The sequence below is a fragment of the Ranitomeya variabilis genome, chromosome 5 (assembly GCF_051348905.1).
Source record: "Ranitomeya variabilis isolate aRanVar5 chromosome 5, aRanVar5.hap1, whole genome shotgun sequence".
Taxonomy (NCBI): Eukaryota; Metazoa; Chordata; class Amphibia; order Anura; family Dendrobatidae; genus Ranitomeya; species Ranitomeya variabilis.
This window is the reverse complement of record NC_135236.1, coordinates 88942511-89086689: the sequence shown is the minus strand read 5'-3', so window position 1 is coordinate 89086689 and position 144179 is coordinate 88942511. Positions and strand designations below refer to the sequence as shown.

At 45.7% G+C, this 144179-nt stretch overlaps 3 protein-coding genes across 4 annotated transcripts; 2 read left to right on the top strand and 1 right to left on the bottom strand.

Moving 5' to 3' along the window:
* Positions 1-41672: 41672 nt before the first annotated feature.
* Positions 41673-82913, top strand: CNNM4 (cyclin and CBS domain divalent metal cation transport mediator 4). Its single transcript, XM_077262886.1, has 8 exons — positions 41673-42786; positions 54801-55164; positions 58259-58402; positions 66317-66454; positions 66939-67108; positions 72152-72251; positions 74448-74620; positions 76379-82913. Exons 1-8 carry the CDS (start codon positions 41770-41772, stop codon positions 76565-76567), a joined length of 2295 nt encoding a protein of 764 aa, XP_077119001.1. The 5' UTR covers positions 41673-41769; the 3' UTR covers positions 76568-82913.
* A 27439-nt stretch (positions 82914-110352) lies between these two features.
* CNNM3 (cyclin and CBS domain divalent metal cation transport mediator 3) lies at positions 110353-128203 on the top strand. Of its 2 annotated transcripts, XM_077262884.1 has the most exons (9): positions 110353-111857; positions 114124-114267; positions 115630-115782; positions 118481-118650; positions 118728-118824; positions 118923-119029; positions 120044-120179; positions 122118-122184; positions 127748-128203. In XM_077262884.1, exons 1-8 carry the CDS (start codon positions 110453-110455, stop codon positions 122165-122167), a joined length of 2262 nt encoding a protein of 753 aa, XP_077118999.1. In that variant the 5' UTR covers positions 110353-110452; the 3' UTR covers positions 122168-122184; positions 127748-128203. The 2 variants fall into 2 exon arrangements, with proteins under 2 accessions (XP_077118999.1, XP_077118998.1); XM_077262883.1 differs by lacking the exon at positions 122118-122184.
* A 972-nt stretch (positions 128204-129175) lies between these two features.
* On the bottom strand, positions 129176-134562 carry ANKRD39 (ankyrin repeat domain 39). Its single transcript, XM_077262885.1, has 4 exons — positions 134288-134562; positions 132791-132894; positions 132127-132330; positions 129176-131176 (listed from the first exon to the last, which is right to left on the bottom strand). Exons 1-4 carry the CDS (start codon positions 134412-134414, stop codon positions 131039-131041), a joined length of 573 nt encoding a protein of 190 aa, XP_077119000.1. The 5' UTR covers positions 134415-134562; the 3' UTR covers positions 129176-131038.
* Between the last annotated feature and the right edge of the window lie 9617 nt (positions 134563-144179).

Genomic DNA, 144179 nt, shown 5'->3' with positions numbered 1-144179 from the left:
TTGTGATCCTATTTCTAGGTGACTCCCCTGCATATAGAGATATATTGTGGTTTGGAGGGAAAGTTAGTCAGATAGTGCTGGAGAGCAGACTGGAGCAGTCTGAGGCAGGAAGAACGTATGAGGAGCCGTGCAACCACGAGAAAGTGCTGCAGCTCCTGGACAGAGATAACACCGAAAGAAAGCCGAACAAATTGTAGTGAGCGTGTGTGAGAGCGAAGCACAGGAGAAGGGACACCAGTGGAGCAGAGCAGTGAATTAGCTACCTCCTTGGCTGGCGCAGATTACCGGTAGCCAGAACACCGAGGTTGTGAGGGACTCTAAGACTGACAGCAGAAACCGGCAGGACGGCTGGATTACACATCACCTGTCCTCCCTAATACCCAGGAGGCAAAGTGACACATAGAGCCCGGGTCATGATAGAGATTCTGTAAAAAGGCTCGAGTCACTTGCCATACGGGTTTATGTCCCACCTTTCTGGAGGACAGAGAGAACTGTGAGGACCTTATCAGAAGCCATAGGCAGTAAGGGACTAAAACACCACCGAGTTTTGAGGAAGGCTTTTAATTCCACCTGGTAAAGGGGACTCTGAATTCGCTTCCATGCCGGCCGGACCCTGCCTGTCCTGTGATCTGGTACTCTGCACTGCTGTTGCCTGAAGCTACAGTAAACCAGGTAAAAGACTGCAAACCTTTGTCCTCGTTCTTCACTGCACCTCTAACCATCTTCCATCTGCACACCGGGAGCCCTGGGGATATACTTCACCTGTGGGAAGTTATACCATCTAGCTGCCATAACATCACCTCAGAGGACCCCTTAAAGCAGTGTCGGTCCCCACTGACCAAATACCACAGGTGGTGTCACGAACATAAACTTTATTCAATTTCCCTTTTACATGGGTGCCCAGGGCCACAGACCGGGTCGCCACCGTGACATCCCCCTGTGAATACCGGACCCGGTACCGGGTACCCCACGGCCCTGGTGGATGACTCAATAATACCACAGATCAGGCCACAGAAAAGGTGGGCTTAGGAAATTTAGCAATTTGGGTGTGCTCCTGGGTGTTTGCGGGTGTGTTTCTAGATAATATCAGGGGTTTGGGCTTAAATCACAAATTTGAAGTCGTAAATGTTGGTAAGTATGAAATAGTTAGCAATCACACAAGCATTTAAAGGGAATATATCACTAAGTTTTTGCTTCCCATCTGAGCTGTCCAGGGTATCCTGGGCTCCGCATCCTTCCTCTGTGTCCTCTGCCCTCTGTTGTACTCCACATTGGGTTTTGCAAGTTGCCCGGCATTAATCAATTACATAATCTCCCTAGACCTATTTATGGCCCACTGACACACACAGCTGTGTCATGCAATTAAGACTCTAGTCCTATGTTAGGTGTTCGCCATCATCTATGCTGTTTGTGTTTTGTGCTTGCATTCATTCCTATTTTCCCACTGCACTCACGCTGATATCAGAAAGATGAAGTGAGTTAATTGGTGGTGAACTCCCAGGACCAGTCTGATGGCACCGTGAGCAGGAGAACTTTCTCATGCTCGCGGTGCCCTCAGACAGGGAATGTGAGTTCACAGGGAGACACTGCGCACGCGGTGCTCAGTGTCTACTGGATGACAGGCTGTATGGTCGCATCATGCAACCATGCAGTCTGCCATCTAGATGTAGCAGAGCTAAACCCGTTGTGGGGCAAATGGATTAGCAGCATCACTGCGGAAAGGTGAGGAATATTGTTTATTTTTAACTCTTTGAAGATGACAAGGGCGTCGGTGGAATGGGTGAGCTCATAATTATAGTTTAATTAAGAGTTATTAAAGGAGTCTGTGTCATTCTTTCAATTAAGGGACTTTATTCTGGGTGCCCGTGTTTTCATACAATGTGACTATGGGGTTAGTAATGGGGGGGTCTTATTGACGCCTCTCCATTACTAACCTCGGAGCTTGATGTCACCTGACAATACAAAGGTGACATCAATCCCCCCCAACTATCACCCCACTTGCCACCGCTACAGGGCAAGTGGGAAGAGCGAGGCTAAGTGCCAGAATTGGTGCATCTTAGAGATGTGCCTTTTCTGGGGTGGCTGAGAGCTGATTTTTTAGCTTGGAGGGGGCAGTATCCGTGGCCCCTTCATAAGTTATTAATGTCAGCCCACAGCTGTCTGCATAGCTTTTGCTGGTTATTAATTATAGAGAGACCCTACGTTATTTTTTTAGGGTCCCCCATTTTAATAGCTAGTAAAGGCCAATTATACAGTTGTGAGCTGATATTAATAGCCTGGGAAGCTTAATGGGTATTACACCTTCCCAGGCTATAAACATCAGCCCCCAGCCGTCGGCTTTCCTTCTGCTGGCTACAAAAATTACAGGGGAGCCCATGCCATTTTTTTCAGAAAAATGATCTTTTATTAATTAAATACATGTACAGTAAGCTGCATACACACTGTACTAATTGTATTTGACACTGACATTTATATATCTGTCTATTCTATGTGTTTTTACTGTATGTAATCCATCTCTTCTATCCTGTCGGCTCCTCCACTGATTTTCCATTACGTGGCTGCTGAATTGCCGGCTTTTCTTCTATCTATGTAATATATGTACATATATATATGTGTGTCACTGACATCTACATATCTATGTATTCTATGTGTATATATCTATTCTATTATAACCTGTCAATGTGATTTTACTGTATGCGGCACATGAATTGCCGGCTTTTCAAAGGACACTGGTGCATAAAAATCGGACAGCACTCGCATGGTCCGAGTGCTGTGCGATTATTTTTTTTCTAGCACCCATAGGCTTGCATTGCCAAGTCTCAGTGACAATCACAGCATGCTGCGATTTTACAAGCATGCCGAATTTGGCTGAGAAAATAAACGCTGATTTGAGCTGCCCTATAGATTAACACTGGGCCGAGTGCTATGCGATGTTTTCTCGCATAGCACTCGGCAGTATTCTACGGTAGTGTGACTCCAGCCTTAAAGTTTTATACTGATGAAAAGAAGTTATCATCACCTATCTGCGCAATAGTTGAAAACTAATTATTACCAGAATACTGCTTTATAGGACTTCTACATTGATGACCTAGCCTTCAGATACAGCATCAGTATGAGATCAGTGCCTATCTCTATGTCTATGGGACAGCAATGCTAATGTGTGCAAACTGTAAAGCGCTGCGGAATATGTTAGCGCTATATAAAAATAAAGATTATTATTACCAACATGGATCAGCTGTTTGCACCTTCCTGCATGTATACAGTACAATGTACAGAGGTGGCATAGCTCCGCTCCGTGGACTGTGTAGTGGCCGTTCCCAGGTACTGTAGATCAACTCACGTTCACTTCAACGATCTAGGCTATTGATTCTCAAATTGTGAGGAACCCCCTAGTAGTTGGTGAGGGGCAGATGGGGAGGCAGTATTTACATAAGCTGTACTTCCACTACACATGTGATGAGGGTCACATGTCAGCGTGAACTTAGAAAAAGTTTGAGAAGACCAGTTCTAGGCAACATGACAACACTACCATTGTATACCTAAACTTCCCAAGGCGGTTACTGTAGTAATGAATAGTTGAGATTTACTAAGGAAAATTCTCCAGAATTCTGACTCAAATAACAGTAAACAGAATGGCCTACATGCCATGTAACACAATTATTACAAGTCCGATTTATAATTGCATTTGCCCCTTTTTTTTCTAACTTTTGGTATTTTTAGCCTGTTATTGGTTTATGCTAAATTCTTCTTTTAATATGTGCCTTTTTTATATCTATTTTATGTGTTTTATTGTTGTTGTTTTTTTTTGGGGGGGGGGGGTTATGTTCACCAATTTGGGCACAGGTTTTGTTTTCCAGATGTTTGCTGTTGATTCATCAACTGCGACTTTTTAAAATGTTTTTCCCCTTGGAGCAGGAGTACGTAAAACCAGATGCTGCGGTCTTCTGGCTCCTCTCTGTCGCAGTATCCCTGTGAGAAGTACCCCCTCTTCTAAGAGGGACCTCTGGAACGGCAATTGATTCCAAGGGGGCTTAGGATACAATTAGCTCCATCATTCCCTATTAATGATGAGGAATTTGTCAAGGATTGGGAAAAAGTGTGTAACATAGCCTCCAGACAGCTCATGGAACTTTTAGTGAAATATAATTCACAAATATTGATCGAGATTGACAAATCCCTAGATGAATTATTTATCAAAGCTAAGGAGTGCTTATCTCCAGAGCAACTTGGATCCATTGATAACCAATTGGAAAAGCAGATTGAACAATGGATAAAGGATATTAGAATCAATCAGACTAACAAGCTGTCAAGAGACCAGAAGGACTTTATTAATGGAAGGGTATACAGATGGCGTAAGCATAACCCTACGGATACTTCAAGAAATAGAACTGATTCGACCTCATCAAACCTTGGACTGGGGGATGTCTCTGGTGCCTCTTCCTCTGCCTCTACCTCGATCTCTACTATATCTACACCTAAACGTAAGCGTGAACCACGCTATGTGCCGGTTAAACGTGGTTTTACGAACTTCTCTGAAGAATCCAGAACAAATTTAAAGGTGATTAATTTAAGTACACATAGTTTATCTGATATTGAGGTTGATGTCTTAAAAAGGGGATTTATGTTTTGTCCTACAGCCCAATTTGACAAATTTGAGGCGGTAAAGGACTTACACCTTTTTGCAAGAAAGTTATTGTTTAAACGACACTTTCATAACGAAACTACATTACAATTATTCCCTACAGAGGCGGAGCAGGAGGCACTAGGTATATTGGATGAACTGGCCCAAGAGCATAATGACCCAATAGGAGGTAAGATCCCTGAATGCATTCGACCAAAATCAAAGAAATTTCCCCCTTTGTCAGGCTGTTCAACTATTGATGTCTTTGTTAAGACTGTGAGTAGGGAATTTGATAGAATTCCTCGGTTCTCTGATTGTGAAAATCTAAACAAACATGAAAAATTGGCACTTGAAAGGCTCAAAAATTTACCTGATGTGATATTTAAACCAGCTGACAAAGGGGGAAATGTAGTTATTTGGCCCAAAAAACTCTATGAAAGTGAAGTATTCCGTCAGTTAAAAGATGAGGTTTACTACAAAAAAATGACATTTAACCCCTTGATTAAATTTAAATCAGAATTACTTGGCCTTCTTCGGGAAGCGTTGGATTCAGATGTCATTAATAAAGATTTATTTACTGCTCTTCAAGTATCCGAACCAATAATTTCTACACTTTATTTACTCCCTAAAGTGCATAAAAATCCAACAACGCCACCAGGCAGACCTATAATTTCAGGATGTGGGAACTTTCTGGAAAATGTCAATAAATTTATAGACTCTAGATTAAAACCACTAGTTGAGGAACTACCGTCCTATATTAAAGATACTAATGAGTTCCTCAAAAGGATTGATGGATTACATATAGGGAATGACACACTTCTAGTGTCTTGTGACGTGGAAAGTCTATATACAAATATCCGCCATAGTGATGGGGTCCGAGCAGTTACACACTTTATGGGGTCTTCAATTATGCCTAGCCCAATGAGACAATTTACCATACGTTTACTTGAGTTCTCATTATCGCATAATTTTTTTCTTTTTAAGGGGTCCCTCTACCTACAGCTCCAGGGCACAGCAATGGGGGCTGCATTTGCGCCCGCTTATGCCAACCTATTCCTGGGGCTGTGGGAGAGGGACCTTTTTATGTCTGAGACATGGATGAATCGTATCTTATTATGGGTACGATTCATTGATGATGTATTTTTTATCTGGCAGGGATCGGAGGATTCGTTACAGTCTTTTATGATCGATTTGAACCACAATAACTCCAATATACATCTTACATATAAATGCAATTCTAAATCCTTGGACTTCCTTGACGTATGTGTTTCTAAGGGAGAAGATGACTGCTTATATACCAATATTTATAGGAAATCTACAGCAGTCAACGCATTATTACATGCTACTTCCTCACACCCCCCTGCGATGGTATGCTCTATCCCAATAGGACAATTCCTCAGATTAAGGAGAATTTGCTCCAGTGATATCGATTTCGAAAAACAAGCCCAGGATCTTAGGGAAAGATTTCTTGAAAGAGGATACAGTAAACGCTCTATTAAGAAGGGATATAATCGTGCCAAAAATATTACCAGACATCAAGCGCTGTATGGTCAAAAGACTCCTAAATCTAATCAAGTAGTTAGGTATATCACCAGATATCATGGACAAAATGATCTAATGAGATCATGTTTAGCTAAGGCATGGGGAATTCTTAAGGCCGACCCCATTTTAGCTCGATATATTGGTAAAGAACCAAACATCACCTATAGAAGATCCTTGAACCTAAAAGACTATTTGGTGAAGAGCCACTATGCCTATAATCCAGTTTTACCATCATTTTTAACTAATAGTAAACAGGCCACTGGTTGCAAGTCATGTGGTAAATGTGTGGCGTGTCCCAATATTGATAAAGCACAGACTTTTTGCAATTTTGATGGGACAATAAATTATGATATTAAACAGGCTATAACATGTACAACTACAGCCGTTATTTACTACGCCACATGTCCATGCTCGCTAATCTACGTGGGTATGACTACGCGCCAACTGAAAATAAGGGTTCGCGAGCATGTCTTGGGGATAGAAGCAGCAAAGGAGGTTGAAGATATATCCTCATTAAAAACCATCCCCAAGCATTTTAAATTGAAACATAACTGTGAGGCATCGTTGTTGAGGGTCAAAGGTATTGATAAGATAACACTTAATGAGAGAGGAGGAAAAATAAGTACTATACTCGCACAGATAGAAACCAAATGGATATGGACTTTGAATTCTGTGTCCCCATATGGATTGAATGAAAATCTTAGTTTTGCCCCGTTTTTATAATATATTTTATCTCATTTTATTTTTATGTCTTTTACTCCACCTTTTAGTTATATATGCTATGTAGTTTTTAAATATTTATGGCTTTTTATGAATAATCATTATTTATGTATTTTTTAGTCTATTATACTCACATATTGTGGCCGGCCTCTTCTTTCTGTTGAAAATGTCGAGTTGGACTGGTTGCCTTTTGGTGGAGAACAACTGGGATGGAGTGCCGTATTTCTCGCCATTCCTGAAGGATATGATCTCTGAAAAATTGAACTGATGTTATTATGGATACATATATAATAAGTTTTATTATTTGTCAGCAGTAGTATTATTTATTATTTATGATTTTTTATTTATTTTTTTGTAATTTTCTTGTATTTGTTTATTTTATTTCTAATTCTCCATCATTAGTCCTGTTTGGTACATTTAATAAGTAATATATTTATATATATATATATTTTTTAATTAATATATTCTTCTTTTTTCTACTATATCTATCAGCAATTTGCGTTATCCATATAGATTTTGAGATTTAGCCCATATTATGGCTTAGATAAGTATTAATTTAGTGTACATTTATTTTTTTCCTTATTTTCCAGTCTTACTTATAGACATTATGTGATTTTAGGGTTTCCGGCATGTAATCCTGTTTCCCTTGCGGTGTTCCTGGGAGTGCGCCTGCGCTGCCTGTGTCCTGGAGCCCTGGCGTCCGAGTCTCTGTGTCTTAGCAACGCCGGGTACTCCGTCCCTGTGCGGGCTGGCACGTGACTCGGGCGCTCGGACTTCCGGGTCCTCCTGGTGGCGCATGCGCCGGTCCCACCCAGGTCACAACAATGGAAATTGATACGATATATAAAGCCCTTTTTGTGTACTTACTGACACCCCCTGACGAAGGAAAGTGATTTCCGAAACGCGCGTCGGGGTGCGCGGTGTCAGGACTTGGTGATTCTCCCGAGAGGTAATTTACAGACAGTGATTTTATTTTATTTACTTATTTGCACCTTGCACTTTGCCGGTGTGCTCACTTTGTTCATAGCTGCGCACTGCCTTCACTTGTGGCTTTGCATTTATTGAGAAAATACTCATGGCACATTATATATTATGGCTGTGTGTTTTTTATGTGTCTGCACATTAATATATGTGGCACGTGGATAGATTTTTCTTTTCTTTGCACTATATTTCAATACATTGGTTGTGTGCTGCTATATTTTTGTGGATATTTTGTTCACCTCCTGCATTTTTTTATATATTTTTTTGTTTGCACGTATGCACTTTATCCAGTGCCTTTGAGCCGATAATTTGACTCTTATTTATGTAGTACATATATTTTTACACAGGGTATATTGTATTTTATAAACATCACTATTTAGTGGGCCTCTTCGGATAAATAATATATTTTTTGCTGTTTGACGTAATTATTTTTTCAATTTTGCACATTTTGCTTCAATACACAGATATTATTATATATTTTTTTTTGGGATTTCTTATTTTTTATTTTTTTACACATTTTTTAACTTTTTAGTGTCCTGTCTGTCCTGTCTGGACGTTCCAGGTCTTGGTTGTAGTGTTTGTTTTCACATTTCAGTGTTCATTCACTATTTCTTCACAGAGCACCGATATTATTGATCTTAGATGTATATTATTATCTATTTATATATTATTTTATTTTATATTGGTGTGTCCGTCTGTGTGTTTTTTAACATTTATATATCTGTCTATTCTATGTGTTTTTACTGTATGTAATCCATCTCTTCTATCCTGTCGGCTCCTGCACTGATTTTACATTACGTGGCTGCTGAATTGCCGGCTTTTCTTCTATCTATCTATGTAATATATGTACATATATATATGTGTGTCACTGACATCTACATATCTATGTATTCTATGTGTATATATCTATTCTATTATAACCTGTCAATGTGATTTTACTGTATGCGGCACATGAATTGCCGGCTTTTCAAAGGACACTGGTGCGTAAAACTTGGACAGCACTCGCATGGTCCGAGTGCTGTGCAATTATTTTTTTTTCTAGCACCCATAGGCTTGCATTGCCAAGTCTCGGTGACAATCACAGCATGCTGCGATTTTACAAGCATGCCGAATTTGGCTGAGAAAATAAACGCTGATTTGAGCTGCCCCATAGATTAACACTGGGCCGAGTGCTATGCGATGTTTTCTCGCATAGCACTCGGCCGTATTCTATGGTAGTGTGACTCCAGCCTTAAAGTTTTATACTGATGAAAATAAGTTATCATCACCTATCTGCGCAATAGTTGAAAACTAATTATTACCAGAATACTGCTTTATAGGACTTCTACATTGATGACCTAGCCTTCAGATACAGCATCAGTATGAGATCAGTGCCTAATATCTATGGGACAGCAATGCTAATGTGTGCAAACTGTAAAGCGCTGCGGAATATGTTAGCGCTATATAAAAATAAAGATTATTATTACCAACATGGATCAGCTGTTTGCACTTCCTGCATGTATACAGTACAATGTACAGAGGTGGCATAGCTCCGCTCCGTGGACTGTGTAGTGGCCGTTCCCAGGTACTGCAGATCAACTCACGTTCACTTCAACGATCTAGGCTATTGATTCTCAAATTGTGAGGAACCCCCTAGTAGTTGGTGAGGGGCAGATGGGGAGGCAGTATTTACAGAAGGGGACATAAGCTGTACTTCCACTACACATGTGATGAGGGTCACATGTCAGCGTGAACTTAGAAAAAGTTTGAGAAGACCAGTTCTAGGCAACATGACAACACTACCATTGTATACCTAAACTTCCCAAGGCGGTTACTGTAGTAATGAATAGTTGAGATTTAGTAAGGAAAATTCTCCAGAATTCTGACTCAAATAACAGTAAACAGAATGGCCTACATGCCATGTAACACAATTATTACAAGTCCGATTTATAATTGCATTTGCCCCTTTTTTTTCTAACTTTTGGTATTTTTAGCCTGTTATTGGTTTATGCTAAATTCTTCTTTTAATATGTGCCTTTTTTATATCTATTTTATGTGTTTTATTGTTGTTGTTTTTTTGGGGGGGGGGGTTATGTTCACCAATTTGGGCACAGGTTTTGTTTTCCAGATGTTTGCTGTTGATTCATCAACTGCGACTTTTTAAAATGTTTTTCCCCTTGGAGCAGGAGTACGTAAAACCAGATGCTGCGGTCTTCTGGCTCCTCTCTGTCGCAGTATCCCTGTGAGAAGTACCCCCTCTTCTAAGAGGGACCTCTGGAACCTCAGGACTGCGTTTATCAGGGTGTGCTGCGTGAAAGACCGGAACCAACCTGACAGCATGGACGTCAGATGCTGGTACCCACATTGTCTCTTCAGGACATTAACCCTCCCCGTGTACCAGATACTGAAGATATAAACTAACCAATGGATAATCAGTAATCTTCAGTATCTGAACTTCCAGATTCCCATTAACAATGACCAGGGAAGGAGGTGGCGGGATGGTTCAGAGGACGCAATGTATTTTCTGAGTAGAGATCAGTGAAACACGTTATGAATCCTAAAAGTGGGTGGCAAAGTAAGGCGAAATGCTACAGGATTGATGACATAGAGACCGATGAACCTGGGTCCCAATTTCCTAGAAGGATTCTTCAACTTAATGTTCCTCGAGGACAACCACATCAACACACAGGTCTGGACCCACCAAACATCTGCGATCAGCCACACTGTTATATTTGGACCTCATCTTTTTCAAATTATCAAGAACACCTTGCCATACTGATATAATAGATAACCAAAATTGTTCCCCTTCATCTTGCTGAATCTGTCCACCACCACCAATACTACTGTACTACCTGGAGATACAGGTAGATCCATGATGAAATCTACCGACAAATAAGTCCAAGGTCTACTGGGAATCGCCAATGGTTGGAGAGACCAAGACGAAGAGTATGAGGGGTCTTAGAATGAACACAAACACTGCAGGCATCTTCATACTCCCAAACATCCTGGTGCTCCCCAGACCACCAAAAATACTGAGTAAGGAGATCTTTGGTGGCTTTACTACCAGGATGCCTAGCCAAGACCGAATCATGATGTTCTCTTAAAACTTTAAGACGTAGATTCACAGGAACAGACAGGCAGCAGCAGTGTCCCCCTGCTCCTCTACAACTTACCTCTCCAGATCAGAACATATAGATGCAATAACTACTTCTTTCTGTAATATAGGTACCGGTTCACAATTATTTCCACCCCCAGGAAAACAACAAAATAAGGCATCCGCCTTAATGTTCATATACCCCATAATGTTAAATCTGGTTAAGAACAATGACAATTTTGCCTGTCTAGGTGTCAGGCACTTAGCAGATTCCAAATACAAAATATTTTTATGATCGGTGATTGCCATGACTGGATGTACTGCCCCCTCCAAAAATTGCCGCCACTTTCCAAAAGCCCACTTGATTGCCAAGAGTCCCCTGTTACCAGTGTCATAATTTTTCTCATCGGATGCCAGTTTCTTTGAAAAGTATGCATACAGATGCCATTTACTTTGAGATGCGCAATGCATACAGCCCCTACCCCCACTTCAGACGGTTCAACCACTACAATGAATGGCTGAGTGATGTCAGGCTCTATAAGAATTGGCACAGAAGCAAAACATTTATTTAAGGTATCAAATGCTTTACTGGCCAGACTGGACCACTTAGAAACATCCGTCCCTTTCCTGGTCATAGCCATCAAAGCTTTGGCCACTATCGAAAAGTGTTTGATGAACTTACGGTAGTAGTTGGCACAACCTACAAACCTATGCAAAGTTTTTAAATCTTCAGGACGATCCCAATCCAGTACCGCCCGGACTTTTGCCGGATCAATGCAAATGCAAAAATCTCCTGAACAGAGAACATACATTTCTCTGGTTTGACAAATAATTTATTGTCTCCGAGTATCTGTAAGAACTGCCTGACATGTACCTGATGTGACTTGTCAGGAGAATAAATCAACATGTCGTTAAGATAGACCACCACAAATGTACCTGCTAGGTGACTAAAAATGTTATTTACAAAGTGCTGAAAGATGGCATTAGTCAACCCAAATGGCATCACAAGGTTTTCATAGTGTCCCTCAGGTGTATTAAAGGCAGTCTTCTTCTCATCCCCCCTCCTTAATTCGAATGAGATTATATACCCCCCTGAGGTCCAGTTTAGAAAACCATTTTGCCCCGACGATCTGTTTAAAGATAAGAGAGAGAGGATATGGATTCCGGACTGTGATCTGATTAAGTTTGCAGAAATCTAGGCAAGAGTGTAAAGGTACCTTCACACTAAACGACTTTGCAGCGATAACGATAGCGATCCGTGACGTTGCAGCGTCCTGGATAGCGATATCGTTGTGTTTGACACGCAGCAGCGATCTGGATCCTGCTGTGATATCGCTGGTCGTTGCTGAAAGTTCAGAACTTTATTTGGTCGTCAGATCGGCGTGTATCGTTGTGTTTGACAGCAAAAGCAACGATGCCAGCGATGTTTTACAATGGTAACCAGGGTAAATATCGGGTTACTAAGCGCAGGGCCGCGCTTAGTAACCCGATATTTACCCTGGTACCATTGTAAAAGTTAAAAAAAAAAACAGTACATACTCACCCTCTGATGTCTGTCACGTCCCCCGGCGTCCGCGCTGCTGCTCAGAGCTTCCTGCACTGAATGTGTCAGTTCCGGCCGGAAAGCAAAGCACAGCGGTGACGTCACCGCTGTGCCCTGCTACTGCCGGCGCTTACACAGTGCAGGGAAGCGGACGCCGGGGGACGCGAATGTAAGTATATAGTGTTTGGTTTTTTACATTTACACTGGTAACCAGGGTAAACATCGGGTTACTAAGCGCAGCCCTGCGCTTAGTAACCCGATGTTTACCCTGGTTACCCGGGGACCTCGGCATCGTTGGTCGCTGGAGAGCTGTCTGTGTGACAGCTCTCCAGCGACCACACAACGACGCTGCAGCGATCGGCATCGTTGTCGATATCGCTGCAGCGTCGCTTAGTGTGAAGGTACCTTAACCCCCAATCTTTTTCCTTAACAAAAAAAACCTCCTGCAATGGAAGATAAGGAAGGTCTGACATGACCTTTTGCCAGACTCTCTGCGATATAGTCCTTTGTGGCCTGCCTCTCCGGACCAGAAATATTGTATATCCTGATCTTAGGCAGCTTGTCCCCAGCAATAAGATTAACGGCGCAATCATAAGGAAAATGAGCAGGGAGTTCTTGACACCCCTGTTCTGAAAACACATCCACAAAGTCAGTCAGGTACTCAAGCAGAGACTAGGTATCCACCCTAGCTAGCCGGGTGCCCAAGCAGTGTTCATCACAGTATTCGCTCCATCGTAGCACTTCCCGAGTCTGCCAGTCCACTATGGGATTGTGCCATGTAAACGAAGGTAATCCAAGAACCACAGGAGAGGGCAAGTCCTCTAGCACAGTGCAATCAATTAATTCAGAGTGCATGGCCCTTACCTGCAGATGCATCATTGAAATGAGCTAAGTAAGGTACTACTGGCTCAAGGGTGCAGAGTCAATGGTGATTATAGGTATAGGTCTAGATAGTTTATGTGGCTTGAGAACCTGGTCCTGGACAAACCGGGGAACAACAAGATTAAACCCCGCCCCACTGTCCAGAAAGGTTGAAATAACTACCTTACTTTTGCCAAGATGGATCTCGGACGGCAAAATAATTGAGAACTACCCAATAAATCGATTTGTCCCTCCCAACTGCATGGGTTCCTCGGTTCACTCAATCCTAGGTTCCCTTAATCCTGGCCTTCCCCCCCCCCCCCCTCGAAATTTGAGGTGTCTCTTTCTGTCTCTGGTGAAGACAGCAGTCCACATGGATACACAAAGACCTGGCCGCCTCCAGAGAAACCAGGGTCTCATGCAAGGCAAAATCATCCTTTATCCTCACAGAAACCCACTAACAGAACTGACTACGGAGCGCAGGGTCATGCCTCTTAGTATCTGTGGACCACCTACAGAACTCTGAACAATATTCTTCCTCCGGCCAGTCTCCCTGCCAAAGCTGATATAGTGTAGATTCAGCCAGAGAGGTGAGGTCGGGGATCATTATATATGTGACATAGTCTGAAAAAATGGGGAATAAAATGCCCAAGCTTGGGGGTCACCCTGTAGGAGAGAACTTACGATCCCCACCCATTGCTCCTCGGTACCTGAGGAGTGAGGAGATAATTTAAATAGAGTTTACTGGCCTCCTGGAAAACAGCAAACTTATCCCGACCCCCCAAAAAACAATCCGGTAGAGGGATCTTGGGCTCCACTAGGGGTTACCCGAGAACTGCTGGCTCCAAACCTGAGGTGTTTGGGTGCTGCAAAACAATGGGCGTAAGTCTGCCATCTCCAACTGAGTTGCTGCAGATGCCCTGCCAAAGCAGCCACCAGATCCATAATGGATCAAAAAGGTATTAGCCATATTAATGTCACGCTGCTATTGGGACTTTGGGTGCTAACCAGGTCCCTAGAACTAGGGGCGCCCTAGTCTGTGTCCCCCAGATTACTCCTGAAGGTGGAGACACCGGTTTCTTGTGTCTTGCTATGGTCCTATATCTACCCTGATTTGTCCTCTCCACCACCCAGGGTAGTGGGAAGCTGAAGTGTATAGAAATACACTAACCAGACAAATAAGGGAAGACGTCCAGGGATAAATGAAAATAACAACCATACAAAATATTCACACCAAACAGAGTGGGAAACAAAGGAGTTAATGGAAGAAGAAAACAAATAGAGGATTAGGATGTGCACACAGATAAAACTCCAAGCAACAATCTGCAAATGCCACCTTCAACCATGAACTACACCTGCAACTCCAAACCAGGCAGTAAGAACTAACACTGGCAATCCCGAGGTGTCAGAGGCGAGCATATATAGCAGAGGAGAGTGGCCAACACTGAACAGCTGATACAATCCAAGAAGGAAAGCTCCAGGAGCTTCAATTGAACAGATTAACCCTTGCACTGCTAGCAGGGAAACAACCTGCACTGTTTAATACGATGGTAAAGTACTTCTAACCGGTGCAAGAGTGCCTGAAACCAGTCACTGCTGTTTTCTGGCTCCTCACTGTCGCGATATCCCCGTGACAATAACAGTGATTCTTCAGCTCTAATGAAATGATTGGCCATCCTTCTTTAGGATGGGGCTTTGTACAGAAGGCTGGGAGGAGAGACATACTGCAGAATGGGTCTCTTTATAGAGGTGCTTAAAGGAAAGATATACTAAAGGATGGGGATCTGTATAGAAGTGCTGAAAGGAAAGTTATGCTGCAGGATATGGTTGGGTACAGGGTCCTGAAAGGAGAGATGTTCTGCAGAATGGGGCTCTGTATAGAAGGGCTTTAAGGAGAGATATACTGCAGGATGGGGCTGTACACAGGGGACCGAGAGGAAAGATATCCTGCAGGGTGGGAACAAAAATGCAATATATACTGCAGGATGAGGCTGTATTCAGGGTCCTGAGAAGTGAGATATACAGCAGGATGGGCCTATATACAGAAGGGCTGAAAGGAGAGATATATTGCAGGATGGGGTTTTATACAGGGGCTGAGATTAGTTACTTAAACTGTAAAGCGCTGCGGAATATGTTGGCGCTATATAAATAAAGATTATTATTATTATTATATTTGTACAGTAGCAGATAATGCAAGGTGAATACTACACTTAGATTAACTTAATAATAATTCTGAGAAGTGGGTCTGTACTGGAGCACACAGGAGACGGGGAGGGGTCTGCAGCACTGAGAAGAAAGTGGGGAATGCTGGGAAATTTACTTTTAGATGATGAAGACTAGGATCTTCCATTCAGTAATGTGAAGCTGGGCAGCCAGAGTAGATGAAAAAGGACACAAAGGTACAAATAAAAAACTTTATGTTGTGCCTAGTCTGTATGCATCTACTGTGCGTTGTGAAAAATAAGGTGATTGTGAGAATACCCTTTATGATAGGTCATCAATCGGTGGTGATCAGAAACCATCAGATGTAATCAGGGAACAGAGGCGAACACCACAGCGCCATACTCTGTGTTGTGGCCGTGCCAAAAACAGCAGCTCAGATCATATACAAGAACATGAACTGCAGTTCTCAACAGCGGCCACTAATGCCAAAAGATTTGGGAAAAGGTATGCACTCTATTAATATGCAACTGTAAAAACAGTGGTGTAAAAAAGTGATTGACCCCTTCCTGATCAGGGAGGAGGCGGCAAACACTTTTTTACACACCTGTATAATCCATGGTAGAGACTCTAAAACTCTCAGCTGCTTATCACCACAGGTAGGGGGCAGCCACCAATTTACCTGAATGGAGATACGGACAGATCCGCCCCCTAGTGGTCACACATTTACCTGTGGGTCCAGAAAGGTGCAATAAATTCTGTAGTTTTGACTTGACAGGAATTGTTGTGTGTCTGTGGCCGTGTAATCGTTGTCGTACCTGTCACGGTGTTGAAATGATCCTCGGATGTCACCTAGGTGCTTCTTCCTGAAAGAATAGACTGTCTATCCCATGAATAATTGAAGACAGAGCAGGAGGTGTCGCTCACTGAGTACAATGGCTTTGGGTTCCAACAAAAATTACTGGTTTCCGTTAACCCTTGTCATATCAGAAGGAACAGAAATGTGATATCCTCCACTGCCATGGGGGTAATGGACACCTGTAAATGTGTGTGTATATATCTATGTATGTATGTGTAAAATATATATATATATATATATATATATATATATATATATATATATATATATATACATACACGCACATGCTTGATAAAGGTTGCAGATCAGAAGCTGAAGTAGGGTGAAATAAATCACTATTTTTCACCAGAATTATTTTATTATTTTGGAGTGCTGCCCCTGCTTTCTGACTTTCATACTTGAGAGGAACTTTACAAATCATCTGGTCGTATTTTTTGCTTCCTGTACTGAAGTCAGTGCTGTTATGTTTTGATCTTTGTGTAGATATTGTATAGCATATATATAAAACTTAATCCCAATTTCTATTTCATTAACTACCCCAAACTATGAACACGACCTGACTACAAGTCTCACGTGATGTTGTATTTTTCATCCCATAGAAGTCAATTGAAATGTGACTCTGCTATTGCTTAGCAGCGTAACTTGCGTCAGACGTTTAACCCCTTCATGACCTTGGGATTTTCCGTTTTTCCGTGTTCGTTTTTCGCTCCCCTCCTTCCCAGAGCCATAACTTTTTTATTTTTCCGTCCATATGGCCATGTGAGGGCTTATTTTTTGCGGGACGAGTTGTACTTTTGAACAACATCATTGGTTTTACCATGTTGTGTACTAGAAAGCGGGAAAAAAATTCCAAGTGCGGTGAAATTGCAAAAAAAGTGCAATCGCACACTTGTTTTTTGTTTGGCTTTTTTGCTAGGTTCACTAAATGCTGAAACTGACCATTATGATTCTCCAGGTCATTACAAGTTCATAGACACCTAACATGTCTAGGTTATTTTTTATCTAAGTGGTGAAAAAAAATTCCAAACTGCTAAAAAAAAAAAAAAATTGCGCCATTTTCCGATACCTGTAGCGTCTCCATTTTTCATGATCTGGGGTCGCTTGAGGGCTTATTTTTTGCGTGCCGAGCTGGCATTTTTAATGATACCATTTCGGTGCAGATACGTTCTTTCGATCGCCCGTTATTGCATTTTAATGCAATGTCGCGGCGACCAAAAAAAGTAATTCTGGCGTTTCGAATTTTTTTCTCGCTACGCTGTTTAGCGATCAGGTTAATGCTTTTTTTTTATTGATAGATCGGGCGATTCTGAACGCGGCGATACCAAATATGTGTAGGTTAGATTTTTTTTTTTATTGATTTATTTTGAATGGGACGAAAGGGGGGTGATTTAAACTTTTATATTTTTTTTATTTTTTTCACATTTTTTTAACTTTTTTTTTTACTTTTGCCATGCTTCAATAGCCTCCATAGGAGGCTAGAAGCTGGCACAACGCGATCGGCTCTGCTACATACCAGCAATCATCAGATCGCTGCTATGCAGCAGAAATGCAGGTGTGCTATGAGCGCCGACCACAGGGTGGCGCTCACAGCTACCGGGGATCAGTAACCATAGAGGTCTCAAGGACCTCTATGATTACTATACAGAAGCATCGCTGACCCCCGATCATGTGACGGGGGTCAGCAATGCGCTCATTTCCGGCCGCCCGGCCAGAAGCGCCGGCTAAATACCGCTGTCTGCATTTGACAGCGGCATTTAACTAGTTAATAGCGGCGGGTGAAATCGCGATTTCACCCGCCGCTATTGCGGGCACATGTCAGCTGTTCAAAACAGCTGACATGTCCCGGCTTTGATGAGGGCTCACCGCCGGAGCCCGCATCAAAGCGGGGCTTCTGACCTCGGACGTACTATCCTGTCCGAGGTCAGAAAGGGGTTAAAGAGTTGTCCAGGAGGTCAGTGTTCCCCAACTCCGGTCCTGAAGGTCCACCAACTGGTCACGTTCTCAAGAACTCCTTACCATTGCACAGGAGATGGATTATCATCTTTGCAATACTAAGGAAATCCTGATAACATGATCTGCTGGTGGGCCTTCAGGACTGGAGTTATTATTATTATAGCGCCATTTATTCCATGGCGCTTTACATGTGAGGAGGGGTATACATAATAAAAACAAGTACAATAATCTTAAACAATACAAGTCACAATGGTACAAGAGGAGAGAGGACTCTGCCAACGAGGGCTCACAATCTACAAGGGATGGGTGAGGATACAGTAGGTGAGGGTAGAGTTGGTCGTGCAGTGGCTTAGTCCAGTGTTTTTCAACCAGTGTGCCGCGGCACACTAGTGTGCCGCGACACATGGTCGGGTGTGCCGCGGGGAACGGGAGTCAGCTGTTCTCTGTGCCGACTGTCAAGCTGACAGCCGGCACAGAGAAGCTGCAGCGCGCCGGCTCCCGGAGATCAATTGTACTCGCAGACATCTACCAGCTGCGAGTACAATTGAGGCTCTGACTGCCGGGTCAGAGCGACGCCAGCAGCGTGATCAAGTCATGTGATCACGCTGCTGACGTCACTATCCGGCGCGCAGGAGAAAGAAGAGACTTGGTGGTAAGTGCTCCTGTGCTGTGGAGCTGAAGACACCGAAGATTCAGCGTGGGGTGGGTTTATGGGGAGTATGTGGGGGGATTTATTAAGTGTGTGGGGGGATTTATTCAGTGTGTGGGGGGATTTATTCAGTGTGTGTGGGGGATTTATTCAGTGTGTGTGGGGGATTTATTCAGTGTGTACGTGGGGGGGGGGGCTGGAATTTATTTAGCATGTGTGGGGCAGGGTGCATTTATTCTGTGGAAGGGGATGGATTTATTCTATCGGAAGGGCAGTGGATATATTCTGTGGGGGTGAGTGGGGAGATGGGGGTGGACACAGTAGCGAGGGGAAAAATGTGTGCTGACAGTACTGGGAGCAACGGTGATGGGATGTGTGAGGACAGTATGGGGAGTCGGGGGAATGTGTGAGGGGGGAATGTGTGAGGAGGAAATATGGAGAGAGCAAAGGGGTATGTTAGCAGGGGGGGGATGTACAGGAGGAGGCTATTAGAAATGTGTGCAGACAGTATGGGGGGATGAAAGTGTGAGTGGACACATAATAGATACTGAGTAGTATGAGGGTAACAGCCAGGAGGAGACAGTATGCCAAGTAGGAGGAGTGTAATGAAGGGGCACAGTAGAGAGACTGGGCTCTCTATGAGGGACACCGTATGAGAAGGCAGTGTGAAGTATGGAAAAGAGAGAGAGGGTAGTGTGGATGGCATGTACCATAAGAGGGACAGTGAGGGTCATATTATGTGCTGGGAATAAAGTGAGGGGCAATTATTTACTCAGAGGCTCAGCCTAGGGCAGATATTGTTATTCCGGAGCATTATAATAACACTGCTATCTTTAAGGGTGTTGTGTCGGGATGTGCTGCAGAAGACAGGAGAAGATGGAAGTCTGCAGAAACGAGCTCTGCCGGTGGATGAGAAGAGTCATCATGGCATCTGGACAAGGTGAAGATGAAAAGAAAGAGGCGACTCCACAAACAACGTCATCTATCAGGTACCTGGATGTAAATGTGTTTTTTTTGTGATACTAATTCTCATTTTTATTTGTTAGGAACATTAAAGGGGATGTCCAAGGTTGTGATGAGTCTGCAGTCATACTATGTGACTGCAGACTTCTGAATTCTCACAGTGCACACTGCTATCATAATTCTCTGATGTTGGTGATTTACATACATGCGGTCACGTGCTGACTAGACATGTGTGGCCTCATTCAATGAAAATGAATTGACTGAGGCCGGACACGTCTAGTTAGAATGTGACCAGAAGTATCCAAATCACATACTTGTGCTGTCATGACCGTCCACTCTGGCCACCGGCAAGGGAGAATCCTGAAAGTGTGCAGTGCTTGCGCTGTGAGAATTCAAAAGCCTGCAGTCACATAGAATGACTGCAGACTTTCATCTCAAACCTGGACGCACCATTTTGTGCCATTTTGGTTGGTGGTGTGCCTCGGGATTTTTTAAGTATAAAAAATGTGCCGCGGCTCAAAAAAGGTTGAAAATCACTGGCTTAGTCGATCGGTGGTTACTGCAGGTTGTAGGTTTGTCAGAAGAGGTAGGTCTTCAGGTTCCTTTTGAAGCTTTCCATGATAGGCGAGAGTCTGATGTGTTGGGGAAGAGTTCCAGAGTTTGGGGGATGCGCAGAGAGAAATCTTGTATGCGATTGTGGGAAGAGGAGATAACAGGTGAGTAGAGAAGGAGATCTTGTGAGGATCGGAGGTTGCGTGCTGGTAGGTACCGGGAGACGAGGTCACAGATGTATGGAGGAGACAGGTTGTGGATGGCTTTGTATGCCATGGTTAGGGTTTTGAACTGGAGTCTTTGGGTAATGGGGAGCCGGTGCAGGGATTGATAGAAGGGAGAGGCTGGGAAGTTTAGAATAGATTGGAGGGGTGCGAGAGTGTTAGAGGGGAGGCAACAGAGCAGGAGGTTGCAGTAGTCAAAACGGGAGATAATGAGGGCATGTACTAGGGTTTTTGCAGATTCTTGGTTTAGGAATGTACGGATCCATGAAATATTTTTGAGTTGACGTCAGCAGGAGTTGGAGAGGGCTTGGATATGTGGTTTGAAGGAGAAATCAGTGTCAAGGATTACCCCAAGGTAGCGAGCTTGTGGGAGTGGGGAGAGTGGGCAGCCATTTACTTTAATGGATAGGTCCATTGGGGGGGTCGAGTGACATGGAGGAAAGATTATGAATTCTGTTTTGTCCATATTAAGTTTTAGAAATCTAGCGGAAAAGAAGGATGAAATAGTGGACAGACATTGTGTGATTCTGGTTAGTAGGGAGGTGATACCGGAGCCAGAGAGGTACAGTGCCTTGCGAAAGTATTTGGCTCCCTGGAACTTCCATTTCAATATGATCGCTTGCACAGTGCTCCTTGGAATGTTTAAAGTTTTGGAAATCATTTTGTATCCAAGTCCGGCTTCAAACTTCTCTACAACAGTATCACTGACCTGCCTGTTGTGTTCCTTGGTCTTCATGATGCTCTCTGTGCTTCAAACAGAACCCTAAGACTATCACAGAGCAGGTGCATTTATACGGAGACTTGATTACACACAGGTGGATTATATTTATAATCATTAGGCATTTAGGACAACACTGGATCATTCAGAGATCCACAATGAACTTCTGGAGTGAGTTTGCTGCACTGAAAGTAAAGGGGCCGAATAATATTGCACGCCCCACGTTTCAGTTTTTGATTTTCCACAAAAATGTAAAATAACCAATAAATTTCGTTCAACTTCACAATTGTGTTCCACTTGTTTCTGATTCATCACCAAAAATTTACATTTGGTATCTTTATGTTTGAAGCATGACATGTGGGAATAGGTTGAAAAGTTCCAGGGAGTCGAATACTTTCGCAAGGCACTGTAGATCTGTGTGTCATCAGCATAGAGGTGATACTGAAAGCTGTGAGATTCTATGAGCTGTCCGAGGCCGAAGGTGTAAATGGAGAAGAGCAGGGGCCCTAGGACTGAACCTTGCGGGACTCCGACAGATGGGGGGCTGTTGTGAATTCCGTTCTTGGGCTCCATCCTGTGGTTGCGAATGGTATTTTTGGGAGTTCTGCTCTTGGGCTCCCTCTGGTGGTTTCAAGTGGAACTTAGCAGCTGCGTTCACTAATCGGTTTCCTGGCCTTGTTATTTAACTGGGCTTTTGGCTTTAGTGGATGCCAGCTGTCAATGTATTTCCTGTGGATTCAGTCCTTTCCTGGAAGTTCTCTGTTGGCCAGTCCATTTTCAGCTTAAGATAAGTCTGCTACTTTTTGGGTGTTTCCCTGCTTATGACCTTCTGTTCAGTTCAATTTATGTCTCTTTTGTCCAGCTTGTCATTATGAAATATTCCGGCTAGTTGGAAGCTCTGGGGTCGCAGATTTGCCCCTCCACACCATGAGTCGGTGTGGTGGTTATTTTTGTAAACTCTGCGTGGACTTTTAGTTTTTATACTGACCGCACAGCAACCTATCCTATCTCTGTCTATTTAGATAGTATTGGCCTCCTTTGCTAAAAAATCTAGTTTCATTTCTGAGTTTGTCATTTCCCTCTCCACTCACCGTCAATATTTGTGGGGGGCTATCTTCCTTTGGGGGTTTCTCTGAGGCGAGATAGCTTTCCGTTTCCATCTTTAGGGGTAGCTAGTTCTTAGGCTGTGCAGAGGCGTCTAGGCAGAGTTAGGTACGCTCCACGGCTATTTCTAGTGTTGGTGTTAGGAGTAGGGATTGCGGTCAGTAAAGTTACCACCTCCTCAGAGTTAGTCCTATTTTTGTTTTACCCACCAGGTCATTTCAGTGCTGCTCCGTAGTGAGTCCATTATTGGTTTTGCCTACCAGGTCATCTCAGTACCGCTCCGTACCCACCAGGTCATAACAGTACAGCTGGCCCACAATGTGTTAAATGCATCTCAAAAGAGGGAAGAGAAAGTTCTGAGTCATTTTTTTTTTTTTTTGTGTTGCTTGTTTTGTCCTTTTTTTTCCCCTTGATTTTTGGATGGTGCAGGAGCTTGGTGCTGATATGGAGGTTCAGGGTCTGTCTGCGTGTGTTGATCATCTCGCTGCAAGGGTACAGAGTATCCAAGACTATGTTGTTCAAACTCCTGTTTCTGAGCCTAGAATTCCTATTCCTGATTTGTTTTCTGGGGATAGATCTAGGTTTTTGAATTTTAAAAATAATTGCAGATTATTTTTTGCTCTGAGACCCCGTTCCTCTGGTGACCCCATTCAGCAGGTGAAGATTGTTATTTCTCTGTTGCGTGGCGACCCGCAGGACTGGGCATTCTCTCTTGAGCCAGGGAATCCTGCATTGCTCAATATAGATTCGTTTTTTCAAGCACTTGGACTGCTTTATGACGAACCCAATTCTGTGGATCAGGCAGAAAAAATTTTGCTGGCTCTGTGTCAGGGTCAGGAAGCAGTAGAGATATATTGTCAGAAATTTAGAAAGTGGTCTGTGCTTACAAAATGGAATGAGGATGCCCTGGTGGCTATTTTCAGAAAGGGTCTTTCTGAAGCTCTTAAAGATGTTATGGTGGGGTTTCCCACGCCTGCTGGTTTGAACGAATCAATGTCTCTGGCCATTCAGATTGATCGGCGCTTACGTGAACGTAAGGAAGTGCACCATATGGCGGTGTCCTCTGGGCAGAGTTCTGAGCCTATGCAATGCGATAGAGTTTTGACGAGAGCAGAACGGCAGGAGTTCAGACGTCAGAATGGGCTGTGTTTTTACTGTGGTGACGCTACTCATGCTATCTCTGACTGCCCAAAGCGAACTAAGAGGGTTGCTAAGTCGGTTACCATCAGTACTTTACAGCCTAAATTTCTCTTGTCTATTACCCTGATTTGCTCATTGTCGTCCTTTTCTGTAATGGCATTTGTGGATTCTGGCGCTGCCCTGAACTTAGTGGACCTGGAATTTGCCAAGCGCTGTGGTTTTTCCTTGGAGCCGTTGCAGAGTCCTATTCCCTTGAGGGGGATTGATGCTACGCCATTGGCCAAGAATAAACCTCAGTACTGGACACAGTTAGTCATGAACATGGCTCCAGCACATCAGGAAAATATTCGCTTTTTGGTGTTGCATAATTTGCATGATGTGGTTGTGCTGGGGTTTCCATGGTTACAGGTACATAATCCAGTGCTGGATTGGAAATCTATGTCCGTGACTAGTTGGGGTTGTCAGGGGATACATAGTGACATTCCTCTGATGTCAATTTCCTCGTCCCCTTCTTCTGAAGTTCCTGAGTTTTTGTCAGATTTCCAGGATATATTTGAGGAGCCTAAATCCAGTCCTTTGCCTCCTCATAGGGACTGTGATTGCGCTATTAATTTGATTCCTGGCTGTAAGTTCCCTAAGGGTCGACTTTTCAATCTGTCTGTGCCAGAGCATACCGCTATGCGGACTTATGTAAAAGAGTCCTTGGAGAAGGGGCATATTCGCCCATCTTCGTCACCGTTGGGAGCGGGGTTCTTTTTTGTTGCCAAGAAGGATGGCTCCTTGAGGCCCTGTATAGATTATCGCCTTCTCAATAAGACCACGGTCAAATTCCAGTACCCTTTGCCTTTGCTCTCTGATTTGTTTGCTCGGATCAAGGGGGCTAGCTGGTTTACCAAGATTGACCTTTGAGGGGCGTATAATCTGGTCCGCATCAAACAGGGTGATGAATGGAAAACAGCATTTAATACGCCCGAAGGCCATTTTGAATATCTTGTGATGCCTTTCGGGCTCTCTAATGCTCCATCTGTGTTTCAGTCCTTTATGCATGATATTTTCCGGGAGTATTTGGATAAATTTATGATTGTATATTTGGATGATATTTTGTTTTTTTCCGATGATTGGGAGACTCATGTGAAGCAGGTCAGGATGGTATTTCAGATTCTTCATGCTAATACACTGTTTGTGAAGGGGTCTAAGTGCCTTTTTGGAGTTCAGAAGGTTTCTTTTCTGGGGTTCATTTTTTCTCCCTCGGCTATTGAAATGGACCCTGTTAAGGTCCAGGCTATTTATGATTGGACTCAGCCCACATCTGTGAAGAGTCTTCAGAAATTTTAGGGCTTTGCTAATTTTTATCGCCGCTTCATTGCTAATTTTTCTACTGTGGTTAAACCTCTGGCCGATTTGACCAAGAAAGGTGCAGATGTGGTGAATTGGTCCTCTGTGGCTGTGGAGGCCTTTCAGGAGCTTAAGCGTCGTTTTACTTCTGCCCCTGTGTTGCGTCAGCCAGATGTTTCTCTCCCTTTTCAGGTTGAGGTTGACGCTTCTGAGATTGGGGCAGGAGCTGTTCTGTCTCAGAGAAGCTCTGATGGCTCTGTGTTGAAGCCGTGTGCTTTCTTCTCCAGAAAGTTTTCGCCTGCTGAGCGTAATTATGATGTCGGCAATCGGGAGTTGTTGGCTATGAAGTGGGCATTCGAGGAGTGGCGACATTGGCTTGAGGGAGCCAAGCATCGTGTTGTGGTCTTGACCGACCATAAGAATCTGATTTACCTTGAGTCGGCCAAGCGCTTGAATTCTAGACAGGCTCAGTGGTCTTTGTTTTTCTCCCGTTTTGATTTTGTGGTCTCGTATCTTCCGGGATCTAAGAATGTGAAAGCTGATGCCTTGTCTAGGAGTTTTTTGCCTGATTCTCCTGGAGTCCGTGAGCCGGCTGGTATTCTCAAAGAGGGGGTGATTCTTTCTGCTATCTCCCCTGATTTGCGGCGGGTGCTTCAGGAGTTTCAGGCTGATAGACCCGACCGCTGTCCTGTGGGGAAATTGTTTGTTCCTGATAGATGGACTAATGAGGTGATTTCTGAGATCCATTGTTCGGTGTTGGCTGGTCATCCTGGGATCTTTGGAACCAGAGATTTGGTTGCCAGGTCCTTTTGGTGGCCTTCTTTGTCACGGGATGTGCATTCCTTCGTGCAGTCCTGTGGAATTTGTGCCCGGGCTAAGCCCTGCTGTCCTCGTGCTAGTGGGTTGCTTTTGCCCTTGCCTATCCCTGAGAGGCCCTGGATGCATATTTCCATGGATTTTATTTCCGATCTTCCTGTGTCTCAGAAGATGTCTGTCATCTGGGTGGTTTGTGACCGGTTTTCTAAAATGGTCCATTTGGTACCTTTGCCTAAGTTGCCTTCCTCCTCTGATTTGGTTCCTTTGTTTTTCCAGCATGTGGTTCGTTTGCATGGTATTCCGGAGAATATTGTGTCTGACAGAGGTTTTGGCGGTCCTTTTGTGGTAGAATGGGCATTAATTTGTCTTTTTCTTCTGCATTTCACCCTCAGACAAATGGACAGACGGAGCGAACCAATCAGACCTTGGAAACCTACTTGAGATGCTTTGTGTCTGCTGATCAGGATGATTGGGTTACCTTCTTGCCGTTGGCCGAGTTTGCCCTTAATAATCGGGCTAGTTCGGCTACTTTGGTTTCGCCTTTTTTTGGCAATTTTGGTTTTCATCCTCGTTTTTCTTCAGGGCAGGTTGAGTCTTCGGACTGTCCTGGGGTGGATTCTGTGGTGGACAGGTTGCAGCGGATTTGGACTCATGTGGTGGACAATTTAACATTGTCTCAGGAAAAGGCTGAACGTTTTGCTAACCGCCGTCGGTGCATTGGTCCCCTGCTTCGGGTTGGGGATTTGGTCTGGTTGTCTTCTCGTCATGTTCCTATGAAGGTTTCTTCCCCTAATTCAAACCTCGTTTTATTGGTCCTTATAGGATTTCGGAAATTATCAATCCGGTGTCTTTTCGTTTGGCCTTTCCAGCTTCGTTTTCCATTCATAATGTGTTCCATAGATCTTTGTTGCGGAGATATGTGGTGCCCATGGTTCCCTCCATTGACCCTCCTGCTCCGGTGTTGGTTGAGGGGGAGCTGGAATATGTGGTGGAGAAGATTTTGGATTCTCGTCTTTCAAGGCGGAAACTTCAGTATTTGGTCAAGTGGAAGGGTTATGGCCAGGAGGATAACTCTTGGGTTTTTGCCTCCGATGTCCATGCTGCCGATTTGGTACGTGCTTTTCATTTGGCTCGTCCCGATCGGCCTGGGGGCTCTGGTGAGGGTTCGGTGACCCCTCCTCAAGGGGGGGTACTGTTGTGAATTCCGTTCTTGGGCTCCATCCTGTGGTTGCGAATGGTATTTTTGGGAGTTCTGCTCTTGGGCTCCCTCTGGTGGTTTCAAGTGGAACTTAGCAGCTGCGTCCACTAATCGGTTTCCTGGCCTTGTTATTTAACTGGGCTTTTGGCTTTAGTGGATGCCAGCTGTCATTGTATTTCCTGTGGATTCAGTCCTTTCCTGGAAGTTCTCTGTTGGCCAGTCCATTTTCAGCTTAAGATAAGTCTGCTACTTTTTGGGTGTTTCCCTGCTTATGACCTTCTGTTCAGTTCAATTTATGTCTCTTTTGTCCAGCTTGTCATTATGAAATATTCCGGCTAGTTGGAAGCTCTGGGGTCGCAGATTTGCCCCTCCACACCGTGAGTCGGTGTGGTGGTTATTTTTGTAAACTCTGCGTGGACTTTTAGTTTTTATACTGACCGCACAGTAACCTATCCTATCTCTGTCTATTTAGATAGTATTGGCCTCCTTTGCTAAAAAATCTAGTTTCATTTCTGAGTTTGTCATTTCCCTCTCCACTCACCGTCAATATTTGTGGGGGGCTATCTTCCTTTGGGGGTTTCTCTGAGGCGAGATAGCTTTCCGTTTCCATCTTTAGGGGTAGCTAGTTCTTAGGCTGTGCAGAGGCGTCTAGGCAGAGTTAGGTACGCTCCACGGCTATTTCTAGTGTTGGTGTTAGGAGTAGGGATTGCGGTCAGTAAAGTTACCACCTCCTCAGAGCTAGTCCTATTTTTGTTTTACCCACCAGGTCATTTCAGTGCTGCTCCGTAGTGAGTCCATTATTGGTTTTGCCCACCAGGTCATCTCAGTACCGCTCCGTACCCACCAGGTCATAACAGGGGGCGAGGTGAGGAGGTAGTGTGCGAGTGGGAGACTCTGAATGTCCGGTCTGTTAGGTATGAAAAGATCCAAGATAGGGCCAAGTCAGTGATGCCAAGAGATGAGAGGGTCTGTAATAATAGGGAATGATCCACTGTGTCAAAGGAGAGGACAGGTCTAGGAGGAGGACAGAGTAGTGTCGCTTGCTCTTGGCGGTTAATAGGTCATTGGTGACCTTAGTTAGGGCAGTTTCAGTGTAGTGGTATGACCGGAAGCCAGATTGTAAGCGGTCAAAGAGGGAGTAAGAAGAGAGGTGGGAGGACAGTTCAAGATGGGCATGTTGTTCCAGTAGTTTTGAGGCACAGCAGACAAGTGATATAGGGTGATAGCTACAGAGGATGGGTCGAGGGAGGGCTTTTTGAGGATAGGTGTGATTGAGGCATGTTTAAAGATTGAGGGGAAAACACTAGTTGTTAGTGACATGTTGAAGAGATGGTTTAGGGTTGGGATGAAGACTGTGGTGAGGTTTGGGATGAAGTGGGATGGGAGTGGGTCAAGTGCAGAGGTGGTGAGATGCGATCTTGAAAGTAGAGTGGAGAGTAAATCTTCTGTAATGGTGCAGACGTTGATCTTGTAGGAGGAGGGCTGAACAGTTAGGAGGAAGGGCTCTGGGGGTGCCAACCAAAACTGTCTCTGATGTTATCAATCTTCTGCTTGAAAAATGAGACAAAGTGTTCGGCTGAGATGAGTGAGGAGGGAGGAGGTGCTGGGGGACGGCGAAAAGAATTGAAAGTGTTGAACAGCTGTTTAGGGTTGTGAGACAGGGAGGATATGAGAAATGAGAAGTATGTTTGTTTTGCTGCAGTGAGTGTGGCCTTTAAAGTAGTGAGGGACTGTTTGAATGCGACGAAGTCCTCGTTGGAGTGGGATCTTTTCCATCTCCGCTCAGCAACTCTGGAAGCCCGTCTCAGTTCTTTGGTCAGGCTGGTGTGCTAGGGCTGTCTGTTGATTTAGGGGCACTACACAATGGTACACCCCTTTCTTTCTTAACAGCTAAACCGTCCATCATACAATAACAAAACCAAATACTTAACTATTGTATCATGTAACCGCTGCAGCCAATCAGCAGCCACTGACTGGCTCCAGTGGTCATATGACACAACAGAGTCACTTGACCCCACTAATAGCTGTGCCAAAATTGCTGTAAAGGCACTGGTACAAGAGGTGAGTTTATATTCTGTATGGAACTCTGAAGTGAAGTGATTAAAGAAGCACTCCTCCTCCCATCAGAATCTTAATCCTCTTAATATATTGCAATCATAATATTATATAGCACTGTGTACTTACAATTGCTCATTTTCCTTTCTACCAAGCTTATTCTTCTCTTTTCCATTAGGTCTATAACATCACGTTATTAATAACTGACTAGATGATTCCTTCTAAGCTCTATGTAGAAACAGGAGGTCAATTTTGCCTGCATAGGTCATGAGTCACTGCAAAAGTCCCTGGCAGGGTGGAGAATGAGCAGCTGGGTCAGGAGTTGAAGAGGGAATGATTTCTGCAAGGGCAAGAGACTTCCTGTTCCTACATAGAGCAAATAAAAGAGAAGAATTAACTATGTAGAAAGGCAAAATATGCAATTGTAAGTACACAGTGCTGTATAATATGATGACTGCAATATATTAAGAGGCTAAAAACTTTGATGGGAGGAGGAGGGCTTCTTTAAGCTGGGGTTTTCCATTAGTGAACAACCCTTTTAACAACTATGTGTTACCACTGTCCTTAATGAAGGGTTGTGTCAGTTATGATTGGACAGTGTTAGTGTGCAGTCACACAGCCGTATAAATCGGACTGAGATCAGAACGCAATGCTTGCACTGGTAGCGGCTCTCCAGACCCGAGTGTGACAGTTGCGTAGAAACATATGAAGGTGTCACGCTTGGGTGGGGAGAGCCTCCGGTCTGCCCAAGCATTGCGTTCCGATCTCAGCCTGATTTATACAACCCTCTGACTGCTGCGCACTTAATTTGTGCAACTGAAAACACCCAGGTGTAAACTTATTCAAAAGTTTCCATGCGGAACGACAGAGGAACAACACAACCTGCAGTTATAAGAAAAGAAGTTTTGGAATTATTATGTCTTGGGGAATATAAGAATGAGCTAGATATTGGTGACATGTGGTTGTTAGTGATGAGCGAATGTGCTGGATAAGGTGTTATTAGAGCATGGTCGTGTGCTAACGGAGTGTCTTCAGCGTGCTCGTAAAATATGTTGGGGTCCCTGCGGCTGCTCGACAGCCACAACATCCGCAAGGATTGGCTGTTTGTTAGGTAATCAATGCATGTGTTGTGGCTGTTGAACAGCCGAGAGACATGCAGGCGCGGGGACTTGAACACATTATTCGAGCACGCCGAAGACACTCGGTTAGCACCAGAGCATGCTCTATAACTCCTTATCCAAGCATGTTCGCGCACCACTACTAGTGATCCGTGATGACCAATATTTACCTCATCATTAGTTCTGAGTGACTTTGCCGTCTCCCATGGACTAGTTACAGAAGGAACGCTCCATTCCTGAATTTGCCCTTGAACGTTGTTCCTTTTCGCGGTGACTTCCTGTCGTCCCGCTCTGCTGTGGCTTCTCCTTTGTGCAGATGATCTGACACATGAAGGATCTCACCGCCCTTTGGTTGCTGAAGACTTATGCTTCTGTTTACATTCCAACAGCTCATTTTACTGTCAGCGAGTCAGGAGCCATAACTCACTGAGAAGTAAAGGCCGGTGGAGCCTGATGATGGGCAGATGTCACCTGTGCTTATCCTAGAGAGAGAGGAATTGTGCTGATTCTAGTGGGCAATGGTGGACTGAGCACCCGGGCTTTAGAGCAGACTCAGGGTCCATGCACAGGCAGCCCCCAGTACCTCGGTCAGAAACTGGTCATAGTGCCGGCTCTGCAAAAGAACCAACAATAAATGCTGTGCAAAGATATTGGGGGGAACAGATCAAAGCAGGAGGAAGATCTTGTGAAGGAAAGGTGTATGGCCCACACCTAGGTCACCTCTGGATCCTCAGGTGAGGGCCACTGTACAGGATCAGTAGTCACTAAATACTAGTAGTAGAAATATGCGCCATGGGCACCCTGCAGTGCCACGGCGACCGGACCACCAAGACGTCAGTGTCCTGGCAGAGGCAGCATGATGACTTCACGGTATCAGCCGTCTGAACTTGGACTTTCAGGCGTCGTTCACATGTTCAGTATTTGACATCAGTATTTGTAATTAAAAACCAGGAGTGGGTGATAAATGCAGAAGTGGTGACGGGTTTCTATTATACTTTTTTCTGATTGTTCCACCCCTGATCTTGACTTACAAATACTGAGGTAAAAAAATATCCAAATACTGAAAATGTGAACCTGGCCTTAAAGAAAGAGAAAACTCTGGGGTGAGTCTCATTTTTTGGGGTTATCACTTTAAAAAAGACACTCAGGGGTCAATTTTACATTTTGCTGAACACTATATTGTTAAGGGGTTACGTAGGGGAAGTATTAATTGCTAAGGGGATAATTAGGGGGCATTATTGTTAAGGGAATACTTAGAGGGCATTATTAATTGTTAAGAGGCTACTTAGGGGGCATTATTAATCAAGAGGATACTTAGGGGGCATTATTAATGGTTAAGATGCTACGTAGGGTCATTATTAATGGTTAAGAGGCTAAGTGGCGGGAATTATTAATGGTTAAGAGGCTACTTAGGGGGCATTATTAATCAAGAGGATACTTAGGGGGCATTATTAATGGTTAAGATGCTACGTAGGGTCATTATTAATGGTTAAGAGGCTAAGTGGCGGGAATTATTAATGGTTAAGAGGATACTTAGGGGTTTTATTAATGGTTAAGGGGCTACATAGGGGGAATTATTAATGGTTAAGAGGCTACTTAGGGGGCATTATTAATTGTTAAGAAGATACTTATGGGGCATTAATTGTTAATAGGCTATTTAGGGGGCATTATTAATGGTTAAGAGGCTACTTAGGGGAATTGTTAATGGTTAAGAGGCTACTTAGGGGTCATTATTAATGGTTAAGAGGCTACGTAGGGGGCATTATTAATGGTTAAGAGGCTACTTAGGGGAATTGTTAATGGTTAAGAGGCTACTTAGGGGAATTGTTAATGGTTAAGAGGCTACGTAGGGGGCATTATTAATGGTTAAGAGGATACATGGGGGCATTATTAATTGTTAAGAGGTTACTTAGGGGGCATTATTGTTAAGAGGCTACGTAGGGGGCATTATTAATTGTTAAGAGGCTACTTAGGGGAATTGTTAATGGTTAAGAGGCTACTTAGGGGTCATTATTAATGGTTAACAGGCTACGTAGGGGCATTATTAATGGTTAAGAGGATACATAGGGAGCATTATTAATTGTCAAGAGGTTTCTTAGGGGGCATTAATGGTTAAGAGGCTACTTAGGAGGCATTATTAATGTTTAAGAGACTACATAGGGGGCATTATTAATGGTTAAGAGGCTACTTAGGGGCATTATTAATGGTTAAGGTGCTACGTAGGAGGCATTATTAATGGTTAAGAGGATACTTGGGCATTATTAATGGTTAAGAGGCTACTTAGGGGGCATTATTAATGGTTAAGAGGATACTTAGGGGGCATTATTAATTGTTAATAGGATACTTAGGGGGGCATTATTAATTAAGAGGCTACTTAGGGGGCATTATTAATGGTTAAGAGGCTACTTAGGGGCATTATTAATGATTAAGATGCTACGTAGGGGCATTATTAATTGTTAATAGGATACTTAGGGGGGCATTATTAATTTAGAGGCTACTTAGGGGGCATTATTAATGGTTAAGAGGCTACTTAGGGGCATTATTAATGATTAAGATGCTATGTAGGAGGCATTATTAATGGTTAAGAGGATACTTAGGGGGCATTATTAATTGTTAATAGGATACTTAGGGGGCATTATTAATTGTTAAAAGGATACTTAAGGGGCATTTTTGTTTATAAGAGCGAAGTATGTTATTATGGGACAATATTACGTAAAGGGGTAATATGGGGCATTTTTACTTTTTAGTGGTCTTTAAAGTGGCATTAATATCTTAGAAGGGGGGTTCTCACAGCATTATTACTTCATATAGGGTATTCAGGGACTTATAGCTTACAAAAGGGGCAGATGTGTTTCACCCCCTGTGATGACCCTCTGGCTTTATCCCTGTACTGAGGATTGTTTTTTGCAGCAATGTTATGATTTGCAGAACAGACGCAAACTACGTGCACATTACAGTCGCACGGTGATTTGTGACTCTTTCTTTACATTTCTCATTATTTTCAAAAGTTGAGAAAAAAAATTCAAATAAATGATGAAAACTTGTAGTGTGCCTCCTCCACACTGGTGACATGTAGGGATGAGCGAGTATTCGCAAGTATTCTGTACTTGGCAAGTAATGTGGTACTCGCGGTACTCGGAACATAGCTAGTATTTCACTACTCGCCTCGCAATATTTGGCTCTCCCGCCCAGAATGTTAACCAATCACAGTAATGCTGCAGCCATCTTGGTTGTTGGGCGGCATTACTATGATCGGCTGGCCACGCAGAGTCATAAATCAGTCATAGCCTATCACTCATAGGCTCTATATAAGCTCTGCCTCCGCCATTTTCGGCATATTGCATCCAGAACACAGCTAGTGCTAGCGTAGGGAGTGAGCAGCTGCTAGGGAGAGTCAATAAGCTCTTGTGAGAGCTACCTGGAGTATTTTAGTAGTAGGTGACTGTAGTGCAGGGAGACAGTACATTCATAGTACCTTAATATCTCATCTCTTCTGAGAGCTGAAAGTACTGTATAAGGTCAGGGAGTAGTGACAGTTTTCCCAGCTATTTTTGGGGTCACATTTACCCCTGCAGGTCAATATTTTGCCTTTGCGGTGCTGTTTGCACACCGAATAGCACACGTTACTGCACATCTGTGACGCAGCCAGCACCGCTCTCTTCTGTGGTGACTGGCGAGCTAAATCTTTGGCTTTAACCTCTGGCCAATTTTTTTGCCCTTGTGGTGCTATTTGTAAAACATAAAGCAGCACTAGGCTGTAGTGCTACCTTCCACAAAGCACGAACTGCTCCTTGTTCCCCAATATCTGCATCTGAACATCTGCAACTATGTCACAAAAAAACAAATTCCCAAAAAGCCTGTTGTGAAGGGACAGGGACATGGATGTGGGTGTGGGGTTGTTACTGGTGCCCGACAAGGCACTGAGTCTGGGAGACAGAAGAAGGTTGATGCATCTATGTTCCTTGCGAAAATTCCTGGTCTGGAACGTAAATGTGTCTGGAAGCCAGAAGAGCAAGAGCAGATACTGTCTTGGATGGCAGATAAGGGCTCAACGAAATTTTCTAGCAGCACCCAATCTTCCACGACCACACAGTCTACTGTCAATACACAGAACGCTGGGTCATCCAATCCTCAACCTGTTCCTACTTTCCCCCCCCCCCCTCAGCAGTCACAGGAAACATTTGACCCCAAATGATCCTCTGGCCTCTCAACGCACAACATTGAAGAGGAACGTGAGGAGGTCTCGCCCGTTCATGGCCAAGTATTTGAAAACCCACGGCCAGAAGAAAGCCACTTTCAGCCACGTGATATACCGGCTCAGGAGGTGGAGGCTGATGATGAGACAGTTGCCATCTGGCCAGCTGACAATATCAACATGGAAGGAGGATGACACGGACGACGAGGTGGTCGATGATAAGTCCACTGATCAGACCTGGACCGTTGGTACGCATAGCCAGCACAGCAGCACAGAGGAAGAAGGTGGATACGTAGCACCAACAAAGGCACCAAGGGCTACTGGTTTGAGCAGAGTGCGAAGTGTGTCAACTGTTGCCAAGAGCAATCCCTCTGTGCCCCAAGTAAAGGCAAGGGGGCGTTCATCCTCTGTCTGGAATGTTTTTTATGATAGTCCTTGTGAGCCAAACATTGTCATCTGTAGCATCTGCCATACGAAGCTGAGCAGAGGCCAGGGCAAAGGCAACGAAAGCACCAGTATGCGGAAACACATGGCAGCCAAGCACCCTAGTCAGTGGGCGGATAAACAGGGTACCAAATCATTGTCTGCGGGTCAAACCACTGCCATGTCGCCTGTGATCCATCCTTCCTAATCTGCTGGCCAGGAAGCAGTTCCTCATACCTCCTGCTCACAAGCTGCGGTTGCAGAGACACAGGACTCAACAATCCCATTCACTTGTTTGTCCCAGCCAAGCGTCCAGTTGTCCCAGATCTATGAAAGGAAGCGTAAATACCAACCCACGCACCCACAAGCACAAATACTAAACACGCACATTACCAAGTTGCCATTTAGGCTTGTGGGGACACAGTCTTTACGTGATATCTTGGCTGTGGCTGCCCCACGATACTGTTCCCAGCCGGCACTATTTTTCCCGGTGTGCAATCCCCGCATTACACCACCACGTGTTAAACAATCTAAAGCATGCTCTCACCAATGCCGTAACTGGAAAGGTCCACCTAACAACTGACAGGTGGACAAGTAGTTATGGACAGGGGCGATACATTTCTGTCACGGCACACTGGCTGAACCTGGTGGAGAGTGGGACAAAGTCTCAATCTGGACCATCGCTTATCCTACCCACACCACGAATAGCGGGCCCAACCTCAATCATGGTTTCCCCATCATCGTATACATCCTGTCTCCCCTCTTCCTCCTCATCCTATGCTGGTTTACCCTCCACATCACTCCCAAGTTGAGAGCTGTGCAGCAGCGCATAGGCAAAGCTGCAACACGCTCTGCTGAAGCTGATCTGTTTAGGTCAAACACTACACAGTGCAGCAGAGCTGTGGCAAGGAATAAAACAACAGACTGATCAGTGGCTCTCCCCATTGTAACTCAAACCCGAACTGGTTGTCTGCGATAATGGGCGTAACCTGGTGGCGGCATTAACCCCTTCACCCCCAAGGGTGGTTTGCACGTTAATGACCGGGCCAATTTTTACAATTCTGACCACTGTCCCTTTATGAGGTTATAACTCTGGAACGCTTCAACGGATCTTGGCGATTCAGACATTGTTTTCTCGAGACATATTGTACTTCATGATAGTGGTAAAATTTCTTCGATATAACTTGCGTTTATTTGTGAAAAAACGAATATTTGGCGAAAATTTTGAAAATTTCGCAATTTTCCAACTTTGAATTTTTATGCCCTTAAATCACAGACATATGTCACGCAAAATACTTAATAAGTAACATTTCCCACATGTCTACTTTACATCAGCACAATTTTGGAACCAAAATTTTTTTTTGTGACGGAGTTATAAGGGTTAAAAGTTGACCAGCAATTTCTCATTTTTACAACACCATTTTTTTTCAGGGACCACATCTCATTTGAAGTAATTTTGAGGGGTCTATATGATAGAAAATACCCAAGTGTGACACCATTCTAAAAACTGCACCCCTCAAGGAACTCAAAAACACTTTCAAAAAGTTTATTAACCCTTCAGGTGTTTCACAGGAATTTTTGGAATGTTTAAATAAAAATGAACATTTAACTTTTTTTCACACAAAATTTATTTCAGCTCCAATTTGTTTTATTTTACCAAGGGTAACAGGAGAAAATAGACCCCAAAATTTGTTGTACAATTTGTCCTGAGTACGCTGATACCCCATATGTGGGGGTAAACCACTGTTTGGGCGCATGGCAGAGCTCGGAAGGAAAGGAGCGCCATTTGACTTTTCAATGCAAAATTGACTGGAATTGAGATGGGACGCCATGTTGCATTTGGAGAGCCCCTGATGTGCCTAAACATTAAAAACCCCCACAAGTGACACCATTTTGGAAAGTAGACCCCCTAAGGAACTTATCTAGATGTGTTTTGAGAGCTTTGAACCCCCAAGTGTTTCACTACAGTTTATAACGCAGAGCCGTGAAAATAAAAATTCTTTTTTTTTTCACAAAAATTATTTTTAGCCCCCAGTTTTGTATTTTCACAAGGGTATCAGGATAAATTGGACCCCAAAAGTTGTTGTCCAGTTTGTCCTGAGTACGCTGATACCCCATATGTGGGGGGGAACCACTGTTTGGGCGCATGACAGAGCTCGGAAGGGAAGGAGCGCCATTTGGAATGCAGACTTAAATGGATTGGTCTGCAGGCATCACGTTGCATTTGCAGAGCCCCTGATGTACCCAAACAGTACAAACCCCCCACAAGTGACCCCATATCGGAAACTAGACCCCCCAAGGAACTTATCTAGATGTGTTGTGAGAACTTTGAACACCCAAGTGTTTCACTACAGTTTACAACGCAGAGCCGTGAAAATAAAAAATCTTTTTTTTCCCACAAAACTTATTTTTTGGCCCCCAGTTTTGTATTTTCCCAAGGGTAGCAGGAGAACTTGGACCCCAAAAGATGATGTCCAATTTGTCCAGAGTACACTGATACCCCATATGTTGGGGTAAACCCCTGTTTGGGCACACGGGAGAGCTCTGAAGGGAAGGAGCACTGTTTTCCTTTTTCAACGCAGAATTGGCTGGAATTCAGATCGGATGCCATGTCCCGTTTGGAGAGCCCCTGATGTGCCTAAACAGAGGAAACCCCCCAATTATAACTGAAACCCTAATCCAAACACACCCCTTACCCTAATCCCAACAGTAACCCTAACCACTCCTCTAACCCAGACACACCTAACCCTATTCCCAACCGTAAATGTAATCCAAACCCTAACCCTATCTTTAGCCCCAACCCTAACTGTAGCCCCAACCCTAGCCCCAACCCTAGCCCTAACCCTAGCCCGAGCAATAACACTAGCCCTATCACTAGCCCTAACACTAGCCGTAACACTAGCCGTAACACTAGCCCTAACCCTAGCCCTAACCCTAGCCCCAACCCTAGCCCCAACCCTAACCCCAGCCCTAACCCTAGCCCAACCCTAGCCCCAACCCTAGCCCCAACCCTAGCCCCAACCCTAACCCTAACCCTAGCCCTAACCCTAACCCTAGCCCTAACCCTAGCTCTAACCCTAGCCCTAACTCTAGCCCTAACCCTAACCCTAATGGGAAAATGGAAATAAATACATTTTTTAATTTTTCCCTAACTAAGGGGGTGATGAAGGGGGGTTTGATTTACTTTTATAGCGGGTTATTTAGCGGATTTTTATGATTGGCAGCCGTCACACACTGAAAGACGCTTTTCATTGCAAAAAATATTTTTTGCGTTACCACATTTTGAGAGCTGTAATTTTTCCATATTTGAGTCCACAGAGTCATGTGAGATCTTGTTTTTTGCGGGACGAGTTGACGTTTTTATTGGTAACATTTTTGGACACGTGACATTTTTTGATCGCTTTTTATTCCGATTTTTGTGAGGCAGAGTGATCAAAAACCAGCTATTCATGAATTTCTTTTGGGGGAGGCGTTTATACCGTTCCGCGTTTGGTAAAATTGATAAAGCAGTTTTATTTGTCGGGTCAGTACGATTACAGCGATATCTCATTTATATCATTTTTTTTATGTTTTGGCGCTTTTATACGATAAAAACTATTTTATAGAAAAAATAATTATTTTGGTATCGCTTTATTCTCAGGACTATAACTTTTTTATTTTTTTGCTGATGATGCTGTATGGCGGCTCGTTTTTTGCGGGACAAGATGACGTTTTCAGCGGTACCATGGTTATTTATATCAGTCTTTTTGATCGCGTGTTATTCCACTTTTTGTTAGGCGGTATGATAATAAAGTGTTTTTTGCCTCGTTTTTTTTTTTTTTTCCTTACGGTGTTTACTGAAGGGGTTAACTAGTGGGGCAGTTTTATAGGTTGAGTCGTTACGGACGCGGCGATACTAAATATGTGTACTTTTATTGTTTTTTTTATTTTATTTAGCAAAAGAAATGTATTTATGGGAATAATTTTTTTTTTTTTTTCTTTATTTAGGATATTTTTTTTATTTATTTTTTTACACATGTGGGGAATTTTTTTTTTACTTTTTTACTTTGTCCCAGGGGGGGACATCACAGATCATTGATCTGGCAGTGTGCACAGCACTCTGCCAGATCTGCGATCTGCTGTGCAGGGCTGCAGGCTTACCAAGTGTCTGCTCTGAGCAGACACTCGGTAAGCCACCTCCCTCCCTGCAGGACCCGGATGCCGCGGCCATCTTGGATCCGGGACCTGCGGTGAGGAGGGAGGTAGGAGACCCTCGGAGCAACGCGATCACATCGCGTTGCTCCGGGGGTCTCAGGGAAGCCCGCAGGGAGCCCCCTCCCTGCGCGATGCTTCCCTATACCGCCGGTACACCGCGATCATGTTTGATCGCGGTGTGCCGGGGGTTAATGTGCCGGGGGCGGTCCGTGACCGCTCCTGGCACATAGTGCCGGATGTCAGCTGCGATATGCAGCTGACACCCGGCCGCGATCGGCCGCGCTCCCCCCGTGAGCGCGGCCGATCGCGTATGACGTACTATCCCGTCGGTGGTCATACGGGCCCACCCCACCTCGACGGGATAGTACGTCAGATGTCAGGAAGGGGTTAAAGCTCGGGAAGCTGGTACACGTGCCATGCATAGCTCACATGTTGAACCTAGTGGTTGAGAAATTTATAAAAACATACCCTGACTTGTCGCACCTACTTGAGACAGTGCGCCATATTTGAGCCCATTTCTGACATTCCTCTACCGCTGTTGCCGATCTTGCAGCACTTCAAAAGCAATTTAATTTGCCAAATCACTGACTCATTTGCGACCTGCCAACACAGTGGAACTCAACATATCATATGTTGGCAAGAATTAGTGAGCGGCAGAGGGCACTTGCTGAATACCAGCTTAAACATGCCCGTCACACTGAGACTCAGCCAAGACACATAACAACTGTCGAGTGGGTGTGGATCGCTGACATTTGTCAGGTGCTTGATAACTTTGAGTACTGCACCAACCTCGTGAGCAGTGATCAGGCTATTATCAGCATTACCATCCCGATGCTATGTACGTTGAAAGAATTGCTGCGTAATCTAAACATGGAATCTTTGAGTGCCCATCAGCAGGGTGTGGAGCAAGATTTCACACTGGGTGATCCTACCCAGCCCAGCCAATATCATCAGGCAAGATTGGGGGATGAAGATAAAGAGGAAGACAAGGAGGGAGAGGACTTCTATTTCTGTGGTACCAAGGGGACCCCTGATGCTACAGAGGGGACTCTCCCAACCTCAACTTCAGTTCTATCCAGCATGGGTGGGCTGGAGAGGAAGAGGTGGAGGGTCAGTGTGAGAAGAGGATGGGTATTGTTCTGGGGCCACAGAACATTTGCCTCCGTGCAGCTTGGCACACATGGGACAGTTCATGTCTCTGTCCCAAGACCCTTGCGTGATCCACAGTTTCAACAGCAACCTATACTGGTTGGCTGCCTTTCTCGACCCACAGTACAAGGACAAATTTCCTTCGCTACTGTTGCAGTCACCAAGGGGTTTCACAATTGAATCCTTCAAGGGGGCCGTTGTCGATCATTTGATGACATCACAAACACACTGCTGGTAGCAGAGGTACCAGCTCTTTGGAACAGCATGCATTAATGGGGAGAGACATGCCCAGCAGGTCAAAGAGGTGGTGGTAAAATGTCCACAAACTGGGCCATCTTCAATAAACCGGCTCATCAGCAAGGGCTATCTGGACAGGTAACAATGTCAAGGAGGCAGAAGTTGAACAACATGATCAACGAGTATCTAAGTGACCATACCTGCATCCTTCCTGACGCTTCTGGGCCATTTATTTACTGGGTAGCCAAGCTGCACAGTTGGGCAGACCTCTCCTTATATGCCTTGGAGGTGCTGGTCTGCCCTGCTGCTAGTGTGGTGTCAGAGCGTGTTTTCAGTGCCGCTGGGGCGATCATCACAGATACACGCACACGGCTGACTACAGAGAATGCCGACAGGCTGACTCTGATAAAATTTAACAAGGACTGGATTTCGCCACATTTTTTAAGCTCCCCAGATGGCATCATCCCAACCTAAAGTCACCCAAACCGTTCTGTTATGCTACTGGTGATCACGTCCATCCCTTCCCACACAAACGCCTTTCCTGCTTACATGTGTATCCTACTCCTGCCACATGTACCTCATGGTCAACAAGCTAGAAACAACGCTCCATTCATTAATATTTCCCATAGTGGTGACGAGGCCTCCTTCCTGCGTCAACCATGATGCAGTCCCTGGGGCTAATTTTGTGGAGACGCCATGTCTGCACATTGTGCAGTGGAACAACAAGGACAGTAGTCCATTGTAATTGTGATGTCTCTTCCTGCGTTAACCAATTTCACCGCCTGCTTTTAAACAATCATGCACCCAGTTCAGCCTTTTCCTCAGGCCCCCAGACCACTTTGGGCAGCCGATAATTACTCGCATTTCCCATTCACTTGCATTGGACTCGCTGCTCGTTATGAATACCCGAGTATTAGGGCCTACTCGTTAGCAGTATAGCCAGTCCGAATATTTCACTACTCGCTCATCCCTGGTGACAGGACGGGAGTCATCCTCCCTCTCCCAGGACCAGCCCTCAGTGACTGACTGCGGACTGCTGCTCCTCCTAACTACCCAGCAGTTACGGCCCCGCCCACAGTTTATTGCCATGCCCAGCTCCGGATCATAGCTTTGCCCCGCCCATAGCCCTGTTTACAGCTTTGGCCCCGCCCACCTCACGGGCGCCAACAGTTACGATCCCGCCCACCTCCCCCAGTGCGGGACCTGTCACATTAGAGGGGCGTGTGCTGTCAGAGTCTGGGGCGTGTCTACGCTAGGAAAACTCGTGGTAGGATAGCAGGTCAGTGGGCGGTGTCATATGCAGATAAGGGGCGTGGTTTATCCCAGGCGGGGCGTGGTTGGACCCGCGCACCACCCGGCGGCGGTTCCCGGACAGTCACCCGAGCTATGGCCGGCCTGGCGGTCTCTACAGCCGGCTTCTTGACGTTCCTGTTGCTGCTGCCGGCGCTGGGCGCCTCTCAGGAGAACTCTTCCTCTCCGCAGGACTTGCCGCTCATCCTGGGCTTCCGGCTGGAGGGCAGTGACCGCGAGTCTGAGCTGTCGGCGGCCGGAGAGCTGGAGGTGCGGGAGGGCAGTCGGCTTCAGCTCCGCTTCTACGGACTGTACCTGCGGGCCGACAGCGACCAGCTCATCGCCTTCACCGAGGCGTCCGAAGGCCTGCAGGACAACCGGAGCTGCCTGCAGGACACCCGGGACCTGGTGCGGGACCCCGCCGGCTCCAACGTGACGGACGAGGCTGACGGCAGGGCGGCGCTGCTGCTGCGCCTGGAGGTCCTGCCGCTGCGGAAGAGCCAGAGCTCCCGCCTGTACGCGCTGTGCACCCGCCGGGGCCGCGGCTTACCGTGGACGCTGCACCCGGGGCCGGACGGCCGGCTGCGGGTGCTGGAGGAGCACAAGCCGCTGCTGCCGGTGTGGCTGCAGGCGATCATCATCGTGGTGCTGCTGTCGCTGTCCGGGATCTTCAGCGGCCTGAACCTGGGGCTGATGGCGCTGGACCCCATGGAGCTGCGGGTGGTGCAGCGCTGCGGATCCGAGCGGGAGCGGAGGTACGCGGCCAAGATCGAGCCGGTGCGGCGCAAGGGCAACTACCTGCTGTGCTCGCTGCTGCTCGGCAACGTGCTGGTCAACACCACCCTCACCACCCTGCTGGACGAGCTGATCGGCTCCGGCCTCTGGGCTGTGGCCGCCTCCACCATGGGCATCGTGGTGCTGGGCGAGATCGTGCCCCAGTCCCTGTGCTCCCGGCACGGCCTGGCCGTGGGCGCCAACACGCTGTGGCTCACCCGCTTCTTCATGGTGGTCACCTTCCCCCTGGCCTACCCGGTCAGCCGCCTGCTGGACTGCATCCTGGGCCAGGAGATCGGCACCGTGTACAACCGGGAGAAGCTGCTGGAGATGCTGAAGGTGGGTCGGTGCTGGTGACGAGGGTCCGGAGGGGGTCAGTAGTGTCACTTAGAGGGGTCAGACAGGTTCTGCAACATCCGGAGTTACTGGTGATGAGTGACTGGCCAGCAGGGACTACCTGTCTGGGGGGACCGTGTCCCGGAGACCTTCACTGACGCCCCCAACATTGTGCCGCACCTGTGTATGTTCTAGTGGGGCAACGTCTGGTGGTGGGCGATCATGTAGTCTGAGACCACCACACGTCCGTGCCAACATCTGTGTATGGAAGCAGAGGCCCCCGCTCATTGTTAGGAGTTCGCTTGGTGTCTGATCTATATACTGGATCAGAACAGTCCGGCATGTAGAGCTTTCCCCTCCATCCTACACAAAGTAATGGGAAGAGGAGTGCGGTGGCTCCTGGGTGCTGCCGCTCACACGGGGATCCGGGTGGTATCAAAAACTTCCAAATTATTGCCATGAGTAGAACCTTCTTCCTCAGGCATGCACAACCTGATCAGGGGAGCGAGCAGCCCTCGAGCCCGACCCGAGTCGTCGTTCAGACTCACTCCCTGACCCGAGTTGCCCTTCGAGCTCGCTCCCCCCGACCCGAGCCACCCTTTGAGCTCGCTCCCACCTGTTGATCCCAATGTTACAGGGAGCGCCTTTTTGTTTTTTATCACCCTACATAAGACACCCAGATGGGTGCCATAAGAGTCAGTGGGGTCCTTCCACTTCTGTCCAGGTGACTGACGCAGCGGCTCGCTCACCGCCATACATAGTGTCAGTGACCGGTCGTACCTTTGCACTCGTTTCCTATAACTGTCAAGAGTTTATGAAATAAAACTAGCTGCAGGGAATGAGATTTAGGAAGGAATTGCCGTTACTCACCTGACTCACGTCATTCATGTCCTGCAACGAGGACTTGGAGGCCTATTTATTTCCAATTGTGAGGTTCCACTGAGAAATTCTTGCATTTTCAGACAACTGGTTTTTACTGTCTCTTTTGTCAAAGGGGTGTGTCCCCAGTCTGATGCTGCTGTATCAGTGTCTGGGGACATGTCCCTGACTGGTAACGTCCTATTGTCAATTTAATCATGTTACCAGCAGGACTAAAATAGAGGAACAACAATAAAAAGTTCTAGGTCAAGATTCTCCTTGGCCTGTATTTAAAGGGACTCTGTCACCTGAATTTGGAGGGAACAATTTTCAGCCATATGGGTGGGGTTTTCGGGTGTTTGATTCACCCTTTCCTTACCCGCTGGCTGCATGCTGGCTGCAATATTGGATTGAAGTTCATTCTCTGTCCTCCGGAGTACATGCCAGTGCAAGGTAATCTTGCCTTGTGCAGGCGTGTACTATGGAGGACAGAGAATGAACTTCAATCCAATATTGCAGCCAGCGGGTAAGGAAAGGGTGAATCAAACACCCGAAAACCCTGCCCCTATGGCTGAAAATTGTTCCCTCCAAATTCAGGTGACAGAGTCCCTTTAAAAAAAGAAGAAAAAAAAAATTCCACCTCCATTAAAAAAAAGGATTTATTAGATCTCCACTAACAACCCTACAAAAAGAGTAAGAGCAGGAGACGTATGACTCCAATATCAGACGTATAAGTAGGGAGGGATCTTGTGACCCCCGTCGTGGACTGTTTGTAGGCCAGGTTGAATCTCCTGAAGAACTTCCTAAGAAGGAGAAACGCGTTGACCTGAGTATTAATCTGAGCAGGTGTGTACTGTGATTGGGGTCACCCTGTGCTCCAGTATGGGGTCGTGTCTCTTCCGTACATGCTTGTTATATGCCGGATCTGTGGTGCCCACGATGTCGGTGATATAAATGTGGCGTTGGGGATATTATCTATGAAGGGCCAGCATAGGGCCCGATATGGCCAGCCAACCAGCAGGGGCGCTATTTGCTGCTCATATTTGGGTGCCATCTTCTGGCAAGATCAGGGTACAGTGGGATGTGTGAGGACGTGTATAGTTCTGACCTAGTGATAACGCTCAGCCTATGTAGCCGGGATACAGAAGACTGACCATTCGGATCTGTGTCTCCACAGTGAGACGGATGTGTGTGACTGACGTATATTCTGTCTGTACAGTTCAGGGCTTAGACGCCTCCCATGAGGTCCCTCACCCCCTAAACCTGTGCATGTAGTATGTGTAGAAATATACTGCCCTACTGCCGTCCTCTCCAGTGTCCAGCGCTGGTCTTCTTCTCTTCTCAGTGACGACGTCGCCGCTCTTCAGACTGTCTGGGTTACACTGTGGTCTGCGTGACCTGGAAGTGACTTTTACAATGTAAGTCTATGGAGCTGTAAAAGAGACTTCAGTATCTCACACCGTGATCCTGAGGATCGGTGACATCGCTGAGAAAAGGAGCAGAACGGCGCTGTTAATTGTATACATGGTTGGTGACCCCTGATGGTGTCACAAGGCCTCCTATTTTGCTGACTCGATCCTCTATTGTAAGGAGCCTATTATATGCATGATGGTTATATTTATCATGGTTTCGCATTTTTTTTTAATTTTTTTTTATTGGTTATCTAGGACTCTTTTTTTCATATGGGTTTAGAACTAACAAGGAGGTAGTTGATAACTACTTGCCTCTTATACCCGGTGGCGATCTTTGCCGGCTCATAGCGGTCATAGTTCGCTCCTGCCGGTCATTCTCTTGCTTTTGCTGAAATCACATGAACAGAACAGCGTCTTCTCCTCCGCTCTGCTCTGACGGGCCTTGACTGCCGATGTCGTGCTGATTGACAGCTGTCTTTCCAATGCCTGACTGCAGGAAAGCCGTCTGACAATCGGCATGCCGTCGGCAGAGCTGCTGTACTGGTGAGAGGTGAAATGAAGCGGGAAAATCGCCAACTGTGCTATCGGAGATCGTTCCCATGTAGAACAGGAAGGTAGTTGGCAACTGACTGCCTGTTGGTCCTTGGCCCATATGCCAAAATGATAAAGGTCCCAGACTCCCTTGTCTTTTTGTGTGGTTGGACCACTCAGTGTTCCCTTTTATAAAGCAAATATCTAATGCATACTATGTTGCCTATTCATCAAAGTTTTTACCTCAGAATACTGACATAAAGCGCTTTGAAAGGTCACAATTTTAGCAGGAGATGATCACTGCCTGACTAGGTCTCATGTGCACAGCAGTCCTGCTGACCTGTGTAACGCCGCATGTTTGGGGATCGGTGCTCGTTTCATGGCGGATACTAATGATATGGGGACAGACCAATCGTTCTGCCACATACAGTATGCATACCTCCCAATTTTCGAGGAAGGGAAAGAGGGACAAAGTCAGCGGCACGCGCAGCGCGTCGCGGCAAATTTTAGGCCACACCTCTGACCACACCCATTTCACAACTAGTCACGCCCCAACCACACCCATTTAGCACTTCTGATCACAATGTTTCGTAAACAATAATTATAAACAAAAAAAATATGGCCACACATGACGCTCCATACTGTATAATGGCCACACATGACGCTCCATACTGTATAATGGCCACACATGACGCTCCATACTGTATAATGGCCACACATGACGCTCCATACTGTATAATGGCCACACATGACGCTCCATACTGTATAATGGCCACACATGACGCTCCATACTGTATAATGGCCCCACATGACGCTCCATACTGTATAATGGCCATTGGCCACATTATGCTCCATACTGTATAATAGCCCCACATGATGCTTTGTACAGTATAATGGCCCCACATGATGCTGGGTACTGTATAATGGCCACACATAATGCTGGGTACAGTATAATGACCACACATGGTTACCCCACCCCCATCATTGCCTTCTCCATCACTACACACACACACACACCTTTCACCGCACTCCTCGCAGCAGCCGGCAGCTTCCACTCCCACGGCGCTGAATGGTGTCATCCAGCTGCGCCGCTGGCGCTCACGTCGCTGCAGCTGAGATACGCCACTGATAAAGACCTCCGTGTCTCCTGTGCCAGTCAGTGTCAGAGCGAGGAGCAATATCTGCTCTGATCCGACACAGCCAGCATCCGCTCCGTACACCCTGTACACACACGGCTCCGCTCCATACACCTTGTACACACACGGCTCCGCTCCATACACCTCGCACACACACGGCTCCACTCCGTACACCTCATACACACACGGCTCCGCTCCGTACACATTGCACACGCTGCTCCGCTCCGTATACCTTGCACACACTGCTCCGCACACCTCATACACACACGGCTCCGCTCCATACACCTTATACACACACGGCTCCGCTCCATACACATTGCACACGCTGCTCCACTCCGTATACCTTGTACATGTGGCTCCGCTCCATACACGTTTCACACGCTGCTCAGCTCCGCACACCTCGTACACACGTGGCTCCGCTCCGTACACGTCTTACACACACGACTCTGCTCCATACACCTTTCACACGCTGCTTCGATCCATACACCTCGTACACACACGGCTCTGCTACATCCACACTGTAAACACCTCCTGACCTCACACATACTTACCTTCCTCCAGCGCCATGACAACCAGCAGAGTTCTGTACGCGGAGGTCCTCCCGATCATGTGACCCCCTGGCTCCTCCCATCCTGTGACTTCATCACAGGTCCTGTGTGCACAGAGCAGCCAATATGCTGCTCTGCGGGTGCAGGGGCTCAGGGAGCTGACCGGGTGATATACACACCTCCCAACCAGTGCGGGACAATTAATGTCCCGCCCAGGATCGCGGGGCTGACTGTCAAAATCGGGACAGTCCCGCTGGATCCGGGATGGTTGGGAGGTATGAGTATGGACTCTGCTTCCATGAGGAGGTGATTGTGCCGGCAGCACAAGTCAATTAGCTGACGTAGGAGCATTTTGCTTGGTCAGCTTCATACAGCTGTTGGTCGAAGTATTGTTCTGCTGACTGCCATATCCCCCAATACACAGGATCGATCTACCTCAATAATTAAGGTGCATTTTCTGTGGCTGATTATTGGGTAAGGGAGCTCTTGTGCACGCCTGATCAGTCAGACAAACACTCAGGCTGCTTTCACACATCAGGTTTTCAGTGTCAGGCTAAATCCGGAGAGTGTTGGAAAAACAGGATCCGGTGCAGATTGTGAAAAACTGATGCGACGTATCCGTTTTTTTGACGGATCCAGCTAGCCTATCTAGAGTATTGGCTAAAAAAAAAATTTGGCACATGCTCAGTTTAAAAAAACGGATCAGGCCGCCGGATCCGCCTTTTTCCGGATCCAGCACCTTCCGGCTCCCATAGGCTTTCATTGTAGCAAACAGCCGGCCCTTCAGGCTTTTTCGCCAGAGACAAAAAAACGTTGCAGTAGACATTTTTTTTCAGAAGCCGGAATCGGAATTTTAGCCGGATCCTGAAAAAAATGGAAGGAACGCTGGGCCATGCTGCGCGATCCGGCGCTAATACAAGTCAGTGGGGGAAAAACCGGTTACGGTTTTTATTTTTTCCGGTTCCGGTTTTTCTCTAAAGAGCCGGATTTAGCCTGAAACAAAAAACCTGATGTGTGAAAGCAGCCTTATTCGTAGAGTGAAATGATTTTCAGACTGCCTTAAAAAAAATCTTCTCTCAGCAGCACATCGTCCTGTGTAAGCGTGTGCTGCCGAGAACAATGTTATTCTGTGTGCATAAAACGTCTCTAACCAGCCATGGGTCGGCCGGTCGGAATGCAGTCCTGGTCCTTCATTACTTGCCTGTCTGGATATTGATATAACAGACGCTGATTATCTTCGTGAGGATCAGATAATCTGCGAGAGACCCTTTTTCCTCCTCACTTAAAGGGGTTGTCCAGGCTTGACGTTAATGTCTGTAATCGCTCTGTGACTGAATCATTACATTGCACACACTGCATGCTGCGCCGGCTCCAGGAGATGTGACCGCCAGTACATGATAAGCATACTCCTAGACACATTAAGACTAGACGTGCCTTCGTCGCTCAGTTCACTTGTATTGTGCGAGGCCTCATTCGTCTAGTCAGTGCATCCTTGCCGTCATGTATGTATGCGGAGCCCTCCTGATGAGGGGAGTAGAAAGAGTCTCCATTTACAGCAGGCGTTCTATGTTTTGTGGGAAACAAGTCACTGCCAGAGGAGTCGGAGCGCAGCGCTTACAGAAAATACTGGAGCTGAGGTGATTACACCTGTGTATGGGGAGTCGGGGGAGAGACCTGTTAGCCATTAGCTGAACGATCATGGACCTCCAGTGTGTGAGGGGCTATAAATAACAACATCACGCCACCATCTCCTGAAGGGTGCTCGGGGTACGGACAGTGAGATCTCTGACACTATATTTTACCTCTTTGCTGTCTAGTCAACCAATAGAAATAATAAAAAAAAAAAAATATATATATATATATATATATATATATATATATATATATATATATATATATATATATATATATATATATATATATAATATTTCACAGGACGTTGGTCCAGCGACCATATTGGTGAACTTTGTAGGCCCGGTGGGACTCATTTGTAACAACACTCTATTAATCAGAAGAGGTGCCGGGGGCAGGTAGGTCTGAGATCTGCCAGGCTGTAGGTCGGGGGCTATGGGCTACCCACGAGGCCCCATCCAGCCACTGAACTCCAGCTTTGCAAGCCTCAGACCTACATGCCCTGGCACCTCTTCTGATTAATATATAGCTATAATGAAAACCGTGGATAGTTAAAATTGCAACCATTCAGATTATCCAACACTCACCAAATCGCTTTGTTTCCGATTATATTCCATATAAATATGCTGGCAGTCATCAAAATTGGTCCATCTTAAGGCCGGTTTCACAAGTCCTGATATTTCTGGTACTGTAAAAACTGTACCGGAGATATCGGTGTCCATGTGTGTAATACTTGCGGCACACGTGTGGAACCGCGTCAGTGCCACACGTACCGGCACCTGGGAAGCAGCAGCACAGTTAGTGCTGAAGACGGCTCTCATCATTCTCCCCTGCTCTGCCGGCCATCAGTGTGATCAGGGGAGCGTATTGAATTACAGGTGCTTCTCACAAAATTAGAATATCATCAAAAAGTGAATTTACTTCAGTTCTTCAATACAAAAAGTGAAACCTATATTATATAGTCATTACAAACAATGATCTATTTCAAGTGTTTATTTCGGTTAATGTTGATGATTGACTTACAGCCAAAAAAAAACCCCAAAGGAGATTAGAATACTTTATAACACCCACTGTAGCTACACCCCTGTTGATGACTGGCCGTTGTCTCTGGTCATACAGTAGGAAGTTCAGTTTATAAACTGTACTGGAAACATGGAGTCTGGTTGTTTTGGGCACCCGGAGTGATTTTTGTGAGGGGACACAATTATGAATAGTCACTGAGTGGGGAGCAAAATTTTGTGAATTTCATCTTATGCAGCGTCCAGATGTTACAGCATAGTTTCAAGAAATCCCATGTCCACTGAGCGCGCACTGACGCCCGCAGATCACCCGCGGAGACGGACATGCGGCGTTTCTCCAGACCGCAGTATTTTTTTTTTTTTCTCTTGCGGAGACGTGAGCCTCCACAAGATAAATTTCACCCATAGTATTATTGGACGCAGTGAATCCGCACTATTCAGTGAACACATGCGGATTTACCTGCGTTCAATAGATGGCAGCGCTTTGGATGCAGCGGTCCATTATTTTGCTCCTAAACGGACCCGGTCCAGAAAAAAATTGTGACTTTTTCTATTTGTTACCATGTCCTTTACTACTTCTTTATCTCATACAATTTTTTTTCTATTTTTTATGATGGACCTACGGTACTTTTTTTTTGTTTGTTTTGAATATCCCTATTTTTGTTGCATTGAGGTCTGTTTTTCTATTATTGTAGGCATTCATAGTCTTGGCTCCCAGCGGCGGTCTCTCGGCTGTACCTCTGGGTTATCTGCTCTCTGCACAGTCATGGCTCTGCCCTTTGTGTTGTGATGACTGATTGTTCGTAAGTGATACAAAGAAAACCTATATAAAAAACTTTTAGATAAACCCTGGGCAGGACGGCGGAGCATTGTGCACATGACTGACTGCAGCGCTGATGGCGCCTGCCCCGGACAGGACATACTGGAGGGATTCACATTCTCTGCTCTTGTATTGTGCATGTGGTACAGTAGTTATGCCCAAATCTGCCCTTGAAATGATGACCACGCATGCAAGGTGATGTACATGTGAGCGGAGGGGCGCATGGTCTTCTCATTCATTTGTCTCTGTGGGGGTGTATGGCCAAATTGTAATTCTCCAAAATTCCAGGTATTCACCATTCACCACTGTAGGGTGATGAAGATAAGGTTATATAATGTGCATTTAAAGTCTACACACCCCTAGGAAAATAAAATCCTTTCTAGAAGAATCTTTTCAGAACTTTTCGCCCATAATCTGTGCACATCCATCCATTTATGAACAAGCTGAAGTCCTTCCAAGAGAGAAATTGTGGTTGCTTAAGTGTTGACACCATCTTATAATTGGGATATATTTGGGATCACAATTGTGCAATCACATTTAAACTCCTGTTACAAAGTCATCGATTCCAAGCTGCCATCATGTACAGTTATTCTGATTAAAGTTTAGCTGTTATAACAGGATTTTCCTGACTCTTAGTTGCATTTTAGAGCAAAACCCATAATTTGTAAACTACTTACAACACAGCAAAGGGATCTCATTGGTGCAAGTTCAGGCAGCAGGAGGGTACCAAACATTTTTCCAAAGCACGGAACCACTAAATTTTGCAGAACTGTGACATTACCTAGAACTGGACGTCCCTCAAAAATTGATAAAGGGACGAGAAGAAAATTGGTTTGGGATGCTGTCAATATGCCTACAACATGTTTTTAAGCAGCTGCAGGACTTTGTGGCAAGTGCTGGTTGTTTTCTGCATGTGACAACAATCTCCTGTATTCTTCATGTGTGAGGTAAAGTGGCAAGACTGAAACCTTTCCTTACAAAGAAAAACATCCAACCCTGGTTATGTTTTTCTAAAACCTACATTTAGTTTTTCAAAAAACATGTGGTAAAATGTGTTATGGTTGGAGTCTAAGGTTGAACTTTTTGTCAGAACATCAAAAGGTATATTTGGTGCAAAGCCAACACTGCGCATCGCCAAAATAAACACCAAGCCCACAGTGCAGCATAGTGGAGGCAGCATTATGGTTTTGTGCTGTGGAATGAATTATGAGCAGTTCCAAATATCAGTCAATTTTGCAGCAAAACCTTCAGACCTCTGCTAAACTAAAGATGAAAAGAAATGTCACTTTTTTTTTTTTTTTTTTTTTAATATTTTTTTTTTAGCACTACTTTGACCTTAACCTCTTTCCGACATTGGGTGTAATAGTACGCCGATGCCGGTCTCCCCCTGTTTGGTGTTGGCACTGGCGCTGATCACGAATCTTTCCAGCACATGTTAGCTGATATATACAGTTGATATGTGCCTGCAACAGCCATGGGTGGAATGGTGATCCACTCCACCAGCAGCAGTTAACCCATTAAATGCCAATGTCCGTCTCTGACAGCGGCATTTAACTTGTCCATCAGGTGAGCGCGCCGGGAATCCCGCCCATCGGTGAACTCGTCACATGTTCATGGATCACCTATGGGTTGACATGACAACCAGAGGTCTCCAGCGCCGGTGTTGGGCGCTCATAGCAATTGAGTATTTCTGTTACATACAGGTGATCTGATCATCGCCTGTATGTAGCTGAGCTCATCGGACAAATGCAGCTTCTAGTCTCCCATGGAGACTATTAAAGCATGCAAAAAGTCCAAAAAAAATGTTTTTAAAAATATGAAAAAAATATAAAAGTTCAAATCATCCCCCTTTCGCCCCATTCAAAATAAAACAAATCAAATGTACACCTATTTGGTATCGCTGCATTCAGAATCGCTCGATCTATCAATATACAAAAAAGCGATTTGCTAAACGGTGTAGCGGGGAAAAAAAAGTCAAAACACCTAAATTTTTTTTTTTTTTTTATTTGGTCACCGCAACATTGCATTAAAATGCAATAACGGGCGATCAAAAGATCATATCGGCACCAAAATGGTATCAATAAAAATGTCAGTCTGGCGCGCAAAAAATAAGCACTCACCCAACCCGAGATCACAAAAAATGGAGACGCTACGGGTATCGGAAAATGGTGCAATTTTTTTTTTTTTTTTTTTTTTTTTAACTTTAGAAAATTTTCTTCACCACTTAGATAAAAAAAGAAGCCTAGATATGTTTGGTGTCTATGAACTCGTAATGACCTGGAAAATCATAATGGTGGGTCAGTTTTAGCATTTAGTGAACATGGTAAAAAAAAAAAAAAAAAAGCCGCGGGATTGCAATTTTTTTTGCAATTTCACCGCATTTGAATGTATTTCCCCATATTCCAGTACACGATATGTTTAAAACCAATGATGTTGTTCAAAAGTACAACTCGTCCTGCAAAAAAACAAGCCTCTACACGGCCATATTGACCCAAAAATAAACTTATGGCCCTGGGAAGGAGGGGAACGAAAAAATGAAAATGCAAAAACAAAAATACCTCTGGTTTTTAAGGGATTAAACATACCTCCAAATCGGCGAAAGAATGACTTTGCCAGAAGGTCAAAGGTTTGGAATGGCCCAGACCAGAATCCAATTGAAAATCTATGGTTCACCTGAATCATAGAATCCTAGAATGTTAGAGTTGGAAGGGACCTCCTGGGTCACGTGTCCAACCCCCTGCTCAATGCAGGACTCCCTAAACCATCTCAGACAGATGTCTGTCCAGCCTGTGTTTGAAGACTTCCATTGAAGGAGAACTCACCACCTCTCGTGGCCGCCTGTTCCACTCATTGATCACCCTCACTGTCAAAAAGTTTTTTTCTAATCTATCTTCTCCCTTTCAGTTTCCTTCCATTGCTTCTCGTGTTTCCATATATAAATGAGAATAAGGATGATCCCTCTACACTGTGACAGCCTTTGAGATATTTGTAGACATCTACTGTCTCCTCTTAGCCTTCTTTTTTGCAAGCTAGGGCGCTGAAGAGGACACTGTTCACAGGAGATTCCCTCGCAATGTGACAGATTTGGAGCCACTGTAAGAAAGGGTGGGCAAAGATTGCCAATTCTAGATGTGCCAGGCTGGTAGACTCATACTCAAAAATACTGAATTCTGTCAGAAATTCTAAGGGAACTTCAACAAAGTATTAGAAGAGCTAAAATAATGTGATTGCTTATATCTGCACACCTATAAACTTTTATTTTTTTCCCTCCAGAAAACATTTTTTTTTTTATTTGGATTTCTACAAATTATGGGTGACCATAACAGTGGGATAAGTTCTGAAATTATTTTTTTTAAATACAAAAGAATTACATTTATCAGGGGTGTGTGGACTTTTTATATCCACTGTATCTGTTGTATTTCAAATAATGTAGCTATGACATTGTTGTTTTTATTTGTCTATTTCTGGACCAGAGATGCAGGACAGAATTTGTAGACCTTGGTTAGGCCTATAGTTGATTTATAAACTGTGATATTTGTGTTTTGAAGGGGTTGGTGACTATCTTTTAATTGATGGGCTATCAATATCTGATCGGTGGTGGCATGCCCGCTGATTATCTTTCTCCTGCCGGGTTGAGGGTCTTGGATGATGCCAAAACTGTGCTTGGATGATGCCAAAAAATGGTCGGGTACAGCAGATTCATCCCGTTATTGTGCATATTGGAATAAAACTGCATCAGTGAGGTCTGTTGCATACATGCGAACACTGCAGACAATCATGGGTTTTATGCTGGACATTAGTGTCACTACCTAGGCCTGTGATTGGCTGCAGCGGTCACATGGATGAATGTGATGACATTGCAGAAGGCCTAATAAACAGACTGGTAGGGACCATTGGCGCGATGGTGACATATAACAGTTGAGTTGTTTCTCCCCTCCCGACCCCCCAGGTACCAGTCGGTGAGATACGTCTGGCAGTGTTATGAACCACGTGGCTCATTTTTGGCAAATTAGTTTTGAAATGAATTCGACTTAATCCAAATCTACTCAATCTGGTTTCAGGTGACAGAACCATATAGTGGCCTTGTCCGGGAAGAGATGAACATCATTCAGGGGGCTCTAGAACTGCGCACAAAGACGGTGGAGGATGTGATGACCAAGGTGGAGGACTGCTTTATGCTGCGCAGTGATGCCGTTTTAGACTTCAACACCATGTCCAGCATCATGGAGAGCGGCTACACCCGTATTCCCGTGTATGAGAACGAGCGATTCAACATTGTGGACATCCTCTACGTCAAAGACTTGGCCTTTGTCGACCCTGACGATTGCACCCCTCTGAGCACCATTACACGTTTCTACAGTCACCCGGTCCACTTTGTCTTCAGTGACACCAAGCTGGACGCCGTGCTGGAGGAGTTCAAGAAGGGTAGGCGTCTGTTCAGTGAAGGGAATGTGTATTTGGGACCAGATTGGAGGTCTGCGTTCACGATGCTGCTGCCTGCACCAGCTCTCGTCCCCCTAACATCATCATTCATGAATTGTTCTACAGGTCTTTGTCCTGATACAGCCACTGCGTGATTCGCGTGATTCCCTTTTCCCCGATGTAATGCAGAGGACTGTATAAGATCTCTGATTCTGCTTGTGGGATCTACCCCTTCCTGTGTCTGTAGTGGCTTTCTCTCTCCAGAGCTTGTGTGATCTCTCACATGCAGATTACAGGTGTTTTCTTTTTCCTAAAGCACTATCCTGTTGAAATCTATGTCAGCAGAACGGACGGCTATGTGAAGGAGTTGCACAGACTCTACAACAGAAAAGTGGCCTATATAGAAAGTTGTGTAAAAAGGTTAATCGCTTTTCTAGTGATATGAAATCAGTGTAGTTATGTGATCTTAAAGACTCAGTTGTTAAGTCTTGGCTGACACCTTAAATTTTATATATAGGAATCGAGTGAAAAATACAAAACCTCAGTTCAAAAGTGACATCACTTGAAAAATAAGACCTACAGATGAAAAAGTTCTTGTTGACAGTTATAGAAAACTTGATCTTCAGGTTTCTGAAGTTTTCACTAGCTGCCCTGATATTTGGACTGTTAAGAGCAGTTTTTGCTTATGATGGGGGAGGGGGATTTATCAATAGGATAGGTGATATATAATAGATTGCGGGGGGCATCATCATGAGTACAGTGTGTGCTCTGTCCTATTTTAATCCTTGTGGCATAGACTTTACCGTATATTTGTACTACAGACCGGGCCCCCCACCCAAGAGATCCATCATTTATCACATCTATGTTCATAGGAAAAAAATAATTATTATGTAAATAAATCTTTATTTTTGTGGGAAAACTTCTTTTAAATTCACCAAAAGCAAATTTCCAATGGATTTACCCAGTGTATGTTGTTGGCAGGCTAGTCGCAATGCAAATGTGAAATTACAATTGGGACAAAATTTGCTAATCTACGAATTACTGAGGTTCTCTACAGATGCTTTTTTTGGTAATCTGTTTACTTGCTGCAGAGTAACCCCCCTCCCAACATATGTGGGGCAAAATATCTCCATTGATGGTGGGTAGCGGAATAAAAAAAAAAAATACATGTCTCAAAAACTATTGACTCAAAGCAAATATATAATTTTTTTTTTTCAAAGTTCTGAGGTTTTTTACTATTAAAATATAAAAGTAGGTAATTTAAAAAAAAAAAAATATAGAGGTGGTGGTCACACATGCTCACTATCGCTCCATTCACATGAGGAACTTTCGACCCCTCGTTTCACTGTTCGGATGGGATCTCGCTAATCGAACGTCAAGCTCATCAACAGGATGGATGATAAAATGTATGTTTATGGGCAACCCCTTTAACCATTGGAAGGTAGAAATCAAACACGCATAATGGGCCCTGTTCTTCAAAGCTTTCACTCAAGAATTCTATTGTAAAAGCTTTGAAAAGTCCTGGAATCTAGGTGCAACTTGTGATGCCACAGCTCGTCTAATTCACGACCGGCTATGGAGTTCCATACGCCAGCAATCTCTCTCCAGTCCCTGACTAGAGTAGGATTTCTGGCCTAGCACACAGAGGCACCCACCAATTGTCAGACTCTCCTGATTTATGACGAGGCGTGCACCCCTTCTTGAATCAGGAACATCTGACTCCAGCACATCTCCTCAAGACCGGCGTGAACAACACCAGTCTAGATGAATTGGGACCAAAGTTTGTATTCAAACATAGAGGGTTACGGTATATGTAAATTTACCAAGATTGGCACTGCTCCCACCAGTAGGAGGCTCCCACAACAATTGCATAGTCTCCCTCACATGGCCATATGATGACCATTGCGATCAGGGATTGTTAAGGTCCTTTTATACGGAGTGATCTCCCCGAGAATCTGCCTGCAGAGATTATTTTAAATGAAAGGTGGTGTCACCAGTGTGAGACACGTAGATCTGGAGAGCAGACTGTCAGTCATTATGTGTCTCATACTGGCAACGCCCCCTTTCATTTAAAATGATTCTCGGGGAGATCTATGTCTGGCCCATAGATCTTAACAGTTCATTTTACATATTAAGAAAAACACGGATTTCTCTGGAATAAGAAATCAGGTCACAAATATCAAGGTATTATGTTACTCTTCTTCCTATGACTTTCATGCCAACATAGACTGCTTAAGAGGAGGGTTCATCCTTCTCACGGATGCCCTTTAATGACCTTTTTACACAGGCAGACTCTGCTTAAAAATTTACCTTGTATGACCTGTATGCCTAGTGTAGCATTTTACTCGGCAGCATAGGTCCTGTTTACACAGGACGATGTGCTGCCGAGAGCATTGATCTTTTGTACAGCACAGAAGATTATTTCACCTGATGAATGATCCTTTTGCTCGTTCATCTGATGCCCTACAGCTTGTTAACACTGCAGGATTATTGTGAAATGCGCGTGCCTACTTCACGATAACCTTTCATTGTTAAAGCCCCTTTATTCTGGTGCCAGTATAGCTCATCCAAACACATGTCGGCTACCAAGGTCGCCATAGACTTTTAGTCTTTGTGCAAGTAGCAGGTTGCTGGCATCTGCAGTAATAATAATAAATCACGTTTGTGTTTAGTCTGATGCAGAAGATTGACCTTGAGCACACACAGATCCACCTCAGTCCAAAAGTCGAGTGTTCTCAGTGAAGGGCTCTTCAGAGCTGTCCATGCCTTATTACCAGTCATGGTGTAATTACCTGCCTGGCACTGGCAGCCGAGGTTACATCCCGTGTACACTGTGCCCATTGTATAGGAGCTGGGAACATTGCACAATCATCATCGTAATTATCTCTCGGAAGAACTGGATATTGCGAGATGTTTATGGCAGAAGCTCCTCATTCTTTCCATGTGGTTTGTGTAGATGTGGCAGGGGTGGGGTGTGAGCGGCGATCTCCTGTAAGGCTTGGGTGGTCCATGGTTAGGCTTAGAGGTGGTACGTTAGCATCACACCAGCTTGGTGAACACCTATTCATTATGATTTTCTTCTGTTGATTACGTGAAGGAAAGTCTCACTTGGCCATCGTGCAGAAGGTGAACAACGACGGAGAAGGAGACCCGTTTTACGAGGTGATGGGGCTGGTTACCCTGGAAGATGTCATAGAAGAAATCATCAAATCCGAGATCCTGGATGAATCGGATCTTTATAGTAAGTTGTTTCCTGTCATCTATGAACCCTATAACCCCCCCCCCCAAAGTGTTCTTATGGGCAATATCCTTACATCCGTTTTATGTACAGTACATGTTGGTAAGGTTCTTACAGACCTATTAAAGATGACACAGGCTCTGGGCCTAGGAACTGGGGGTCCTAGCATTCAGTAAATGCCTGGGGCTATTTGGTTGTGATACCAGATCTCCGATCATGAAAAGCCACTCATTTCAATAAGTTGCGGTGGATTATTATATGAAAATCATAACAAAATGAGTTTTGCCAATTTTTGTGTCCTCGGACCCCCTTAATTGAGTGTTCATGGCCTAACTTTGAAAGGGTTTCTTAGACTAAAGTCGAAAAGCGTGCCAATATTAGCGGGGGTGAGCAGATGGTCTAAAGTGTATGGGGGGGGGGGGGGGTCTCCTGACTCCTTGGCAGATACCAGGAAAAGGAACCAGCACATCAGACTTCTGATGGCCAATCCATTTGCAGTCCGGCAGATAGACCGCAGTATCAGCTCTGACATGAGCGCGCTAAGGTCGGGCAGATGGCCCTCAGCTATCCATTGTGTATGGTGGGCTTAACACCTTCATGGCTTAGCCTTATTATAAGCTATCAATGTTTGACGCAGACTCAGGGCCTCCATACATGTTACGATACTTCTGATCTTTCGCTCAATTGTTTGGCTGTCTGGTATCTCGCCCAACTTTTTCCATACACGCAAGCGTTTGTTCTGCTGTGCTCTGTGAGAGCAGCCGTCAGACTCCTCTAGCCGTGGCCTATCTCGCCAAGAACAAAAGGATTGGCAGTCGTGAAGAGCGTAAGTGCTCATTACTAGAGTTTGCTTAGGGTGCTCGGATATGCACAGAGTATCGCGGGTGCTCGAGTGACATGCTCAAATCCCTTCCTGCACTCCTTCGCATCTTCCTGTTCTGATGCCCGTAGCTCATTTATGCTTGTAAGCAGTGCAACGTCATGTGCTGCTTATAAACCAAGGACCGCTGCCGGAACACTCACTGCTATGCATGCCGGGACTATAGGCGTGGAGTGCAGTGAATATTCATTGCACTTTAATAGCAGGCACAGTGTTAGCCGCAGCCACCGGCTTCCTGCAGCTGCTTGGCTTTCACGTGTACCAGCTATGGGAGTGGAGGACAGTAAATACTCATTCCCTTAAGTGGTGGGCACACGCGAACGCCCGGCAGCTGCCGGAAGCCGGCTGCTGCGGTCAACGGCGTGTCCGCTATTAAAGTTAAATGTATATTCACTGCCCTCCACGCCCATGTGCAGTGAATATTAATTTCTCTTCAGCATCGGGCACAGGAGTTAGCCACAGGCTCATGCCTCATGTGACCTGCTACTTTTTTTAAAGATTTTTACATAATTTGCATTTTATGGCATGAAATAAGTATTTGATACAATAGAAAAATAAAACTTCTTGGTCATTGGTGAACTTCATACGGGCCTGGACATGTGCTGGCGTAAGCAGGGGGACCTCGAGTGCCCTGCAGGATTTTAATCCAAGACTGCATAGTGTGTTACTCTTGGTAATGTTTGAGACTGTGGTCCCAGCTCTCTTCAGGTCATTGACCAGGTCCTCCAGTGTAGTTCTGGGCATATCCTCGACCTTCCTCAGAATCATACTTACTCCACCAGGTGAGATCTTTAATGGAGCCCCAGACCAGGAAAGATTGATAGTCTTGTGTTTACTTCCCTTTTTCTAATAATTGTGCCAACAGTTGTTGTCTTCTAACTAGTGATGAGCGAGTGTACTCGTTGCTCGGGTGGTCTGAGTATTTGACCACTCAGAGATTTAGTTTTCCTTGACGTAGTTGGATGATTTACGGCTACTAGCCAGCTTGATTACATATGGGGGTTGCCTGGTTGCTAGGGAATTCCCACCTGTACTCAGCCTGGCTAGTAGCCGCAAATCATCGAGCTGCGGCAAGGAAAACTAAATCTCCGAGCAGTCATAAATACTTGGAGAACACCCGAGCTTGCTTTGGAAAACCCGAGCAACAAGCATACTCGCTCATCACTACTTCTCACCAAGCTGCTTACCTGTTGTCCTATACCCCATCTCAGCCTCATGCAGGACTACAATATTGTCTCTGGTTTTCTTGGACAGCTCTTTGGTCCTGGCCATGGTGGAGAGGTTAGAGTGTGATTGAGTGTGTGGAGAGGTGTCTTTTATACAGGTAACGAGTTCAAACAGGTGTAATTAATACAGAGAATGAGTGCAGAGTAGGAGGGTTTCTTAAAGAAAAACGAACAGGTCTGTGAGAGCCAGAATTCTTGCTGGTTGGTAGGTGATCAGATACTCATTTCATGCGATAAAATGCAATTTAATAATTTAAAAATCATACAATGTGATTTTTCTGTTTTTCATTTTTAGATTGTCATGTAGTGCAGCGACTCCTGCAGCTCTAGGCAACTTGCCATCCTGTAATTCTGAAACATCTGGATGGACGCCATGGTGTGGGTGGGGTTTTTATGGGTTGTCCCACCAATTTCCAGAAAGCTACGGGCTCCTGAATATGTAATATATCTTACAGGACATAGCAAAAATTGTCATCAGCATAGAAGTGGTGCTGGAAGTCCTCTGGTTCTGTGAGGGGTCCCAGGACCACCTTGGTTAAGGACAAGCTCTGGATGGAGGAGAGTGAGAGTCCCAGGACAGAGGGGGAGATGAGACGGTGGTGGGACCATGGGAATGCTGCATCCATAGGTTGTGTATGACCAGGACAATGATGACTAGGCTAACACGGCATGTGAGGCTGATGTGATGGGAGGAGAGACATTGTCAGGTTTCTGAATGTTAACAGATCTGTTTTAGTCGAGACTCATCATGACATAGCAAATATGTCAGACTGGCGAGACTCTCTGCAGTGCATGTAATATATGGGAAATCCCTGGAGATCACGCCAGGCTGGGCATTGCGGTAATTATGCTGGCAAAGAGCATAGATGGCCGATAGCTGAACAGCTCCCTGCTGGCCCTGCATGCCTGGCTGACTTGGCCTGGGGTGGGAAAGATACGTTTCACCAAGTCTTCATTGTGAACTTATGTTGGAGCTGTGACTTTAAAGTCTACCTGTCCTTTTGCACAAACACTGTGGGAAAGCATGGTCTGTAGCCATCATGCTCCTGAAGAAGGTGAAACTGATAATAGTGTGCACCTACCAGTCCAATATGTCCAGGAACTGCCCGGATTCTAAGGCCGGGTGCCCACGATCCGGCATTTACTGGCGCTTTGGATGGCAGTGTACAAAGCGCTGCCGTCTATTGAATGCAGGTAAATCTGCATGTGTTCACTGAACCGTGCGGACTATCGTTTTCAGTGGGTTCTGTTGGTGAAATTGATGTGCTGCGGTTTTGAAAGACGCGCCGCATGTCAGTGTCAGCAAGTGATCTGCAGGTGACTATGGACGCATAGTGGACATGGGATTTCTGGAAATCTCATCCACTATGCTGTAACATCTGCCCGGATGCTCTGTAACAAGCCATCTGCTCTTTTTTTTTTTTTTTTGTGAACTGATCTTCAGCAACATGCTGCCTGCACTATAGGCACTGGAACTTTCTTTCCCTCATGTATTGCTCCTGTGATGGTCCAATAACTTGCCTGACCCAAACTCTCCCTCTGTTATGCCTGTATGCAGTTGTACAGACAGGGAAGCAAGAGAGAAGAGATGACTACCTGCCCTCACTTCTTGTAACCCTCTTCTCTGCCGCAAGAGACAGATTACACTTTACAACAGGCAGGGGCCAGCACTTCAGGTAGAAGGGAGACACCTAGTGGCCGGCACTTTGGACTGATACTTTTTTTTTTTTTGTGGGGATGTAATACATTATTTAGGAATAAAGCAATTATTTTCAGATTCTCTATTCCTGACATTATCCATTAACTCTTAAGAGGATGTACTAGCACATTCTAAATTGGTTTGCTGGCTCAGAAGCTGAGTCCACACCTTACCCGGCAGGTGGCGGCTGTGTTATACAGCCAGCACCGGCCTCTAGTCGCATTGATCAGAGCTGGCCTCTGGTCACTGCTGGTTAACCACTTAAATACCCTTCAGTTGCTGTGCTTCATAGGAGAGTGGGATTTTTATTTTTTGTTTTTCTTTTCCATTTCCAGTACGTTTTATAGTAAAGTGAATAGTGTCATTCAAGCTACGACCCGTCACGCAATAAAGATTCCTTTTATACCGTTGCGTAGATGCTAAAGTAAAAAATTATGACTCAGAAGTAAAAAAAAAACCAAACACCTGAAGTTCAAAAATGAAAATTTGCCCCATCGGAGAGGGCTTAGAAAAAATCAAGTTGTTTGAAAATCCAATGGCCAAAGTGAGGTACAAGGAGATGCCGGCGGTGGTTCAGTTCCTGGGTGATCTTTGTGTTTGTTAGATCTGAGGAGCACGTGTCGGAGTCTGCGGTTTATCGGCTCCCATGTTCGGAGTTCTTTCTGATATCAGTCGGAGTATTTTATTTGCTCAGTCTTTCCGAAGCCAAACCGATCTATTGCACAAGATAAAACGACAACCTGCTATGTAAATACCCAGTTGTCTGCAATGATTAATAAGCCCGGTAATCGCTCGCAACAGGCAAGCTATTCAGGACACACAAACCTTTTCAGCTAAGTATTAGATAATATTACTGAGCGATGCTTACCTGTCCGTTTTCATTCATCACTTGTTAGCATACCGGAGGCAGGTACCATTATGTGCAATGGGGCACAACTATGTCCTCCTTTTATAGTACAAATTTAAAATCCTATCTATCACTGAAGCCTAAGATATTTAGATCAACTGGCTCCTCAACTTCTTAAAGTACGGAATTCCTCACGGGTAGAAAGTTTTATACTAGAAACTTTCTACAATGCCAATATCGTGGTGATACTTAGACTGGATAAGCCTCCCGAAGATTGTGCATGATATAAACCCATAGCCTTATTAAATTTACTTACTAAAATATTGACCAAAGTTCCAGCAAATAGGCTAATAAAATAATTCAGGAAATTATTAACCCAGACCAGTGCAAATTTATTCAGGGTCGGTCTACATTATATGATCTAATGAGAACGCAGGTAATTGCACCGTTGGGTTGGAAAGATCCGAACGATTGGGCTTTGTCATCTCTGGATGCTGCTAAGGCCTTTGATTGGATTGAGTGGACCTACCTTGAAAAGACCCTTCTACATTTGACCAAGCTTCAGAAGGTGCATTGCAGTCTTGGCCAACTTTGCTTTCTACAACACTGGATAGCAGATAATTTCCCTAATTCTGAACACCAACTTGTGCCCTGTTTGAGTCTTCAGAGTCTATGGGCGATCTTAGTCACCAGAACAATACTCGAGCTCCTTCTTGCCAATTCAAAGACTTTCGGTTCGAGTGTGCACAGAGACCAAAAAGAGTTTTCAATTCAAGGACACCCTAGCTGAGTACCCTGTATGGCATAATAGTGCTCTTCACCAATTGCTACATTCCCAAGATCCTCAGCTTTGGTTGAATTTAGGGGTCAACAAACTGGCACAAATATATATCCAGGGTGTTCTTGTTTCCTTTGATCAATGTCAACAACTCTATCAACTCTCCAGACACTTTCTTTAGGTATCTGCAACTTAGGAATGCCTTTAGTACCCAGTTCCCAGACATTGAAAATTCTCTCATATCCTCATACCCCCCTGATAAAGATTCTAAGGAGCCAGGGACCCAAAGGTTTGATCTTTTTCATACTCCGTTACTAAGCAGGAGACGCTTCTCATCACCATTGTTAGTTGAGGTCAACTAGGGAGGGTATTACTGTTCTCCGTCTGAGGAGGATTGGAGCAAGGCTTTGACCTCCCCACAATATGGAAAGATGTCATGGCTATCCTCATAGAGATCATACAATCGCTTGTACCACTTTGCCCTAAGGTGTGTTTATTAGGAATTCTTGAGGAGACCAGGCCTCACTACCTTTTCATACTTCTTAGGAAGTTTTTGGCCCACAAGGCTATCACCATGAGATGAATGGACCCTAACAAATTTCTCGCTAGGTCAATATGGTAAATACTGCAGCTTCCTATTAGAGGGTGGTATATAAAAATACAGTCAAAAATCTGATAAGTTATGGAAACCTTGGTTTGATTCCCTTTTGACTCACACTAGTTCCCAGGCAATGAGGAGGAGTCTATCATAATAAAGTATGTGGTATTTGGTGCCCAACATGGGTATCTTAAGGTTTTGGTTGTTATATTAGACCCATGGTATGTAAAAGGCAGGGTTACCTTTGCCAGACAGCATTATTGAGCAATGAGAAATACTGTTTGTTCCGATGTAACCTTGTTAAATTGTACAATGTTCAAAAAAAAAGTTAGAAAAAAATGTTTAACTTGTTTAATTGAATAGTGTAAATCAAAACTACATTTTAGCATACAATGCATTGCGTAGTTGGGAGGGTATGAAGTGTTAAATGCAAGTCCATCATAGCTCTATGGGTTTTGTTTTTACGGCGTTCATTGTGACCCTGCTACATGATTCTCCAGGTCACTAAGATCATAGAATGTTGGGCATATTTTTAAAGCCCTGAAAACAGGATAGACGTGGAACCCGCAATGGCCCCGTCAGAGGTTCATAGAATCGTAGAATGTTAGAGTTAGAAGGAACCTCCATGGTCATCATGTCCAACCCCCGGCTCAATGCAGATGTCTGTCCAGCCTCTGTTTGAAGACTTCCATTGAAGGAGAACTCACCACCTCTCGTGGCAGCCTGTTCCACTCATTGATCACCCTCACCGTCAAAAAGGTTGTCTAATATCTAATCTGTATCTTCTTTTTCAGTTTCTTTCCATTGCTTCTCATGTTTCCATGTGCAAATGAGAATGATGATCCCTCTACACTGTGACATCCCTTCAGCTATTAAGTCTCCTCTTAGCCTTCTTTTTTGCAAGCTAAATATTCCCAGATCCTTTAACAGTTCCTCTTAGGACATACTTTGCAGTCCGCTCTCAATCCTGATAGCTCCTCTCTGAACTTGCTCTAGACTCTATGCTTCTCTTAATACATCCTTGAACTGTTTGTCTTTTTGCTGCTGCGTCACACTGTTGACTCATGTGCAGTCTGATCAATTAGTATACCCAAGTCTTTTTCACACGTTCTGTTGCTTAGTTCTGTTCCTTCTATTCTATAGATGTAATTTTCGTTTTTCTTGCCCAGATGTAGAATATTGCATTATCCCCTGTTAAATACCATTTTATTAGCTTCTGCCCATTGTTCAAGCTCATCTAGATCCTTCTGAATCCTTTCTGTCTTCTCTAGTGTTAGTTAGGCCTCCTAGCTTTGCATTGTCCGCAAATCTGATTAGTTTACCTTCAGTTCCCTTATTTAGATCATTTATAAAAATGTTGAACAATACTGGGGCCAGGACAAAGCTTTGTGGTACCCCACTTGAAACACTTTTCCAATTGGATGTGCAACCATTTATTCCCACTCTTCTGAGTACGATCACTGATCCAGTTATGAATCCACCTAACCGTAGCCTTGTCAGTCCCATACTTGGTCATTTTTTCAATAATGATAGTATGAGATACTTGATCAAATGCTTTGCTGAAGTTGAGATAGACTATTTCTACCGCATTTCCCTGATCCACCCAGTCAGTGATTCTCATAGAAGGGAATTAGATTAGTCTGGCTCTATTTAATTACTGTATTCTTATCCAACTACTTACATATATGCTGCTTAATAATTTGTTCAAATATATTTTCTGGTATATAAGAAAGGATCCATATTTGTCAGTCTCCATTTTATTTTTACGAACAGATCTGCTTTAAAGCTAATATTCAATTTTTTTTCTACTGTGCCGGTTGTGTTTACTTTGATTGTATATTTGCTGTGTAATTATTTTTCTCATTGATTATTCTTTCTCTCCTCACCAGCCGACAATCGAAGTAAGAAACGTGTTGGTCGTCGTCAGGACAAAAAGGATTTTTCAGTTTTCAAAGATCCAGATAATGAACTGAGAGTCAAAATCTCCCCACAGCTTCTCCTCGCTGCCCACCGATTCTTGTCCACGGGTAAATAACCTATATGTACCTTTTTATGTAAATCTAACAGTCCAGAATGTCTTGACAATCTAACATTTCCAATTTGTACAAATTTGATCTGTCATTCAATGGAAGGGTTGACACGGAGGTGAACAGAGCCTTAGGGCCCCCATATACATTAGACTGAAGTTGGCAGAACACAACCATATCGACGGCTTCAGCTGACACTGTGCATGGTAGCGCCGCCGGCTGATGGTCGCAATAGATGTCGATCACACAAGTCTGAAATCGGACTGTTGATCGCATTGTTCTCGCTGAGGTAAGTCTCCTGGCGACTTATCAGTCAATGGCTTTCTCATTATGAGCATAGGACCGCTCAGTCAAACGAGCACTCCTGTGCATGAAGAGTCAACCGATATGACGATCAGCCAAAGCATTGTTCAGCCAACAGCCTTCTCATGTGTATGGGTGACATTAGGTTTTCCCATCATTATAACCCCTCTTGCTCTTGCAGAGGTGGCCTTGTTTGCGCCTTCATTGGTGTCAGAGAAGACACTTCTGCGTCTCCTGAAGTATCCGGATGTGGTGCAAGACCTGCATTTCAATGACGATGAGAAGAAAGCATCTGAGCATTACTTGTATCAGCGCAACAAGATGGCTGACTACTTCATCCTGATCTTACAGGTATAAGGGTGTACTCAAATGATCTATAGATAGAGGGACCTCTGATAAGGTTGACTGTGGGGGGGGGAAAAATGAAATGTATATATATCTCTCTCTCAATATCTCGCGATATCTCCATATCTACACAGACAAATAATATATAATGAAAAAGATATTTTTCATCTTAATATGGACATTTGTATATAACTTCATATTTTTTTCCTTAATATAATATTCCCTTTATTTTTTTGAGTCCTGCGTGTGTGTGTGTGTGTACTTGGTATCACTGTGTTCAGAAACGCCTGATCTATAAAAATATAACAAAAATTAATCCGATCAGTAGAAGACAGAACGAGAAAAAAATTAATAACTCCAGAAATACGTTTTTGGTTGCCGTAACATTGCAATAACACACGATCAGAATCTACCTTAGAATGTTATCGATTAACCCCTTCATGTCACGCGCCGTACTAGTACTGCACATGTTGATGTGGGCTCCGGCACTGAGCCCACATCTTTTCCGGCATATGTCAGATGTTTTAAATAGCCGACATGTGCCTGTGACAGCTGCGGGTGGAATCAAACCACCCATGGCTGTTAACTCATTAAATGCTGCTGTCAAACTCTGACAGCGGCATTTCAATCGCGCTTCAGGCAAGTGTGCCGGAATTCCCGCCCATCGGTGACCCCGTCACGTGATCATGGGTCGGCATGACACCCAGAGGTCTCCAGTAGAGCTCTATGGTTGTCACTGCCGGATTGCGGATTGAGTGTTCCGCGCTCATAGCAAGTCAGCAATTCTGCTACATACAGGCGATCTGATCATCATTGCCTGTATGTAGCGGAGCTGATCGGGTTATGGCAGCCTCTAGTCTCCCACGAAAACTATTGAAGCATGCTAAAAGTGGAAAAAAAAAAAAAAGTTCTAAAATGATCAGTCCATGTGACCTGGGCCAATTTGATCATGGACGGATCATTGTGTCATCGCAATCACGGTGCTAGTGGGGATCTCACCGCTGCTCAGCCCTGCTGAGAACGGGGCCCAGTGACTGGAGGTACCCTCTATGACGTAACCCCCGGTCACTGACCCAGCAGCTTATTCACCAGTGGTTCTCAGCTTGAACAGTCGCATCTTGGCATCGTCCAGGTTGAAAACTAATTATCCTCCAGATATGGATTACGGCGTGGGACAGAACGACACAGGTATGTTATATTGCTGTTTAATTTTACTTTTATTACAGGAGAACGAGGGCTTCGGTGGAATAGGCGTTTGCTGAGTATAACTGTTTGTTATTTTTAAATAAAAAAGTAAAACTGTGTTTTGTTATAGAATATTCATCTTTATTTTTATATAGTGCTAAAAAATTCCACAGCTCTTTATAGTTTTGCACACATTATCATCGCTGTCCCCGTTGGGGCTCACAGTCTAAATTCCCTATCAGTATGTCTTTGGAATGTGGGAGGAAACCGGAGAACCAGGAGGAAACCCACGCAAACAGTGTGAGAACATACAAACTCCTTGCAGATGTTGTCCTTGGTGGGACTTGAACCCAGGACTCCAGTGCTGCAAGGCTGCAGTGCTAACCACTAAGCCACTGTGCTGCCCTATTTTATTTCTAATAAAAGACTGTATTCTGGCTGTGTCTTTATTTACCATATAACTATAGGATTAGTAATGGATAGGTGTCTTATAGATGTTTCTCCATTACTAAGCTGTGGGCTTGATGTCACCTAACAATATAAAGGTGACATCAACCCCACACATATGAACCCCACTTGCCACCGCTACAGGGCAAGTGGGAAGAGCCGGGCAAAGCGCCAGAATTGGTGCATCTAATAGATAAGCTTTTTCTGGGCAGCTGCGGGCTGCTGTTTTTAGGCTGGGGGGTCAATATCCATGGCCCCTTACCAGCCTGAGAACACCAGCCCCCCAGCTGTGAGCTTTAGCAAGGCTGGTTTTCAAAAATAAGGGGGACCCCACGCCATTTTTTTTTTTTCTTTTTTATTATTTACATTTCTTTTTTAAAAACAGCATGGGGACCCCTCTATTCTTGATAATCAACCTTGCTGAAGATGACAGCTGAGGTTTTCCCCCAGCTGTGAGTTTTGCCTGGCTGGTTATAGAAAATATCGTTTTTTTCATTAATTTATTTATAGCGCAGGTGGCGGCTGAATACCCCCATCAGCTGCTGCCTGCTGTCTCTTTTATCACTTAATTGTAACTCTCCTCATTCTCCCCTGCTCGCGCCGATCGCCGGCAGAGCAGGGGAAAATGATGTGTTCAGCACCCGGCGCCGGGGAACAGCGCTTACTGTAATGCTTCTTCCCCAGCGCTGATGCGTGTCACATGGATGACATTCATGTGTGTTATGCGTATGCTCTTGTGCTGGATGTTTTTTTGGCCTGTGCTGAGATTAAAAAAAACGGACATGTCAGCTTGTTTTGCCCACGGGGACACACACGGTCCGTGGAAACACACTGACATGCACAGACCCATTCACTTGAGTAGGCAAATAGCGCTCTGTTCCTCACGAGTCTCTCCGTATGGCTAGGTAGTACTGTACTTCTTAAATGTGGTTTTGATAACCTCGAGGGGTGCAGTTTTTAGAATGGTGTCACTTTTGGGTATTTTCTATCATATAGACCCCTCAAAGTGACTTCAAATGTGATGTGGTCCCTAAAAAAAAAATGAGAAATTGCTGGTCAACTTTTAACCCTTATAACGTCCTAACAAAAAAAAAAAAAAATTTTGGTTACAAAATTGTGCTGATGTAAAGTAGACATGTGGGAAATTTTAATTTAATTAAGTGTTTTATGTGACACATCTCTCTGATTTGGCCAAATTTCCTTTTTTTTTTTTTTTCACAAATAAACGCAAGTCACATCAAAGAAATTTTACCACTATCATGAAGTACATGATGTCACAAGAAAAAAATCTTAGAATCACCAGGATCCATGGAAGCATTCCAGAGTTATTAGTTCATAAAGGGACAGTGGTCAGAATTGTAAAAATTGGCCTGGTCATTAACCATGCAAACCACCCTCGGGGGTAAAGGGGTTAAAAAAGGGGTTAAAAAAAATATAAAAGTTCAAATCACCCCCCTTTTGCCCCATTCAAAATAAACAAAAAACAAACACACATATTTGGTATCGCCGCGTTCAGAATCGCCCGATCAATAAAAAAATAAAAAAAGAATTAACCTGATCGCTAAAATGCGTAACAATAAAGTCAAAACGCCAGAATTAAATTTTTTTGGTTGCCGCAACATTGCATTAAAATGCAATAACGGGCGATCAAAAGAACGTATCTGCACCAAAATAGTATCATTAAAAATGTCAGCTCGGCACGCAAAAAATAAGCACTCACCCGACCCCAGATCCCGAAATGTGGAGACGCTACGGGTATCTGAAAATGATGCAATTTTTTTTTTTACCACTTAAATAATAAAGAACCTAGACATGTTTGGTGTCTATGAACTCGTAATGACCTGGAGAATCCTAATGGCAGGTCAGGTTTAGCATTTGGTGAACATGGTTAAAAAAAAAAAATACAAAAAACAGTTGTGGGATTGCACTTTATTTGCAATTTCACCGCACTTGGAGTTTTTTTTTTCCCTTTTCCAGTGCACAGTATGGTAAAACCAATGGTGTCGTTCAAAAGTATAACTCGTCCCGCAAATAACAAACCTTCACACGGCCATATTGACCGAAAAATAAAGTTATGGCTCTCGGAAGAAGGAGAGCAAAAAAAACAGAAACTGAAAATGGCCCCGGGGTGAAGGGGTTACACTAGTACAATGTTCGACAGGACTCTGTCTTTTTGGGTCGGAGTCGATCCGCATGAGACATCTAGAATTGGGATGTCCACTCTTCCTTGTAGTAAGGCTCCAATCTGTCAGACTGCGGGGGAATCTCCTGTGTACAGCGCCCTCTTCAGGTCACCCATAGATATTCCATTGGATTCCGCTCTGGGCTGTGGCTGGGTCATTCCTACACTGTGATCTTCTGTAGACCTGTATCCGCTGTACATGAAATCACTCCAAGCAAATTGGGGGTGACTGGAGTACATTTTCACAAAAGTCTTGCTTCTTTAGAAAGTCACAATTATCAGAACATCCTAACCGCCCCCACAGGCAAACCTCAAGAAAATAAGCAAATCAATGAACACTGATAATATGAAAGTTGCAAATGGAAAAACACAAATGGACAAAAATGGTGTGAATGCAATAATGGATTGGACTCATATTGGACTCTGACCATTCAGTCATCATCTGCTGGAAACCTAGGCAGCAAGTGTTCAGCTTGCCTGCAGCACCTCCGCAGGAGAAATGGAGCATTGCAGAGCGCCCATTGAAATTGCAGCATTCTGTATTGCGATACCGACCGGTCCTCCAGAATGAGAAGTGATTCTTATATGAAGGGATGGTACTGTATACCTGAGAGCGGCCATCAGTCAGAGCTGTAGTGGTCTCTGTGCCTCCAGATGTCCACTGATCGTTGGTGGTGCTGACTGCGAGCCCCCACCATTCTGATATTGAAGACTTATCCTAAGGATGGCTTGATCGCTGTCGTGGATAACTGTCGTCTTACCCCCCAGAAAAAACCTCCAAAATCCGGTGCTGTCCTGTTGTCTAGTGTAATCTGTCTCCAGCAACAGAGGAGCTGAGACACTGCAGAAACTAGGATCTTGGCCTTTCTGCTCTCTCTTGTCTAACTGCATACAGGCAGGTATAAGAGTCTTTCGCTATTGGGCAGGCAAACCATTGGATAATGGCAGGAACAATGCGTGCTGGAAATTGAGGGAAGGAAAATGCCAGCACCTAGAGTGCTGGTAGAATGCTAATTAAGATTGGGTAGTTTAATCGGAGTGAATTGTAAGTTACAAGGTACGAGAATTGGAACAATTCCTGGACATATTAGTCTGGTTTGACTTGTTAGGGGAGGTGAGATCAGTAAGGGTCACGCTTTTCTACAGGCTTGGTATGAAAGGATAGCTGCGCTCCAGGACCCAACTTTATTTAGAGATTTTATCCTGTTTTTCTTTTTCCCTCTTTTTTTTTCCAGGGGAAGGTTGAAGTTGAGGCGGGAAAGGAGAACATGAAGTTTGAGTCTGGAGCCTTCTCTTACTACGGGGTGATGGCCATGAGCACTCCGTCAGCTAGTGGTGAGTAGTGCGCTCCTCGCCTTCCAGGTGTTGGTCTCCTCTGAACACACCTCTCATCTCCTGGTCTGGACATTGCCTTATTCTTTTGTTTCCTCCTCATAGTCCCATCTTTTTTTTTTTTTTTTTTCTTACCTCCATCTCCCAGCTCCTGTCCGTCATTCCATTAAAAGGGGGTCTCTGTTTTCGAGGTTAGCAGGTAAAGGAGACTGCATGCTGCGTGTATAGCGCGTGCTCCCACCTCTGCACCGCTTATATGGCCGCGGTGTAATGCCGCCATAGACATTGCACTGTATAACCGTATCCAGCTGCATGGTATTAGTGACCCGTTGTAACGTACCGAGGTGATTAACCCTGGGAGTCCTGCATGACGTCCGTTCATATTTGTTCCTTAACCCCTTCGGGATCGGCCAATCCCTTTTTTGGGGACTTTTTTTTTTTTTCACCCCTTCTTGCAAGTGCTGTAACTTTTTTTTTTTTTTTTTTTTTTCCCATTTCTTATCTTTCTGGTGATAGACCTAGCGATGCCAAATATGTTCATTAACCCGGCTGTCAATCAGCATGACTACAACAGTAATGCCCCGCCTACAGTACGGATAATTGGGAGCTGCTCTGTCAGCGTGAGGTCAAAGGGAGCGGGAATTGCCGTCTGGGCAGCACAGAGCAGTCAGGGCGTTACTTAGCAACTGCCTTCTGATCAGCGCTTCACCCCACGGCGGGAAGGGGAGGTGGGAATAACCCCAAAGTCCCAGTGATCCTTGTAACTTACAATTTTGGCACAAGCTCAGTAAGGTGTGTCTCTGCTCTTTTTTTAAGAAAAGTGATTAAAAATATACAGGGAAGCAACTTTTACCGTCAAGCGACTGTTATTCTCGATGTATACTGCCCTCATTTGGTAGAAAAGGGAATCTTTTTTTTTTTTTTTTTTTTTTTTTTTTTTCTTTTCATGAATTTATTATGGATCAACCCTTTAAGTGCCCGATTTTAGTTAGGGTGAGGGTGGGGTGGCTGTATCCTGTTTCTTATTCCTCACATTCTGAAGGCCATTTTCATTTTTTTCCATCAATTCAAGTGTATAAGGTGTTTTTTTTTTTTGTTGTTGTTTTTTTTTTTTAGCGATTCTATCAACGTTTAAAGGGAACCTGTCACCCCCAAAATCGATGGTGAGGTAAGCTCACCGTCATCAGGGGCTTATCTACAGCATTCTGTAATGCTGTAGATAAGCCCCCGATGTTACTTGAAAGATGAGAAAAAGAGGTTAGATTATACTCACCCAGGGGCGTTCCCGCTGTGGTCTGGTCAAATGGGCATCTCAGGTCCGCTCCGGCGCCTCCTATCTTCATTCCATGACGTCCTCTTCTGGTCTCCGCGCCACGGCTCCAGCGCAGGCGTACTTTGTCGGCCCTGTTGAGGGCAGAGCAAAGTACTGCAGTGCGCAGGCGCCTGACCAGTACCGCGGCGTGAAGACAAGAAGAGGACATCATGGAATGAAGGTAGGAGGCGCTGTACCGGGCCTGAGACGCCCATCGTACCGGGACTGCCCCTGGGTGAGTATAATCTAACGTCTTTTTCTCCTCTTTCAGGATACATCGGGGGCTTATCTACAGCATTACAGAATGCTGTAGATAAGCCCCTGATGCCGGTGAGCTTACCTCACCATCGATTTTGGGGGTGACAGGTTCGCTTTAACAATTTGCACACTTTACGGGCAGTGTGCACATCAATCTGAGTCAGTATAGTAGGGACGATAACACATGTATGTTTTGGGGGAGTTTTGATTTGTTTTCCATGTTGACATATCTGTGTGAGTGAGAGCTTGATTTTTGTGAAATGAAAGGTCATTTTCATTGATCCCATTTTGGGGTCTTTTTGGTTTAAAAAATAAAAATAAATAAATAACCCTGTCTGTTTATGAAGATCGGTTCATTTATCTATTTTGTGTGGGTGGAGGATGAGGGGGAATCCACATTAACGGCTATTTTTGTACCATTTATCGTAAAGGATCAAAAATTATATTAGTTGCATAGTTTTGATTTTGGGAAAAAAAATTTCCCCCTCAGAATATTTAGTCTTTATCGGGGTCGTGAACATATGGTTCCCATATAACAGACTGCTGCACTTATGATTCCTGTCAGTTGTGATCACAGGCCCCATGTATGACCCTGTTACCGATGTCCATCTCCTCTCTCCGTGTGACAGAGCTCCGCTCCCCATCTCATATGGGCAGCCTGAACCGCTCCACGTCGCTTAGCCATGACCGTTCGGACTCCATGTCCTCCACCATCAGTGGCAGTAACACGCAGCTCAGCACCCAGGCGCAGTACACGGCAGACTTCAGCGTGCGAGCCCTCGCCGACCTGCAGTATGTAAAGGTGGGTGTCATCATGTGCCAGGAGACCACCGTTCTGTTCTCAGGTGGGTGCAGGACGACGAGTCCCCTACAAGGTAAAGGCGTTGGCCACCAATTTTCACGTTCTGATTGTGGATATAAAGAAATATGGATTCTCACATAAGGCAACAATGCCTCTTCACACGCTGTAGTGTGTCCTCCAGTGAGGGACCGCTGCAACAGAATTATAACAAAACAGAAAAGGCGAGAAGAGATCCTAAGGGGAGAGGAAGAGATCCTAAGGGGAGAGGAAGAGATCCTAAGGGGAGAGGAAGAGATCCTAAGGGGAGAGGAAGAGATCAGCAAGGTTGTCATGTGGATTTTAATGCATCTTAACCATGTACTGGTATTTTTTTTTTTATTTTTTTTTTTAGATATTGACCAGTGGTGAAAACGTTTTTAGAAATGTTTGCATGTCCGTTTCTATTATGACTGTGGATTGCATCCTTTTCAATGTAGTGGAAGAGCATTGCACAGCCTATAAGTCTCCTTACACTGGCAAGTCACTCGCCACAAGGAGAAACGTTACCGCTTACAAACCATTCAGAAGCCTCTCGTACAGCCAAATCAGATTTCATGCTTTGCACTGAGAGGCAACACCCCGAAATTCGTGCAAATATAGATACTGGTTTGGCTTTTATCAGAAGTCATATGGCAAGGCTCGATAAAGGGTCGATATTGACTTTTAGGATTGTTACTTCCAATAAGTGGCACTACAGTTCATGTCCACTTTCTCCCAGAAGCGGCAATTTGCATATTTAATTTCCCAGAGGAGCATTGCATGGCCTGTAAGTCTCCTTACACTGGCATTTTAGGCTTGTCGCTCCCCAGAAGGAGAGACGTTGCTCCTTAGACCCAAATTAGTAAATCAAATCAAAGCAAATCAGTAAAATCAGTTATGAGTTTACGGTGAATATCCATGTGTAGCACATATATTTCATATGTGAATCCCTCCTTTAAAGTCCGTCATGAAGTTCTATAAATATGAACTTTGTTTATTTACGGGTTTAATTTTTATGGTATTTACCAACAGGGCGGTGCTCACGAGATTCCTCAGGGGCGTGTGTTTAGAATTGCCCTTTGAGTTCCGCCCCCTCGGTAAAGGCCATACAAAATAGCACTAAATAAAAAGGTAAAGACCATACAAATTAGCATGGAATATAAAGCTCCATATCTCTGGAACCGTATGGCAGGTTTTTCGCAAACAGCCGAGCAGCAGGAATAAAATAGGAGCCAAGACTGACCGCTTTTGACCTGGTGACACGTTGCCTTTGATGATCTGTGTGGTGCCAGATTTAAGCTGCTTGAGTCAGTATCCATTATGAATGCAGTAATTATAGTCCCTTAGGGCTTGTTCACAAGTTGTGTTTTTGCAACAAATGAAACAGCTGCATTTTACAGTATCAGGAAAATGAAAGATGTCTGAAGGCTCGGGCAGACGTTGCTTATTTTTTTTCTTGCAGATTTGAAGCAGTTTCAGATTTTCAGCCTGTCAATTTTTTTTTACAGTTTTTGCAGCATTTTTCACCCAATCAAATGAATGGGGAAAACTGCATAAGGCAAAACGCATGCGAAACTGTGCATACTTTATAGTTTTCCTGCCAACAGACATGTTTTTGGTGCAGAAATGAACCTTACACAGGAACTGATGACCTGAAGCCGTTACTTCTGGGGGGCTGTAGCTGAGAAGTACTGGTTTCATGTGGTAGTGATGGTAGCCGCTTTCTGTCTTTTCTTTCAGATCACCAGAGAACAGTACCAAGGTGCCCTGTTGTCTTCCCGTATGGACAGTAGTCCACAGTCTCCCGAGGGAGGAATCCACAAACCTGACAACTCCTTGTCGGAGCGCAGCGAGGTTTTGGTGGATGAAACTACCAGCCTTCTGAACCAAAGGAACTCTCAGCACAGCTTGCACCATAACGCGGTTTGACGGCACTGACGGAGCGCGGCTCGGCCAGTACTTTATCCGTTTAGACAAACCGCTTGCAATATCTGAACTGGACAGAGAGCGGCAATACACTGCATGCCAAGCTTTATCTTGCCAGGGTCAAACCAGAAAACTTTGAGGCTGCAGAGATGCCCTCTTCTCACCTGGCTGGTCCTCTGTCATTTATCTGCTATCCGGATCTTCTGCAGTGGAGTATCGGAGCAACGTCCTGCAGCGTTGGAGAATACTGACCTACACGAGATGTCATGGCTACCAAAGGGGATCTGGCTGATCAAGACTCTGCAATAATTTGGGGATCGCGTGATGCTGGGGCAAGCATCAACTCAGGGAAGGATTTCTACATGTGCACTGGAGACCCCCCTCCAAAATCTAAATAAGGGGGTCGATTTGTTTGTCTTCCTGCGGGGAATGGGTAGCATTCAGTCTTCCTTTCTATGTGGCTTTATACCCACAAATTGCCCGTTCTTCCACCACCCCCGCCTACCTGTCTGTTATTATAGAAACGAGCGAGCGCTGGCCCTGACTTTAATTACTGTATCGTCGGCCAAGTTACCCGGGTGTTAAATTCTGGTTTTAGTTTCCGGGGCTCCATATTATAGGCTAAAACAAGGAGTCTTTATTAATAAGCAATTTAACGGTATCGGTAAAAATGGTTGTGCCACTTTCCATCAGTGTTGGTGAAGCTTTCTTTGTGCCAGGATAGGTAGATAACCGGGCAGTGAAGAAAGCCTTCATTTACCACCAGTGTTGTATAGGGGAATTTGCATCACATTGCTGATGTAGCAGGGCAGTATAGATGGTGTCTGTGCGTGCGGCACTATTCCATATGCTCCTTTTACAAGTCTACTAGACAACCCTCCCCACCATACCATATAATTATAGCTTACTGTGCCCATTGGGGCTGTGGCACCACATTGCGTGGGGTATAAATCGGGTGTATTACTACCGTGGACCACCAGGTTGCCGCCGCTTCGGCGCACACACTATATATATATATATTTGTGCGCTACGTATTTATTCCCCATGATCTCTCATCTCACTGCTGCCCTGCGTTGCTTGTTTTCCTTTGATGCACAAATGGAAATGGTTTTTAACTTTTTATTTGTTAGTGTCCATCATACAAATAACATTGCAGTAAGGTGCGACATAAAGAAAAATCGTATGGTCGGGTGAAACGACAAGTTCGGCTTGCAGATCCATTTTAAACCAGAGTCCTTTTTGTCTGTATAACGCGTATACGGGCATTTTATTTCTAGGTATGTCGACGAGATCATCCCCCCTTATTTATTTTTTTTAAAATGGTACTTGTAATGGGGTATCAATGATGGCGTGTCTGTTAAATTCACCATATGTTTGACGGAAAAGTGTGTATCGCCGCCACATCTCTGAACCTGCTGGAGCAGTTTTTCTTGCTTGGGTAAAAGTGCAGTTTGGCTTCAGGCAACTTCCAAATCCAAACAGGTAACTTAACCCTTCCCAGGCCGAGAGGACGTCCTTAGAGTATGAATGATGACTCCTTAACCTTTAGGGTGCCCCATTGTCAGTGGGTCTTCAGATTGCTGTATGATGGAGGATGGAAAACTGCTTTACGCTGGTTACAGAGTAAAGCGCTTCACCCTCCTCACATGAGGCTCATGGCAGTCACAGTCGCCAATATAGACTGGTTGAGGTGACCTTCTGGTGTGTATGGAGGCGCAGGCCGACTAGTGGTCGGAGAAGTTGATCTGTCGTGTCAGATTTTGGGCAGCTGAACGCTTCGTTCATGAGATAAGCTGCGGAGATGTCAGTTGTCGGCTTTATCATAGGGCACACAGGAGCGCTCGCCCAAACTGGTGCTCCTGTGTATGGGAAAGCAGGTGAGGTGGCTGTCAGATGACGCCGATCTAATTCTTAACGGGAGGGTGAGGTGGGCTCAAACTGCACTTGGTGGAAAAGTGTGGGGGGCTTCACTGCGGGAGCGGGCTGTGCACATTAATGGAGTTGGCACTCAACATGTTACTATTGTCAGCTTGTTTTGTCATGATTGGAACGATAGTCTAATTCCAGCATCACAGAAATGGATAATTTTTGATAAGACTGTTATCCACCACAGCTATAATGAGCAGTAATAAGTGGTCACGTACACAGAAGAGGGCATCCATTCGTGGGGCCTGGGTCCAGGGACCTGATCCGGAGCCCCTGCCAACCTCCTCCTACCCGTCGGCACGCGCGGCTCCTCTTTTGTTTAGCTGGCACAATGTTATCGTGACGCACACATGAGATCGCACCATGCCAGCTAATTAGGAGGAGCCGTGGATGGCGACAGGTCGGAGGGGGTTGGCAGCGGCTCCTGTCCGGTGCTCACGGACCTAATCGCTTGGGCTAAGGTCCTTTGAATCTATTCACTCATCTCTAGTCACATACAGTAAAATATCTCACACACGTTCTGCCAGTACAGATAATAGTCTGCCATGTAGTGGCTACAGTCTGGGCATTATCACTTGAAGGGGTTGTTGGGTGGGCTGCTCGCTTCATTATTGGGCAGTGAGTGGCGCTGATGACGATGCACCCTCTATATAACAGCTTACACGTGTGCATGAGTGCCTGGTATTGTGCACATCTGATTCTAGTGTCTAGATACCAGCCGAGTGTGCACACAGCCATTTCAGATAAGTATACACTTCAGGGTGGCAGCTGTAGGGTGGGCATACACTTTATGGTGGCAGTTGTAAGGTGAGCATACACTTCGTGGTGGCAGCTGTAGGGCGGGCATACACTTCATGGTGGCAGCTGTAGGGCGGGCATACACTTCAGGGTGGCAGCTGTACGGCGAGCATACACTTCATGGTGGCAGTTGTAGGGTGGGCATACACTTCATGGTGGCAGCTGTAGGGCGGGCATACACTTCATGGTTACAGTTCTAGGGCGAGCATACACTTCATGGTGGCAGTTGTAGGGCGGGCATACACTTCACGGTGGCAGCTGTACGGTGGGCATACACTTGGTGATGGCAGTTGTAGGGCAGGCATACACTTCGTGGTGGCAATTGTAGGGCGGGCATACACTTCGTGGTGGCAGTTGTAGGGTGGGCATACACTTCATGGTAGCAGTTGTAGGGTGGGCATACACTTCACGGTGGCAGCTGTAGAGTGGGCATAAACTTCACGGTGGCAGCTGTAGGGCGGGCATACACTTCACGGTGGCAGTTGTAGGGTGATCATACACTTCACGGTGGCAGTTGTAGGGTGGGCATACACTTCATGGTAGCAGTTGTAGGGTGGGCATACACTTCATGGTTACAGTTCTAGGGCGAGCATACACTTCATGGTGGCAGTTCTAGGGCGGGCATACACTTCACGGCAGCTGTACGGTGGGCATACACTTCACGGTGGCAGCTGTAGAATGGGCATAAACTTCACGGTGGCAGCTGTAGGGCGGCATACACTTCGTGGTGGCAGTTGTAGGGCGGGCATACACTTCGTGGTGGCAATTGTAGGGCGGGCATACACTTCGTGGTGGCAGCTGTGGGACGGGCATACACTTCGTGGTGGCTGTTGTGGGGTGGGCATACACTTCGTGGTGGCAGCTGTGGGGCGGGCATACACTTCATGGTGGCAGCCAAACCCACAGATTTTGGCATAACCAGAAGACCCTATATGGTGAATATGGACCTCTTGACTCGCACAGGCACGGTTCTTTTGTTCTCAGGTGATGAGTTGCCATCGGACCCCTCTGCCGCTAGCTTACGTCCCTGCCCCGTTCAGCACACCTGCACCCTCAGGCTTCACTTTTCCTTCAGACCCCCAGATACACGTGCATGCTGTCTGAAGTATGTTGCCATCTAGGAACCCCATTTTGCAGTTGTGGATATACGTGGACTTGGTGAATATGCGGGTGTTTTAGAGAGATAATTGGCTTGTCCCCCATAGGGCTTACAGGGCCTGATGTGACAGTATATGGGATGTACCGCGCTGCAGAATAGGATTGTGCCATATGAGAAACCGAAAATATTATGCATCAAACGTGAATAATTCTTTTTAAAGTACATTGCAGGATTGTATCTTGTACTAGTCCAGAGTAACAGTCTGTAATAATCCAGAGCTGCATTCACAATTCTGCTGGTTGTTGTTCGAGCCAGTTGTCAGGCGCATTCCTATTAACCTACAATGTAATGGGCGCCATCTCCCTGTACAATACCCAGAATGTGCATATTCTCACCTCTGCAGGCATTAGACCAGTGGTGAATGCTGGGAGATTTCAGCTCTGAAGGTTCCAGAATTGTGAATGCAGCTCTGAATCCACCACACAAGCTGTTACACTGCATTAAATTACGAGAAATGCAGTACTGTTAGAAAATTACTCCGCTTTATGTATAATTCTAGATGTAAACTGTGATCCGTGTACAATTAGCACATTTTAAAAGGGGATGTCCAGCTTTAAAGATTGATGTTGTATTTTTTAGGATAGGTTTTACACCCCTTTAAAAAAAAAAAAAAGACTTCTTCCATGTCAATGAGCAAAATGTTTAACAGTTATCGACAGATGTGTCGTCCATTGTTGAAAAAATTATGTGTAAACCAAACCCCCCGCACAAAAAAAAAATCGGCACAACTTCCCATTTACTTGAATTCAGCTGAACTGCGATATCTGGACTAGATGGGGGGTTTCTTGGGGGACGAGGGAGAACCCATGCTGCTGCCGGACACTTCTGATCGGCTTCTGTATACCATGCCATTGACGAAGCACCAAGGTGTCGTACACGGCGGAGGCTCTGATCAGATAGAGCGGCATCGTAGCGGTATACTCATGAATCGGATGGGTGATTATTGTAGGATCACAGGGCCCCGACCTTTCCTGTGAACACTGGTTCTGTAACCTCCAGGTAAGCCAAACCTCCGACTCCTCAATTTCCATGACTCCGACTCCACCAAATTGGGCTCCGACTCCACAGCCCTGACAGCACTGGTTAGGCCCCTTTCACGCATCAGTTTTTTGCTATCAGTCGCAATCTGTCGAATTTTGAAAAAAAGAATCCGACGACTGATGCCGCCGGACCCGGTTTCTTTCTCATAGACGTGTGTCCATCGAAAATTGTTTGTCCGGCGGCCGGAGACAACGGACAAAGTAACGGTTTTTTTTTTGTGTACGTCGAAAAATCAGACAGCGATGGATAGAAGCCTATGGGCGCCAGATCCGTCAAACGATGGACGGCGACGGATTCCGTTTTTTTTTTTTACTGAGCATGCTCCGATTTATTTAGGATCCGCTAGCCAGATCCGCTAGTCTGATTCGTCGAAAAAACAAACAAATCCGTCGCATCAGTTTTTCACAATCTGCGACTGATCTGTAGAGCCAACGGATTGTGACTGACGGCAAAAAACTGATGTGTGAAAGGGGCCTTAGCCAAATCTCCGACTCCTCAATTTCCATGACTCCGACTCCACAGCCCTGGTAACCACTATGTAATACATTGTATTGGGTGGTCATGTATGTGCCCCCCTGCTCTATTCAGTATTATGTGCCCGAGATGATCTCCCATCATTCCCATAATAATGAAATGGCGCAGTAGCACTTGTTCAGTAAAACTCGGGGGCACTCTGCATCATGATTGGTGTAGGATAGTGATGTTATCCGAGCATGCTCGGGTGCTACCCAAGTGTCTTAAGAATACTCAATAAATTGGAGTCCCCGTGGCTGTTCGACAATCGCAGTACATGCAGGTATTCCTGTTTTTTAGGCAATCCCTGCATCTGTTGCGGCCGCGGGGACTCTAACGTATTATTCGAGCACTCGGATAGCACCCGAGCATGCTCAGATAACACCTTATCCAAGCCCGTTCGCTCATCACTAGCGCCAATCATACATTTAAATTGTTTTTTTGTTTTCTTCAAAGAAATTGGCTTCATCTTCAGAAGACCCCTTTTAAAAAGGAAAAATAGGCCTATAAAAACATATAATGGCTGCCAATATTAATCAGATTCCGGCTTTTATTAGTCCAGATTTGGGTGGGATATGAAAGCCGTGGTGGGATTGGTGGCTACAAGGACTAATGGGCTTCTAATGCGCACAAGCCATACGCCGTCTGGTGCAGGATCCTTCGCTGCGGTGGGGAGATCACCGGATCTGATCCTTCTTGCTCAGGGACTGGAAACGAAGCAGAATTCTGAAATTAAAATCTTCACCTGTTTACAGAGTTCCAGAAGAAGGGAAATGGTTTTGGTTTTAATTTCTTTTTTTTCCCCGGTTTTCTTTACCCTCAGAAGGGGTGGTGGGTGGAAAATAAAGTGTGTACGATTTACGATGATTGTAAATAAAAAATTGTTTAATTATTAAAGAGTTTATTATTTAATGTTTTTGTCTGGAGCCGTTCTGTACGTGTGCTGCCTTGTGTAGATTGTGGCCTATAACTGGGCAGATTGGACATGTCTGCTGGTGTCTGCAGGAAATCGCCCATCAGCCTCCCTCACCTTCTGACATATGGCGACCATCACCCTGCTTCTGGCCCTCTTGGATCCCACCGTTTAACCCCTTAATGACAACCCAATTTTGACCTTAATGACCAAGCCAACATTTACCATTCTGACCAGTGTAACTTTATAAGGTTATAGTTCTAGAACGCTTCAACGGATCACACTGATTCGGAGATTGTGTTTTCGTGACATATTGTACTTCATGATAGTGGTAAACTTTCTTCGATATGACTTGCGTTTATTTGTGAAAAAAATTGAAATTTGGCAAAATTTTTAAAAATTTCACAATTCTCAAAATTGTAATTCTTATATCCTTTAAATCGGAGAGTTAGGTCACACAAAATAGTTAATAAATAACATTTCCCACATTTCTACTTTACATCAGCACAATTTCGGAAACATTTGTTTTTGTTAGGAAGTTATAAGGGTTTAAAGTTGACCAGCGCTTTCTCATTTTTCCAACAAAATTTGCAAAACTTTTTATTTTTTAGGGACCTCCTCACATTTGAAGTGACTTTGAGTGGTCTACATGACAGTACCAAAAAGTGACATCATTCAAAAAACTGCACCCCTCAAGGTACTCAAAACCACATTCAAGAAGTTTGTTAACGATTCAGGTGCTTCACAGGAACTGAAACAATGTGGAAGGAAAAATTAAATGAAAATTTTTCATCGAAAATTTACTTTAGACCCAAACTTTTTTTTTTTTCACAAGGATAACCGGAGAAAATTGACCCCAAAATTCGTTGTACAATTTCTCCTGAATACACAGATACCTTATTTGTGGGGGAAATCTACTGTTTAGGCGCACAGCAGGGCTCGAAAGGGAATGCGCGCCATTTGACTTTTTTTGATGCAAAGTTTGCTGGAATAATTAGCGGATGTCATGTTGTGTTTCGAGAGCCTCTGATGTGCCTAAACAGTGGAAACCCCATTTTATAAACCACATGCCTCAAGGATTTTATCCACGGATATAGTGAGCATTTTGAAGCCACAGGTACGACACAGAATTTGAGAACATTAGGTCGTCATATTAAATACGTCATCATTAGTGTTGAGCTCAAGTGTTCACTAACTCCAGTTTGCATCGGGTGCTCGGGTAGGCACCCAACATCGCAAATGCCCACCCTGCATGTTTCTCAGCTGTTAGACACCCAAAAAACGTCGGGATCTGCGATACTCCGTGCATACCCGATCATCCAATGCAAACTTGAGTAGCTAGCACTTGCGCTCAAAACTAGTCGTCATAACGTCATATTTAATTTTTTTACTTTAAAAAAAACGCTATCCCATGGGAAAAAATACATATTTTATCATTTTTATCTAAGGGGTGACAAGGGGATTTGTATCACTATTTTTATTTTGATCACGCTGATAGACCCCATCACAGTGATCAAAAGGGACCATTAGGAAAAATGTTTTACTTTTCTCTCTTCTGACACTATTTATACGTCAGAGGATAGAGATCATTGCAACAGCCGGCACACTTTATTTTTTTTATCGCAATTATTCATTTAGTAACAGCGATGACCTGATCGGACACTGGAAAATGAGGGCAAGGAGAAAGTGACAGACCCCTCACTACACGTGGAGGGCAAGGAGAAAGTGGCAGACCCCTCACTACACATGGAGGGTGAGGAGAAAGTGACAGACCCCTCACTACACATGGAGGGTGAGGAGAAAGTGACAAACCCCTCACTACACATGGAGGGTGAGGAGAAAGTGACAGACCCCTCACTACACATGGAGGGTGAGGAGAAGGTGACAGACCCCTCACTACACGTGGAGGGCGAGGAGAAAGTGACAGACCCCTCACTACACGTGGAGGGCGAGGAGAAAGTGACAGACCCCTCACTCCACGTGGAGGGCGAGGAGAAAGTGACAGACCCCTCACTACACGTGGAGGGTGAGGAGAAAGTGACAAACCCCACACTACATGTGGAGGGCGAGGAGAAAGTGACAGACCCCTCACTACACGTGGAGGGCGAGGAGAAAGTGACACCCCTCACTACACGTGGAGGGCGAGGAGAAATTGACAGACCCCTCACTCCACGTGGAGGGCGAGGAGAAAGTGACAGACCCCTCACTCCACGTGGAGGGCGAGGAGAAAGTGACAGACCCCTCACTCCACGTGGAGGGCGAGGAGAAAGTGACAAACCCCACACTACACGTGGAGGGCGAGGAGAAAGTGACAGACCCCTCACTACACGTGGAGGGCGAGGAGAAAGTGACAGACCCCGCACTCCACGTGGAGGGCGAGGAGAAAGTGACAAACCCCACACTACACGTGGAGGGCGAGGAGAAAGTGACAGACCCCTCCCTAAACGTGGAGGGCGAGGAGAAAGTGACAGACCCCTCACTATACGTGGAGGGCGAGGAGAAAGTGACAGACCCCTCACTACACGTGGAGGGCGAGGAGAAAATGACAGACCCCTCACTACACGTGGAGGGCGAGGAGAAAGTGACAGACCCCTCACTACATATGGGTGAGGAGAAAGTGACAGACCACTACACAAGGTGGGAAGGAAGAGCGCGCGTGTGACAGACTCCACTGGTGGAAGGACTATACTAATATTGTCTGTTAGGTTTCGGGAGCCATGTCATTTGCTGGTGTAGGTCCACTGTGTTTTATCAAGACCAAAGTCAGCGCAGCCGTCTACCAGGACATTTTAGAGCACTTCATGCTTCCCTCTGCCGACAAGCTCTTTGGAGATGGAAATTTCATTCTCCAGCAGGACTTGGCACCTGTCCACACTGCCAAAAGTACCAATACCTGGTTTAAAAACAATAGTATCACTGTGCTTGATTGGCAGCAAACTCGCCTGACCTTCAAGAAGCCTCAAGAAGAAGATGATACACCAGGCACAACAATGCAGACGAGCTGAAGGCTGCTATCAAAGCAACCTGGGCTTCCATAACACCTCAGCAGTGCCACAGGCTGATCGCCTCCATGCCACGCCGCATTGATGCAGTAATTGATGCAAAAGGAGCCCCGACCAAGTATTGAGTGCATCTACTGAACATACATTTCAGAAGGACGACATTTCGGATGTTAAAATCATTTTTCAAGCTGGTGTTATAGAGTATTCTAATTTACTAAGATAATGACTTTTGGGTTTTCATTGGCTGTAAGCCATAATCATCAACATTAACAGAAATAAACACTTGAAATAATCACTGTTTATATTGAAGAACTGAAATAAATTAAGTTTTTGATGATATTCTAATTTTGTGAGAAGTACCTGTATATAGAACTAAGGTTTGTCATTCCCAATGCTGCAACTGAAGTGAACAGGACATGCTGTCATTTGCAGATTCTTCACAGAAGTAGTGGGATAGCTGTACTTTGTGTCGCACCCTAAGGCCGGCGTCACACTAGCGAGTTTTACGGACGTAAGAGCGCAGAAACTACGTCCGTAAAACTCGCCAAACAAACGGCACAATTATTCTCAATGGGGCTGCTCCTATCAGCCGTATATTACGGTTCAGTATTATACGGCTTTCTACGGCCGTACAAAATCGCAGCATGCTGCGTTTGTCAGCGTATTGCGCAAATAATACGCCAATGAAAGTCTATGGGGGCGAGAAAAATACGGATTACACACGGACCAGCAGTGTGACTTACGAGAAATACGCAGCGGTGTTAGTGAAAAGTCGGTAATTCAATTGCCGGTTTCTCATTTCTCCTGCACAAACCCGACAGGATATGAGACATGGTTTACATACAGTAAACCATCTCATATCCCCTTTTTTTTTGCATATTCCACACTACTAATGTTAGTAGTGTGTATGTGCAAAATGTGGGCGCTGTAGCTGCGAAAATAAAGGGTTAAATGGCGGAAAAAATTGGCGTGGGCTCCCGCGCAATTTTCTCCGCCAGAGCGGTAAAGCCAGTGACTGAGGGCAGATATTAATAGCCTAGAGAGGGTCCATGGTTATTGCCCCCCCCCCCCCCCCGGCTAAAAAACATCTGCCCCCAGCCACCCCAGAAAAGGTATATCTGGAAGATGCGCCTATTCTGGCACTTGGCCACTCTCTTCCCACTCCCTGTAGCGGTGGGATATGGGGTAATGAAGGGTTAATGCCACCTTGCTATTGTAAGGTGACATTAAGCCAGATTAATAATGGAGAGGCGTCAATTATGTCAACCTATCCATTATTAATCCAATTGTCTGAAAGGGTTAAAAAACACACACATTATTAAAAATTATTTTAATGAAATAAACACACAGGTTGTTTTAGTATTTTATTGTTCTCTCAATCCATCAGAACACCCTCGCTTGGCAAAATAATAAACCCACAAGATACATACCTTCCGTTGATCTGTGACATCCAACGAGGTAATCCATCCGAAGGGGTTAATTATTTTACAGCCATGAGCTGCGCTAAAGCACTCGCTCGTGGTTGTAATCCCCGGGTGATGAAAGGAAAGCTGAGTGATCTGTACTTACATTGAGTTGCGGTGAGGCGCCCTCTGGTGGATGTTCTCATGAACTGCAGCCTTGGAAAAGTTCCCACGCTCGAGTTCATATGAGTTCATCCACCAGAGGGCGCCTCACCGCAACTCAATGTAAGTACAGATCACTCTGATTTCCTTTCATTACCCGGGGATTACAGACACGAGCGAGTGCTTTAGCGCAGCTCCTGGCTGTAAAATAATTAACCCCTTCAGATGGATTACCTCGTGGGACGTGACGGTTCATCTGAGGGTATGTATCTTGTGGGTTTATTATTTTGCCAAGCGAGGGTGTTCTGATGGATTGAGAGAACAATAAAATACTAAAACAACCTGTGTGTTTATTTCATTAAAATAATTTTTAATAATGTGTTTTTTTTAACCCTTTCAGACAATTGGATTAATAATGGATAGGTGTCATAATTGATGCCTCTCCATTATTAATCTGGCTTAATGTCACCTTACAATAGCAAGGTGGCATTAACCCTTCATTACCCCATATCCCACCGCTACACGGGAGTGGGAAGAGAGTGGCCAAGTGCCAGAATAGGCGCATCTTCCAGATGTACCTTTTCTGGGGTGGCTGGGGGCAGATGTTTTTAGCCACGGGGGGGCCAATAACCATGGACCCTCTCCTGGCTATTAATATCTGCCCTCAGTCACTGGCTTTACCACTCTGGCGGAGAAAATTGCGCGGGAGCCCACGCCAATTTTTTCCGCCATTTAACCCTTTATTTTCGCAGCTACAGCGCCCACATTTTGCACATACACACTACTAACATTAGTAGTGTGGAATATGCAAAAAAAAAAGGGGATATGAGATGGTTTACTGTATGTAATCATGTCTCATATCCTGTCGGGTTTGTGAAGGAGAAATGAAAAGCCGGCAATTGAATTGCCGGCTTTTCACAGATATCGCGCTGAATGAAATATAAATACAGAATATATATATATGTGTCTCAATGACATATATATATATATACACTCACCGGCCACTTTATTAGGTACACCATGCTAGTAACGGGTTGGACCCCCTTTTGCCTTCAGAACTGCCTCAATTCTTCGTGGCATAGATTCAACAAGGTGCTGGAAGCATTCCTCAGAGATTTTGGTCCATATTGACATGATGGCATCACACAGTTGCCGCAGATTTGTCGGCTGCACATCCCAAAGATGCTCCATACAAGGCAGGATGGATCCATGCTTTCATGTTGTTTACGCCAAATTCTGACCCTACCATCCGAATGTCGCAGCAGAAATCGAGACTCATCAGACCAAGCAACGTTTTTCCAATCTTCTACTGTCCAATTTCGATGAGCTTGTACAAATTGTAGCCTCAGTTTCCTGTTCTTAGCTGAAAGGAGTGGTACCCGGTGTGGTCTTCTGCTGCTGTAGCCCATCTGCCTCAAAGTTCGACGCACTGTGCGTTCAGAGATGCTCTTAGGCCTACCTTGGTTGTAACGGGTGGCGATTTGAGTCACTGTTGCCTTTCTATCAGCTCGAACCAGTCTGCCCATTCTCCTCTGACCTCTGGCATCAACAAGGCATTTCCGCCCACAGAACTGCCGCTCACTGGATTTTTTTTCTTTTTCGGACCATTCTCTGTAAACCCTAGAGATGGTTGTGCGTGAAAATCCCAGTAGATCAGCAGTTTCTGAAATACTCAGACCAGCCCTTCTGGCACCAACAACCATGCCACGTTCAAAGGCACTCAAATCACCTTTCTTCCCCATACTGATGCTCGGTTTGAACTGCAGGAGATTGTCTTGACCATGTCTACATGCCTAAATGCACTGAGTTGCCGCCATGTGATTGGCTGATTAGAAATTAAGTGTTAACAAGAAGTTGGACAGGTGTACCTAATAAAGTGGCCAGTGAGTGTATATATACTGTATATATGTTTTACCGAACATTTGAGCACATAAATCCATTAGATGTCGGTTTTGCAAGCCTGCGCGAAAATCTCGCAGTACGGATGCCATACGGATTACATACGGAGGATGGCATGCGCAAAATACGCTGACACACCCTGACTACGGATCACTATTTTGGGAACATTTCTCAGTATTACGGCCGTAAAAAACGGACCGTATTGTCTTACGCTGAGTGTGACGCCGGCCTAATAGAGAGGGGAGAAGTCCCATCATGTCTGAGTGCTATTTTTTCACTCAAGTTGTGTGTGTGTATAATGTGTGTGTGTGTATGTGTGTGTGTGTAAACAGGTACACGGATGCAACCGTGCAGACTCTGAGGAGATAGTGACACTTAACACACAACTATTTATTTGATGAACATGATGAGAGGGCGCCTTCAGCACAATATTGGGGAATGGCACCAATGGTGAAAATGAAGCAAGTTCTGTTACAAGAAGAATACAGTAATCAGATGCCCAGGATAGCGCCACCATGCTATTTACACACTATTGTTCTATTATTACCAGTGCATAACTTCACTGCGAACAAATTTCAGGGAAGTTCTTGTCCCCTGAGAAAATGTTATTGTCTTATAGATTATGACATGCTGAACACGAAAATGTGCTCCAAAACGCTGTATCATGTAAGGTTTTTAACCCCTTCATGACTGGAGCTTTTTTCGATTTTGTGCTTTAGTTTTTTGCTCCCCTTCTTTCCAGAGCCATAACTTTTTTATTTTTCCATCAATATGGCCGTGTGAGGGGTTATTTTTTTGCATGCAGAGCTGACGTTTTTAATGATACCACTTTTGTGCAGATACGTACTTTTGATTGCCCATTATTGCATTTTAATGCAATATTGTGGTGACCAATTAAATGTAATTCCGGAGTTTTTAATTTTTTTTCTCGCTACGCTGTTTAGCGATCAGGTTCTTTTTTTTTTTATTGATAGATCAGCGATTCTGAACGCGGCAATACCAAATATGTGTAGGTTTGATTTTTTTTTTTCTTTCTTTTACTTTGATTGGGGCGAAAGGGGGGTGATTTGAACTTTTATGATTTTTTTATATTTTTAAACACTTTTTTTTTTTTTTACTTTAGGCTAGAAGCTGTCATAGCGTGATCGCCTCTGCAGCAGAATTACAGGCTTGCTATGAACGCCGACCACAGGGTGGTGCTCATACCAATCTGCCAGATTGGTTGTGATGGCAACGCAGAATTGACCCCCGATCACGTGATGGAGTTCAGTGGTGCGCGTATTTCCAGATCGGCATCCGGAAGTGCATTTAATTGTCCGCGGTCAGAGTTTGACAGCGGCATTTAACTACTTAATAGGTGCTGGCGGAACGTGATTCTGCTCGCGCCTATTGCGGACACATGTCAGCTGTTAAAAACAGCTGACATGTCGCGGCTTTGAGGTGGGTTCACCACTGGAGCCCATCTCAAAGCGGTGGAATACTGCCAGCTGACGTACTATTCCATCAGCTGGCTGTAAGGGGTTAAGAAACAACAGCTTATAGTCTACATTATGACGTCCGAGACACTACATACATGTGCATCGATGGCAGTAGCAAAAGCAATTGTTCAAAAGTGTTTCGCAGACGACTTTCATTTATAATCCGTGTTTTTAGAATTATATTGAATATTATAATGTTCCATATCATTTCTCAAAAACCTTACGTGATAGATTTTTTTCATGCCGATTTCAAAAATGACTTCTGATTTTTACTATCAGGAACACTCAAAGTTGTCCAAGGGACAAAACTTTAGCGATGTCTTAGTCCTAATACCCCAACCTAAAGGTCGTCACTGTCAGCACTGGGCGCGTTGCCGTCGTCACTCTCTAAGCAACAACGAATGTCACACAGGCCCTACCGAGAGTCAGAGATGCTATCTGCTAGGCCGCAAGTCCCAGATTGGTGAGTTACTCAGTTCACTCATCACACTGGCCACCTTTATTATCTGAAGCTCGGCCAAGGTCCCCACTTTGTACTGTACGTCTACACTGGTAGCGACGGCTCAGTATCTGGTCTTCCGGCTCCTTTACTCAGATCTGGTCTCTCATAATTACGACTAGAAGTGAGCTCGCTGTACTGCACATATGTCCTGCTACAGGTTCAGGTGACAGCTCCTCCCCTTCACTGCCTTCCTAGGCCTTTTTATATTTGCTAACTGCACCACAGTTATCACCTGACCTGGTGTCTCCTCCAATCTCTTTGTCCAGAGGACATACAGTTCACTCTTGAGTTCCTACTAATGTAATACTGTTTTAATGTTCTCTATTGTCTTTGACCAGCAGATGGCAGTGTTCGCTTGCAGATACTCTGTCAGGCACTACTTGGACAACTTCTCATACCCCCCCCCCCCTTGGCCCCCATAAAATAATAAAGCTTATATGCAGCGCCCCAGAGTCCTGGTCGTTGCAGTACTGTGGCTCCGCCACTAAGGGGAGCTATGGTACGTCTGATGGCACTGAAGGAGTTCATCTGATCAGGTATCACAGACACCAATACATTTCACCGCCGGGCCTCCAGGGGGAGCTAAGGGTTCTATTTACTAGGCCACTCTCCACACACTGGTAAAACTGGGGGTCAGGCAGGAAGTTAGACAGAAAGCTGACTGGGTTGGAACCAGGCAACACCTTGTGGCAGAGGGTGTTGCGGGAGAAGATTCGGTAGGGTCCCTGTCAGGGGTGGGATCCTGACAGGGGCTTGGCAACTTGAGCGAACGTAACGGGACCGTGCCTGCTCAGTATAGCGGCGGTGCCCAAGGAGGGATTGGAAGTGAGATAGATTGTGCTGAGTGAGAAACGAGATCAAAGCAACAAGGAGAATACCAGTAGGAGTCGTGCTGTAAGACCGAGGCAACATCCTACTGAGGCGCAAACAACCGGTGGCCGGAACGCCGAAGGAAGTATTTCTATATACAGCTTCAGGCAATACTTCGAACCTACGGCAGGACAGTCAGTCTCAGGCGGGCTGTCTCACCTAAATCACCTATGCAGTCTTGGGGGGCAACTTGTGGAGAGGGGCGACTCTAGGGTCCCGGAAGAGCTCCGAGCCTACCCGTCAAACGGGTGCCGTCCTAACCGTAACATCAGGGAGGGACAGAAGATTAGCAGAACATCATCTAATCGTGTTGTGAGGGAACTTAAGAAACAGACACAACAGTTGTCGGGACTTTCCGTAAGCACAGCAGGGAAGGACCGCAACACATAGCGCTAGAAGGAAGGCACAAATTTCCACCTGTAAAGAGAACTCTGGAGGTGCCATTGGACCGGCCGGACTTGCGCAGCCTGGTTATCCGGATTCCGGACTGAGGATCCAGAGATCTTCGGTAAAGAGACTGCAACCTGTGTCCTCGTTATTTACTGCGGCCTGCACTTCACAACCACTGCACCGCACCACTACCATCATCCATCATATCTATCACTGTACGCCCCTCAGCAGGGTCACGGACCGGGCCTAGCCACCGTGACAACCCCAGAGCAGAGACTCAGAGGCCCGGTACCGGGTACCCCTCGGCCCTGCGGCAGTGGGGGCGCTATAACTTGGCGTCACGAACAGGATCTACTTAAGCCTGAAGAATCAGGTCATGTGTGCCTTGGAACTGTGATTTATCGTGCTTGAACTGTGTTTTATTGAGAGACTGTGTATTGCCGTTTGCCGCCAGAAGTTCCCACCAAAAACCGCCGCCATTGCTACCCTAAGGAAGAAGGAGGGCGTGCCATGGGAGGAGACTACCGAAGTGGCGCCAGAAGCGGCGACCGCCCCCTGCACCTCTTGCTGCAAAGCGAAGACCTGCCCCAAAGCAGAGGACCACCCCCTGATTTGCAACGGCGGGAACCAGGTGAAGGAGAAGCTCGACCCTGGAGGAATGGCGGAGTCAGGTGCATGCACTGCCACCGACTATCAGACAACGACGATGAACAGCAAGTGCCTGAGCGAGGAAGGAGCAATCCCGGCTTGCCCTCATCCACCAGAGGCGGACCCACGTCCACCGCGGTGGAAGGACCTGGATTCCTTGGAGCCGGCAGCGGAGCTGAGCCTACCAATCCCGACCTCGGAGCCAGCGGAGGAGGAACCTTGGTGGGCGAAGCCGCGTCCGGGGACCGCATCGGAGGAGCCGCGGTCCGAGCTGCAGCCGACTCCAGCATCCTCGTCAGTGGACCGGATTGACATCGGTGGAATCACATCAAGCGCAGGTATGGAAGACGCCCCTGCTCCCCCGCTCGATCCCGCTCCCGTGACCAACCCTCACCCCAGTAGGAGCCGGCTCCTCTCGGCGGAACTAGTGGTGTTACCCCCCGACGCCATAGGGAAGCTGGTGCCGCCGCTGCCGACTAGGATGGGAGAACCCATAAACGTGGGCCCAGACGGGGTGATCCTCCAGTGGGACACCCCCCGGATTGGGCCAGATGGGGCTCGGGAGGAAGGGTTCACCCTTGCTGTGCTTACCTGGGAACAATACGAACAATGCTTGATTCTACATTGGAAAAGACAAAAAGAGGCAGAACTGACTGACCCGCCGAGAGTACAACAATCACCACTTACGTGTGGTAAGGAGGACGTGGTAAAGCGGGGAACTGTGTTGGCCTTCCACCCGAAGAGGGGATGGGGTTCCATACAGGAGCCGGGGCTACCCACTGACGTCTTCGTTACCAGTTGCAACGTAAAAACTCCCTGCTGCAGCCGAGATGGTGACCCATTGCAAAAGGGGGATCAGGTGACCTACACCCGTCATCGGAATGCATACGGATGGTACGCCCGGAATGTTCGCCGCTGTGAACTTGGGAGAGTGGCATCTGTTGCTTCAACCATGATGGAACCGGGTGTGACAGATCTTACCAACATTGCCACCGTACGTCTTATTGCAGCAACTGAGCTGGCAGCTAGAGTCCGCCTTCAGGTTCAGACATCAGGTGGTCTGACTGCACCGGGGAGATCCACCAGTGACACTGGCGCGACATCAGCCATGGATCAAGGATTGAAGCCTGCAGTCGGAAGGTGTCCACTTTCGGCTGATGTCTTGTGATTTACTATGAGGATAAACCTCGATACCACGAGAATGTAAATAGTTCCTTGCCTAACTGTTCCTACTGTTTTACTGCTGAAACCCGTCTAGGGTTAACTTTAAAGGGGTCCCTTTGTTGACGCGGGATCCCTATTGTTTTGTTTACTTTGTTCCAAGTTTTGCAAAAGTTTCCAGAACTGCCGCGATCATGAACAGTGCATGATACAAACTGCTTGTAAATAGTTTGCACCTTCTTAAAGGTGCTCCCTACTGGTTTTACTTAAAGAGAGACTCTTTGCGAAGATACCGCACCGGAGCCTTTGCTGAGTACGGACTGGTAGCCTGAGAAGATATGCTACCTCATAAAGACTTGGTCCCCTCTTAAAGGGGATGTCCACGTATTACGCTGATGAACCGTGTTGCCTTAAGACTGATAGATAGCAATAATGTCTTGATGAGAGAAAGATAATGCTTACATGTGAAAGTTATATGTATTGAACTAGTTAATTGTAAAGAAATGCAGATAATGTTCTCTGAAAGAAAGTCAGAAGAAAGATGCAGCAGACCCGTAGGGGTAGACATAGTGTCCTGCATAATTGCTAGTAAGAAAGTAATGATGGAAGTTAATGCTTTAAGAAAATGTTTGATAACGTTGATAGAAAATGAGGATAGAAGGTGAACCCTGAGTCCTCCTAGGAGCCATATGGGGATGGCTCAGTGCTCTTAAACTGAAAGTAATGTTATGTTCTATACTGTGTAGAGTAGTTGAAAAGACAGAAGGCTCGGGCTGAAAGGAGTGGTCCTGTATAGAAAGGAGAGGCAGTAGGTCTGGCGCCGTTAGGACAGGCGGTCCTGCAGATTTAAAGAAGGAGAATGTAAAAGTTAAATTGCCTTGTAATGTGATTATGAGAAGGTCTTTAGCGGATTCAGAGTGTACGTCCTTAACCCCTTCCCGACCTTTGACGCATACGCTGCGTCATGAAAGTCTGTGCCTTCCCGACCTATGACGCAGCGTATGCGTCATGGAATGATCGCGTCCCTGCAGATCGGGTGAAGGGGTTAACTCCGATTTTACCCGATCTGCAGAGACAGGGGGAGTGGTGCTTCAGCCCAGGGGGGGTGGCTTCACCCCCCCGTGGCTACGATCGCTCTGATTGGCTGTTGAAAGTGAAACTGCCAATCAGAGCGATTTGTAATATTTCACCTAAAAAACTGGTGAAATATTACAATCCAGCCATGGCCGATGCTGCAATATCATCGGCCATGGCTGGAAATACTTAAGTGGACCCCCCCCACCCCACCGATCGCCCCCCCAGTCCTCCGTTAGTCCTCCGGTCCCCTCCGTCCGCCTGCCGGCTCCCCCGTCCTCCTGTCCGCTCCCTCCTTGTGTGAATAAAGCCCCCCTGTGGTCCGATCACCCCCCCTGTGCTCCGACACCCCCCCCCCACCACCCCTTCATACTTACCGATCCTCCCGGTGTCCGGCCGTCTCCTCGCTGGGCGCCGCCATCTTGGAAAATGGCCGGCGCATGCTCAGTGCGCCCGCCGAATCTGCCAGTCGGCAGATTCCTTACAGGTACATTTTGATCGCTGTGGTAGGTTCTATCACAGCGATCAAAATAAAAAAAATAATAAATAACCCCCCCCTTTATCACCCCCATAGGGACAATAATAAAATAAAGAATTTTTTTTTTTTCTTTTTCCACTAGGGTTAGGGTTAGAACTAGGGTTAGAACTAGGGGTAGGGTTAGGGGTAGGGTTAGGGTTACGGGTAGGGTTAGGGGTAGGGTTATGGCATGTGCACACAGAGTGGATCGGCCGCGGATCGGCAGCGGATACGCAGCGGATTGGCCGCGGATCCGCAGCGGATTGGCCGCTGCGAATTCGAAGCAGTTTTCCATCAGGTTTACAGTACCATGTACACCTAAGGAAAACCAAATCCGCTGTGCCCATGGTGCGGAAAATTCCATGCAGAAACGCTGCGTTGTATTTTCCGCAGCATGTCAATTCTTTGTGTGGATTCCGCAGCGTTTTACACCTGTTCCTCAATAGGAATCCGCAAGTGAAATCCGCACAAAAAAACACTGGAAATCCGCTGTAAATCCGTAGGTAAAACGCAGTGCCTTTTACCTGCGGATTTTTCAAAAATGGTGCGGAAAAATCTCACACGAATCCGCAAAGTGGGCACATAGCCTTAGGGTTAGGGTTGGAATTAGAGTTAGGGTACCGTCTCACAGTGGCACTTTGGTCGCTACGACGGTACGATCCATGACGTTGTGTCTGACACGCAGCAGCGATCAGGGACCCTGCTGAGAATCGTACGTCGTAGCAGATCGTTTGGAACTTTCTTTCGTCGCTGGATCTCCCGCTGTCATCGCTGGATCGGTGTGTGTGACAGCGATCCAGCGATGCGTTCACTTGTAACCAGGGTAAACATCGGGTTACTAAGCGCAGGGCCGCGCTTAGTAACCTGATGTTTACCGTGGTTACCAGCGTAAAAGTAAAAAAAAAAAAAAAAACGTACATACTCACATTTCGGTGTCCTTCAGGTCCCTTGCCGTCTGCTTCCCGCTCTGACTGTCTGCCGGCCGGAAAGTGAGAGCACAGCACAGCAGTGACGTCACCGCTGCGCTCTGCTCTCACTGTATGGCGGCACTCAGTCAGAGCGGGAAGCAGACGGCAAGGGACCTGAAGGACACCGAAATGTGAGTATGTACGTTTTTTTTTTTTTACTTTTACGCTGGTAACCACGGTAAACATCGGGTTACTAAGCGCGGCCCTGTGCTTAGTAACCCGATGTTTACCCTGGTTACCTGGGACCTTGGCATCGTTGGTCGCTGGAGAGCGGTCTGTGTGACAGCTCCCCAGCGACCACACAATGACTTTCCAACGATCACGGCCAGGTCGTATCGCTGGTCGTGATCTTTGGTAAATCGTTATGTGAGACGGTACCCTTAGGGTTGGAATTAGGGCTAGGGTTGGAAATAGGGTTAAGATTAGGCTTGTGGTTAGGGTTAAGGATAGGGTTAGGGTTGTGTTGGGGTTACAGTTGTGGGTAGGGTTGGGATTAGGGTTAGGATTAGGGTTGGATTTAGGGTTACGGGTGTGTTGGGGTTAGGGTTGTGGTTAGGGGTGTGTTGGGGTTAGGGTTGTGATTATGGTTATGGCTACAGTTGGGATTAGGGTTAGGGGTGTGTTGGGGTTAGTGTTGAAGTTAGAATTGAGGGGTTTCCACTGTTTAGGCACATCAGGGGTCTCCAAATGCAACATGGCGCCACCATTGATTCCAGCCAATCTTGCGTTCAAAAAGTCAAATGGTGCGCCCTCCCTTCCAAGCCCCGACGTGCGCCCAAACAGTGGTTTACCCCCACATATGTGATACCAGCGTACTCAGGACAAACTGGGCAACAACTATTGGGGTCCAATTTCTCCTGTTACCCTTGCAAAAAAAAAAAATTACTTGCTAAAACATAATTTTGAGGAAAGAACAATTATTTTTTATTTTCACGGCTCTACGTTATAAACTTATGTGAAACACTTGGGGGTTGAAAGTGCTCACCACACATCTAGATAAGATCCTTTTGGGGTCTAGTTTCCAAAATGGGGTCACTTGTGGGGGGGTTTCTACTGTTTAGGCACATCAGGGGCTCTGCAAATGCAACGTGACGCCCGCAGACCATTCCATCAAAGTCTGCATTTCAAATGTCACTACTTCCCTTCCGATCCCTGACGTGCGCCCAAACAGTGGTTTACCCCCACATATGAGGTATCAGCGTACTCACAACAAACTGAGCAACAAATATTGGGGTCCAATTTCTCCTGTTACCCTTGTGAAAATAAACAATTGCTTGCTAAAACATCTTTTTTGAGGAAAGAAAAATTATTTTTTATTTTCACGGCTCTGCGTTGTAAACTTCTGTGAAGCACTTGGGGGTTGAACGTGCTCACCACACATCTAGATAAGTTCCTTGGGGGGTCTAGTTTCCAAAATGGGGTCACTTGTGGGGGGTTTCTACTGTTTAGGCACATCAGGGGCTCTGCAAACGTAACATGATTCCCGCAGACCATTCCATCAAAGTCTGCATTCCAAATCGTCACTACTTCCATTCCGAGCCCCGCCATGTGCCCAAACAGTGGTTTACCCCCACATATGGGGTATCAGCGTACTCAGGAGAAACTGGACAACAACTTTTGGGATCAAATTTTTCCTGTTACCCTTGGGAAAATTAAAAAATTCTGGGCTAAAAAAATATTTTTGAGGAAAGAAAACACATTTTTTATTTTCACGGCTCTGCGTTATAAACTTCTGTGAAGCACTTGAGGGATCAAAGTGCTCACCACACATCTAGATTAGTTCCTTGGGAGGTCTAGTTTCCAATATGGGGTCACTTGTGCGGGAGCTCCAATGTTTAGGCACACAGGGGCTCTCCAAACGCGACATGGTGTCCGCTAATGATTGAAGCTAATTTTCCATTCAAAAAGCCAAATGGCGTGCCTTCCCTTCCGAGCCCTGCCGTGCGCCCAAACAGTGGTTTACCCCCACATATGGGGTATCATCGTACTCAGGACAAACTGGACAACAACATTTGGGGTCCAATTTCTCCTATTATCCTTGGGAAAATAAAAAACTCCGGGCTAAAAATCATTTTTGAGGAAAGAAAAATATTTTTTTATTTTCATGGCTCTGCGTTATAAACTTCTGTGAAGCACCTGGGGGTTTTAAGTGCTCACTATACATCTAGATTAGTTCCTTGGGGGGTCTAGTTTCCAAAATGGGGTCACTTGTAGGGGAGCTCCAATGTTTAGGCACACAGGGGCTCTCCAAACGCGACATGGTGTCCGCTAATGATTGAAGCTAATTTTCCATTCAAAAAGCTAAATGGCGTGCCTTCCCTTCCGAGCCCTGCCGTGCGCCCAAACAGTGGTTTACCCCCACATATGGGGTATCATCGTAGTCAGGACAAACTGGACAACAACATTTGGGGTCCAATTTCTCCTATTATCCTTGGGAAAATAAAAAACTCCGGGCTAAAAATCATTTTTGAGGAAAGAAAAATATTTTTTTTATTTTCATGGCTCTGCGTTATAAACTTCTGTGAAGCACCTGGGGGTTTTAAGTGCTCACTATACATCTAGATTAGTTCCTTGGGGGGTCTAGTTTCCAAAATGGGGTCACTTGTAGGGGAGCTCCAATGTTTAGGCACACAGGGGCTCTCCAAACGCAACATGGTGTCCACTAACGATTGGAGCTAATTTTCCATTGAAAAAGTCAAATGGCGCGCCTTCCCTTCCAAGCCTTGCCGTGCACCCAAACAGTGGTTTACCCCCACATATGAGGTATCGGCGTACTCAGGAGAAATTGCCCAACAAATTTTAGGATCCATTTTATCCTGTTGCCCATGTGAAAATGAAAAAAATGAGGCTAAAAAAAATTTTGTGTGAAAAAAAAGTACTTTTTCATTTTTACGGATCAATTTGTGAAGCACCTGAGGGTTTAAAGTGCTCACTATGCATCTAGATAAGTTCCTTGGGGGGTCTAGTTTCCAAAATGGGGTCACTTGTGGGGGAGCTCCAATGTTTAGGCACACAGGGGCTCTCCAAACCTGACATGGTGTCCGCTAACGATGGAGATAATTTTTCATTCAAAAAGTCAAATGGCGCTCCTTCCCTTCCGAGCCTTACCATGTGCCCAAACAGTAGTTTACCCCCACATATGAGGTATTGGTGTACTCAGGAGAAATTGCCCAACAAATTTTAGGATCCATTTTATTCTGTTGCCCATGTGAAAATGAAAAAATTGAGGCTAAAAGAAAATTTGTGTGAAAAAAAAAGTACTTTTTCATTTTTACGGATTAATTTGTGAAGCACCTGGGGGTTTAAAGTGCTCACTATGCTTCTAGATACGTTCCTTGGGGGGTCTAGTTTCCAAAATGGGGTCACTTGTGGGGGAGCTCCAATGTTTAGGCACACGGGGGCTCTCCAAACGCGACATGGTGTCCGCTAAAGATTGGAGCCAATTTTTAATTCAAAAAGTCAAATGGCGCTCCTTCCCTTCCGAGCCCTGCCGTGCGCCCAAACAGTGGTTTACCCCCACATATGAGGCATCAGCGTACTCAGGACAAATTGGACAACAACATCCATGGTCCAGTTTCTCCTTTTACCCTTGGGAAAATAAAAAAATTGTTGCGAAAAGATCATTTTTGTGACTAAAAAGTTAAATGTTAATTTTTCCCCTATTTGTTGCTTCTGCTGCTCTGAAACACCTGAAGGGTTAATAAACTTCTTGAATGTGGTTTTGAGCACCTTGAGGGGTGCAGTTTTTAGAATGGTGTCACTTTTGGGTATTTTCAGCCATATAGACCCCTCAAACTGACTTCAAATGTGAGGTGGTCCCTAAAAAAAATGGTTTTGTAAATTTTGTTGTAAAAATGAGAAATCACTGGTCAAATTTTAACCCTTATAACTTCCTAGCAAAAAAAACATTTGTTTCCAAAATTGTGCTGATGTAAAGTAGACATGTGGGAAATGTTATTTATTAACTATTTTGTGTCATATAACTCTCTGGTTTAACAGAATAAAAATTCAAAATGTGAAAATTGCACAATTTTCAAAATTTTCACCAAATTTCCGTTTTTTTCACAAATAAACTCAGAAATTATCGACCTAAATTTACCACTAACATGAAGCCCAATATGTCACGAAAAAACAATCTCAGAACCGCAAGGATCCGTTGAAGCGTTCCTGAGTTATTACCTCATAAAGGGACACTGGTCAGAATTGCAAAAAATGGCAAGGTCATTAAGGCCAAAATAGGCTGGGTCATGAAGGGGTTAAAGGCAATGTTGAAGTGTTGTTCAAAAATTTGTACTGAGTAGAATACCCGGTTGGGTAACAGAAGTTATTTATAGCCTGTTGCTGTGATATTTAACCATGTTTTGTAACGTTCAAGTGTCCTCACCTCCCATAAAGGGAAGCTCTGTTCAAGTATACTTATTGTTATTTGCACTCAACAAATTGTATGTCTTTTTGCTAACCTGTATTGTTGTTTTCTTCCCAGTCCCGGAGTACTGGATTTAACCGGGGGGGAGTGCAGCGCCCCAGAGTCCTGGTCGTTGCAGTACTGTGGCTCCGCCACTAAGGGGAGCTATGGTACGTCTGATGGCACTGAAGGAGTTCATCTGATCAGGTATCACAGACACCAATACATTTCACCGCCGGGCCTCCAGGGGGAGCTAAGGGTTCTATTTACTAGGCCACTCTCCACACACTGGTAAAACTGGGGGTCAGGCAGGAAGTTAGACAGAAAGCTGACTGGGTTGGAACCAGGCAACACCTTGTGGCAGAGGGTGTTGCGGGAGAAGATTCGGTAGGGTCCCTGTCAGGGGTGGGATCCTGACAGGGGCTTGGCAACTTGAGCGAACGTAACGGGACCGTGCCTGCTCAGTATAGCGGCGGTGCCCAAGGAGGGATTGGAAGCGGGATAGATTGTGCTGAGTGAGAAACGAGATCAAAGCAACAAGGAGAATACCAGTAGGAGTCGTGCTGTAAGACCGAGGCAACATCCTACTGAGGCGCAAACAACCGGTGGCCGGAACGGCGAAGGAAGTATTTCTACATACAGCTTCAGGCAATACTTCGAACCTACGGCAGGACAGTCAGTCTCAGGCGGGCTGTCTCACCGAAATCACCTATGCAGTCTTGGGGGGCAACTTGTGGAGAGGGGCGACTCTAGGGTCCCGGAAGAGCTCCGAGCCTACCCATCAAACGGGTGCCGTCCTAACCGTAACATCAGGGAGGGACGGAAGATTAGCAGAACATCATCTAATCGTGTTGTGAGGGAACTTAAGAAACAGACACAACAGTTGTGGGGACTTTCCGTAAGCACAGCAGGGAAGGACCGCAACACATAGCGCTAGAAGGAAGGCACAAATTTCCACCTGTAAAGAGAACTCTGGAGGTGCCATTGGACCGGCCGGACTTGCGCAGCCTGGTTATCCGGATTCTGGACTGAGGATCCAGAGATCTTCAGTAAAGAGGTAAAGAGACTGCAACCTGTGTCCTCGTTATTTACTGCGGCCTGCACTTCACAACCACTGCACCGCACCACTACCATCATCCATCATATCTATCACTGTACGCCCCTCAGCAGGGTCACAGACCGGGCCTAGCCACCGTGACAACCCCAGAGCAGAGACTCAGAGGCCCGGTACCGGGTACCCCTCGGCCCTGCGGCAGTGGGGGCGCTACATTATACTCCCCTCCCGTGCCGATGCCGTTCCCGCAGTGTTGGCACATCTCCCAGGGCTCCTGTGCTGTTTTGTGACATGTGACGCCGGCGCCCAATCAGCGCCGGTGTCACAGTCCCTGTCGAGCTGAGCAGGAAGAGGAAGTCAGGGATCAGCTGCAGCATGAACTTCCTCTTCATGTTCGATTTGTCTGTACCCTGTCGGCATCACAACAACCGCATGATAGCCCTGGGAACGGCGTTGGCACGGAAGATGAGTATAGGCTTTATTATTTTATTGGGGCCGAAGATTTGATTAAGAAGGGTTGTCCTAGCAATGGACAACCCCTTTAAAGAGAACCTGTCAGCAGAAAATAAAACGCTATTAACCTGCACATATGGGATTAATCTGCAGGTTAACATTGTTATTGACACGCCCGGCGCCTGTGAAAATGATCTTTATTCCCTCTGGAAACATTCAGTTTCAGTCATGAGGGTGGCGCCGGCGCACGTCCAGTCACTGAGTATAGAGTGGCGGGTGTATCCGCGCCCCCAGCCCGGATGGACAGCCGGACCCAGTGCAGAGCCAGTGTCCGTCAGGGCCGGGGGCGCAGATACACCCGCCGCTCTCTATACTCCGTGACTGGACGTGCGCCGGGACCACCCTCATGACGGAAACTGAATGTTGCCGGGGGAATAAAGATCATTTTCTCCCCGGAGCTTTCGGCTAAGTACAGTGGTCAGGTTAGTAACGCCATTCACCTGCAGATTAACCCCATATGTGCAGGTTAATTGCATTTTTGCTGGTGACAGGTTCTCTTTAAATATAATGATCTGGGATCTGAATTGGGTGAGGGGCCTTTCATTAGCCGCATTGCTGAAATACAGTATATACTCCAGCTTTTGCGGTGACCTGCTGCTCGTGCATCGCCCTGTAATGCGCTCTCCCAGGCTGACATCTCTGCGCTATAGCATAAATCTATATAATTATACACCTAATGTGGGTGACGCTAACACCCCAAATTGGTGCCAATGGGACAAATTTACTAAAGTTTGCACATGGGGTCCTTGTTCAAAACTATGCGCCCTGTTACCTAGTGCAATCAATCAGTGCAGGTCTCGTATTTCAGGGCAGTTTTAAAAAAATTAGAACAGCATTCTAATTGGTTGCTACTGGCAACAAGGCCTATTTTCGATTAGTATTATATAAATTATGCAAATTACCGTCCATATTAATGCCCATGACCTGTGCCAGGTATGATGGGGGAGCAAAAGTTGTATCATGGACACTTGTGAGTGGAAGTTATTCTTCCTGACGTAGATAGATTATGGGATAGATAATAGATAGCAGGTAGGTAGATGATAGAGGATAGATTATGGGATAGATAGATAACACAGGTCTGCGACTAAAAAGCTGTTTGATTATTTTCATCTAATTTCCATGTATTTTGGTGTGCTGAAAATGAAAAAAAATATTGAAAAAAAATCCTGGACGTCAGGATTTGCCACAAAATGCAAAATTCTCTTCAAATTTAGTATATTTTTCTCAATTTTTGGTATTTTTTTTATCTTAGGGTTTTGAAAGTGAAAATTACTATTAATTCACATCAATGCATTGAAGATATACAATGCCAAAAAAATATAACTTTCAAAGAAAAGAACTTTTAGAGTGAGCTAATGAAACCAGCATCAACATGCTGCAAGCTGAACGAGCGGCTCTGACATGCCCGGGCTTGATTCAATTGTTTTATCTTGGTTCTCGCCTGTTCACACTTTTTCATCTCCGTTCGTGTTAGCTCGTCATATTCAACCGTGTTTCCCAAAATTAGCATTATGGCTCAGCGGAAGTGTATTAATTCGCCTGACAGTTTCTGTTACATTTGTGGTGAATATCCTCAAAAAGAAGGGTGGTTTGCATTTAAAGAGGTCGTAGAGAAATTTTTAGGCAATAACAAAGACCGTGACTACAAAAAAATCGTCGGACGAATGCTGAAAGCATTTCAAGCTTTAGGTTGCCTGAGGAGTTTGAACGTGCATTTCCTCCATTCCCACCTTGACAACTTTCCTGAAAATTTGGGAGCTGTGAGTGAAGAGCAAGGTGAACGATTCCACCAGGACATTAAGGGTATGTGCACACGTTGCGGATTCTGCTGCGGATTTTTCCGCAGCGGATTTGGAAAATCCGCAGTGCAAAACCACTGCGGATTTCATCGCGGTTTCTTCTGCGGATTCCTCTGCGGGTTTTCAACTGCACTTTCCTATTGGTGCTTGTTGAAAACCGCTGCGGAATCCGCAGAAAGAATTGTCATGCTGCGGAAAATAATCCGCTGCGTTTCCATGTGGATTTTTCCGCAGCATGTGCACAGCGGTTTTTTTTTCCCCATAGGTTTACATGGTACTGTAAACTTTGGGAAAACTGCTGCGGATCCGCAGCGTCAGATCCGCAGCAAAATCCGCAGCGTGTGCACATACCCTAAAGAGATGGAAAGAAGATACCAGAGAAGATGGAGCATTACAATGATGGCAGACTACTGTTGGACGCAGAGGCGTAGCTAAGGGTTCAGGCTAGGGGGGGCGAAACACATCTGAGTGGGCCCCTTAGGCCGGAGTCAACCATACGCGAGATACAGCCGAGTCTCGCAGGTTAAAAACAAGCTCTGGCACCGGTACTCCGGAGCGGAGCGTGTAGCTCCATGTATTGCTATGTGACCGCACGCTACGCTGGCACAGTGCCGGTGCCAGAGCTTGGTTTTAACCTGCGAGACTTGGCCGTATCTCGCTGTGTGTGATCCTGGCATTAACCTGAGAAACGTTTGTTTACATAATTAGGCTATGTGCACATGTTCAGGATTTCTTGCAAAAATTTCCTGAGCAAAACAGGACATTTTCTGCAAGATATCTGCATGTGTTTTTTTGCGCGTTTTTACCGCGTTTTTGGTGCGGTTTTTTTGCAGATTTTTCTGGAGGTTCCAATGCAAAAATATAGTGGGAAATCCGCAAAAAATCCACAAAATTAATGAACATGCTGCGTTTTTTACTGCAATGCGTTTTTTTGCAGAAAAAAACGCATCATGTGCACAAAAATTGCGGAATGCATTCTAAATGATGGGATGCATAATGTATGCATTTTTTTCACGTTTTTATAGCGTTTTTATAGCGCAAAAAAGGTGGAAAAAACGTGAGAAAATCTGCATTGTGTGCACACAGCCTTATGGTGGTTTTAAACACTCTTGTGGGCATCTCAGTTACATGTGTGCCGCACGTATTACACACACGGACATGGATATGTCTGGTACTGTTTTTTCTGGTATTGGAAATAAACGGACATGTGAAAGAGGCCTTATTGAGGCTGCACAGTTAGAACATGGCCAGGAGTAAGCAAATCGTATACTTGTCGATATGGGTAATGGCGAATCCTTAGTATGTGAGTTGTGAAGGGTCACAATTTTGCAGCCGCATAGGAGTACCTGCAAACTTGCAGCATGAGATCAGACAATCCCTTTAAATAAAGTGCAGCTAGAGCAATGGTTATTGTATGAGGGCGTGCTATACCAAGGCTGTGTTTTCATGGTCATGAAACCTTCCGGATTTGCTGCGGATTGGACGCTGCGTACAGCTGCAGCATCCAATCCACAGCGTCCAGATGTTACAGCGTAGTGGATGGGATTTTATGAAATCCTGTCTCCACTATGCGTACAAACATGCAGGTGGCAGACCTGCGTAACCGTACATGCAGCGCGTTTTTATAGACTGCAGCATGTCTATTTAGCTTGTGAAGATACTTCATCTCCACAAGATTAATAACCCAGTCTATGAATACGATGCGGTTATTCTGCCTGTGTTCAATGAACACAGGCAGAATCGCCGTGCATACAACAGGGGGCAGCGCTTTTGGTGGAGCGGGGTATTGGCTGCATCCAAAGCGCAGGGAATCCTGAATGTGGAGACATAGCCTAACAGCTGTAAATATAATAAGCCCCCTACCTCCACCCAGACAACTATTAGATAATAATACTCCATGAAAAGAAATACAGCAGGCAGGCCCCTACAGCACCACCCACCCCCACTACCCTAACTCAACTCCCCCTACCCCTAACATTTACCTCACTCCCACAGTAGCATTACTAACATCATGTGCAGGGTCGTTTGTGCTTTCATTTATTTAAAAGAAGTCGAACATTGCACTGTTTCACAGTCAGCAGCCCTTACATTTATGAAAATGTCCGTCCTCCTGACTCCTGCTTCTCTCTCCCGCCAGTCAGTTTGTCCACTGTCCAGGTGGCCGGCCAGGCACCATCTTGGGCTCCTGGCACAATAAAGCTACGTTCACATTAGCGGCGGGCGCCGCATGCGTCATGCGCCCCTATATTTAACATGGGGGCACATGGACATGCGTCGCACTTGCGTTTTGCGCCGCATGCGTCGCTGCGGCGCCCGCGTCTGGGCGCAGAGGACGCAGCAAGTTGCATTTTTGCTGCGTCCAAATTCAATTAAAAAAAGGACACATGCGGCGCAAAACGCAGCGTTGTGCATGCGTTTTGGTTTGCGTTGTGCGCTGCGGCGCCGACGCTGCGGCGCACAACGCAAATGTGAACGTAGCCTAAGAGATGCTGCTGAGTGCTCACTAGGACCTGACTGAGAACAGCGGACCAATAGGAGCAGCAGACCTGGGGTGGAGGCGGAGCTATCTGCAGCGCTGCCAGCCTGTCAGATACTATCAGGTTAGCAGCGCTCCGGCTCCAGCCCGCACCGTGCGCTCGCAGTGAGACTCTGCTATTGGCTGCTGGGCAGCGTACAGAGTCTCCAGCTGAGCGGAGACCAGGCAGCAGCGCGTCGCCATGTCTGGCCTGCAGAGAGCCGCGGCCGCTTATTGCTTAACACTGAAGTAGCCGCGGCTCTGGATGAATGGGTGGGCCCCAGCCCCTCCTGCAATCATGTTACAAGGCCCGGGGCGATGCTGCAGCCTGCGCTCCTGCCTGCCTCCTCCTGTACTCTGAAACATCAGAGAGCCGCGGCCGCTTATTGGTAATGACTTAATGTTGCGTTTTTGTTTGCGTTGTGCGTTGCGGCGCACAACGCAAATGTGAACGTAGCCTTAAGCGGCCGCGGCTCTCAGTGGGCCCCTCCATGTGACTGGGCCCGGGGCGATGGCCCCCTCTGCCCCCCCAGTAGCTACGCTACTGGTTGGACGCTTCCGAGAGACATTCCAGATGTTACTCACAAGCGTAAATGTACCAAGAGAAGCCTCACAGGGAGGAAGAATCGATTTTAGTGTGTGTTAGTGAGCTCATTGCAGTTAAAAAATGATTTTCCTGAAACATTTGTAATAAAAAATTAATTTTAGGAGTCTATTTTCATTTATTTTGAGGTATTGTCTTATTTAACATAGTTACTTAAATTGTCAGAAAACATGATGTCCTATGACAAAACGGAGGTCATTTTCGGATTCAGCGCACTTAAAAACATAAAGATTACGTGGAATAACCAAAACAGCTCTTGAAAATTTTTTTTTTCGCAGACCTGTGTAATAGATAATAGATAGCAGGTAGGTAGATGATAGAGGATAGATTATGGGATAGATAGATGATAATAGATATACAGATATACTGTAGAGATAGAGGCTATATAGATAGATTATGGGATAGATAATAGATAGATATACTGTAGAGATAGAGGATATATAGATAGATTATGGGATAGATAACACAGGTCAACAAAAAAAATTTTTTTTTCTGGTGTCCAAAATATTTTAATGAATTTGGGGTATTTTTGGGGTGCTGATTCTGAATATGCTATCAGTTTTGCCAGATTGGCTCAAGTTTTTGAGATTTTTGGTATCTTATTTATAGCACTTGTTGGTAAATGCGACGCATCATCTCATTAATTTCTTTGGATTAGTACTTGAACTGAGCAGTTCTCAATATAGTTTTGTGTTAATTAGTGTTCTAAAAGTTTGTTCATAGCTTGATTTTTGCACTAACTTTATGTTGTTGTCTGTTTTCCAGTGAAAAGCATGAACTCATCAAGAAGAAGTTGTCTTAACGATCCAGACTCATTCTGTTACATTTGTGGTGAATACACACTGCCAAAACATAGAAGAAACATAACAGACTTCGTAAAAAAAGTGTATTTTGCCTATTTTGGGGTTATGCTTGGGGACCAAGACAAGTTTTGGGCACCACACATAGTGTGCAAAGCATGTATCGAATTATTACGAAAATGGAGCAAAGGACAAAGAAAAAGCTTCAAATTTGGTGTTCCAATGGTGTGGAGAGAGCCAAAAAATCATCATGATGACTGTTATTTCTGTGCAGTGCAAGTGCAAGGATTCAATAAGCATAAGAAACGAAAATGGGAGTAACATGGAATCTGCAAGAAGGCCTGTCCCTCATTGTGAAGATGTGCCTGTACCTGTGTTTACCATAAATAACAGTCATCATGATGATTTTTTGGCTCTCTCCACACCATTGGAACACCACATTTGAAGCTTTTTCTTTGTCCTTTGCTCCATTTTCGTAATAATTCGATACATGCTTTGCACACTATGTCTTGGTCCCCAAGCATAACCCCAAAATAGGCAAAATACACTTTTTTTACGAAGTCTGTTATGTTTCTTCTATGTTTTGGCAGTGTGTATTCACCACAAATGTAACAGAATGAGTCTGGATCGTTAAGACAACTTCTTCTTGATGAGTTCATGCTTTTCACTGGAAAACAGACAACAACATAAAGTTAGTGCAAAAATCAAGCTATGAACACACTTTTAGAACACTAATTAACACAAAACTATATTGAGAACTGCTCAGTTCAAGTACTAATCCAAAGAAATTAATGAGATGATGCGTCGCATTTACCAACAAGTGCTATAAATAAGATACCAAAAATCTCAAAAACTTGAGCCAATCTGGCAAAACTGATGACATATTCAGAATCAGCACCCCAAAAATACCCTAAATTCGATGAAATATCTTTGGCACCAAAAATGCTGTTGACCAGTGTAATAGATATACTGTAGCGATAGAGGCTATATAGATAGATTATGGGATAGATAGATGATAATATACTGTAGCGATAGAGGCTATATAGATAGATTATGGGATAGATAGATGATAATAGATATACAGTATAGATAGAGGATATATAGATTATGGGATAGATAATAGATCTGTGTATACGTGGCAGGGTAAAAACAGTCATACGGATAAAAAATGGTCAATTTCCCCCCCAAACCCCCAATTTCCCCCCATCGCACAGTGCACTGTGGCTCTCCTGTAGGCAGTGTGACTGGCTGTGTGCACCAGTGGGACCCGGTCCCCACAGAGGAGGGACATCCAGGGACAGCTCCCATTCACTGACAGCAAGCGGCGCTCCTGAGGGCTGGCGCTCCGCCACATGTGCTCGCCCCAGTGACAGCCTGCAGGGGAGTAACCTGAGCCGGGCTTGGAATGCCCTGAATGCGGATGTGGCCCCTCAGGTGCTGGCAGAGCCGCTGCCCCCCGGGCGCTGTGTGCGGGACCCGCCGTGCCAGGCTCCACATAATGCCGCCCTCTGTTCTGTGCGCTAATCTTTTCTGTCCGTTGTTTTTAATCCTGACCTCCAGGAACACAAGGGGTTAAGTCTCTCCGTGCTCCCCTCCTTGTTTACGGCAGCCCGGCAGTAGCCACGCCCAGTATTCACACCTTCTGATTTCTATTGGTTGATAGAGATTGCGGCAATTCTTATTGGTTGGGCTGCAGCAGCGGCGGCGCCCGGTGATTGGCTGCTGGACTCTGTGTTTGTGTGGGACGGCTATTTTACCTTTTGCCTCTACCAACATGGCCGCTGCTGCGGTGCGGCTTCTGCTTGCGGCCGCATTAGGGGTAACAAGAGCGGCCTCGCTGGTAGGTGAGGCCGGGGACCAGGCCCAGGTGGTCGGACTGCGACTGGAAGATGGAAGTGGCGTGTCTATGAGTGGAGGTGTAGTTAGGGCTCGTCCTGGGTCACTTTTCCGCCTCCGGCTCTATGGCTCAGGGTTACGGAATGATACCTGGCCTTGGTTGTCCATTGGGGCCCCCGAGGGCCCGGGCTGCGCCCCTGCAGCTGCCGGCCCCGTCCACTTGCTGGAGGAGTTCGTGGTGTGCGGGCAGCACTCCGGCCTGGTCACTGTGCGGGTGCAGGACGGGGTCAGAGGGGGGAAGGGGCTCCTGTACAACCTGTGTGTCCGGCAGGGGGCAGCCTGGAGCCTGTACCCCGGGGGGGACACTGTGATCACTGTGGCGGAGGACGAGGAGGAGAAGCCGCCCTGGGTGAGGGCCGAGCAGCAGTGTGCCCGCTTCTCGCCCACCTCTAGGCTCCAGGGCGCGCTCTTCTCCCAGAGCGGCTACCTGGACGTGTGGCTGCTGGCCGTACTCATAGTTGTCTGCGTCCTGCTCTCCGGCCTGCTCCGGGGGCTACAACTGAGCACCCTCATTCTTGAACCCCCAGAACTTGGCATCCTGAAGGACTGGGGCTCCCCCTCGGAAAGATCCGGAGCCACCCGCCTGGATTATCTCCGCACTCGGTGGGGAGGCTACACGCTCATCTCCCTTCTCGCCTTGTGCTGTATAACTAATGCCGCCGTGGCCGTCCTGCTGTACTATGCCATAGACTCCATAGCTGGCGCCATCTTTTCCGCAGCCGGACTGCTCTTGTTTGCTGGAGAGGCCTTGCCGGCTGCCATCACTGCTGTCTGGGGTCCTTGGTTGGCATCCAAGTGTCTGTGGCTCACCCACTTCTTTCTGCTGTTGCCCGTGCCCGTCTCATTTCCTCTATCCTGGGTCCTGGAGAAGGTCTTTGGGCAGGACCCGAGCTGCTGCCGCCTGAGACTGCGGATACTAGAACTGGCCCGGTGTGGAGACCCCTACAGTGAGCTGGTGCGGGACGAGTTCAGCAAGGGGGCGCTGAGGAACAGGACGGTGGAAGACATATTAACCCCTGTGAAAGACTGCTTCATGCTACCCGGCGATGCCCTGTTAGACTTCAACACCATGTCCAGCATCATGGAGAGCGGCTACACCCGTATCCCCGTGTATGAGAACGAGCAGTCCAACATTGTGGACATCCTCTACTTGAAAGATTTGGCTTTTGTGGACCCCGAAGATTGCACCCCTCTGAGCACCATTACACGTTTCTACAGTCACCCGGTCCACTTTGTCTTCAGTGACACCAAGCTGGACGCCGTGCTGGAGGAGTTCAAGAAGGGTGAGGGCTTCTGATTATGCCCAGGAAGGGTCTGTCTGCAAATATCCATGCCCGCTGTTAAAAGTTGAATAAAGCAGGGGAAGCTCTGCTAGATTTAGTAAGGGTCCACCATGGATCTTCTCAGGTTATTAAAGGGAATCTGTCACCCCCAGAATCGAAGGTGAGCTAAGCCCACCGGCATCAGGGGCTTATCTACAGCATTCTGGAATGCTGTAGATAAGCCCCCCGATGTATCCTGAAAGATGAGAAAAAGAGGTTAGATTATACTCACCCAGGGGCGGTCCCAGTACGATGGGCATCGCGGTCCGGTCCGGGGCCTCCCATCTTCTTACGATGACGTCCTCTTCTTGTCTTCCCTGTTGAGGGCAGAGCAAAGTACTGCAGTGTGCAGGTGCTGGGCCTCTCTGACCTTTCCCTGCACACTGCAGTACTTTGCTCGGCCCTCAACAAGGCAGACAAAGTACGCCTGCGCCGGAGCCACAGCGTGAAGACAAGAAGAGGATGTCATCGTAAGAAGATGGGAGGCCCTTTGGGCATAATAACACGACTTACAAACAGGGCTGTGGAGTTGGTGTCATGGAAATTGAGGAGTCGGAGGTTTGGCTTACCAACTCCACAGCCTTGCTTACAAGTGTCGGCATCATCACTATACATACTTAACGCATGTGTGCGGCTTCTTTCCCTCATTGCATTGATCCTCTGCTGCTGGCTTCGGAGAGGCGCATGCTCATGACTGTAAGTCTTCTGCACTTCCGCTCATGTGCAGCGCGCCTTTCTGAAGCCGACACCAGAGGATCAATGCAATGAGGGAAAGAAGCCGCCCACATGCGCAAGGTGAGCTTAGCGGTAGCGATGATGCTGGCGCTCATAAGTTAGGTTATTACGCCAAAAGGGCCGACTGGGGACACTAATGCCTCATCGACTAGTCAAAGCCCTCATTTACATATCATAAATGGACTTTAGAAACACTCTCTGAACATCTGTATGTGTGTAAGGTAATACAGGGACTGTAAGGCTTCTTTTACACATACCGGGTTTTTTCGCGGCCCGTCATTGCGGGCCTTTTTTATGGGCCGTATTGCCGCAATTTTCAAGGTCTGCCGCAATAATGCACCGCAAAAACCTTGTGGATCGCCGTTTTCCACATTCCCAATACTATAGCAAAAGTATTGGGTTAAAAAAATGGTGTTCCGCAAAACCGGAATTGGCGCACTGCAAAAACAACCTTCCGTTGTTTTTGCTGTCCCATTGATTTTGAATGGGGGCCGTGTACGTAAGCTGTGAAAAAGATCGAGCAGGCTCGATTTTTTTTTTTTTATACGGCGCACCGTGAAATTATTGCGGCCCCATAGAAATCTATTGGGGCCGCAAAATTACGGCAAGTGTAAAAGAAGCCTTAGGCATGGGATTTACATATGTAGACACAACAGCTGGGACCTGATGGGTTCCATTTAATTCAGTCCCTTGACCAGCATCATTGCCTTGTGTATCGGGTCACGGCAGAATTTCCAACCCATGAGGCAGACATACTGTCTTGGACAAACCAGACTCCAAATCTAATTCGGAACTTGGTGCACTAAATTTAGTGGTTGGTGACATCAGGGCCTTGTGTCTGGGGTCACAGCAGCATTTTGGGGCAGACCCGCTGTCTTTGATGCAGGCGTCACTGGTCTGGATTCAGACCGCAGTCAGCCAGTAGTGAAATTTAGATGTGGGGGATAATGTAAAATGAATTGGGGCAGAATATGCTTAAAGTCTGCATAGTAGGGGGATGTCAGGAGACCCAGTACGTGAGTCTTGGAGTGGTCTCCATGCAGTAATAGTCTAGGCACTGTTAAGGGGCATTTATAAGGCAGGATCATCAGTAACGAGTTTCGTTAACTCTCGTTTCATGATTATCTTGCCATGTAAACAGGCTGCAGATCGGTTGATGAATGAGCAAAACACCCTTAAATCAAGTGAAATGATCTTTTGCGCAGCACAAAAAAAAGAATAATCACTCTCGGTGGTGCATCGTTCTGTGTAAAGAGGACTCACACTCCTGAAAACTATGGCAGCCAATGTGAACTGAGGGATCTAGTATACTGCTTCAGTCTGCCTGTGTAAACAGGTATTCAAACCACCACCGATCGGTGAAAGTTGGTCGTATCGTGCTGCCAGTTTGTCCATGGAAAAGGATCTTAAGTGACATGAAGTCTTGTTCCTTTCTGAAAATCTCCTAGATAATCATGTCCTGTTGTTTTGTGTTCATACCATGTTTTCCCAGGCAAGTCCCACATGGCCATTGTACAGAAGGTGAACAACGAAGGAGAAGGAGACCCCTTCTATGAGGTGATGGGTCTGGTAACTTTGGAAGACGTTATCGAAGAAATAATAAAATCCGAGATACTGGATGAGTCGGAAGACTGCAGTAAGGAGCGAGGCTGTAGGGGGGCTGGTGGAAATGGTCACATGCAGAGGGGGCAGTGGATCTGGGATTGCCATCTTCTAATATCAACTAATCGAGGCCCACGGTAAATGTGGACCCTCATGGCAGCAGCGGTGGTTATGTTCCCCGGTCAGTGTGTTGTCCATGCTGGTCTGAACCCGACCTGCTGTGCACGGCATGATCGCCTAGTATTGATCTGGTGATGTGGATGCTAAACCCTGGTCCAGCGCCCACGTCAGACCGACGCGGGGGTCTAATAATCACAAGAGACGCCAAGGAAGTGCGCATTACCTTGGTCCAACTGTCGCAGACTATCAGCATTGACATCCGACCTGCCAATCTTTTTGCAAGTGTCTTCTTATAACTTGTATCATCAGAGTGTATGATATTGGTGCTCCTCTGTAATCCTGTGATACAGGTGTTATATAGCGTGGGTCGGGTAGAGATCGGTCGCGCTCCCACATTACTGACGTGACTATGCTTCGTTCAGTTTACCAATGCGTGCAGGAGCTGCCTGTACATTGCATACAAAACCTGAAAACCGGGGATACAATGAAAAACCGCTCAAAAGGCAGAGAGGCTTAACATCGGAATAAATGGGGAGAGCCTTTCAAACAATTTTTTTCCCCTTTGTTTTGTAGCAAATCCACTTCTGAAAAAATTCCATTTAAACCCAGCAGTAGAGAGCTGCAGGGCAGGGTGAGGGCAATGGTTGCCATTTAGTCGCCCAGCATTTTCCAGGGATGCAAGTTTTTGTGTGGGAGAAAACTTGTACATGTTGGAAAACCATATAATCACAGGCAGAATATGCCTACTCTGTGCAGATGCTCCTCTTGGTAACATTGAACCCAGGACCCCAGCGCTGCGAGGATTGCCACCATGGCATACTTACCATACTTCTTTCTGTGCCCCACTGCGTAAGAAAGCATGGTGAACTACACTTTCCTATACTGGGGCTTGTTGAGCCATACTGGCACCGCGTAGACCTGAAGGACACCTTTTTTGCTGCAAAGGAATCATGGATAAGTTTTGTGTGTCCGATAGTAACTGTCTTGCCACATAACGCCAAATGTATGCCAAAAAGAAATGTAATTGTGTCCTCTTGATTCATCTCCCAGAAAACACATTCTTTGCATAGAATATATTCTGCTGCCGGCAAGTTGTCCCCTTGCTTGGTGTGAGATAACCACGCACGTCCTTCATGTTTATAGTAAAGATGGCACACCTTCCATGTGTAAGGCCAGCTCTGTAAAGGTGAAGTGACCTGTCTGGTGTGATCACTAATGATGATAAACCAAGTGATGGTCACAAGAGCAAACGTTTGGTATCAACCTTCCTTTGTAGAGCAGAATGTGAAGAAAAAACGTCCCCGAGTGCAGCCTATGGCCATGCCTCGTGGTGGGGAAGACCTGTCGTTCTTCAAGACCGCAGACACCGAACAGAAAGTCAAGCTGTCACCCCAACTCTTACTGGCGACGCAGCGCTTCTTGTCGCAAGGTAATTTTTTTTTTTTTTCTTAATTTTCTTCCCTAGGAATGTTCCTCTTGACACTTGCATTGTGGTGCCTCACAATCCTGAATACAACATTTCTGACAGACACTTCAATGTGAAGAAGCAGCTTTGACGCGTCTTCTTGTGAGGAGGTCTTTAAGGTTTAGCCTTTTTCTGAGTTGCATCTCGTCTTCGAAAACGTTGCTTAGAATAGATCGTTAGTGTTTGCTGTACGATGTAAGAGAAAGGATCAAAGGGTACACGATAGAGGGGAGTAAATGGGTAAATATCAGGTTGTCCAATTTGGTCCTCAGTGGCAGCCGAATCGGGGCAGTGTAAAGTTCTGCGCTGACTAATAATTATTATTATTTATTTATATAGCACCATTGATTCCATGGTGCTGTGCATGAGAAGGGGTTACATACAAGTTACAGATATCACTTACAGTAAACAAACTAACAATGACAGACTGATACAGAGGGGCGAGGACCCTGCCCTTGCGGGCTTACATTCTACAGGATTATGGGGAAGGAGACAGTAGGTTGGGGGTTGCAGGAGCTCCGGTGTTGGTGAGGCAGTAGCTTCGGTAGTGATGAGGAGGCAGGGGGGTCAGTGCAGGCTGTAGGCTTTCCTGAAGAGATGAGTTTTCAGGTTCCGTCTGAAGGATTCGAATGTGGTTGATAGTCGGACGTGTTGGGGTAGAGAGTTCCAGAGGATGGGTGATATTCGGGAGAAGTCTTGGAGGCGATTGGATGAGGAGCGAATAAGTGTGGAGGAGAGAAGGAGGTCTTGGGAGGACCGGAGATTACGTGAGGGAAGATATCGGGAGATTAGTTCAGAGATATATGGAGGAGACAGGTTATGGATGGCTTTGTAGGTCAGTATTAGTAATTTGAACTGGATATGCTGAGGGAATGGGAGCCAATGAAGAGATTTGCAGAGGGGGGAAGTGGAGGAGTAACGAGGAGAGAGATGGATTAGTCGGGCAGCAGAGTTAAGGATGGACTGGAGAGGTGCAAGGGTGTTAGCAGGGAGGCCGCAGAAAAGGATGTTGCAGTAGTCAAGGCGGGAGATGATGAGGGCATGCATAAGCATTTTAGTAGATTAAAGGTTGAGGAAAGGACGGATTCTGGAGATATTTTTGAGCTGGAGGCGACAGGAGGTGGAAAGAGCTTGGATGTGTGGTTTGAAGGACAGGGCAGAGTCGTAGGTTACTCCGAGGCAGCGGACTTCTGGTACGGGGAAAGCATTATGTCATTGATTGCGATAGATAGGTCAGGTAAGGAAGATCTGTGGGATGGAGGAAAGATGAGTTCAGATTTGTCCACATTGAGTTTGAGGAAGCGAGAGGAGAAGGAGGATATGGCTGATAGACACTCTGGGATTCTGGACAGCAGAGCGGTGACGTCTGGGCCAGAGAGGCAGATCTGAGTGTCATCAGCATATAGGTGGTACTGGAATCCATGAGACTTTGAGTTGTCCCAAGCCAAGTGTATAGATTGAGAAGAGTAGGGGTCCTAGAACAGAGCCTTGGGGGACTCCAACAGAGAGAGGGTGGGATGAGGAGGTAGTGTGGGAGTGGGAGACGCTGAATGTGCGGTTGGAAAGGTACGAGGCGATCCAGGATAGGGCGAGGTCTTTGATGCCAAAGGAGGAGAGGATCTGTAGTAGGAGGCAGTGGTCAACTGTGTCGAAAGCAGAGGACAGGTCTAGAAGGAGGAGTACAGAGTATTGTCCAGTAGCTTTGGCTGTCCGTAGGTCGTTAGTAATTTTGGTTAGGGCTGTCTCAGTTGAGTGATGGGGGCGGAAACCAGATTGTAGATTGTCGAACAACAAGTTAAGGTACCTTCACACGAAACGACTTTACAACGAGAACGACAACGATCCGTGACGTTGCAGCGTCCTGGATAGCGATCTCGTTGTGTTTGACACGCAGCAGCGATCTGGATCCTGCTGTGATATCGCTGGTCGGAGCTAGAAGTCCAGAACTTTATTTGGTCGTCAGATCGGCGTGTATCGTCGTGTTTGACAGCAAAAGCAACGATGCCAGCAATGTTAAACATGGAGCTAACGACCTGTGAGAACGATAAGTGCGTCACCGCTACGTCACAGGATCGCTCCTGCGTCGTTCTGGAGCTGGTGTGTTTGACATCTCTACAGCGATGTAAACAGCGACGCTGCAGCGATCAGATCGTTGTCGTTCTCGTTGTAGAGTCGTTTCGTGTGAAGGTACCTTTAGATGAGAGGTGGGAGGAAAGTTCAGCGTGGACGTGCTGCTCCAGGAGTTTGGAAGCGAATGGGAGCAGCGATATTGGTCGATAGCTGGACATAGCAGTTGGATCGAGGGTTGGCTTTTTAAGGATAGGTGTGATTGCGGCATGTTTGAACGCAGAAGGGAAGGTGCCAGAAGTTAGTGATAGGTTGAACAGGTGGGTTAGGGATGGGATAAGTGTGGTGCTGAGGTTGGGGAGGCGGTGGGATGGGATGTGGTCGAGCGCACAGGTGGTGAGGTGCGATTTGGAGAGGAGACAATTAAGCCCCCCTTCAGTGATATTGGATAGGGAGGTTATGGGGTTTGGGCATTGGTCTGGTATACAAAGGGGTTGTGGTGGACTAATCTCCTCCCTTCCTTTTTGCTAGTGTGGTTGTAAAAAGCACAGAGCAGAAAACCACTAAATCTGAGCTGACTTGTTCTCGTTGCTAGAAGTGGAGCTGTTCAGCACCTCCCGAGTGTCAGAAAAGGTCCTCTTGCACTTATTGAAGCTTCCAGGGGTCACCCAAGAGGTGAAGTTTGACGACAGTGACCGCCTTGCCTCTGAACACTACCTGTACCTGCGAAGCCAGCCCGTGGACTACTTTATTCTCATTCTGCAGGTGAGTGTGGAAGAAACGGGATTCATGGAGGCTTACCTTCAACTCTAGTTATCTGACTTGGTGTATTTGACTTTCAGGGCAGAGTACAGGTGGAAATTGGAAAAGAAGGCCTTCGGTTTGAGAATGGGGCATTTACATACTTTGGAGTGGCTGCACTGAGCCCCTGCCTAGTAGGTAAGAACATCATATCCAACAGTCCCAGATGACACGGATATGAATCTATACCTGTAGACACAGGACCTATTCTTACTGTAGTATAATTTTTTTGTTAGGTCACCAAACTCCTACCAATAGTCAAGACCAAAGCGAGTCTGCAGATTCTGGCTTCTACTGTCCAGACTATTCTGTCAGAGCCTTATCAGACCTTCAGATAATCAAGGTGAGGAACAAACCTCTTAAAAACACAAGCACAGTGCTTTAACACAGGAGTGGCATCACTAACCCAGGTTACCTGCCCCTAGTAATAAGCTTTACCACCTGCTGTCTTCAGCTCTTCCCAGTGTCACGCCGATCCCCATCCACCATGTTTTGATTGCAACTTCTGACTGAGCAGAAGTCAGAGGTAACGGTCACAAGCTCTCATTGGAAGAGCACGCTCACATGAGCGACTAAATCAGACGAGTGCAATCCGATAAAAAAAATCGGATTGCACTTGGACTAGTGTTACTCTATGGGGCACTGCACACGTGCGATTATTTTCTAATGCTGGGTTGGCATGAGAAAACAATTGCAGCATGCTACTAATGGCTGTGAGAATCTGATCGCTCTCACCCATTCAAGTTTATGGTGCATGGGAAACATCGCACTGCACTTGGATGTCACTTGACTGCAGTGCGATTGCCGCAGACATCGGCAATGGAGGAGATGGAGAAATTCTTTTCTTTGTCTCCTCTGCACCTGTGCTATCATTTTGTCATGCGAGAGGATCGGAGCACTGACACTCGGCTCACTTTTGCAGTAGAGAGAGAGCTGATGGTCATTAGCATATCACATCTGATGCCATATGCTAGCGTGACCCCGACCTTAGTCTGACAGTCTCGTTCTTACATTCAGTGGTGACTTCTCGATCGCTCAGCACAGCGGTGGGAGCTAGTAATCCACCTGTCCCGTGAATTCGGCAAAAAATCTATGATCCAATGATGACCCTTCATCCATAGTGATCTGTAAGGTGGAAGCGTCACTAATGCTTTCCGTAGCGTCGGGCGTCCTTGGGCTCTGGTGGGATAACAAAGGTATGGCGCCAGTGCGGGATAACAAAGGTATGGCGCCAGTGCGGGATAACAAAGGTATGGCGCCAGTGCGGGATAACAAAGGTATGGCGCCAGTGCGGGATAACAAAGGTATGGCGCCAATGTTCTGCTGAACGTCTAACACATGGGTCGCCATTACTCAGGTCTCCCGGCTGCAGTACCTGAACGCTCTCCGGACCTCACACTCGCACTTCAGTGCTCAGTCTCCCGACAGCATAGAACTGAGGATATTTCCGACCAGCCAGACTCAGCTGCTGAATGACAAGAACGCCGGCACAGGTATGGCAAATAGCAAAAATGGAATGTGTTATATTATGGGACTTCCAGTCATAATATTGTGAAGCCTCTTGGAGGTGGCCATGCAGATTTGCTTTAAAAATTGTCATTTTTTGGGGAGGATTCATCTTCAAGAAAGAAGGCCTACTTGTATATTATACAAATCTGTCACAAGAAATGTTGTTTGGATAAGAGGGGGGTCTTTTTGAGTGGTTTTGCTATGCTTTTAGGCTGTATAGTGAACTGACGTCACGCGCTCACACTTCCTTGCAAAGTTTTCATTCTTTCCAAGGTTTTTTTTTTTTTTTTTTTTTTTTTCCTCTATCTAAAAAATGGAAAATCGTAAAGGCACACAGCCAAATCAGGTTAGTACTATAGTCAGCTGTGGCTGCCGTTTAATGATATGGAATTCAGCTGTGTGCATGATCTTTGGTCCTTTCATGGGAAATGCATGGTTTTGTGTTTTTTTTTGGTTTTTTTTTAAAGGGAATCTGTCAGCAGATTTTTGCTATGTAGTCCAATAACATGATGTTGGGACCAAGGCCCTGATTCCAGCGATGTGTCACTTACTGGGCTGCTTACTGCAGTTTTGATAAAATCCTTATTTTTCTCTGCTGTAGATGTAGTAGTGCTCACTCAGAATGCTGAGCTGTATATGACCCCGCCCACAGCACTGATTGGCAGCTTCCTGTGTACACTGTCAGAAAGTTGCCAATTGGGGGAGGAGTTAAACAGATTAGCTGAACTGCTGTGCACGTGAGACCTAGTCCTGCAGTGATAATCTCCTGCTAATAAAACATTGATTGTATTGAAACTACAGCAAGCTGCTAAGTAAGCGACACCTCTCTGTAATCAGGGTCGCTGATTAATCTGCTCTCAAAATAAATAGCAGAAACCTGCTCACAGATTCTGTTAAACGCCTTCTCAAATACCAGATGGTGCACGTTGGTGCCCCTACACAACCTAATGCCCGAGTACCAATGGGTTAATGTGGTGACTGAGTACCTACTAAAGGCCTGTGTCGCTGTCATCCTATGAAGGCCAGGATTGACGTTTTTAATGGACTGTATACAGCAGTTTCATTTTTTACTTGTGTAGCGCTATCATCAATATATATCAACCCCAAAATGGTACAAATAGCAACGGCAGCTCGACATTTACAAAAACAAGCTTTCACTCAGCTCTATCAATAAAAAAAATAAAGTCCCAGGTCTCAAAACAGCCACTTTTTTTTTTTTTTTTTTGCACAAATTTCTGAATTTCTTTAGACCACTAAAACATAAAAAAAAAAACCTGCATACATGTTTGGTATCACTGTAATTGTGCCGACATTGAGGTTCATGTTAACAGGTCGTTTTTTTTTTGTTTTTTTTTTCCTTGCACAATGAACACCATTAAAACAAAATCCAAAACACAAATGTGGAAACTTATTTAAATATATGTATCTGCAGTGTGAATGACTTGCCAAGTTTCAGTACATTTCGTGGTAAAGTCCGTGCTGTCAAAACTACAACTCGTCCTACGAAAGAACAAGTCCTCAAACTGCTGCGTTAACAGGAAAAAATAAAAAGTTTATGGCTTTTAGAAAACGGAGGCTAAAACCTGGCTCTGTCATGAAGGGGTTCCGGTAATGTTGTCGCTCGCTGCCCCGCAGCCCCCGGAGTGTGTGATTATGAGAACTTTAGCACCAGAGGGATTTGTCGCCCCGGAAAGTGCTCTGCCACCGGGGTCACACGAGGTTTAATTATTCTGAATTATTACGGCCAAATTTTTCACTTAAGATCCACAAGTGACTGGGGGATGACATGTCCTCATTCTACAAGGTCTTCTCCAACTTCCCTTCCTGCCTCAGTATGTAGTTTGTGGGGGTCCCCGGTGAGGACCATGTATCGTGCCCCTGGTCTCATCATTGTTCTTCTTTGTAACCCTGTCTATTTCCAGCACTCGTTTTCAGCACTCCACTTATGGGCACAATAGAGAGTGTCAGCTAATAGCTGGTAACGCAGAGGTAACTATATATCTGTGTGTGTTGTGCTCTTGTTGATCAGTGCACCCATCGTCTTCCTCCGCTTGCTGCACCATCTCGCCTGCACATTGAGTGAGTTAAAGGGAATCTATCATGGGATTTTTTTTTTCTTAAACTTCTCCATGATTTTACCCAGTGTTTCATTCCAGTCTTTTCGGTATTTGTTCTGAAGATGCAGATAATTAAATGTTATTACCTACAGCACGCTGGCCGACTGCATCAGGTTCTTTTCCTGTATTTGATCTGACTCAGTCATTTAAAGGGAACCTGTCACCAGGTTTCCCCAATATACACTACGGCCACCACCTTTCAATGCCTTTTTTTTACAGTATTCTAGCAGGACGTATACAAGTCCCACGTGCCCTCTACAAAATTACATTCTTCCCACCTTGCCGGTCCAATGGGCGTCTTGCTCCGGCTTGTCCTCTCACCCTGCTTCGTGTGGATGACTGTCCTCTTTCTAGCTCCTGTGCAGGCATAAGTCGCTCTGCCCCTGCCAAAAGTACCGTAATGCACGTGCCCTCGGAGAGGCCCAAGGACGCCGATGACCTAGAAGTAAAGGTGGTGCATGCTCATTACAGTGCTTAAGAGTGGTGTACGCCTGCACAGGAGCGCGATTGGGGGCACTGGATGAGGTAGGACGCGTCATCTACATGGAAGGAGGACTGACTGTAAGGGCAGCGGAGACACTGAACCAAGACTAGTGACGCCGACCGCCTTCCCACTGTATGGGAAGATTAGAAAAAAATTGATGTAGAGGACTCGTGGGACTTGTATATATCCTGCTAGAATGCTGTAAAGAGGCATTAAAGATGGTGGCTGTAGTTTAAAAGGAACGCTGTGGTTACTGGGTTTCAGAAAAACTATCCCCAGATGCAGGGTTTTTTGGTAAAAAAATAGTAATAATCCTGCCTAATATGCAGCCCCCAGGTTCAGCTCTGTCTGTCTGCAGCGCTGACATCCCGTCCGCACCGCTGCTCCTAAGCACTGAGCTCAGATTGGCCGCAGCGTTGTCGACGAAAAGTCAGAGCTACAGATAAACAGAACCCAGGGCAGGGGTACAGACTGAATGCTGGCACCAGGGTGGTGCGTAAAGCACAGGTTGTTTTTCTAAAGCTGGAAAACCACTTTAGAAGAAGAAATGTAAATCAGTATTAAATGCTTGATTGGAAAATGAAGCCATAAGCCGGACAGACTGAAGCCAGAAATGATGGAGTAAATACACGCGGCCTGTATGTTTTCCTGAGTGATAGATTCCCTTTCCACATTGCTGTTTGCTGTGCTCTATCCCACGCCTATAGCCATCAGGACAATGATTTCTTCTGCGTCACATATTTTATCTGACAATGTCTATGAAATTGCATGAGAACCCAGTGGGGAACAGACCCCAAGCCCCCGCATTCAGATCACTATTAGAGGGGAAGACAAAATAAAAGCTTCCATCTCTATACAGTGCTTGGCATAAATGAGTAAAACCCAATAGATTTGGCAGGAAACTGTCAATTTTGGAAATCGTTGTTCTGTTCAGTGAGACATTAAGTTTTACTTTTTCAAAAGGGGGTGTACTAATTTTTGGTGAGCATTAGAAAGGTGAAAATAGTAGTGGCCTTGTATGAAAGAAAAGCTAGTTTTCTTTGTTCTAGCAGAGAACTAGTTTCCCATTGTAATCTCCTGTCTCTAGAAACCCCTACCTGGGCTAGCGGCCACCTGCGGCTGTAGACTACGCGGCTTCTCGCCAGTATGTTGCAGGGCTTCTGTTAGCTTGTCAGGCGCCTTTGACTCCGGTATTGGAAAGTACTACACAGCTGGATCCCTGCAAGGAGATCTCGTAGATTACAAAAAATCTCCACATGGGCATCGCACTAAACTGATCTTTTGCGCCAGAGCATTACCGCCATTAGTTTTGGGAACATAAAGTTTCATTCCAAGGCTCTTCTAGAGCAGTTTTACTTGATATCAGAGGTATGGTTACACAGACTGACAACTCCTCTGTACGCAGCTGTTAACACAGGATCTAGGAATCACAAAAGGTGATGTCACAGATGACCCTGCAGCCCCTGAATTCAGAAGAATTTTTTCACACGCTCATTAGATGCTTCAGTGCAAACTACAGTGTCCATGTCTGCTCATTGCAGCAAGTGCACATTTCCTGAAAAATACAGGATGTTTTAGTTTAAAAAGACCAAGTGTATAATTGCTGAAAATTCTCATCTATAATTGCCAAAAAAATTACAAATTAAATTTTAAAGGGGTTGTGCGGCCTTATGGTACTATGTGACTGTGCGCTGAGAATTCTCCACTGCCAGAAGTGGGCGGTCATGTGATCGCAAGTATGTGCATACTCCCGGCCATATTCCAACTAGACTTACCAGTTTTGCTCAATATACTTGCATTGAATGAGGCCGTCACACGTCTGGTCGGAATGTGACATGTTTTCAGATCACATGCTAGTGGTCACATGACTGTTTTCCCAGCGCCATACAGTGCACGTGCTGTGAAGATGCACAGGTCTGTAGACCCTGAGGGCCTGTAGACTTGTACCCCCTAGGCCAGACAACCCCTTTAATCTAAACAAAAATTTCTATAAGTTGGATTTTGATGATTCCTTTTAAAGGGAACCTGTCACCACGTTTTTGGAAGATGGGATAAAAATAGCGTTAAATAGGGGCAGAGGTGGGCGTTACATTAGTGTGTGTGTTATGCGTTTATTACCCACCTAAGTTGCCGAAATAACTTTGCAAAGTCTCCGTTTTCGCCTGTCAATCAGGCTGGTCAGGTCACATGGGCGTGGTGTCTTCACCCAGATTTGGCGTAGTTTTCCGTTGGTGGCGTAGTGGTGTGCGCATGCCCAAAGTCCGGAATCCTCTTCCAGGGGATTTAAAATAGCGCGGTGTTCGTTATTGCATTGGTGATCGGTGGGCGCGGCCATCTTCCTTTGGCCGCGCGTGCGCAGAAGCGGCGCTCTGCTGGCCGCGGCTTCAGGAAAATGGCCGCGGGATGCCGCGCGTGCGCAGATGGATATCGCGGCGGCCATTTTCCTGAAGCCGCGGCCAGCAGAGCGCCGCTTCTGCGCACGCGCGGCCAAAGGAAGATGGCCGCGCCCACCGATCACCAATGCAATAACGAACACCGCGCTATTTTAAATCCCCTGGAAGAGGATTCCGGACTTTGGGCATGCGCACACCACTACGCCACCAACGGAAAACTACGCCAAATCTGGGGGAAGACAACGCCCATGCGACCTGACCAGCCTGATTGACAGGCGAAAACGGAGACTTTGCAAAGTTATTTCGGCAACTTAGGTGGGTAATAAACGCATAACACACACACTAATGTAACGCCCACCTCTGCCCCTATTTAACGCTATTTTTATCCCATCTTCCAAAAACGTGGTGACAGGTTCCCTTTAAAGCGACATGAAAAGTAATGAAATGATAAATCTGTCTGAGAATCCATTGCTCACAGCGCTCGGGTGCCACTTCTGCTCTCTGGGTCACGCTGGGTCTGCAGAATATCGCTGCTGCTCTTTGCCACATTCATCCGCTTTATGGCACATTGATTTGCACAATAGGAAAACAAAGTGTCGTTGTCTTCTGCCTGATGTTCTCCGCAGCATTTACCACGGATAAAGACCCCTTTGTCAGGTAGGTTCCAATACTCCCTGCACCAGAAGAGGAGCGGTGTGATGGGTAACAATGGACGCAGTGTGACCGGCTGTCTGGCTGCAGATCACCATTTTTCCTCTTGAAACATGAGAAAATCACATTGTGGAGCCTGAATCACCGTGGCAGAGCAAGCAGCCAGTTTACTATGGATGTGGATGATTTACAAGTTCTGCTTTCTTAGAAATCTGGCTACAGCTATGTTGCTTTTCTCTTTTTCTGCTAAACTGACCACAAGATGATTTGCAGATATGATACACTAAATATCTCCAAGTATAGGGGGTGGTCTCATCTTCTAAAATAGGTGCATGTAAAGCCAATTAACATTGTAATTTGCCGCCTCTTTAAAAAAAAAAAAAAAAAAAAAACCTTCCCGTTCTCAATAAGTTTAGTGCTTGTTCCAGGGGTGGCCGGTTCCTACGCAAGAAACGCAGTTCCAAGCAGTTTATGGTTTGCATGCTCTGCTCTGATGCCGTCTTCTGTCCCCCAGTGCACCTCTGACTCTGCATCAGCAGCAGAGCGCACTGCCTGGACTATGACAGGTCAGGCCAGCAGCATGACCGATGCATCATCAGGTGCGCACCGCCTCCTAGCAAGCATCGGGGCAGGGGAGCAGTGTGCTCCTGAAAATGCATAAAACAATATTTAATATAAAAGTATCTTCTGCTCATTTACCAAGAAAAAGTTTTATATAGGTGAAGAAAAGTTACACCCTGAGCTCATAACAAACAAAAATAATCAGTTGTAGAATTTGTATACACAGGATTATTAACAAAATCATTTTATTTATTCCATATTTTATGTGGTAAAGTTACTACATACCGTAGATGACATTTTTGGCTCTAGCGTTTCCTCACTTTATAGGAACTGTCAGTGCAGAATAACTGTTCACACCAAGTCCAGGCGCTCGGTGCACTATGCGGGGCCAAACATTTAAGGTCACCGTCTCACCTGCTTGTTTTCCCCCTCTATCTCCACCTCTCTTCTTTGTTAGATACAATTTAGTGACGAAATCTGCATTTGAAGTTTGGGTGTAATAACCTTTCGGTGCATAGGGATGAGACCGCGGGTGGGGTCTTCGGCTCTGCCCCGGCCCTTTCACGTCCCTGTGATGTCTGCATGAACCTCCTTTTTTAAGGCTTGCACAGGTTCATCTTCTGGCAGTTTTCAGTAAAATGGCAGCACTTACGCATATTGAGATGATTGAGCCGACAACTGAATTTGCGCATCCGGCGCCATTTTACTTAAGAATCTGTAAGCGCTGCCTGCGGGAAGGATGATGCCCCTGTGAACGTCAAAAATCAAGCATATACAGACACCAGAGGCAGATGGAGAGGCCGGGGCAGAGCCGAAGACCCTACCCACAGTCCCGCCACCATGCTCCAAAAAGGTTATTACAACTAGGATGCGGATTTCTTCACTACTGAATCTGTATAACAGCGCCATGCTTTTACTTTAACATGCAAAATCACGGTGACCGCATCTCTCTAAGGACGTAAAGCAAAATCGGTACTTGTGATGAGACCACCAAGTGACTGAGAGTACATCATGCTGCTCGGTCATCAATTTCATACATAGGAATGCCCCTGTAACGTTCCCGTTTCTGTGGATCCTCATGGCTCACTGGTTGCACTGTCCCTCAGTGAGTCATGTGTGCTGCCCGCATCTTCCACCGTGTGTGTGGTCAATGTTCACTTTATCTGTTCAGCACTTGAACTGACAACACGTTCCTGACTTTTTCGGGTCCATTGAGATTTTGGGGTGACTGCATCAAGAATTTACATTTCAGTATTTGCAAATCTTCTCCTCTGTGTGACATGAATGTTTTTACAAGAAGCCGCCGGACATGGAGCCACATGATAACTATATTTTTGACCTTCCAGAAACCAAGAAGGAAGTAAAGAATGATGCTGGGATGCAGCGGCGGGCGGAGGAGAAGTCCCCCTGACCACCCTTACCTCACCCGAGAAGCCTGGCATCAAACATGACCAGAACCTCCTCACTGGAGTGGACAGTATCTTACCGATGCCATTTCAATGTGCCATTTTCTACAATGACCAGTACTGTGTGAATTAAGGTGGTGGATTTCCCTGGCAGGTCACAGGGCCACATCTCTGCAGACATTTCCTGTAGCGCCTCCGTCCTCAGAACAGTGTGTACATAGTGTTACAGCAGCGCTGCTGCCATGGCTCCTGGAGAGGGAGCGCCTGAAGCTCGTGAAGGTGTAGTACTACTTTATAGGATCTATACATAGATATGCTATATGTTTATTTTGTATTCAGGGGCCGGGGCTGGAAATTGGAAGCATTTATGACTATGAAAACAATTTATCCTCCTGACCTGTGGTGTGTGATAACTACATGTAAACATCTTCTGTGACCCTACCTGTACATCAGGCAGGTTGTGATGCAGATTTGCCCTGTATTTTATCCTATTCATTGCAATGTGGATCAGTTATACACCTAGCCTCAGAAATAAGTATATATTCACCAAGGGGTCTGTCTGCTGACACCACCACTGATCCCGAGAAAGTTCCCTGTTGTGATAAGTGCACATTGCATCTATGCACCTCGCCTTCAATATACACAGGGAGTTTTTCCCAAAATACTTCTAGGTGACTATTTATGAGATGGAGGCTAAAATTATGTTCTTTTGGCCTCCATATTCCAGTGCACCATTTGCTTTCCTCCACGGGAAAGAGCAGTAGACTGATTTCCTGGACAGGGGCCACTACATCAAACTTCTAGCATACGTTTATTTACAGTAGGATCCTGTAATGGACAGATGGAAACTGGGGAAGGCGGCGATTGCTATTTTAATGCACTTACCCTACACCTCTAGAAAGGTTTACGGCGGACACATGTATATGTTTATTCCCTAAAACTTTCTAGATGTGTAGGATAAGTGAACTAAAATACCAATCGCCGCCTGCCCCCGTTTCCAGCGCTGCTCCGATCCTCTTCTAAGGCTAGGTTCAGATTGCGTTAGTGCAATCCGTTTAGCGCGAGCGCTAGCGGATTGCGCTAACACAATGTCTTTTTCGGGGCCGCGTTAACGTCCCCGCTCTCGCAGATCCCCGATCTGCGAGAGCGGGGAACGGACCTCTGGCGCGCCGCGGACGCTGCAAGCAGCGTCCGAGGCGCGCTACAAAAGACCGGCACATCGCTAGCGCGTGCCGAAAATGACACGCGCTAGCAATGCGCTCTAACATTGCCGGCAATGGGAGCGCTAACGGACGCGGTGCACGGCGTTAATTTCGCCGTGCAACGCTGTCCGTTAGCGCTATCCCATTAACGCAATGGGAACCTAGCCTTAGTGGTGTGACCTCAGTTCCCACCTGCCGGATCACACTGGAGTTTGTGTGTGAACCAGAAGTCACTTTTACAATTTAGGTCTATGGAGCGTCAGAATCGGGCTCCATAGATTTTCATTTCGCACACAAGCACCAGTGTGATTCAGCGAGTGGAATCAGTGATAAAGTGATACAAATCAGAAGAGGATGGGAGTGGCACTGGGAACTGGGGAAGACGGCAATTGTTTATTTTAATGCACTTACACTCAGGGCTGTGGAGTCTGAGCCCATTTTGGTGGAGTCAGACTCATGGAAATTGAAGAGTCGGAGGTTTGGCTTACTGACTCCACAGCCCTGCTTATGCTACACATCTAGAAAGGTTGAGGGCAAAACATTTTTTCTGTAAGACCATGTGCACACGTTGCAGAAAGTGGTGCGGATTTTTCCAGACTGATTTTGGTAAATCGGCAGTGCGGATTTACCGCAATTTTTTTGGCGGATTTTGTGCAGATTCCCCCTGCGGTTTTATACCTGCCGATTCCTATTATACAGCAGGTGTAAACCACTGCGGAATCCGCACAAAGAATTGACATGCTGCAGAATAAACCGCTATATTTCTGCGCATTTTTTTCCGCAGCATGTGCACTGCGGATTTTGTTTTCCATAGGTTTACATGGTACTGTAAACTCATGGAAAACTGCTGCAAATCCACAGCGGCCAATCCGCAGCAAAATCCGCAACGTGTGCACATACCCTAAAGCTATGTTCCCACAATGAGCTTTTAGAGCTGCATATTTTTGCTGTGTCAGAAACACATTGTCTTACAGCTCCAGCAAATTGTTGGGACTTATGGAAATCTCAAAATCTCATGCACACGGTGCTTCTTTTTAATGCAGTGCAAACTGACCTACGGTGTGTGTTTCAAAGCCGCAGCATGTCAATTTAGTAAGTTTTCTATGCAAAATTTTCCCATATACCTACGTTAGGTGTGGAAATTCCGCAGATAAAAGACGCAAATGTGGTTTGAGTGCGTTTCCGAGACGTAAATACATTAAATCCACACCTAAGCAAGTCAAAGCATGACACCCCAACAAGAGAGAAAAACTGCAGTGTCAAAAACGCAGGGAATCTAATTTAAACAATGAGTTCTTGATGCAGAATTTCCGCACTTAGCAAAAGCTCATCGCGGGAACGTGGCCAAAGGCTGTGTGCACACGCTGCATTTTATCAGTGCAGATTTGTCCTTAAATCTGAAGGGTTGCCTGATGTCAGCAAAGTGAATGAGAATCATGAAGTCTCATGCACACATTGCTTACTTGTGACTTGCAGATTTATAGCTGCAGGATGGAATTCTTTCAGCGTTTTTGCTGCAGCTTTCAACCATACTCACGAGCAGGGGAAAAATCTGCAACATAATCACACCACATTCTTGCTCCGTGTTTTTCCTGCCAAGAGATGCAGACATTTCTGCAGCAAACACTTAGCGTGTGCACATACTCCTGTACTGTATAACTCCTGTGATGGTACATGAAGAAGTGCACGTGCTTAGAAACGCTTCAGTCACATAGGACTTTGTGCCCTTCCGCCATAATCAGTGGGGGTGGCAGTGGTCAGACCCCAGCGTGCATACATTTAGCATGCATCCTGTGGATAGCAGAGAAATGTTAGTAGGACAACGCTTTAACAGTTCCTCCTGAATGTGCTGTAGATTTTCCACCCGTCATCCATGTCTGCACACCCAAAAGGGATTTCTTTTTCATCCACTCTGCCCCACATCACGTAATGAGGACGTTCCTCCAGTCCCATCAGCCCACTGTGGTTGGAGAATGTTCTTGTCAGCAAAGCCAGCAGCCATATGGTGTAAGGAGATCTCTCCAAAGTCTTAAGAGGAAAACACATCAGCCATACTGGACGGCGCGAGGTCTGCGGCCGAGTGTCCTCTGCAGTCTTTTACATCCAAGAGCCCCTTACAGTGTTGTAGAAGGTAGAGGGTCAGCTCCCGGTGACCACCTTCTGCTGCCTGTCCAGGAAACAGAACACGTAAGTATATATGGACCCACCGCATCCTCAGGTTACAGCCCCAATAATCCCTGCCCCTAGTAATATACTTATCAGCCGCCATCTTCTGCTATTCCAGGCGCCACTTCGCCATCTTGTGATCTCAGCTCCTGACTGACCTAAGTCAGAGGTAGCGGTCACAATGTAGGTCTATGAGAGTCTCTATGAGAGTCTCCTTCTGGCGCTCAGACAATGTAGCTTTTAGAAGTATTCACTGCAGCAAATCCACAGGTCCAATACCAACCGAAGGGAAAAAAAATGGGTAAAACGTGGATTTACTCTGCGCTGCTGGATAACTGTACGATCAGCATAAAATGTGGTTTTATTCAACGCGTTTCAAAGTTCTAAGACTTCTCCATCAAGACGTGTGGTGTTTCCTGATGAAGAAGTCTTAGAACTTTGAAATGCGTTGAATAAAACCACATTTTATACTGATCGTACACCTGGACTTCCAGTTATTCAGCAGCGCAGAGCAAATCCACGTTTTACCCATTTTTTTTCCTTAGGTCTCAACTGGGAGAAGACGTCAGGAGCGGCGCTGAGAACAAGAGGATGGCAGCTGATAAGTATATTACTAGGGGCAGAGAACTTACATTAGTGGCACCACTTCATGGTGAGATAAAATGTAAAAAAAAAAACTCCGGAGTTTTGCCAGATCAGGCAAGTCACAGTACAGAAGTAAAAGATGGGGTATAAGCAAGGTCTCCTTCAGTGGTCTGTGATAATCGGTCCGATGTTGGATCGCAGGGCACGGACTGGCGGCACATATGACCTGAATGTTGCAGCTTCACATTTTTATTCAGCCATCATGTTCGGGTCAGGAGTAGTGCGGGCAGTCCGTGCCCTGCGATCCAACATCGGACATCTGAAAGAGCTCTAAACAAAAGTACAGAAGCGGTGTGAAGAGATTACCTTGTGCAGCACCGTCCTCCGGTCCGAGTCCGTCTTCATGGGGTCGGCCCCAGTCTCCAGTAATAGCTGCACTACCTGGATGTGTCCGCAGTATGCGGCCCGGTGCAGGGCTGTGCTGCCGCCATGTGTCTGGGCGTTACCGTCAGCGCCGCTCTTCAGCAGAAAGCTGCACACTGGTAAGTGACCATGTCGGCTGCTATAGTGCTACATGAAAAATAAAGCAAAAATGGCTAATGAAAGGCAAAGCTTACACTGTAAGTGGCGCCATGCAGTCAGGATGTCACGGTCCACAAAGAGGAGATAAGTGCCGAGACGTTCATGTGAAAGACACAGCCATATTCTTACCAAAGCTGAAAACTGCTCATAGGCGATGGCTCTGGGTGTCAGACCCCGCCGATATGATAAGTCATCAGTGGAGCGTGAATGCATTGCAGGACCGGTCCAGTCCACGTCAATATTCTATGGCCGCCGAATGGGAGAACTGCAGACCTGTGTACTGGTGGATAGCACTCACAAACGGCGGCCATTGAATACGGACGTTGGGCCTGGACCAGGGTCATCATAAGCTGGACTACTGTAAGTGATGGCAGGTCTGACGTAAAATACACAAGAAGGAATGAGGCCTAGAAGAAATGACACAACTAATACAGATCATCAGCCTCACCAGGGCCGTGTAGCCAAAGTTGTCCGGCAGGTTGGGATCTGTGCCCTTCTCGATAAATCGCTGGACTCTCATCAGGTCTCCATCCATCGCAGCCGCCCATATTCCTGGAATTATCAGACTGCAGATCAGAAGGTCAAACACCAAAATTTCCAGCAGCGCCATTATCATTGTAGATCACAGTATAAAAGGGAACTTGTCACCCCCAAAATCGAAGTTGAGCTAAGCCCACCGGCATTGGGGGCTTATCTACAGTATTCTGGAATGCTATAGATAAGCCCCGGGCCCCGATGTATCGTGAAAGATGAGAAAAAGACGTTAGATTATACTCACCTGGGGGTGCGGTCCGATCCGATGGGTGTTGCGGTCCAGTCCGGGGCCTCCCACCTTCTTACGATGACGTCCTCTTCTTGTCTTCACGCTGCAGCTCCAGCGCAGGCGTACTTTGTCTGCTTTGCTGAGGACAGAGAAAGTACTGCAGTGTGCAGGGAAAGGCCCAGCGCCTCCTCAACAGGGCAGACAAAGTACGCCTGCGCTGGAGCCACAGCGTGAAGACAAGAAGAGAACGTCATCGTAAGAAGGTGGGAGGCGCCGGACTGGACCGCAACACCCATCGGATCGGACCGCCCCTGGGTGAGTATAATCTAACCTCTTTTTCTCATCTTTCAGGTTACATCGGGGGCTTATCTACAGCATTACAGAATACTGTAGATAAGCCCCTGATGCTGGTGGGCTTAGCTCAACTTCGATTTTGGGGTGACAGGTTCCCTTTAAAGGGACTTTCTGGTGATAAATGGTCACCTCTCCACGGAGCTGATAACTACGAGGACTGTGCGGCACTGAAGATACAAATATGGCCACGCGCGGAGTTGGGTTTGGCTTTTTCCCCAGCACTGTAGACCTGGAGCGGTCTGGGACAGATCCATCAGCCGCTCCATTCACCTCCTGGCCACAGTCACCCATAGACTCTCATTACATCGGTCTTCAGTGTCGGCGATGAGCCGCCCTGTCGCTTCCATTCATCAACTTCATGATCAGCGCCCACACCCCAAATATATGACGGCTCTGTAGTAGAGACGAGGGAACGTGCCGGGATGAGGTGTTATCTGAGCATGCTTCGGTGCTAACCGAGTGTCGAAAAATATGTTCACGTCCCCGCGGCTGCAGGTCCCCCGCGCCTATGAGGCAGCCACATCACATGCAGGGATATCCTACAGTGGAACGGGGTCATTAAATACGAGCCCCGGACGGCCGGGGATGGAAATAACTAAATGGGCTACAACTGGTAGGGGTTAATATTTGGACTCCCTGCTTAACCTGTCCATGGGATTCTCAGAGGCTTTGCAGACTACAAGTACCAGCATGCTATTCATTTCCCAGTAAAATGGGAAAACCACAGGACCCCAGTGCGCTGTATAAGAGGTGCAGAGCCGTATAGGAGGCGCAGAGCCGTGTAAGAGGGGCAGAGCCGTATAAGAGGTGCAGAGCCGGCACAGTTACCTCTCTGGAAGTCCATCTCCTGCACCGACTCCCGCACTGCCGGAGTCGCCCCGGTGCAGCACACATCACACCCGCCGGGCCCCTTCCCCTCTGCGGGGTACGAGCAGCAGACATTACTGGGGTTCATGGCTCCTCTGGACACTGCAGCTCTAAGCCGCCATGTCTAACCTGCAGGAGCCGGGCCAGAGGGCAGCCAATCACAGCAGGAGGATTACAGCCAATCAAACGGCGAGTAAACACTTTTTCTCTGTAGCTGCATTACTTAAAAATAGCCAGCAGATGGCGAGCTTAGCATAGTCTAATTATATCTGCTCTATCAATGGCTCATTATTCTTAATTATTATTATTTATTTATTATGTTATTATTTATAGTCTATATATTATATTATATATTATATTTCTATATTCTTACTACTATTAGTATACGTATATATGATTATTGAGATATATTTATACATATATATTATGTTTCTATTATTTTGTTGCTACTGTTATACATATATATAATTATTGATATTTTACATATATATATATATATATCTATATATATATATATCTATATATATATATATATATATATATATATAAAAAACAGTAAAATATCAATAATTATATGTATAATAGTAGCAATAAAGTAATAGAAATATTATATATATACTGTGTGTGTGTGTGTATATATATATATATATATATATATATATATATATATATATATATATATATATATATATATATATATTATACCCACATACTTTATATATACAGTAATGGCCGAAGGTGTTTGCACCCTTTAAATTTTTGCAGAAAATTGGACACAATTTCACACAAAACCCCAACAAAGAGCTGGTCAAAATTGTTGGCACCTTTCCAAAATTTTGGGTAAACAACTTTGTTTCAAGCATGCAATGCTTGTTCAGACTCACCTGTGGCAAGTAACAGGTGTGGGAAATATGAAAATCACACCTGAAATCAAATAACAAGGGGAGATGTTGTTTCAGTTGTTGCCTTGTGTGTTTGTCCCGCACTAAGCACGGAGAACAGAAAGAGGACTTGAGAACCAAAATTATTGAACAATATCAACAATCTAAAAGATACAAGTCCATCTCCAGAGATCTTGATGTTCCTTTGTCCACAGTGCACTACATAACCAAGAAGTTTACAACCCATGGCACTGTAGCTAATCTCCCTGGATGTGGACGGCAGTGAACAATTGATGAAAGATTGCAAGGCAGGATAATTCGGATGGTGGATAATCAGCCCCAATCAAGTTCCCAAGAAATCCAAGCTGTCCTACAGGCTCAGGGTGCATCAGTGTCAGCGCAAACTATCCATCAACATTTGAATGATATGAAACTTATGGCAGAAGACCCAGGACACAGAGACATAAAAAAGCTACACTGCAGTTTGCCAAAATTAATGTGAGTAAGCTAAACTCCTGGAAAAATGTCTTGTAGATAGTTAAGACCAATATGGAGCTGTTTTGTAAGGCCGGGGTCACACTTGTGAGTGTAATGCGAGAAACTCATGCGAGTCTCTAGCATCAATACCCGGCACTGTCGCCGGCACTCGGGACCGCAATGTGTGGTTGTATGTATTTCTATGCAGCTGAATGCTCAGTTCCCAAGAGCCGGCGGCAGTGTCGGTTATTGATGAGAGAGACTCGCATGCGAGTTTCTCGCATTACACTCACTAGTGTGACCCCGGCCTAATGCACATCATTCTACCGTTTGCAGATAACGGGAATGGGGCATTCAAACAAAAGAACACAGTACCTACAGTCAGATATGGTGGAAGTTCAAAGATGTTTTGGGGTTAGTTTGCTGCCTCTTGCACTGGGTGCAAGGATCATGAAATCTGAAGATTACCAAAGGATTTAGAGTCACAATGTAGAGCGCAGTGTCAGAAAGCTGGGTTTGCGTCGTAAGTCATGGGTCTTCCTGTAGGACAATGACCTCAAACATACTGCAAGAAGCACCCAGAAATGGATGGAAACAAAGGGCTGGAGAATTCTGAAGCCAGTAATGAGTCCGGATCTAAATCCCAATGAAAACCTGTGATCTTAAAATTGCTGTTAGGAGAAGACGACCATCAAATGAGAGAGACCTGGAGCAGTTTGAAAAGAAGAGTGCTCCAAAATTCCAGTTGAGAGATGTTAGAAGCTTCTTGGTGGTTATAGGATGTGATTGACTGCAGTTATTTATTCCAAAGGGTGTGCAGCCAAATATTAGGTTGAGGGTGCCAACAATTTTGTTCTGCCCATTTTGGGGGGTTTTATGTGAAATGGTGTCCACTTTGTATTGTTCCAATACACACAAAGGAAATATGTGCAATTACATTAACTTTCTGGGACAAACACTTAATTTTCTCAAACAATTTTAATGGTGTCAACACTTTCGGCCATGACCGTGTATATATAAGTTATAATTACTACTAAATTATGATATTATAAAGAATAGATGTTCTTTCACCTTTATTAGTTGGGCTACCTGTATACATTGTGGATGTCATGTTGGATTTTCGGTTGTGTATCTGCAGCGCTTCCGCATGCTGCAGACAGACTTCTTTTTCGCAGATTTTGTCTTCAAGAATTTCACCCCAAAGATTGAAGTCCACACAAAGAATTGACACGCTGCGGATCTTAAAATCAGCATGGCAGGTCAATTTCCGTGCGGAAAATTTCTACACCATGTAGAGGAGGTTTGTAAAATCTCGTTAACTTATCTGGTACCGTATTCCGCTGTGGATTTTGCGCACACAGAAAATCCGGACCAGCTACGCACCGTCTGCATTTATCCTTACCGGTAAAATGCGGTTTAATCAAGAACACAATTGGTGCACAATTCCTTATCAGTCCAGCAGGTGGCGATGTGGTGACACTTTTTAGCGGTCTATGATTTGGGAAGGCTCCCGCTAATGTCAGCGGTGCGGAGTCTGGATCGCGTCTGCTCAGAACTTTGGCATCGGTTCAGACAACTCGTATTTGGATTACAAAAGTTATATTGTCAGTAAATGTCTGACACGTCGGGTAAAAGCCTCCAACTACAGCCCGGCCGCCATTTACAGAAATGATCCTATTATTTGATATAATTATATACAGACGTACTTTATATGGCGCCTTCCTAGGTGGGAACGCTGTTTGCAATGCACAAAGCACCTCGAGGAAAACTTTCAGCTTTAAACACGCAGTTTTTTGAGGCTACGACTCCCATTTCCCACTTTCCTGAACATGTGATTAGACGGTGGGCACAGGAGCCCCTCCACAATCGCCGGTTTTAGGAGTGTAGGGCAGTTGGGTGGGAGATCTACCCTTCTTTTCTATGTGTAAGGCCTCATTCACATGTCCGTTTTTCGCGCACAAGTGCTATCGGTGGTTTTCGCGGATATCTCATGTACCTGTCAGTCTATGGAGCCACTCACACGTACCGACTGATCTGCGGAACATATCGGAGACATGTCTGATTTTGCTCCGATGGTCGGATCAAAATCACAGACCGGTCGGTGAAAAAAAAAAATAAAAAATCGGACCACACTGGCATGACATGTGAGTGTGCACCGGTTTTCATGGAATTTCTCCACGTACGACAAATCGGATCAGAATAATCGCTAAAAAAAAAAAAATCGGACGTGTGAATGAGACCTAAATATGTGTACAATCCAACAGAAAATTTTCCTTCCTCATCACGTGACATTTGTATTTTTTGTTGTTCTTTGGACATCACACATCAGTGTCTCCGGTACGTGTGGTGACAGCCCTCACGTACCGGAGACACTGACACACATAAACACATTAAAATCAATGTGTCTCTGCACGTCAGTGATTTTTCGCGGACCGTATGTCTGTGTGCAAAACACGGAGACATGTCTGCTTTTCTCCGGCAGCACGGTCCGCAAAGCGTCCCGCACACGTGCACACGGAGAACAGTGTGCACTCTCCTCCGTGTGCACGTACCGCCGCAGGAGAAACAGCACTAGAGTTAAGCGCTGTCCCCTGCTTTTGGTGCTGAAGCCGGCATTCATTCCTTCTCACCAGCAGCGTTCGCTGGAGAGAAGGAATGAAAATCCAAGGTTTTGTTATTTTTTTGTGTTTAAAATAAAGTTTGTGGTTACCTCCCGCCTCCCACCCCCTGTGCGCCCGCCCGCTTGCATTAAAATACTCACCCAGCTCCCGCGATGCCTCCTCTCAGCGCCGACAGCTTGTCCTGTGTGAGCGGTCACGTGGTACCGCTCATTACAGTGATGAATATGCGGCTCCACCTCCAAGAATTAGTTTAGTTATTATAGCTACAGGTTTAGAGAGATCCTCTTCGCCCATGTTCACACTCGTGTTCGGTTGTTCTGCTTGTTTGTTCCATTTTAGGAACAGGCAAAAGGAAACTGATTTATTGCCCAGCTGATGTTGTCGGAAGTAGGGGTCCCCACTGATTATTATGGGGGTCGTCTGGGTTCTGTTATGTCAGTTTTTAGAATGAAACAAAAAATATTAAATAAAGTTCAGCATAATGCAGTTTTTTTTCCTGTACTAATAACTGACCCATAATGGAACCGAGCTGGACCCCGTCGGAGTCACTGGGACCCTAATCCTTCAGTTATGCAATTGATCTATATTTGACATAACTTCTTGAAAATGGAACAGACAAATAGAATTCTAACCCAAGCGCCCGCCCCCGAAGAGCCGACAATGAGGTTTATAAGCAGGTTTTAGGATTTTTTTTATCCTCTGTGTTGCTGCAATGGCTAAAAAACAAATTACATTTAGGGCAGGTGCAGACAGCCGTAGATTCTCTCATCTGAATGAATTGGCCGATTATGATAAATAACATGTGACCAGAGTTTGGGCATAGTCTGATCTCATTTTCTCACATAAGGATAAGATGGAGAAAAAAAATGTCTGCATCTTCTCCATTCTGTGAGGCCGCAGAAACTGGACTTCAGTCAGATGTCATCTGAGTGCAGTCTGATGTTTTCCACTGGCTCATCGACTTGCATAGCAGAACATTCTGCCAGGCAACGAGGTTTTATTTATTTATTTTCTAATTGGGCAAACTCTATCCAAGGGAAAAAATCGGACAGGTGCACGACCCCATAAAATAACATTGGTCCAAGTGTGATCCCTCAAAACAACAGAGAGCACTCGTCCGATTATTATGGTCGTGTGCATGAGCCCTTAGCATCACACACACCACATGCAAATGAGTTGGGTGGTGCTGCTCTCCTGAAGAGTCACTCTGGCTGGTCCTCATAAAAAAAAAAAAATGCCCTTCCTGGCTTGGCTTGATCGTTGTCCCTCCTCTCTGAGATTTGCCATTACAAGCCGGCTCCACAGTATCCGCTGCATTTCCAATTATAAGGGATGGGATCACATTGCATTTGAACCCCACGTCAGGGTCTCTATTTGGGCTTATTTTTAAAGCCCTCAAAACAGGATAGATGTGGAATCCCCAATGGCCCCCTCAGAGGTTCATAGAATGTTCGAGTTGGAAGGGACCTCCAGGGTCATCGTGTCCAACCCCCTGCTCAATGCAGGAGTCACTAAACCATCCCAGACAGATGTCTGTCCAGCCTCTGTTTGAAGACTTCCATTGAAAGAGAACTCACCACCTCTCGGGACAGCCTGTTCCACTCATTGATCACCCTCACTGTCAAAAAGTTTTTTCTAATATCTAATCTGTATCTTCTCCCTTTTAGTTTCATTCCATTGCTTCTTGTGTTTCCATGTGTAAATAAGAATAAGGATGATCCTTCTACACTGTGACATCCCTTCAGATATTTGTAGACCGCTATTAAGTCTCCTCTTAGCCTTCTTTTTTGCAAGATAAACTTTCCCAGATCTTTTACCCGTTCCTCGTAGGACATACTTTGCAGTCTGCTCACCATCCTTGTAGCCATTCTCTGAACTTGCTCCAGTTTTTCAAAGTCTTTTTTAAAATATGGTGCCTAGAACTGGACACAGTATTCCAGATGACGCCTGACCAAAGAGGAGTATGGGGGGATAATTACTTCACACGATCTAGACTCTTTACTTCGCTTACTACATCCTAGAACTGTGTTTGCCTTTTTTGCTGCTGCATCACACTTTTGATTCGTGCAGTCTGTGATCTATTAGTATACACAAGTCTTTTTCACATGTGCTGTTGCTTAGTTCTATTCCTCCCATTCTGTAGATGTAATTTTTGTTTTTCTTGCCCAGATGTAGAATCTTGCATTTCTCCCTGTTAAATACCATTCTATTAGTCGCTGCCCGTTGTTCAAACTTATCTAGATCCTTCTGAATTCTTTCTCTGTCTTTTCTAGTGTTAGCTATCCCTCCTAGCTTTGCATATTCTGCAAATTTGATTAGTTTACTTTTAGTCCCTTTACCTAGATCATTTATAAAAATTTTGAACATCACTGGAGTCAGGATGGAGCCTTGTGGTACCCCACTTGAAACACTCTTCTAATTGGATTTGCAACCATTTATTACCCCTCTTTGAGTACGATCACTTAGCCAGTTATGAATTCACCTAACCGTAGCTTTGTCAATTCCATACTTGGTCATTTTTTTCAATAAGGCTAGTGCAGCGCCCCAGAGTCCTGGTCGTTGCAGTACTGTGGCTCCGCCACTATGGGGAGCTATGGTGCGTCCGATGGCACTGAATAAGTTCATCTGATCAGGTATCACAGACACCAATACATTTCACAGCCGGGCCTCCGGGGGGAGCTAAGGGTTCTATTCATTAGGCCACTCCCCACCATAGTGGGTAAACTGGGGGTCAGGCAGGAAGTTAGATGAGAAAGCTGACTGGATTGGACGAAGCAACACCTAGTGGCAGAGGGTGTTGTGGAGGAAGAGACAGTAGGGTCTCTGTCAGGGGTGGGATCCTGACAGAGGCTTGGCATTGGAAAGAACGTAACGGGTCCGCGCCAGCTCCGGGAAGCGGCGGGATTCAAGAAAGGACTAGAAGCGAGATAGATTGTGCTGAGTGAGAAACGAGATCAAGCAATAGGAGAATTCCAGTAGGGGTCGTGCTGTAAGACCGAAGCAACACCCTACTGAGGCGCACTACCGGTGGCCGGAACGCCGAGGGAGTATTATAACATTCAGCTTCAAGCAATACTCTAAACAGCGGCAGGACAGTCAGTTTAAGGCGGGCTGTCTAACACATATCACCTATGAAGTCTTGGGAGGCAATTGCGGGAGAGGGGCGTCTCTAGGGTCCCGGAAGAACTCCAGGCCTACCCGACAAACGGGTGCCGTTCTAACCGTAACATCAGGGAGGGACGGACGATTAGAAGAACATCATTTAATCGAGTTGTGAGGGAACTTAAGAAACAGACACAACAGTTGTGGGGTACTTTCCGTAAGCACAGCAGGGGAGGACTACAACACATAGCGCTAAGAAGGAAGGCACTGATTTCCACCTGTGAAGTGAACTCTGGAGGTGCCATTGGACCGGCCGGACTTGCGCAGCCTGGTGAACCGTATTCCGGACTGAGGACCCAGAGATCTCCAGTAAAGAGGTAAAGAGACTGCAACCTGTGTCCTCGTTATTTACCGCGACCTGCACCCCACAACTGCACCGTTACAACACCACTATTTGCACCGGACGTCCCCCACTGACAGACAGGGCCACGGACCGGGTCTAGCCACCGTGACAACCCCAGGACTGAGACCCAGAGGCCCGGCTCCGGGTACCCCTCGGCCCTGCGGCGGTGTGGGGGCGCTCCGCAACTTGGCGTCACGAACAGGATCTACTTAAGCCTGAAGAATCAGGTCATGTGTGCCTTGGAATTGTGATTTATTGTGCTTGGACTGTACTTTATTGCAAAGACTGTGTGTTGCCATTTGCCGCCAAAAGTTCCCGCCAAAAACCGCCGCCATTACAGCGCTAAGGAGAGCGCAGGAGAAGAAGAAGGGCGTGGAAGTGGGCGTGAACAAGCTGAAGAGCGCGAAAGACAATGGCCGCCCAGTCTAAATATCTCGGCCCCTTGAGGACGTGTCCGTCAGCAGCCGAGATCCGCCTCCTGATCCTCAATGGTGGGCAGAGACAGAGAAAACGAAACCGCCCACGAAGGAGAGAGCGGGAAAAGGACCAGGAAGAAGAAGTCAGAGACATGGAGGGCGCCATGGCGAGCCACCCGGAGCCGGAGCGTGGGGTCGGAGCCGAGGACTCCCCCAGCTACCCGGAGGGGCACCGCAACCAGGCCTCCACTGCTGATATTGAATTCCTGTAGGCCAGAGCGGACGAGCTCGGCGACCAACTCCGGCGGACGCCGCGGAGCACTGAGGCCGGGTGGAAGAAGGCCATCATCAGGAGCCTCACCAGACATCTGTCGGCAGCCTCATCTGGTCCGGAGCAAGAAAGAAGTTCCAGCGCTCCGAAGCCAGAAAGCAAGGCCCTGCCGGAAAGCGAGGTGCTGCAAACGGAGATGATAGCGTCGCAGCACAAGGCCCCGCAACCAGCGTTCCAGACCCCAGTGGAGACGGAGCAGACCGGCACCGGAGGGACCGCATCTGAAGCAGGTATGAAGGACGACCCTGCCCTGACGACCGACACCACTCCAGCGACTGCTAGTGCCACAGCTGCTGACCCCGTTCCAGTGACTGATCTTGCAGCAGCCTCTACCTCTGCTGCAACAAATGCCCCTACTCAAGCTGCGCAGACCTCCATCGCTGCGCATGATTTAACCATACATGAAAGACGGATTAACGGCGTTTGTCCAGCACTGGGTGTAACCCTGGACCTCACTTTTCCCAGGCCGAGAAGGGTTAAGTGCCAGGTGCAGCCCTGGAAGCCGTCCAACTAAGCCTCGGAAACCTGAAACTGTAAATAGTTAACTGTTTATTTCCTTGCTGTTTTGCTGCTAAAACCCGTCCTGGGTTAACTCTTAAAGGGATCCCTTTGTTTACCCGGGATCCCTATTGCTTTTTATTTTTGCTTTCACTTTCATTTTTGCTTTTTGTTCCACAATGTTATAAAAACTGCTGAATCATGAACAGTGCATGATACAAACTGCTTGTAAATAGTTTGCACCTTCTTAAAGGAGCTCCCTGCTGGTAATACTTAAAGAAGGACTCTTTGCGAAGATACCGTTCTGGAACCTTTGCTGAACAAAGACTGGTAGGCTGAGAAGACGAGCTACCTCAGAAAGACTTGATCCTCTTTTAAAGGGGATGTCCAACAGCGTACTTACGAGAGATACTGTTTTAGAACAGTAATGCCATGGTAATGTTGGAATGAGAAAAGTTAAATGTGTTTTACTGGTTAAATGTGAAGAAATACTGATGATGATGCTCTGGAAGAAATGTAGCTGTTTTGCATATAGGAAAGTGATGTGCGTTCAACTTGTTTAAGATGTGAAACCTAGATAATGTTCTTTAAAAGGAAAGATGCAGAAAGCCCGTAGGGGTAGATTTAGAGTTCTGCTTAAGTGAAAGTAAGAAAGTAATAATGAAGGTGAGGATAGAAGGTAAACCCTGAGTCCCCATAGAAAGTTAGAAATGTGTTACTAAGGACAGAAAGTGGACCCGTAGGGGTTAGTGAGTGAGTCCTAATAGGAGCCAAGTAGAGCCGGCTCCATGTTCTCTAATTGAAAGGAATGTTATGTCTATACCATGTATAGTAGAGAAAGGCAGTAGGCCCTGGCTGAACGGGGCGGTCCTGTAAAAGAAAGGAGAGGCAGTAGGTCTGGTGCCATAGGGACAGGCGGTCCTGCAGGTTCAAAGTAGGAGAATGAAAAGTTAAAATACCTTATAATGTGATTATAGGAAGGTCTTTAGCGGATTAAGAGTGTATATCCTTAAAGGCAAAGTTAAATTATTGGTCAATAATGTTTGCACTTAGTAGAATACCCGGTTGGGTAAGAAAAGTTAATTATAGCATGTTGCTATGATATTTAATTATGTTTGTAACGT

What these genes read in the sequence shown, in the direction of transcription:
- CNNM4 (XM_077262886.1), top strand. Translation starts at nt 41,770, where the DNA reads ATGGCCGGCCTGGCGGTCTCTACAGCCGGCTTCTTGACGTTCCTGTTG. An exon ending in AGCTGCTGGAGATGCTGAAG is followed by an intron (nt 42,787 to 54,800) that starts GTGGGTCGGTGC and finishes ATCTGGTTTCAG; the next exon opens with GTGACAGAACCATATAGTGG. An exon ending in CCACCGATTCTTGTCCACGG is followed by an intron (nt 66,455 to 66,938) that starts GTAAATAACCTA and finishes TTGCTCTTGCAG; the next exon opens with AGGTGGCCTTGTTTGCGCCT.
- CNNM3 (XM_077262883.1), top strand. Translation starts at nt 110,453, where the DNA reads ATGGCCGCTGCTGCGGTGCGGCTTCTGCTTGCGGCCGCATTAGGGGTA. An exon ending in CAGACCTTCAGATAATCAAG is followed by an intron (nt 119,030 to 120,043) that starts GTGAGGAACAAA and finishes GCCATTACTCAG; the next exon opens with GTCTCCCGGCTGCAGTACCT. An exon ending in TGACAAGAACGCCGGCACAG is followed by an intron (nt 120,180 to 127,747) that starts GTATGGCAAATA and finishes TTGACCTTCCAG; the next exon opens with AAACCAAGAAGGAAGTAAAG.
- ANKRD39 (XM_077262885.1), bottom strand. Translation starts at nt 134,414, where the DNA reads ATGAACCCCAGTAATGTCTGCTGCTCGTACCCCGCAGAGGGGAAGGGG. An exon ending in GGAGATGGACTTCCAGAGAG is followed by an intron (nt 132,895 to 134,287) that starts GTAACTGTGCCG and finishes TGATAATTCCAG; the next exon opens with GAATATGGGCGGCTGCGATG. An exon ending in GGAGGACGGTGCTGCACAAG is followed by an intron (nt 131,177 to 132,126) that starts GTAATCTCTTCA and finishes TTTCCTGGACAG; the next exon opens with GCAGCAGAAGGTGGTCACCG.